Genomic DNA, 144,179 nt, shown 5'->3' with positions numbered 1-144,179 from the left:
ATATACATAAGCCGGCAGGAGATAATTTCTAAAATCGGGAGATTCTTAATGTATTTGTAATAGAAACCTTTAGGGCTATTTTCTATCTCAACTTTCCAACTTTGGTAAAATTGATCTTTTAGGACTGATTCCACCTGAGAAGTTAACCATTGGCATGAAACATTTACGGGGTTATGAAATATATAAGGTAGACCACATTTATCAAGTATACCTTTTACATATTTGATCTAAATATCATATTCGTTTTCTCTAACGCCTTGGATAAGTGCATAATTATAAATCAATTTTGATAGTTTTGTAGTAGTTCCAACAGAATGTAGCTTATACCCAGTAACAAATTACCCTTTTAGCGGCTAATATATAAAGGGGGACTCTCCCTAGTTCTCCATATACCATATAATTTGGGGTAGAGTAGCGTAAACCAATAGTTAATTTAAGAAATCTCAAATGAATCTTCTCTATAACTTGTAAATTTTCATATGTCCATGTCTCACAGCCATAAAGCAAGATCGGTGAAATCATAACATCAAATGCTTTCAGTAAACAGTCTATAGGTGTATTAAAGTTTCTTGATTTTTTCAAAAGGCAAAACATAGCTTTAGATGCGCTGTCTGAAAGGTTTTTTTATTGCTTTATTGAATTTTCGGTTTCTATTGAAAGTCACTCCAAGATAAATGTAATCATCTGCAATGTCAATCGAAGTATTTCCATAATAGAACTTTAGCTTAGAGTAGTTTGCTGGACCGCTCCCAAATATAAGTACAAACAGCCGCACATACACATACACACGCACGCACGTCGTCATATCAGCGAAATATTCTCAAGCACGACGTTAAACCCAATTTCACCTCATCTCACCTTTCATGTTACAATATCTGTGGAATGAGTTAAGAGTACGTTGAAGTTCAGGGACTGAATCAGCGAATAGGACTGTGTCATCTGCATAAAGTAGTATCATAAATGAAATACATAGGTTCATATCAATATCTGGGAAGTTAGGAAGACTCACAGATGTACATCCATCATTAGTAAGGAATTCGTCCAGGTCATTTAGGAATAAACAGAACATAAGTGGGGAAAGGTTGTCACCTTGGCGCACGCCAGAGTAGCATGGGAAGTAATCCGACATATTATTGTTTGATAGTACACACGATTTGATGTTAGCATACATATTTTGAACAAGAGTTAAAAATCAATAAAGGCACAAAACAGTTTTCTTTTACTATTGTTTTGTAATTGGTTGAGCATATTCATTACAAAGATGTTATCATTTGTTGAGTGGTCATTCCTAAAACCCGCCTGGGCAGGGGTTAATACATTATTTATTTCAAGAAAAGTGTTAAGTCTGTTATTCAGTATACTTGTGAACAGTTAACCGAAACAGCTGAGTATCGTAATTGGTCGATATGCGTTTGGGTCTGATTTATCTCCCTTTCCTTTGTAGATGGGTCTGATAGAGCCCGTCAACCATGCGTCCGGTAATATTCCCGTTGATAAAATCAAGTTAAAGTATTCAACATATGTCGCACCGAGTAGATCAAATGAATCTATAAGATAATCATTTTCAATTTGATCAGGCCCAGAGGCTTTATTGCGTTTAAGATTTTTAATTGCAAAAGCTATTTCTTCAAATGATATATCTTTATTAAGCATGTAATCATCGTAGCCTTTCTCGATGATTTCGCGGTCTATTTCGGGGTAAACTGAAATCTGTTTCCCATTTATATCATTAAACTGTTCATAGAATTTATCAATATCAGGTGCATCACTAGAGATATTTCTTTTACTCTTTGTAGATAATTTTCCAAAATTCTTTTGGATTATGCTTTTGTTTTTCTCTGGTCAGTTTACAAAATTCATTTTTATACTGCTTGATATGTTTGTTCACACACTTCTTATACTCTTTAGAACATCGACGGTACTCAGCTTTATTAAGAGATGTTTTGCAATTAAAGTATTTGCGTTTGGATTTATGAAAGTTATTGCGTTTATCTCTGCATTCTTTTGCCAAACCAAGGTTTGTGATCACGTCGTGCGCTTGATTCATTTTTAAACGTGCGTTTCACACCGAACGTGGCACGTGTAGCATTGGCAAGCAGATTCGCTACTCCAGAGGCAAATTCATTGATTGCACGTGCTGTGTCATCGTGACCTGTTGTCGATTGCAATATGTGTGACGATCTGGAGACATTATAGCTGTTGATATTATCTGCAAATAATTGAGATGAATTTATGTCATAGCGCTTAGGTTTCTGGATATTGCCATTTGGGGTTACGTTTGTATCAATATTGTGAACCTTAAAATCTTTTTCTACTATTACATCATTGAAACCTAAGTTCAATGAGAACATGATTGGAGAGTGGATATCTGATTAAAGGGCTGAAAATTAAGTAATCTCAAAATCTCTGAAAAGTGGTAGGCATAATGATGAGGATAGGACATAGTCAACTAAACTTAAATCCTTACAAGTGACTTTGCCAACATATTTATCTTGATCTAATCTGCCATTACAAATGAACATATTGGTGTTTTACATAGTTGTATTAATTTGAGGCCTGGTGCATTTGTTTTACCCTTATCTTGGTTTGCTATTAATATAGGTAGGGAGGCTGTGCAAAGGATATTGTCAGGTTCATAAATATCATTCATTGTATCAATATCAATACCATGTTCTTCAATGATATGTTTGTCGATATTACAAAAGTCTTTCAGATTACTTATCCTTGCATTAAAGTCTCCCATAAGCAAAAGGTAATCACTTTTACTTTGCATATGTAGGACTGATTGCTCTAGAACAGGGTACGTATCCTCTGTAGCATATTTAGAAGTGAGGTGAGGTGAAATTGGGTTTAACGTCGTGCTTGAGAATATTTCGCTCATATGACGACGTGCATGCGTGTGTATATGTATGTGCGGCTGCTTGTACGAGCCCAGACTTAAGCTGGTTTTATAGTGCTAGCCCACTGAGATACCCCACTCAGACACATTATACTGACTCCGAGCCGACCAGTCCTTAATGTACCCAGCGCCAGGCAGGGACCAACAAGTACCATATTTTAACGTCTTTTGGTATGACGCATATTTAGAGCTTTCAGGGGGTAAATATACGATTCCAAAATACAAATCATTATCAGTCTTCAACAAATCTTTAGATATGCTATACCATATAACATATTCACATTCATCATTCACTAATGAAATGAAGTCCAAATACAATTTTCTAACAGCTAACCCAATACTACCAGATTTCCTTATGAATCTTGATCGGTGGTGAAGATACAATTCATAGCCATCAATTTCTGGTTCGTCCAGTGAATCTGTTTTTGTTTCTTGTAAACAAATTAGGTCAGCATTTTGTAAATAAGAAGTGAATTCTGGGTAATGGAGCTTTCTTCTAAGTCCACAAACATTCAGATTGATAAAACTCAATTTGTTAGTGTGGGTAATCGGGTGGTTACATTCAGAGATGTTTAATGCTTGTATTTACATTTCCATACAAACTTTGTTCACATGATTGATCTATTCTAGTTTCAGCATATACAGGTACTATAATACCAGTACTACTTGTAGTTGCATTATTATGCTTACAGTTAACAGTGTTACCTGATTGCTCCTTTCTAGGAACAGAATGGGTAACTTTACTATTTGTAATACTCTTTGTATTACTACAGAAACTATGAACATTACTACAAACTTGGTCTGTAGCATATTTACAATTTGAAGGAAAGTCACTGCATGTTTGTTCTACATGTGTACGAGTAGAACACAAGTTCTCGTGACCACCAGCGCACCCCTATTGCCTGGGGTGGGATCCAGCAGCGTTACCCATAGTTGTAGTGGGGACCCTGTAGGGTGGGGGGACAGCCACAGATTGAAGTTTGTTTTCCACATAGAGTTTGTCTATGCTGATATGCGCTCTCTTGTTAGCTCTTCTGGCACCCCTAAGTAGGGGCATGAGGACCTCACTCCAAAAGGTGCTCACCTCATCAGGGAACTGCTCAAAGATGCTGATGTCCAGTCCCTTGAGTTCCCTCCCAGCCCTCTTGACAGCATCCCTCTCCACAGTGTATATAAACTTAGCTATCATGGGGCGGGGTCTTACACTACCTCCTTGGGAGGGGGGTCTCCTTACTTGGCCAAGACGATGTACCCGTTTAAAGCTGATATCCTCACTGTTACTTAGGTGTAGTTTATCTTTGATAAACCGTCGAAGGACCTTCTCACACTCCTCATAACTAGAGTCTAGCTGTTTCTGGGATATTCGTGAAGATGAGGTTATCCCTCATACCCCTACACCTCGTGTCAATAATGGCCTCCTTTAGCCTCAGATTCTCAATCTGTGAGGATGCCTGGGCTTTAGCTTGGGACGAGATATGCTCTTCCAGAGATTTTATGTCTTGTTTTATTTGTATATTTTCACTCTCCCATGAATCAAAGCTATCACTGATGAACGTCACACTATCTACTAGTTTATCAACTCTCCCCCTCACCTCCTCGAAATCCTTTACCCTCAGCTCTATCGACGCTATATTACACTTGATAGAAGATATGTCGGACTCAATCTTGTCTAATTTAGCCAATCTTAAGTCCATTCTCTCCAGCATAGCCATTATGTGTGCTAGATCGGCCGAAGTCAGGGTGGGGTTAGGGTGTATCGGTGGCTGGGCACCAGCGGGGGTGGTGGGGTCCGGGTGGTCGTGGCCCTGGGTGTCTGGGTGGGTCTGAGGGTGCAGTACCTGTTGCTCCGAGTGTGGGGTATCCGTTGGTTGTAGAGTCAGACTCGTTACGCTCCTCTCTCGTGATGCGGGTGGACTCGGGGTATCCATGTCGGCAAGGTTTGGGTCGGTCTCGCTCACTGACGACAGCGATTTCTTCTTGCGCTTGTTTGGCTTACGGTAGTTACTATATTTACTTCTAGGCATCTCAGTATGTACCTAGTACAGTCTCAGAACAGGTCACGGGTAATGATACAATATAGAGACAGGAAAAAAGCACAAATCATTGCTGACATGAGATCGGCGATATGGTACCCGCTATCTTGCCACCTCACAATCAACCATGGTACCATGTCTACATTGAGGTACATGTTACCTTGGTACCATGCCTACAGTCAGGTACATGTTACCTTGGTACCATGTATACAATCAGGTACTTTACCCTAGTACTGTGTATACAATCGGTTCTTTACCTTGGTACCATGTATACAGTCAGGTACATGTTACCTTGGTACCATGCCTACAGTCAGGTACATGTTACCTTGGTACCATGTATACAATCAGGTACTTTACCCTGGTACTGTGTATACAATCGGTTCTTTACCTTGGTACCATGTATACAGTCAGGTACATGTTACCCTGGTACCATGTATACAGTAGGTACTTTACCTTGGTACTGTGTATACAGTCAGGTACATGTTACCTTGGTACCATGTATACAATCAGGTACTTTACCCTGGTACTGTGTATACAATCGGTTCTTTACCTTGGTACCATGCCTACAGTCAGGTACATGTTACCTTGGTACCATGTATACAATCAGGTACTTTACCCTGGTACTGTGTATACAATCGGTTCTTTACCTTGGTACCATGTATACAGTCAGGTACATGTTACCCTGGTACCATGTATACAGTAGGTACTTTACCTTGGTACTGTGTATACAGTCAGGTACATGTTACCTTGGTACCATGTATACAATCAGGTACTTTACCCTGGTACTGTGTATCCAATCGGTTCTTTACCTTGGTACCATGTATACAGTCAGGTACATGTTACCCTGGTACCATGTATACAGTAGGTACTTTACCTTGGTACTGTGTATACAGTCAGGTACATGTTACCTTGGTACCGTGTGTACAGTCAGGTACTTGACCTTGGTACCATGTATACAGTCAGGTACATGTTACCCTGGTACCATGTATACAGTAGGTACTTTACCTTGGTACCGTGTATACAGTCAGGTACTTTACCTTGGTACCATGTATACAGTCAGGTACTTTACCTTGGTACCATGCCTACAGTCAGGTCCATGTTACCATGGTACCGTGTATACAGTCAGATACATGATACCTGTATCAAATAAACAGTCAGGTACATGTTACCATGGTACCATATATCGAGTATACAGTCAGGTACATGTTACCATGGTGCTGTGTCTACAGCCGGTTACATGGTACCATGTATACAATCAGGTACATGTTATCTTGGTTCTATGTTCTGTGTAACCTTTTAGCCAGTAAATGAATTTGTCTTTGGTTGGGCTTTTGCATGCTAAGTGAGCATAAAGAGATGCAACTTTTGAAAAAAAGGTAACAATTAGCCCTAAAATGTGGTGACAAACTACTTATTCACAAAGATTATTTTCAACATCATAGTTTGAACATCTGGAGACCTTGTGTTTGATTGTTTAACATATTCATCACTATACTTTATGTCTGTGGCCTGCAACAATAACCTAGTCTTGACCTGACAAAGCAACGACTGACATATAATTACCATGCCCCCTGGCTATGATAATGCTCTATCAGGACATTTATTGTAATAGTATATTGTTACCATGTGGCCATGAAATATAAATACAAATATTATTCATCTACCGGTGATTGAAATATTGCAAGGCTCCTTCATAGAAAAGTTATTTGACATCCAAGAGTACAATCTACTGTAATTTGGCAATTCCTTTTTACCCAATTTCTAAACACAGAAATTTGATTCCCAACATACCCCAATGAGATATGAATTTTATTCATGCTAAATGTACAATTGTAATTTTTGAAAACAGCAACACTTCCATACAAAAATATTTCATGCATCCATCCAGGATATCACCAGGTACTTTCATTTAAAGATGATCCAACATCTATGTGGTACAATCTACAGTTATCTAGCATGTCCTTTAGTAGATGGTCTGATTCAAAATCACGACATGGTGGCCATAAGGTATGAACTTTATTCATGCATAATGTACATCTGTAACGTTCAAAACAACAATGTGATGATGAAGATGAGATTGAGTGACAGGCGTCATTCACCTGTCAAGTGAGTGTTTGAGTGACCGCTGCATGCCAGGAGGGGCCAGGTCCAGGGGAGTCTTCTGGTTCTGAAACACAGATCAATATTCAGCAACGCACAGGCACAGAAAAGTTGTGCGGTGATTAATGTCCCTTCAATTTAGAATACCCACCGAAATGCAGCAGCTGGTTATATGTTATAAGACAAATTATGACAAGGCCCAGGCTTTTAATGTATTACCAAATCCAACAAGCACAGACAAGTGTTGAGAGATTGACCCTTGAATACTTCAGAGCAGCTGAGCCTGGCAGGGAACTCGGCACAGCTAAGTCTACTACAAAATCTCTGCATGCTTCATCTTTTTGAGATAGGCTCCTTTGAATTTAGTATTGTAAATCACAAACATATTGCTACACAGATAATACATACTATACTACATAGATTATGTCTTACCAACACATATCTCAAAACGACTCAAGCATAGCAATCACAGCAGAAATTTATATGCAACAATCACAAAATACTGATACATCAAGTGTAATTATAGTTAAAAAAAATAAACTAGTAACCTGTCCAATGTTATGTGTTTTAACCATACATCATGGATCTGCCACACATTGAGGTGAGACAATAGTCACGTGAGTACCCAACTCAGACACACAAAGCTGACTGCTCATTGATTTATCTATCATGTCAAGCACTTGGCAGGGATACAACAAGTATGTTCATGTCTTTTTGTTTGGTGCAGATGGGAATTGAACCACAGACCTTGGTACACAGGCAGATCCTCTATTCACTACACCACAGAAGCAGTTTCCACTGTTTATAAGCCTGATTATGATTAGCAGTGAGCGAGTAATTGTTAACAGCCCTGCAGGCAAATATTCCCACTATGATCTGCAATAATCAAACCTGCATCAGAAAAACCAGTGACTGATGGCATGAACAACAGTCCATTTGGTCACTACCCTGATGTAACATTTACAAGACCTCACAGTGGTAACATGGGAAATTAACCCCTAAAGCACCTGAAGTTCTACTCACTCCGATGATACCTCTCACATTAGGCAAACTGACACAAGTAAGCGGGCAATTAAAAACAGCCATCCCTGGGACCAGTGACACAAACTCATCCATGTCACTTCACACCATCACCTGATCCTCTGCAAATAGCTCTTATGAGAAGCATGAGGTACACAGGCTATTAAACCCTCTTACGGTCATTTTGAGTTTGTTGTCATAAGGACAGCTGCCATGCTCACCTTGTTCTGAATGTCCAGTCTGGCTCCATACTCCACCAGGAGCTTTCCGGTTCGAACCCTCTCCTCCTCACACACTAGATGACTGCAACAGGCAACACAAGACAAGACTAAGTGTCTTAATACTACCCTACTAGTCTATACATATAACACACAGTCATAATACTACCCTACTAGTCTATACATATAACATACAGTCATAATACTACCCTACTAGTCTATTCATATAACATACAGTCATAATACTGCTTTGATAAACCAACAGTGAGCGAAAGTTAGGCGATTAGGTGCCTGACTCTGAGGGTGTGGGTTCGAATCCAAAATAGGACTCAACCCAACAAAAGTACTAGAATCTGTACTTTACGGAGAAAGTGTAACCCCAAATATAACATATGTTACATTTGACCACTTTCTAAATGGCACTGTGTATTCATAGCTTTCGGCTGTGGGAGCCATGCCAATTTACAGAGGGGTACACAACGTCTGCAGTCTAGACTACCAGTTGTCCGACTTCCATTTTTGAGGAAGTCACGGAGGCTGAGTGGGTTAGGCGGCTGACTTTGTGTGCTGGCGATTAGGTGCCTGACTCTGAAGGTGAGGGTTCGAATCCCGGATGGGACTCAACCCAACAAAAGTACTAGAATCTGTACTTTACGGAGAGAGTGTAATCCCAAATATAACATATGTTAGACTCTCCATAGAACCTTCAAACCAGGTGGGCAAACACCTACTCACAGCGGAGTGTTTCCCTCCGAGTCAGATCTGTTGGGATCTGCCTCATGCTGCAGGAGCAACTTTGTCATCTGAAGATGTCCTTTAGATGCAGCTCTGTGCAAGGGGGTGCTGCCCATTTTGTCCCCCACAGTGACGTCTGCGCCATGGTTTAACAGGAGTTCTGCTATCTGAAATTGGTGACAGTAATTCCATTATCATAGGTTACAATGCTAAATATTCATCACAGATAAGTTTGGGGTTAAATCTTGCATCAAGATATGCATAACTTTAAATTCTACTTGAATACAAAAGGAAACATTCCCAATCATACCCAAAATCTGTCAAGCCTTGAACACAATTATATTGTTAATGCCATGGAATTTCAATATTTTTAATATTGAAGTTCAATGTTGTCATCTGTCGAGACAATTATTCTAAAATGTTACATCACTGAGAAGATGTTCACACTGAGTTTGTCCTGCAGACCTGCCTACTTGACAATTGGTGTACAGAAATTCTCTATACAAAGGGACATCACTCTGTTTCCAACATTCATATTTTTAGACATTTCAATTGGAATGGAACAATGTTACAGACATTTGCATCGGCAGCAGTGACATTGAGTCGACATTCTATTTGGATGTCAGACCTGGAAATATCTTAACATGGCTATTTGGTTTCAGTAAAAGGGATTTCCAGTTCTTCAAAAAATGTTTGAACACTAATATAAAGACAGTCAAGTACCTCGGTATGATCCTTTGATGCTGCGTAATGCAGAATGCACTGTCCAGTCCTGTTGACTGCATTCACTAGGGCACCTCTGCTAATGAGGTTAGACACTATCTCCATTCTGCCAGCTGAAACTGCTATCATCAGAGGTGTCCAATCTGACTACATAAAAAATATAACAATAGGTACCATCAAAATAAAAAAGAGAAGTATAAATACAACTATACATTAGCATAGATCACCATATACAAGACTGAGGTACTCAACATCATCTTTTATTCCATCAACAGTTAAAGTGTGGAACAATATTCCCTTAGCTATTAGAAATTGCGACTCTGTTGCCTTGTTTAAACCTTATATCACGTGAAGGAAAATGCACACCTATATATTATTCATATGGAATAAGGAAGTTCAATGTCATGCACACTAGATTAAGATATAGGACGAGTACACTTAATTATGATTTATATAGAATAAATGTAAAAAATGACGCATCATGTCAATGTGGCCATAGATGTGAGAATGTTTTTCATTACTTCCTTGAATGTCCATTGTATACTATTCAACATATTGTCAAAAATAGAACACTGATTGATATTAATCTTATCTTACATGGCAATGCAGGTCTCTCAATCACTGAAAACCAGAATGTTTTCAAATATGTACATATCAATATCTCTCAAACAAAACGCTTTCTCAGTTAACATCTGTTGTACATATCCTAGCCTATGTCTGTCACTTGTGTACTTTGTTGTAAGATGAATTGTGTAATTATCTGGAGAGGGCTTTTCTAAGTTGGATAACTTGTGCCCAATCCTTTTCTTGAATGAATAAAATATGTTTAAAACAAATAGATCACCATAGTTTTGTATTCCTAGTCACTGTAAATAGAATGTCAAATGTTGTAGAGGATTTTGTAAATATGATATCTCTTGAATACATACTGTCTTTCCATATGCTGTACCTAATGACTCAGTCAAGTTAATACCATCACAAGCCTACTATCATTCCTTAAAAACATATGCATACAGCACAATAGAAACATGTTAACGGTTACAATTTGTGTATTGATGCATATGTTAAACATTGTGTGGTATTTAATGTACTGTTACTCACTTCATCTCTGGCATCAACTGGAGCACCAATTCTTAACAGGTAGTCTGCTACCTCTGTATGTCCACCTGATGCAGCCCAGTGGAGTGGCATTCTCTGGCTCTATTGTAAAGATAAAATAGGTCTTTTCAAATAGATAAGGTGTCATATGAACACAACAGGGTGTGATTATATTAACAATTTTATTGATATCAGATCTTAGTTCTTGCTACAATCCATTTGATTTCATTTGAGACCGATGAATTGCTCACTAACACAAAATCTAATAATTGCAGCAAAACCAAAGTTTGCACAGCTATATGAAATCAACAGACAAACTAAGATGATTTGTCTCAGAATTTTGGACACCCGAATACAAAAATTATTTAACAAACGATCATTATTTTGTTGTCACTTTTCGCTACTTTTTATGAGGGGGGAACCACTCACTGGTAGAACAGCCAGGTAATCAACAAGCGTGTGTAGTGAAATTTCAAATTCACTCGGCAACTCGCACACCTGGCTTTTCTACCAGCAAGTGGTTGGTCTGTCGATTTCATATGGCAGTGCAAAATTTGGTTTAGCTGCAATTATTAGATTTTGTGTTAGTGAGCAATTCATCGGTCTCAAATGAAATCAAACGGACTGTAGCTGTAAACAAACTCAGCTGTAGCAAGCACTATGGCCTGATTATTCAATGAGATTGACGTATTAATGACAGAGGATTCACCTGAGAGAATGTGTAGGCCCTTATTACTGTAACTAGTGACCTAAATTGCAGTCTAGATGAACCAAATGTGTTTTCAAATGCAGGTTTTACTGGCTATATTCAAATTTCACTTGGCACTGACAGTGTTAGTCTGAGATTCCAAATTTTAAAATTTCTCAGCATTGACTGGTCAAAAACACTGGGCAGACAACAGGAGTTTTTAGTAATTGAAACATTTTGATTAAATGTCTGAATGAAGGAACCACAGAGGTAAAGATTTTTGCACATAAAACCCCTTTTATCATGCTTATATACAATCTGGATAGCAATGAGATGAGTGGATAGTTAAAGGTGTTTGATACATATTATAAGACTGAATTGATGTTCAAACAGTTACATTTACAAGCATTACAATGGCCTGACCAGATATTCTGATAACTACAGGTGTGTACTCACACTTGCTCACTGGCATTAATAAACCTAATTCCAACCTACATTAGAAAAATCATAATAGCAACAACAAACCTAAATTAACCTATCGTACGATTTGAACACCAATTGATTTGTTACAACCTCAACCTCAATATAGAATGGACAATGTTTCATACAAAAACCGTGCAAATTGAATTGATGTGTACATTGACTAAAAGTCAAATGAAAGTTATGGCATAACTTAGACATTTGTGTCCAGTAATGATTTCATAGCAGAGCTTGGTGAATAAAGGATATGGACTAATGCATAACACCTTGAATATAGCAGCACGATGTCTCTGACAATCAGATAGAGAAAATCATTAAAAAAATACACTGGGAACATAGACCTAATAAGATTCAGTGTTAAAGTCCGCCAAACCTAGAGACGACAATGAGTGAGTCATTCTTAGATCGTGCTGCACGTTAACACATTCCATTTTTAACCTGTGCTGCTTATCTTCATGCAATGCACTTAGTGAAATTAGGTCTAGGGCGGTCATCTGTTTTAACGATAAAAAGACTGGGTCTAAATAATTCAATTTCGCTGCGTCACTGTACGCTAACTGTTTTTCCACGTTTTCCCATATGCCGCGCTTAAAATACATTATAAAAATAATGATGTACATACAGTGTCATACTGAGAGCACAAACTTTCATTTTTTTGCAGTTTTTGTTGCAGTAAATGGAAATTTCCATCATATGCAAGTTTGCACACTTCGTCTTGCAATGTTTTGGTCGCCATGCTTGATTTATCCACTTCCGGAGATGTTAAGAACACAATTTTTGATTGGTCGTATTTCTCTCATTTTGTCCAATTAGATAAGTCGTCTTTTACTGGTATGGTACCTCGGAAGTCTACCTGTGCAGGTGCTCTTCGAAGTTATTTCGTTTTAAAATTGACAATCTCTGACCAAGGCCATAATATTTGGGCTTCAGAGTCGAATTAGGTTGGATGGCTACACATGGAAGAGCACTGTGGAGGCAGGACAGTTTCCAGTTTTGGTGGCGAGAGGTAAAGAAGCGTCGAGTTCAACAGAAGTCTGATCCGATTTGTTGACATAAGAGATAGGATGGTGCGAGATACCCCAGGTGTCCAGAGTTGGAATATCCAACCAAAGAAAAACTGTTTATATCAAGAGTAATGCTGAAAATCGAATATGTCCAGGCTCCATGTACGCCTTCAGATTCAGTTCCCTTATGTGAAAGTTCTTATTTTGGGGATCGTGATATCACTCCTCGGATTGGGTGAAGTGGTGATTGGTGTTTTAGCTTTCACCCATAAAATATGGGGACATTATCTTGGAACAGGATTATGGTGTGGAGTGGTTATGTTCGTCTCTGGCATATGCGCAATAAGTGCATCCCAGATAAGGGCACCCTTAAGTGCAAAGATCTATTTTGCTACAGCAATCGTTGGAGTGATTGTGTCGTTTGTAATGGTCATTCTGTCGTCTGGTGGACTTGATTATGACAGCAACTTCTATCATTTTGGAACTTTTAATCCAGAAATACAACAGAAGAAGCATAATTCTACTGTCATGGTCCATGGTTTGGCACTTGGATTCAGCATTTTCAGTTTTCTTGCAAACATCATATCAGTTATCATCTGTTTGAAGTATGTTATATTTGACAAGAAGGTCAAGTATACAACTGAAAGGACATCCAGGAAGGCTCCAAATTCTCTTCAAAGAAACGTTTTACGAGGAGGTGCAACAGATGCTAGATCCAGCACCAGCAGCAGGGCACCATTAGCAGAACGATCTTCGCGTAGAAATCATTCCCGAAGAGGAAGTGACCATGGAAGCAGACGTGAAGCAGAGGAGTTTCTTCCAGGTGGATCCCGATCTGATTCATCACGAAGGACCAAAGAACGAAGACATCGTAGTCAAAGAGGAGAAGAACGAAGACAAAGAGGAGACTATGGTACTCCTCGTGATAATGCTAGAAGGAACGAACGATCTCGAAATCAGAGAAATGAAATTCCAGTTCCAGTTCAAGTTGAACGGATGACTATTTATGATGGTATTACAGAAGCTGATGTTGTTCATAATGATCTGTTACCTACAGACTTTGACGAAGAAGAATTACCACCATATGAAGAAGCTATTCGGGACACCTATGTGCAAGTCGCTGATATCAATAATCAAGTTCTTTCTATTAATGCTCACAATGACTCAATGAGAGCCAACATGGGAGACCAGGTAGTTGTGTGTGATATTGATGAGGATAAGATTTATCAGAATGTGAATTGCAGTGATGATGAGAATGAGATTCATCAGAGTGCACCTGTTATTGAACCTGAAGTAACTGTTCACTCTGGATCTGCTAGAGAAAGGGACACTGCACTTGTGGAAGGGAATAATATTAATTTCAACACATCAACAGTTTCACAAGGAAACAAATCTAGTACTCAAGTGAAATATTTCCAAGAGCGAAATCAGAGTAAGGATAATGATGAAATTGAACTTTATGTTAATCAAAGTGTTATACCTAAACAAAATAAAGGCAATGGGAGACCTAGGGGTGAAAGAGATACATCCAACATTCGAACCCATCATAAAGCATCCTCGTTCTCAAGCTCGGGTCTCTGTGATCAGGTTAGTGACAATGGTCCTCAAGCCAGAAGATGTATATCAGCTGGCCATTCAAGCTCCCTACCTCCTGGTATCCCTCCCCCCCAAACCACCAAGATTCTATTCTGATCTTCAGGATATTTTGGACAGTTCCAGATCAGACTCCAGTCTAGATAGAAGTGGTCTACGAGGTGTCACTAGTGATAAAACTTACATGAATGTTGATGATGTTAATACAAACTCACATCGCAATATGTCATCCAAACTAAATGGACCGAAACTGAACATGATGAAGGACATGGATTCTGGTAGAAATAAGAACTCGCGTTATAAGGCAGATTATATTCAGCTTCAGATTCGACAGGAACCGGAAGGAAGTAGTGGTCTTGGTGGCAAGGAAGGGTTTACATCCACTGCTTCAACGTCCAAAATGGGAGGCAGATTTGAAGAAGTTCTTGCTCACTCCTCTCCTAGACAATCACCTGTAACCAGAAATGGGAAATCGTTTACTAATAATCTTCCTAATGAGAAAGTTAGGTCGAGTGAACCACCAAAGAACCTTGGCATAATGTCAGCATCAGATATAAAAGGAAAATCCATACCAGATTCAAATACTCAAAATGCAGACAGTGCTATAAAGCAGAGGTCAAGTGGTGATCCTGCTGAAGGGAAAGAATCACCAACTTCACCATCATCTGTGAACAGTGTAGACATGTCTGGGTTCTCTCCAGTAAGGTTTGCTTCACCGACGTCCGCGTTTAAACCATATAAACGTGGGGACTCCACAACAAGCTCAGGGGTAACATCTCCCACGTCGGACTCAGATCTAATGAGCTCCCCTTCAAAGGTGCCTGAAGTATCTGCCACCTTGCCTCATTCATTCAGCAACAAAGCTGTACAAAGACAGACATCATGGAAAGACTTCATGCTCCCATCACCTCACCACAAATCTGATCAAATTCATTCATCAAGCACCAATACAGACACAAAGAAAACCTCAGCTGTTCTATCACAGCCACCAAAACACAGCAGTCCAACGGTCATGTCTATGAACACATTCCCTAGACAAGCTCAGCCCACCCTTAGGATTTCCCCCTTGTCCATAGTGAGGAGTGTTGGTTCTACAGGAACAAGCACAGTCTTGACCACTACTGCTGCCAGAGAATCTGTTACTGCTAGTGCTTTTCCAAGTGTGTTTTCAAGTGGTAAAGGTAATTTAGTTATGCCAACATCATCTGCATCAAATCCAAGAAACATGTCAACCTCATCATCCAGTGTGACATCAGGATCTTCCAATCCAAATGTGGGTCGGAGCAGTGGTGCAGGTCTGATTTCTTCAGTCCCCATAAGCTCACAGAGCAGTCCATGGTCTGCCAGAGATGCGTCCAGTGCCAGCAGCAGCAGCCCGTTCCGACCTTCCAGTAGCTACACTACTGCCGACAGAAACAATACAATGCCTCATAGTTTTTTGCGTCCAAGTATTAGTGCAGTTGCACCAAACATTAGCAAAGGCAACTCTAATGTGCATCCCAGTGAGAGACCTTACAGTGCTCACAGTCACGTGGGTTCTAGGGCTTATGCTGGTGGTTATTCAGGGGAGATGCAGCGAGTTCAACATCCTGGGCCTAGTGCGGCTCGGGCTCCAACTTTCCAAAGGGATCAAGGCCCTACACAGGGTCAAGGTCCTTCACGGGATCAAGGTCGTACACAGGGCCAACGTCGCTTAGATGTGGTTCCAAATCATGGTGTCATTCAGGGCCAAGCAGCATTGGTACATCTGCCACCTCAGGTACTCGCCAATCCTCGACAGGGACCACCTCAACAACAACAACAACCCCAACAGCAGCAGCAGCAGCAGCAGGGAAAACCTCTGTTTTCTATTATTCTGTGAGAAAGTGTTGGACAAAATATGAAAAATATGTTTCACATTGTGTGAAGGGATCGTGTCTCATTCATCCATGTTCAAAATTGTGAAAACTTTACTGTGTGTCATGACCTCCAATTATGCTGCAGATACGACCATTAAAACTTTTATTTATGAATTGTAGCGCAGTAGGGACGACTTGTCAGCATTGCACATGCTATGTTTTTAAGCAGACATGTTGATTATTTGTGTTTCTGTTATCATGACTGATGCAGTGATTGTGAATATACACTGCTCTGAAAACAATAGAACTTTCTGGAATATATCAGAAGTACACTGTTTGTCCTGAATGAAATAGTTTATTGATTTTAAGCATATATTGATTTTTTCAGTATGGCTATCACTAGTACATCTAGTGTATGGAAGTGGCAACAAAGTTTAATTTCAGATTTTTAGCTTAAAAAATATGGCAATCATGTTAACTTGCAATATAAAGGAGTGAGACATTTCAAAAAGAGTATTTATTAGTTTTTGCTAGCCAGTATGTGATGGTGCTTTGTGCTAGAATGGCAGCTGAGATTTCAATAATGTTGTGTATCTGGGTACGTTATACATGATTTCAACTTACACAACTCAAACTATGGAAAGGTTTGCCTCTTTGTGGTCCCCCGTGTGACGCTGTGTGTGTCAGATCACTCCATATTTAATCATGATGATGGTATATTTTTTAACTTCATTTTACCCTTTATCATGCTTATGTATTACTATGATCATGCTAAACAAACAATGTTTGTCAAGCGTTGGAATTATGGGGCTTCACAAAGTAGGTCTCGTGAGCCAGTTTTGAGCACACTTCAGTGCATGAAAGTGTCACCATCTTGTTTTTATGGCACATATTATATGTGTGTGTATATACCTGGTAGATATGATATCTGAGGATGTTTGTTGTTTGCAAGCTTGGCATATTTATAGTAAGCATTTGTTCTAACATTGCCATAGGCAACACAGCATTACATGGGTTACGATCACATCGATTTCAACATTAGGGTCTGTTCATTTCCATAGAGATTAATGTGTTGTCTGGTATGTGTGTTATTTTTCAAAACTGAACTACAGGGTAAACCTTATTTGTCATATTTTTGTAGAATGTATCCATGCAACAGAATTGGAATTTAATCAACAAATTTGTTTGTCTGTCGTTGGGGATTGTTTCCATTGTTTCTGTATGCCAATTCTTCATGTTTTTAGAAATCATCGCCGTTTCACACTATTATATTTTTGTAAGAATATAATGAAACATTTCATTCTTGTCTACTACTACAATGAACTCCTATATTACTTTATATCACTGCATAACTGTTACAAAAAACACTAAAATAACATGAACAGGGTTGTTTAGACCACATAAATCTTAAATTTGGGGTGATTTATCGTGTTTATGTTTATTTTGTTTTTTAATTAATGGGAGATTGAAAAAAAATATTCCAACTTGTAGAGATTTTTATTTTAGAAAAATGTCTTTTTTATTTGTCTGAGTAGATGCTAAATCAATCTAATAACCTGAATTATTAGATCCGTGAAAATTTCATTGTGTAACTGTTCAGATATTTGACAAAGTTGCATGTGGAGTTAATCCATTTTCTTATTTATATACATTATCCAGGTACGTTGTGCAGTGGTCCAAGAGTTACATTTTCATGAGATTACATACAGGTATATGAATGAGGTTAGATATCTGGTAAAATATATATTGAATATATGAATCACCATGGTTACAAGGTCATCACCATCAGTTTGAAAAGATTCAGTCAATTTCTCATATTTATCATTTTACTTAGCTGAGGCCAGAAAGATATAATTTCTTATTTTGTCATGTTTTTGGACTATATTTTGCCAAAGTAATTTATATTCTGTTTGATTGAAATTGTTTCGTTTGAACAGGTTTTTGATTCTGTTGTAGCTAAAACTCATATTTCAAGAATTCTGGAAATCAACATGGCCGACAACATTATAACATTGGCCTCTACAATACAGTTTTAGTGATAAGACAATTTTAACTCCAATACAGTTAGAACAGTGAGAGCACTAAAATTACTTTGTGGAATGGGTTCTTGACTCTTGAAAGAATAACCCAGGGAAACTGTGAAACAAACCTGTTGGTCTCGCCTCTTGACTGAATCATTATATTTGATGATTGCATCATAAGTCATGTTTCATACACACTGCTTGGTGATGCTTACAGAGACCTGTGCATCTTTTAGGCTTAAATTATTCTCAGGTAATGCCTGTTGCACCAACACCCTGCCCTTTCATGAAAGCAGGTAATTCATATATGACGTGACATAACAAAACTTCATAACCATCCTGAGTTACAAACTGCCAAACAGTTTTGATAGGAGAAATGCAGAGAGAAAAAATGTAGATTTTTTATGCAATATATACTGTTCAGTTGCCAGTGAATGATGTAACCATGACAACCATTAATCACATGATGGTCACAAGCGAAACAACTAACATCACTAAAATTGCTAACAACATTTTGTGCAAATTATCATATATCTGTTTATTGTCATATATTTGCATGGACTATTTTGTTTGGTCATATGCATGATAATGTGTGGGTACCATAGTCAACCTAATTAGCACCCTTCACTATATAATAACCCATATACTCCTACCATAGTGGAGGTACTCTCGGTGGTCAGGTGGATAGATCTGTCTCGGGAGCGGGAGGTCAGTGATTCAATCCCTGACCACAGCATATCAAAACATGTACAATATGGGAATTGTACTGGATGTTGGCGTTAAAGGGACACACAAGGACCGGTCAGGACTGTATCCATGTTAAACTGTAACATGGTGAACTTATTAATCAACCAGTCGTTGTTGCGACTTATTTTGTTTGTTACAAGTGGGAGAAGCTTTTAGATCTGCCTAATATATTTCTTGTATCTTGAAAACATACCCACATGCCAACCCAGATAGCATTTGGACGTTGGCAATGTTGGCAAAACCATTGCCAACGTTGGGCCAACGTCTGAATGCTATCTGGGAAGTTCTAAAAGTAGAAAAATATAGCAACACCATTCTTTGTGGATGTTTTATACACCCTGTTTTTCCTGAGTGACATGGCATCTACAGCCCATGGGAATACCATCAATTTGTGTTCTGTCATGGTTTGTTTGGTGCAAATGTAAATTCCTGAATCAGTGTAATAAAATGAAGCCAAGTTTTTGAAAGCAGAGATTGGTTCAAGATCCCAGACATTCTTCGTTTAGATTAGTGGTCACTGTATACTCAGGGATCGCTGACCCAACCTCCTGTGGAGTTGTCCTCTGATCTGAACACAGACAGAAGTGAAAGATCTGATTTTAAGAGATTGTAAACTAAACATGCTCAACACTGAAGTAGAAGTAAAAGTAGAATTATCTCATATTTCAGGCGAAAGGAAATCTTTGTCCTCCGACTTCTGTAGTACACATAGGGCGCTATATATGTTGACTACAGTACTCCTATTCATACCCTTATCAAATAGCTAATGAAACTGGTTGCACTAACTTGTAGCAAATGCCTTGACAAGTATGCTATAATAGTTTCTGAGATTGCATACTAACATCTATATATGTGCATGTCGCTTTGAACAAGGTGAATGTAACCCGTGTGTACTCCACTGGTACAACTGTCACCAGATCTGGAAGAGAAAAGAAAGATTGGAACCTTACTTATCTTGCTCGTTAACCAAGCGAAAACTTTGCTCAAACTGAAGGGATTGTTTTATAGTTGGAGAAATATATTAATACAACATGATAAAGTAGGAGTTGACAAGACAATGACATTATTGATTCTTGTAACATTGTCTAAATGTTTCTAGAACGTGTATTAGTGTCACGCCTATGTGTGTTTCAGCAGTTCCTGCTGTGGACATGACATGTATAACAGGGCCTATCCAGGTGTTACAGGCGTGAAGGTAGCAGTCGTACAGACTAAATCATTTCTAGTGCTTATTGCAGGTGTGCGTCTATTGTAGTTCTCCTCTCAGTAAAATCAGAACCTTGGGTTTCTCCTCTGAAACGTGAATGGAGGTTAGTTAGAAAAATATGTTCTTGTTTTTTTGGCTACAGAACTGTTTTAACTTGTTCTGACATAGGGCAGTTTGGTGCACAACCAAGAGGTATGTGGTTGTTTTTATTAAATCAACAAGGATGTACAGAGGATTCATTCAAAACTTTGGTGCTTTTGTAAGACATCATTTGCCATCTCTGAAAACTTCATTGGGAGTGACTTCATTTAAGAAGTTCCTGTTTCGTGCTTGTGATTTCTTTATGGTGCATCAGATATCTGATATTTTCTATTTTGTAAAACTGCCATGTTTGTTACTTTCCCCATAGGAAACCAGATTTAGTTGTATTATCTTAGAAGTGAATCTTAGTATATGTGTACAGAAAGAATTCTCAATTCAGAAATGTGAAATACATGTAGGTCAGAGAATAAAGAATTGGATACATTTGTTAAATACTACATTTTTAAAAATGTTTTAGCTGACATGTTGGAATTAGCGATACAAGGTTTAGAAAGAAAATTAGATGGAAGTGGAACTATTGAAAACAAGCTGAATAGGACAAATATATACATGATCCTGCTCATTTTAAATAGTGTTTTAGTTTTGGTATTTTACAGGCTGTTGGAAAGTCTGGATATAGTCATGTAATAATATGGCATTGGTGCTTGAAGTGTTACCTTTTTTTCCTGAACAGTATTTGCTGCTTGTTATGAACATCTTGTCTTGGAGAAGGATTCCTGCAATAGTCTCTGTGAAGTAGTGCTGGTCTGGAGAGAGAATTACAGTATCATCCTTTGTCTGAAGTTGCTTCGTATTCTTACAATGCCAGGGAGGAGAATAGTTAGACATGCATGTGATGCCTTCTTAGCATGGAGTTTCTTGTCATGTATCATTAACTATGTTTATCTGAAACTTTTCACTTAACATAATGTATTTGCAGATTTGTACCATTGCTATAAAATATGTTGCATATCTTAACGAAATTTGGTCTTAAGAATTTACAACTGTTTTTTAAGTGTGAATATAACTTTTTGTGCAAGCATTCCCCTTGCCATTCAGCTCAGTAAAATGATATTCATAAAGCCAATATATTGATATATACTTTACAGAAATAATATTTAGTTGACCAGTCGTCATTTATTTTTTTTATTTATTTATTTTTTTTCACTATCCTCGGATGTTTTTAATAGTCATTGTTTGATATGCCTTTTAAATATACTTTTGTTATTTTGTTAAATGTGTGTTACCATCTATTAAAAAATGGAATCAACTTTAAATAACTTACATTTTATGTTCTTAGTTTTCCTTCCTGCCTCATGCAATACAGCATTTTAAATAAAAGAAAATAAGAAATGGCCATACGTAATAAAACTTTCAAAACAAACCCTTAAATGAAAAGGGGAAGGGGAATTTCTTGGCCAAAGCTGCTAATTATATCATATATACATCAGTTTTCTATTTACATATCAGTAACCAGTTTAAACCATAACCTTTCCGTGATGATGGTTCTTACGTGTAGAAACGATTGATTTTGCTCAAAATGATACAAAGGAAGTTGTGGTTTATCAGGTCACATATCAGATGTGTTTGTATGATACCCCTTATTTATCTCAGTGAACTGTACATACCTGTCAGTGTATCTCACCTGTACATACCTGTCAGTGTATCTCACCTGTACATACCTGTCAGTGTATCTCACCTGTACATACCTGTCAGTGTATCTCACCTGTACATACCTGTCAGTGTATCTCACCTGTACATACCTGTCAGTGTATCTCACCTGTACATACCTGTCAGTGTCTCACCTGATACTGATTGTGTGCTGCATGTTCTCTGTGTACATTTCACCTGTTCTCATATTGTTTGTGTTCACGTTTCCATGGCAAAATATTATTTAAGATACTTCTTTACAACTACTTGATTTATTTTAAAAGTAGGAAAATACGGTGAAAACATGGCTGCCATGGTGATTGTGTATTACAAGAGGGAAAAATGCAATTTTTGGAGTGCTTAGCAAAACTGTAAAAAGATTAAGCTCCAAGTTCTTTAATGTATTGAAATTATAATATAGTTTAACTTAGATTTGCACTGAAATGTTAAACAATATTCACAATATGATCAGATATATTTATCTCAAATAATGTTCACAATATGCCTTCGTAGACATGGTCACGATAAAATAAGACAATAATTACATTGTTTGTGAAAAGTATTTTAGATGTGAAAACATGATGTACTGTCTCAATCCAACTTAATTCACAAACACATAAATGTTTTAAAATCTCCAAAATTAACAAGAGTTGATACCCATTTTCTGTCAAATATCAGTTGTCTCCCTTGGCCATGGCAGGGTCCAGTTCTGTCCTGGTTACTGTCCTAGGTTCGTCGGCACTATACCCATACTCAAGTGATTAAATAAAGTACATCTTTGACCAGCAATTCTTCATCCCAGGGATTCCCCACATGGGTACAATGTGTGAAGCCCATTTCTGGTGTCCTCCGCCGTGATATTGCTGTAATATTGCTAAAAGCGGCGTAAAACTACAATCACTCACTCTTTTATCCCAGAATAAGATAAGATAAATGACCATTTTTTTATCATTTATAATGTATAAAAATGTAAGATGGCAATAGCTGATAAGAATGTAACAGTTTATTCAGAAATAGGTCCATGTATTCTATAACCAGACAGGTGGAATATGAAATTATCATGATAAACCTGTCAATCTGCGAAATGTCAACATTTTGTGGGGACATTCATAGAATGTTTTCTGTCTTAATGTGGTAATGGGAATGCAGAGCCTTGTCCGGAAATTAATTTATTCCCAAAGAGTGCAATACATAGAGTAGAACAGATATGAAGGCTTTAGATAGTGTAACTTATGACTTTATATGGCTTGCAGTTATTCAGTGCAGAGGTTGAAAAATCGAGGTCTGTAGTTGTTTTGAAGATTGTTGATTATATTAACCATTTATTTAACTTTTTACTTGTTATAATGACCAGCAGTCTTCAAAAACATCTCATGTAATATCTCAGTCTGTCGTGTAGTCACTTCACAAGGAATTGTAGCATGTTTTACTGAAACATAAATTGTGTACATATAATCTGTTTCATTGTATGGGCCCATGTGCACAAAGAGTCCACAGCATAACTTTGGGTCTGGTGAAGTACAAATAATGGCACTAAAACGGCTTCCTGTAGATGGGCCTTTAAAGCAAAATGGAGTGGAACATTTTGGGCCTTGTACTATATGATTTTTCAACCACTGCGGTGTGCAGCAAAACCTTAAAATACTCCTAAAATATGTGATGTTAGTTTCCCATGATGGAAGACCAGCAAGTCATGTACAGATAGAAATTATACACATTGCAGATGCTTTTGAAAACTCCAGACATTCTACGAAACTAACCATGTAGGCATATTATGCAAGAGCTGCCATTGTGTTGTGTCTTTCTATGCTTGCTGCCAGATCATGCAGTGTAAAATTGTTTGATGTAGTGCAATTAATGGCGGAGTGTAAGCTTGTCAGTTTTCATTGTGAACATTGTTTTTAAGTTGTGTATTCTTAAATGTACAGATTTAGCATATCAATTGTATGCATTGATTTTTTACCATTCTTGTTACCATGGTTACCAGATTCTTGCTGTATTTATATCCTCTTAGATATTTTTGGAATGAGTTGTGCAAGCTGTTGAGCTGATTCACCATGTGGACAATTTGCATTTTTATTCGAAGAAAGTTTGCCTGTAGCACAATAAAAGTGTTGGGTCTCTCTTTGTTTTCTTGTTTACATCTCACCACCAAGATTTCCTCAAGCTGGGATGTCAAAGATTGCCTCTTCTGTAGTGATGAGTCAAGAGGGATGGATGTTAGTGATGGGTTACTATAACCAATGAAGTGTGCGGAGTTGAGAGAGTGTAGTGTGAAACCTCTTTCTTTGCAATAGCAATCTGAGGATATCAGAAAGAGGCTTCATACGTTGTACCAGTGTGGGGAATGGAGAGAGGAGGGCCCTTGGTGTGACAAGTGATTGCTTTAATCACAAGGCTAACCCTACTTGATCAGAGCTGAACCTGGAAACACAGTTGAGATGACCTGGGGTAGGAAAAATAACTTGATTTACTTCTGGACACGTGACGAACCAACTCCAACTGACACCTGGTTGGTGCTGTGGCTATGTGTGAGAATACCAGAAGGCCATTGGAAAGTTCAGTGCAGTCCCTCAGCAAGCAGACATAATATGACTTCCACTACTTCGCATGTCATTTATTCACTACCACCTCTTGAGAAAACACATTACTTACATGGATGTCAATGTGCAAGTCATCAAGTCCTAATGTTTGTGCTGAATGTGGATAAATTCAATTGAGCAAGATAGGTATTTAAGGCAGAGAGTGATGGAGCACCAGTCTGCATACTATGTATAGTGTAAAGTCCTTACGCCAAAACTTGACTTCCTTCATTCGCTATATCCCTGAAATTTGTTACATTTTTATGTAGTCATTCTACTACAACTCTGATCTTATTTCAAGGAGCTGTGTTTACCAAGATGGTATTATTAGTCATTCTTCATGATTCCCAACAGGTTTGTTGCTATTCCAGTCTATTCTTAACAGCCAGTAGTGATACGGCTGTCAATCTCGGTTCCAGGAAATGTAGCCTTTTTAAATTACTGAAAATGATTCTCCTACCTAGATAGACAATACTTGTAGAGTCAGCAACCCTTAGATGAACTGACAAGACATAAATCAAGATAAAGACTGTTGGGTTTTGTTCAAGTCAATTAAACGTAGCTGAATAATCTTGTAGCTCCAAGTTTGTCCATTTCTTTGTCCATCTTTGCTACACATATTCATATCTCTTCATGCATCAAGAAATTGTATTCTTATCTTCATGCATCAAGAAATTGTATTCTTATCTTCATGCATCAAGAAATTGTATTCTTATCTTCATGCATCAAGAAATTGTATTCTTATCTTCATGCATCAAGAAATTGTGTTCTTATCTTCAATTTCCTTCTTCCACATTTCAGGTAGTCAAAATTCTAGATCATCTCAGAATTTGTTGCAAAACACACTTGATGCCACACGGACAGGATGAGTCCGTTCCACCGCATCACTTTTAGCAATATTCTTGACATATCACTGCAGGGAGCAATAAGGATGGGCTTCCGAAACAGAACCATGTTGGAACTCGGGCCTGCCCCAGAGTGAGTGAGGTTGACATCAGATCAGCTGGGAACTGGTTTACCCTGTAGTGTGTAGCTTGGAGTGCCACTCTGCATCACACCTTTAGCTTTGTCATCAACAACCAACTCCAGGGTGACTTCTTTAAATATATCACTCCGCGATACCTGGAAAAGACAATGTCACAGAATAGACACGCTGGGGCAGATTTGTGACCAGTAGATATGTCAGTAGACTCTTAATCCATCCTCAAAAGGTTTGTAAACTTTATTAAGCAACTGCTCTTAATGTTGTAAACATTTTCTTGACTACAGGTAAACAACCATATGTCTTAACTCCTAACATGTTTTTCTGTATTCATAAAGAAAGGTTTGATTGAGACAAAACATTGAACTGGTCAATGTAAACTGGGAGACTGACATCCACATTCATACTAAACCATACCATAAACTTACATACATGTACTAAACTCCAATTTGAAAAGATACGGATATTTAGATGAAATTGTGTAGTCAGTCATTACAGACAAACTGGTACTATATTTTATATCATTCACATTATGGTTTCCAAAATGAACCAAATATGACTGTCTTAATGATTTTAAATAATTTCATATCCACGAACACAGTTCGACAACGTTTACGTCATCACGGGATCAGACCACGGCGTCCCGCCATACGGCCTATCCTGACACAACGTCATCGACAAGCTCGCCCGAATGTGGTGCCGAAATCATGTCCAAGACCCTTGTTTTGGTGGAGAAATGTTGTTTTTACAGATGAGTCCAGGTTTAACATTTCCCCATAGTGATGGACGCCAGCGATGCCTATAGACGCCAGTGGGAGAGCGTTATGCACAGGCCTGTGTCTTGGAGAGGAATCGCTTTGGTGGTGGTTCCGTGATGATTTGGGGTGGAATAACAGCACGCCAAAGAACTCCTTTGGTGATTGTTCAGGGCAACTTAACTGGTGTGGGCTACGGGATCAGATTCTTCGACCTGTGGCAATTCCTTTTCTGCAGCGTCATGGCCCTGGGTTAACATTCCAACAGGACAATGCCCGCCCTCATACAGCAAGGGTTGCTATGGATTTCTTGCAACACCACAACGCGTTGACTTACTGCCTTGGCCTGCAAATTCACGGATCTCTCCCGATAGAGCTGTTTGGGATGAGATGGATCGGCGTCACGCCGTCTTCCTCATCCGCCAGATAACGTCCTTGACCTTGCAACAGAACTTGAAAGAATCTGGCGTGACATCCCACAAGCCTTCCTTGCACGTTTGACAGGCTCTATCGTCATCAATGCACTGCTGTTCTCAATGCCCGATGGTGGACATACCCATTATTGGAGCTTGTGACATGGTCGTTTGACCCCTGTCCGGCTTGTGGACTCCATGGCGTCATTGTGATTGACTTTTCAGTTGAAATTCTCCCGACTTGTTATGGTCTCATGATCCCTCCATTAAAGTTTATATGTACCTTTGACATTGTTATCATTACTGATCAACTGGGATAATATTTTGACAATGCACAGTTTATTTATGTAAGCTAGTAAATATGCAATTTAGGATGGAATGGTAAATCACATTCATATCAAAGTTCTGCCTAAATGCTGTCAGTACTGATGCTGTATACAATATGAAGAAGTACAGCAAAACCATGGCTTACCTCTATAAAACCTAACTTGTTGAACATGGCAAGACTAGGTGAGTTGGAGTAGCCTATTTTGGCTGTTATTTTTGTCAAACCAAGAACTTCAACACCTAAAGTAAGGAAACAATAAAAGAATTAACACATATGTAATTCATTGATGAAAACAAAAAGAATAAGGCTGATAAATTTATTTATCTACATCCTAGCACAGTAAATGAGATATGCATCAGGGACATTTCAGAAAATGTTAAAAACAGTGTGAATACTGAATAAATCCACTCACTGTATCCGATATATGTAAAATGTGGGCACTGTTTCTTTAAACCTCAATTTTAAGTCACTTGTTATAAATAGATATGTCAACAATGCTGATTTTTCAAACTTCTTGTTTAATGATTATGGAAAAAATTGTACACTACAAAACAAGTTTAGTGAGATCACTTAGCACAATAATACAACAGATACCCCTCCCTTCCTGTTCTCAGCAAATCAGTAATCAGCAGGTGCTAAGTAGGCATGGCCTTTTACTTTGGGTTTTTTTAATCCTAAATGCAAAACAATTCCTTGGTTTGCCGATCAGAGGCCACAGACTCACTTGCAGTTCAGTTTATTTACAAGTCTACTCTACACACTGTAGCTGTAAACACTTCTGAATACTCCTGCTTTAAAGTTACCATATCTCATCATGGACAATAACGCTTCCTTCCCCAGCCCACGACCTCGTGCTGACGATTCTGAAAACAGATATCCAGTCTTATTGACCTTGGCGAAGAATGAGATTTGATTCAGACACATAGTACCAGTACTACCATAAAATGTTAAAGTGACTTTCAACTTACACTGGGCTCACTGATCAAATAAAATAGTATCTAGTGGAGACCGACTCTATGGTGTAGTGGATATAACCATCTGTTCATGGCACAATCATGTCATGCCAAGAAAACAGAAATTCCAACTTGTTGACATGGAGGGTTACCTGCTATCATAATCTCTATCTCAGCGACATGTTTCTCTCCTTCATTGAAGAACAGATTCACATCCCCCACCATTGCTCCTGAAACATTAGGAACACATTCCTGAAATCAGAAATTTCTATTTGATACGGCATCTATCTATTATACATCATACTGCTGAGAAAGATACTAGTATCTGCTCCAGAATGTTGCAAAATGAACCTACACCAAAATGTCGCTCTCACTGTAATAAAGAAGTATACCCTGAGGACAGGGTTTTACATGACGCGGGATTCCTGCGTATTTGACGCAACAATTTTGTTAAAGACTCTTAAAATATTATCATACGAGTCAAGCTTGACGCAAGTTTTATGAGTGACCCTCAGAATTCAGTTCAGAGTCAATAAAAGCGATTTGATAGCAAACAATGATAGTTTTTGTGAGGTCTTCATTAATTTAGATATTTCTTTCAATTCATGTTAATAACTGTATGTTACAGTGAATAAATCACAAGCCTGATTATGCGTTCAGTATACTGGAGTTTGTTATGAATGAACTGAACTGTGAAAAAAATACTATTTATTAACTAACATATAAATGACAAGACAACACAAAACAATAAAATCTTTGCAAGACTCTTGCTTTTTCATATACACACAAAAATATTACGCAAGAATTTTCACGACTCCCAAATATTGAAAATGACTACCAAAAATAAATACTGTGGGTCACCATGACTCTCTTTTTTCAAAGTCTGTGTAAAACCCTGCCTGAGGATATATTGTTATCATTCTTTGCACAAGTAAAAGTGTTGAAATACATAACTCTGTTGTTCACTGATACGACAGACACTGTAAAACATCATAGGCCTAGGTTGGATGTTTAATGATGATGACAAATACCTATTTCTCTATCACACTGGGTTGGTTCACCAGACTTCTGGTACAAATCTACATCCAGGATGATAAATGTACATTCTGAAACATATCAAAGTAGGTTCCTTTAATTAGCATTTAAAAGCTGGTATGACAGTGTTAGCATCTACGCTGAAACATCGGTAACAAGCAGGTTGACATTCAGTCATTTCACATGCAAAATCAATAAACAAACCATCTTTATGCTGATATATAGGAACTGATGACAAGTTTGAAAACCTGTAATCCAACGTTCCCTGACTTTAAAACCAAGTACAGACACAGTGCTTACATTGTTGAAAAACAGAATTGTGAAGTACATTACTCAAACCACCAACTTCTACCCAATCCCAAGTAATTGCATATTATGAGTGAGTGGGTATTGTTTTATGCCGCTTTTAGCAATAGTCGAGCAATATCAAGGCGGAGGATACCAGAAATGCCATTTTCCAACCAAATGATGGCGGTCTGTAAATAATCAAGTCTGGACCAGACAATCCAGTGACTGACAACATGATCATCTATCTATGTAACTGGGATATGATGACATGTGTCAACCAGGTCTGCGAGCCTGTCCACCAGATCCCGTTAGTCGCCTCTTATGACAAGCATGTGTTTCTGAAGACCAATTCTAACCAAGCTCTTCATGGGTCTCTAAACAGTCTGCATTTAGAGTACAATTCAGCAGGAGTCAAGTATCTTGAGTCCACTGACTGTCCAGGTCTTGGCGCCACGCCTCCTGCATGGCATACTCCTCTTCCAGACTGAGGGGCTCTGATGCCGTCAACTCCTGCAGCTCCTCTGACTGCATCCAGGTGTGATATCTGCAGGTAATAACACAAACAAATTTCTTTCATAGTAGTTTTTAGAATTGTTTTACAATTATGTTACAAGACATAGTCAATGCTAACCTCTTGAAACTTCGATACAATACCTCTTTGCATGAGTGAATGAGTTTATTTTACGCCGCACTCAGCAATATTCCGGTCGGCTATATGGTGGCGGTCTGTAAATAATCGAGTCTGAACCAGACAATACAGTGATCAACTGCTGTAACTGAAATCATGATGATCTTGGCCGAAAGCATAACATTAAAAATTAATATTGATTAATAAACTATAAGTTTACAAATATTGAATGGGATGTGTTTTAACATCCTATTTCACAGTGGGTGAGTGGATGCAATGGTTACCAGGTTACTATATTAGTCAGACCTTTCACGGCATGTGGTGCTGATACAAATCATAATCCGGGTGAATTCGGGATTCGAACCAAAACGGAGCCAATAATGTCTGACTTCACATCACCTTTAGCAAAAATCAATTTCATGGACTAAACCACCGTTAGAAGTTTTTGATTTGTGGTTTGGGGATTTGTATGAATCTTGATAAAAGAGTACTCCAAGGTAGTCGGGAATGACAGAAGATCAACAGCTGATAAAACGTTAGTTATTGACAGACATATATACTTTCGTCTTACTTTATAAATACCAACTTACTTTGGAACATGATGTCTTTCGTAAGGTACTAACACAACTTTACTTCCACACAAAAACGTATTTTCGTTGATTCTCATGTTTAAACTCGCAACAGTTCTCCCCCTGTTGGCCAAAATATCAGATCATTTCATTAAGAAACTATTTTGATCTCCGATTTTACTGAGGAGATGTCGTTTCTGGGTTTTCATTGTAAACAAACCCCCCACATGTGGTCTAGGGGAGGTAACTCTAATATATGTCGGTTTTGATCATGTGACGAGTGGGGAGTGAAGGATGACAGGAGGCTAGGTTCAATGCAAGACTGCGAAGCAGACTGAAAATGTTACCGTACAACTCTGCTATAGCTAACTGACTGGAATATGGCAGAGCGAGGGTCAGAAACGGGGGCCCAATATGGGACAGTGGTGAGTTAAAATATTTTTAGGTAATATGAAATATCACACTGACAAGATCTGAGAGTGACGATGTGTGTCAGAGACGGGCTATAAAGTTTGTTAATAACGATGTGAGATAGAATCTAGGCCAAAGTTAGTGAGACGTTTTGCCTTGAAACTTTCTTTCATATTACCCAAACCCTTTGTTTAAACATAATGGTATGGATAACCATATTTAGTATAACCCTTGTCAGTATAGAAATTAGTTTTAATAAGTTGGATAGGATTGATACTTTTTGTGTGTTAGGCTAGCCAGTAGTATTCATAAGAGTAACTGTAGAATTGTAGCTATGTACTGCTCAGCTGTTGCTTTCCAACATCTACTGATCATATATCCACAGCAATGAATTGTTCTTAGTAATTGTAACATTAAGAATGTATAGCAGTACATAGCTGTGATTGCACAGCTAGTATGAGTCTATAGCCTCACTGATTGTAATTGACCAACTTACTTCTATGATTGCACACCTAGTATGAGTCTATAGCCTCACTGATTGTAATTGACCAAAGTTCCTATGTGAAGCTTTCTTTTTCCCAACACCTAACAGTAAATGGATCTTCGAATACTTGATGAGAGAGTTCTTAAAGAGGCCCTATTGTGGCCATTTGGCAGTCACAACAGATTCCAATTCTATCATTATATCCAAGATGCAGCAGATGCAATTCATGCATCATGTGCTAATAAAAATGGAGAGGAGGCATAAAAATAGTGCATCATGCATCCACTGGGCTACAGAACATTTGTATGTATGTGAAAGAATGGATGCTGTTGTTCCTAAATTTGGTACCCCCATAAGTCTGAATTTCCTGATGTAATGATTTAAGAAAATCAATTTACAGTCAAATGCTTCGCATTCTTTTAGTGCTGGAACTTCAGTGGATGGAGTCCATGTCTATTTTTAACTCCTGATCAGGTCCTAATTTGTTATGGAGAACAAGAGAAACAGTTTTTGTCTGAGAGTTACAGTCTTCCTAATGCTTAGATATCGTCAAAAGTATTTTAAATTTAAGAACAGTTTGGTGGGTCACTGTTAGATGCTTCCCATGGGTTTGCTCCTTTTGTTTCTTGAAAAGAATATGTTGACATATGATAATCTATCCAAAACAAATGCAACTTTTAACTTGAGAAGACCATGTGTCCATTCTCTGACATCTAATGATGGTTTAAAATGACAATAATGGTAAACTGATCAGTGTAAGCTGCAAAGGACAGTGAGTTGGTGCAATCTACTGACCATTTCACACATGACTTTCCAAAATCCAATTTCAGAATATCTCAAAATTTGGAACAGTTTATGAGTTGTCAATATGGTCCCCAGCAATGTACCCTGTACCCCAAACATACCCATCACTGGGAAAAGTTGTTTAGAAGCTACCATGTTGTTATGTGTACAAGTTGGCGTCTTTGATGGAGGGGGCGGTGGGGTAGCCTAGTGGTTAAAGCGTTCACTCGTTACACCGACGACCCGGGTTCGATTCCCCACATGGGTACAATGTGTGAAGCCCATTTCTGGTGTCCCTCGTGGTGATATTGCTGGAATATTGCTAAAAGCGGCGTAAAACTAAACTCACTCACTCACTCACTTTAATGGAGGAGGCACAATGGTAACAGGAAACATGTACATGCTACAATACAGGGAATGACAACACAAGAAGGTTCCTCTATGATCATTTTAGTCTGACTGGCTCATGTTACCGCCTTTGTCTGAATTGTCACCTCTGATGGTCACAACAATCAGTGTGACTGTTGCTTGCTAAAGTCCATCACATGACCAGTATCTTGACTCTCTTGTTGACGATTTCATCTTTGTACGACGGATATTGTCCAACATTTCTGTTATTATTATACAATAAGGCTAATGTGATCGGTCTCCAGCTAGCCCCAAGGCCTGTTGCTTGGTATATGGGGGCAGTAGGTAGCCTAGTGGTTAAAGCGTTCATTTGTCTCGCCGAAGACCTGGTTGATTCCCAAAATGAGTACAATGTGTGGAACCCATTTCTGAAGTCACCCTGTCCTGATATTGTAGGAATATTGCTAAAAACAGCACAAACCACTCACTCACTAGTATATGAGCTCTGCCATCATGCTTTTTTTAACTATGAATTCTAACAACAAATACCTTGTCTATTTTTTGGCAAAATCGTATGATAATGAAATATGTATCAATAGTGCCAAACATTTGTCTTCAGTTTCTGTAACATTATGCAAATATGAGAAAATAATATTATTTCCTCTTTACATTTTGTCGTGTCAGCACAAAAATCATACTGAAATCCTGGGAACATTCACGTCTTTGTGTATCGTAAGGGTATTTGGTCTACCTGTATCCCAGATGTATTTATAAGTTTTATTTGTCTGATCATCAAGCAATTTGCTCTTAAAATATATAACTATCTATATAAGTAATATTGAAACATGAAATATAAAAGGACAGAGTAGAACTAACAGACAGCTGAATGTTGATGCTCAGTTATTGCCAACATTTACATAATTGATTAATATTTTTCTCTGTTCTGTATTCAAACTGTTGCCAGCTGATCGTTCAGGTTTGTAGGTTTGTTTTATCGGAATATAATTATATTATCACTGGGAACATGTACACTAGGACTGTACATGAGTAAATATCTACATGTGAATCGGTTTATCAGCTTGATAGTTTCCATTCTGATACTCAGTAAAGTTCTAGAATTACTGACTTGATGCATGATGATGATTAAAAACGACTATTCTTTTGAAACATATGTTACGTTCACTTTAACTCTTTACTGTTCGCCATATGGAATAGAATCCTAAACTACAGCATATTTATGCATAGCTCCATTTGTACTCTTATTTATCAGGTGAAAACATGTCCTTTTAGTAATGAGTATTACTTCCATGATGACAAAAATTACTAAGTGAGTGTTTCAAGGAATTTTCCATTTCATTTTGATTGTATAATCCCTTTTAAATTGTGATCAGATGTAACAGCAAGTTGCTTTAGGTGAATTTGTTTTGTATCTGCTGGGTGCCTCACAAAGTGCGCACTATGTGACATAAAGTGCTAAGACTGATATACATTTCTGATAAACAGTATGCAAATAAATACACATACACGAGCTGAAAAAGCTACTTTGGCCATGAACAGAGTTAATTTATGGATTGGATTTTCTAAATTTTCATGCACATGGTGTAACCTATGAAATGAACATGAAAAATGCAACCTGATATTTATGTCTGCAACCTACTATACCTATTAAATGAAAATGAAAAATGCACCCCATTATGTCTGTGTGGACCAAGTGTATGTCAAACACAGAACCGATCATTGAACAGACTCAGTGCCTCTAAAAAGTATTCACCCTACAAGAGCACTAATCCCTGTGGTCTATGTAATTTCGGCTTGCTGTCATGTGCATGTGTTCCTAGTACATGTTAAAGCATCGTTAATTTAACTTATGTGGCACAGGCAGAAGTCCTTGGCGGGTTTGGGGCTGGGGGTGGTGCTGTATTTTTGCATGGGCAGTTTAAAAATATGTGGGTAGTGGGCAAATATTAGGAGCAATTTACTCAGCTCATCTGTATCTCTGTTTAGATGGTCAAACATATGGTAAACATTCTTCTCAGTTGACAGATTTACTCAAAGTATGATTTTCACATGGATTTCAAAACAAATTTCACTCATTTCAAAAGTCCATGACTGGCAATTGTAAGAAAGTAGGCTTGTCAGCCATTTGAACATGTCCCATAATTTTCATAATATATTGGAAACATCCACAACTTTCCTTTGTGTGGAGAAAGACCCTTGTCATATCCCGTTGTCTATGGTAATAACTTTAAAGGTCACATGCAGCGTAAAACACAACTTTGCAGATTCTGATACCTTACCATATGGACTTACGAAACAAATCGTCAAAATGCAAATTCAAGTTATAAAGTTGAAAAATAGCGATGAAAAAAAAGCGCGAAAAATCGGAGTTCAAGCGTTTCACTAATTTTCCCCAGACTTTTCTGGGGAATACGGGTTTCAACAGCTGGGCTGCGCTCATATAGCACGCGCAGTGAAATAGGTTCGCGCAACTTGGAAGCGGGCTGTCTGGTGAATACGGTTTCGGTGCAGGCTTTGGTGTGAGCTATTTTCATAATGTTTTGTTGATATCTCACAGCGAGAGCTTTTATATGTTATGACGGTAAAAAACTGTTCATATAATTTCATTTGTCTATTTCACCACACGTTCTTCTTACCGAGTCACTTTCTCAGTTCGATGCTTAAAAGCAATGTCATTATTTAAGCGTTGACACAATTTCTAACTGTGATATAGATATGTCGTTGTCACAGACAAAACTCAATGTCTTGTGTTATTGACACCTATGTGTCTGCCTGCCAGTCTGCTAATGACAATATTCAATACACAACTGCGATCACTGACCACATGCAATTTGAACTTAACACCAATCAGGCTATACACCATAAACAAAACGCATTGATTTATGGCCCGAGTTCGGTCTCTGTCACATTAGGTAATTACACGGACAGGCAGGTGTGATACTTGAACACATGACATGTTATGATGTCTGTTGATTGCAAATGTTATACACAAAAATGAGCATGTATTTACAAAACCCAACATCTCTATATATACACACAATGAGCCGTGGGCGGCATCTGCTAATGAACCAGCCGTTACGCTTGAGTGCACACCCACCCGCTCTGACTGGGTTCGGTATCCCGGCTGCTTCGTTTCGAGGGAGGTAAACCTAAGTACAAAATATTGCACTTTTGATTTGCGATTATACGCTTATAATTTTGTTTATTTGTTTTTTCATAATCAGCAATGCATATTATATGTCATGAAGAAGTGATAATTGTGTTTTAATTATGTGTTTGATTTTTGGTTTGCATGTGACCTTTAAGAAACTAAGAACTCTGACTGCTCATGTTGCTGTATGGCCACATGAAGATGCCAGGAACCCTTTAGTTCCCTGCACAAAGGCTGACTTGTTGTTTCGACTTTCAGGTGGGCCTCCTGAGTTTCTTTAGGTAAGACCTTCACAGAATAGGGACCCCAAAACTCCTGCTTATTGACAATGCAGAATAGGGACCCCAAAACTCCTGCTTATTGTCAATGCAGAATAGGGACCCCAAAACTCCTGCTTATTGTCAATGCAGAATAAATTTTAAAACTCCTGCTTATTTTCAATGCAGAATAGGGCCCCCAAAACTCCTGCTTATTTTCAATGCAGAATAGGGACCCCAAAACTCCTGCTTATTTCAATGCAGAAAGGGCCCTTTAAAACTCCTGCTTATTGTCAATGCAGAATAGGGACCCCAAAACTCCTGCTTATTGTCAATGCAGAATAGGGACCCCAAAACTCCTGCTTATTGTAACTGCAGAATAGGGACCCCAAAACTCCTGCTTATTGTCAATGCAGAATAGGGCCCCCAAAACTCCTGCTTATTGTCAATGCAGAATAGGGCCCCCAAAACTCCTGCTTATTGTCAATGCAGAATAGGGACCCCAAAACTCCTGCTTATTGTCAATGCAGAATAGGGACCCCAAAACTCCTGCTTATTGTCAATGCAGAATAGGGACCCCAAAACTCCTGCTTGTTGTCAATGCAGAATAGGGACCCCAAAACTCCTGCTTATTGTCAATGCAGAATAGGGCCCCCAAAACTCCTGCTTATTGTCAATGCAGAATAGGGCCCCCAAAACTCCTGCTTATTGTCAATGCAGAATAGGGCCCCCAAAACTCCTGCTTATTGTAACTGCAGAATAGGGCCCCCAAAACTCCTGCTTATTGTCAATTCAGAATGACTCCTGCTTATTGGGACCCCAAAACTCCTGCTTATTGTCAATGCAGAATAGGGACCCCAAAACTCCTGCTTATTGTCAATGCAGAATAGGGCCCCCAAAACTCCTGCTTATTGTCAATGCAGAATAGGGCCCCCAAAACTCCTGCTTATTGTCAATGCAGAATAGGGACCCAAAACTCCTGCTTATTGTCAATGCAGAATAGGGACCCCAAAACTCCTGCTTATTGTAACTGCAGAATAGGGCCCCCAAAACTCCTGCTTGTTGTCAATGCAGAATAGGGACCCCATTACTCCTAGGCTGCTTGTTGTCAATGCAGAAGGACTCAGTACACATACATGTGGCTTAAAGATCTCAGAAGGACCCAGTTTTCATTATTACTTTATTAAATCATCCAGATTTTTTAAAGATAATTTTACCATTATTATTATCAAGGTTAGGGTACTGTTACACTCCTCATCAAGATATCGCCATAGTTTCAGTCTTTGTTATCAAGATAAATATATCATTGCAGTCCCAACAGTTGTCCCATCTAAAGGACATTGGTAGGTAACAACATATATATGTCGTAGGTGGTGTAGTGGACTGTTTTGGGATTGTATTATTATAAGGTTTATCTCCCTCCAATCTGAAACCGCATCCGTGGTGTAGTGGTTAGAGCGTCTGCCCGGAGAGCGGAAGGTCGCGGGTTCGATCCCTGACCGCGTCATACCAAAAGACGTTAAAATATGGTACTTGTTGGTCCCTGCCTGACGCTCAGCATTAATGGGTACAAGAAGGACTGGTCGGCTCGGAGTCAGTATAATGTGTCTGAGTGGGGTATTCATGCTTCACTGCGGCATGGTATCTCAGTGGGCTAGCACTATAAAACCAGCTTCAGTCTGGGCTAGTACAAGCAGCCGCACATACACATACACACGCATGCACGTCGTCATATGAGCGAAATATTCTCAAACACGACGTAAAACCCAATTTCACCTCACCTTATTGGCTTTGGGGAAACAGTACGTACCATGAACATATTATCCACACCACCAAATACAGCATTATTGGCAGCTTGCTCTAATAGGTTTCATATTGAATATTTGGTTTTAATTTATACTTCACAAAGTAGTAATACTAGCTATTTGCATGAATGTATAAATAAATCTAAGGTTATTACTCTAAGGTATAAATGATATACAGTGAAGCCCGTTAGTCTGGACTCCGATAATCTGGATGTCTCAGCCTCCCAGACGATTTCAGCTTGTTACCAATCTATGCCTATATAATTTGCCTCGATAATCCGGAAATTCGGTTTCGAACCGGACGATAAAAGTAGCTGTCACCAATCAGTAAAATAAACAGTAAATTGCTTCACAGTCGGACGCTGTGTAAGTCGTGTTTCACGAACCGTAACAACACCTCCGGCGATTTTTACTTAATTAACTGGCCAACTGGGTTGTTGTTTTAATTAGACATTAAAAGCTACCGACTGAAGATACTGTTCCTTTTCACTTTGATTGACACCCACAATACAAAGGTGGATGACAAGTGAGCTGTTTTGTGATTGGTTAATGTAATTTTGACAGAACAGATGCGGTCCGTGGACTTAAAGTGATTTTGCTTTACGACAATGCTGCAAGTCACAAGTGAATTAGCCATTAACTGCGAAATGTGACCAAATACCGTCTCATATTCAACCGATGGATGCAGGAATAATTCAGGACATTCAAGGCATACTACAATAGAAAAGGCCCATGAAGATCTAATCAAAAGGCCCATGAAGATCTAATCAAAAAGGCCCATGAAGGATCTAATCAAAAGGCCCATGATCTAATCAAAAAGATCTAATCAAAAGGATCTAATCAAAGGCCCATGAAGATCTAATCAAAAGGCCAATGAGGATCTAATCAAAAGGCCCATGAAGATCTAACCAAGAGGCCCATGAATCTAATCAAAAGGCCCATGAAGATCTAATCAAAAGGCCCATGAGGATCTAATCAAAAGGCCCATGAAGATCTAATCAAAAGGCCCATGAGGATCTAATCAAAAGGCCCATGAAGATCTAATCAAAAGGCCCATGAGGATCTAATCAAAAGGCCCATCTAATCAAAAGGCCCATGAGGATCTAATCAAAAAAGGATCTAAAATCAAAAGGCCCATGAAGATCTAATCAAAAGGCCCATGAGGATCTAATCAAAAGGCCCATGAAGATCTAATCAAAAGGCCCATGAGGATCTAATCAAAAGGCCCATGAAGATCTAATCAAAAGGCCCATGAGGATCTAATCAAAAGGCCCATGAAGATCTAATCAAAAGGCCCATGAAGGATCTAATCAAAAGGCCCATGAAGATCTAATCAAAAGGCCCATGAAGATCATGAGGATCTAATCAAAAGGCCCATGAAGATCTAATCAAAAGGCCCATGAGGATCTAATCAAAAGAGGCCCATGAAATCAAAAGGCCCATGAGGATCTAATCAAAAGGCCCATGAAGATCTAATCAAAGGCCCATGAAGATCTAATCAAAAGGCCCATGAAGATCTAATCAAAAGGCCCATGAAGATCAAAAGGCCCTAATCAAAAGGCCCATGAAGATCTAATCTAAAAAGGCCCATGAAGATCTAATCAAAAGGCCCATGAAGGATCTAATCAAAAGGCCCATGAAGATCTAATCAAAAGGCCATGAGGATCATGCCCATGAAGATCTAATCAGAAAGGAAGATCTAATCAAAAGGATGAAGATCTAATCAAAAGGCCCATGAGGATCTAATCAAAAGGCCCATGAAGATCTAATCAAAAGGCCCATGAGGAAAAGGATATAAAAAATCTAATCAAAAGGCCCATGAAGATCTAATCAAAAGGCCCATGAAGATCTAGACCATTCATTCAAAAGGCCCATGAAGATCCTCACTCACTCAAACCCACTCACTCAGTCACTCACTCAGTCACTCACTCAACCACTAACTCAACCTCTACCTCAGCCACTCACTCACTCACTCACTGTACACTAACTCTACCACTTGCATACTCCTTTCAGATGGTTGTAAATAGGTGTCACCGTATTATTACAACCAATGTGACTGTCCTGTGTTTTCCTTTCAGCAGACCAGTGTGGTAATGTTGTTATTTCACTTTTCAGTTATATTACTGTTACCATAGTGACTGAAGTAATGGCTGTTGCAAATGCTGTCCTTCGACGACAAGCCGCTCAGGTAAACTTCAGTCATTCATGGCATGCACATGCTACACACATCAAACATAGCATACACATGGCATACACATGATAAGGTCATGTCCATCACTCATGACTAGTGTTAGACCCTAGTTTTACCACAGACCTACACAGATCATAATGTTCAAATGTTACCTTTCAACCAATCTTGTGAATAGGGGCACTGTCAGGGTGCTGCACCTGACATGAATGTTTTAATGGAATGAGGCCCTGGATGTTGTACTAAGACCAGCATAACTCCCTGTCATCAATGTTATAACACAAACACAGGTGCCTTCCCATTCTGCCTACAGTTCCATTCTGCCTGCACGTTAAAACAACATGATACGGTCCAGTGATCAGGAAGTAAGGTCAATGTGCTCACCTATTCTACCTTTACTAAAATGAACTTGACCAAAAGTCAATTGTAGGCAATACAGGAGAAATGACCAAAATTAGTGTTTCGATAGTATGTTTGCAGTGAAAACCTACCAATGAATTTCACTTTAAACAAAAAAAGTAAATCGAATAAACTGAAATTAAGATTGTGAATCCTCATAATTTTACCTTGCCAAGTGAACATTTATATCTCAGAATTTTATTCAACTTCAGATAAAAGTTGTTTAGCAAATAATCATAGTTTCAAATCGCTATCACTAGTTTGTATTACAGTGGGGTATGCACATTAAATGAAATACCGAGAACATGAAGGGTTGTACCAAATACTGCGCTCATCCCCTTGTATTACAACCCAATAATAGCGATTCGAATCTATGATCATTTGTTAAACAACTTTTATTGTGTCCAGATTCCAACAGGAAAGCATGCCTCAGAGTCCACCCATGTGCTTGTCATATAGTCATGGGGCATGGTTGTGTTGTGTTGTATTGCAGAATTAATGATGTATCCAGGTATGGAACAGCTCCACTTACATGGGGAATGCACACACTTCCAATTAGAAGATAAACATATTGTGGGAAAATCAGAGGTATATACCAAAATTATAATTCTTTTATTTAAATAAAAACTTTAGATCTATTATAAATGTTTATCTCCATTCTGCCATAACCATGTTATTAAGATTTTAAAAAAATACATACTGTGTTGGAAAATGAGAGCTATATAAAGTGATTATATACCTCTGAATGACTTTAATTAACCAATCACAATCCAGTATTTACTGAAGTCATGGTAGAATGTGTTGTAGACTGTCGTCTGACGTTTAAAGGGGCGATGGGGTAGCCTAGTGGCTAAAGCGTTCGCTCGTCACGCCAAAGACACGGGTTCGATTCCCCACATGGGCACAATGTGTGAAGCCCATTTCTGGTGTCCCCCGCCGTGATATTGCTGGAAAATTGCTAAAAACGGCGTAAAACCATACTCACTCACTCACTCACTCACTCTGACGTTCAAGTGATTGCAGTACCCAAAGAATGCTTGCTTTCCTCCTGCTTCCGAAGTGATGAATTCAACACGCTGAACATTTGCCATTGTGTGATGGGTGCTGTTGGTTCCCATTCTAATTCATCAGGAGTTTAATTAACTGAGCAGACTCATGGTATATGTCTTTACGTATCTTTATTGGATTTTGAAGACCAACCACAGCTTTTTAACTTTCATTATCACCGATATCATGATGTCATTTAATTTAAGTGAAACTGCATTAATTACCCTTCCTCCAAACCCAACAACATACCCTTCATAGACTGGTAGATGGGTTGTTCCATTATTTTATAGACCAACTGGGGCTGTAGGCAGAAGGGGATGTAACCCAAACACATGCATCATGACCATGAGTAGTATATAACTGAGGTTTGTGTTACCGAATTGATTCTGTACATACATGGGGTATCACATCTTCTGAAAACTGTCAGATAAAAGCCCTACTTTGTGACAGAATGAAAAATACTTTTTGTCTTGAAATAGATATTATCAAATACCAAAATAGGCTATTTATGTGAAGACAAATTTCATTGATTGACACGTCAGCTGTGTCTTGTTCCAGAATTCTCAGGAAGATTCACCAGACATCAAGGAAGAAGTTCCCCTGTTGCAAGACAGGAGACTAGGTTTGTAAAATATCTCATGGGCAAAGATGGCAGATTAAGTTTTACTTGAATTACAGTGCAAGTGTTTTCTTTAAAATATAATCTGAGTGAAGCTGAAACTATGTGTAGAGGATAAGTTTCCTGATAGGCCACAAACTGAAGTAATAGATATATATATATATACGTGAATGTCTGTTACCATGTAATCAAAATCAAAATTACACTCAAATTAATCTGCACTCTCTGATACGACTTTACGCCATCATACATGTTTACTTCTGTGGCTAAAACATCACTACACGTGACAGTTGGCTTGCAGTGAACAAGAGGATCATTCTAGATGCAACATTTTGGTGTAGATGCTAACTCAGTCTTATCAAGCAAGTGCTAACAGTGTTAGCATCTACACCAATATTCCACTCCTGCACCCAACACTGAGGTCCAATGATAAGTCTGTGTTAAAGTGTGGCAGTTATAGCCACCTTAGTGCTAAGATTTCTTTGTACAATGGCTGCCAGGTTTGTCCTTAAGAGGTAGAGGAGCACCATTGCCATTGGTACCTGTATACTGTTTTCAGATCCCCCAAGATGTAGTGGTTCGTGAGGTTTGACTGACATTATGCTTGCTTGTGATATAGGACTAGGCAAGTCTGTCTCTGTCTGTCTGTCTAAACCAAAACACTGTATGAGTAGGACATAACAGTACAATACAGCATAACAATACATTATATAATACTGCTACCAGACTTCTTCTGTTCCGAGTACAACCAATACTGCCTTGTGTAATACCAATATTGTTATACCAGTACTGCTTCATATACTACCAATACTGCTCCTTACACTACCAATACTGCTTCATACACTACCAATACTGCTTCATATACTACCAATACTGCTTCATACACTACCAATAATGCTTCATACACTACCAATACTGCTTCATACACTACCAATACTGCTGCATACAGTACCAATACTGCTTCATATACTACCAATACTGCTTCATACACTACCAATACTGCTTCATACACTACCAATACTGCTTCATACACTACCAATACTGCTTCATACACTACCAATACTGCTTCATACACTACCAATACTGCTGCATACACTACCAATACTGCTTCATATACTACCAATACTGCTACATACACTTCCAATACTGCTGCATACACTACCAATACTGCTTCATATACTACCAATACTGCTTCATACACTACCAATACTGCTTCATACACTACCAATACTGCTTCATATACTACCAATACTGCTTCATATACTACCAATACTGCTTCATATACTACCAATACTACCAATGCTTCATATACTACCAATACTGCTTCATATACTACCAATACTGCTTCATACACTACCAATACTGCTTCATATACTACCAATACTGCTTCATATACTACCAATACTGCTTCATATACTACCAATACTGCTTCATATACTACCAATACTGCTTCATACACTACCAATACTGCTTCATACACTACCAATACTGCTTCATATACTACCAATACTGCTTCATATACTACCAATACTGCTTCATACACTACCAATAATGCTTCATATACTAACAATACTGCTTCATATACTACCAATACTGCTTCATACACTACCAATACTGCTTCATATACTACCAATACTGCTTCATATACTAACAATACTGCTTCATATACTACCAATACTGCTTCATACACTACCAATTCTGTTTCATATACTACCAATACTGCTTCATACACTACCAATACTGCTTCATACACTACCATATACTACCAAGCCTAATGGTTAACTACGTACTGCTTCATATCACTACCAAGACCTGCTTCATAATCCCCACATACTGCTTCCATGTGAAGCCCATTACTGGTTCATATACTACCGTGATGTTGCTGGAATATTGCTAAAAGCGGCGTAAAACCAAACTCAGTCAGTCAGTCATACACTACCAATACTGCTTCCTGCGTACACTACCAGTACTGCTTCATATACTCCCAATACTGCTTCATACACTACCAGTACTGCTCCATATACTACCAATACTGCTCCATATACTACCAATACTGCTTCATATACTCCCAATACTGCTTCATATACTACCAATACCGCTTCATATACTACCAATACTGCTTCATATACTACCAATACTGCTTCATATACTACCAATACTGCTCCATATACTACCAATACTGCTTCATAAACTACCAATACTGCTTCATATACAGTCAAACTGAAATTTATCAAAAACTTTTTCCTTCGTTTCCAAATTAGACGTTTTGTGTTAAGTTTCTTTCTCCTTGATTCATTTGCACCCATACTGAAATATCTTCCTTGTTGATTCAGTGAATGTTGCCATGTAAACGATGAGTATAGGTTTGTCAGGTTTGTATATTGTTAATGTTATGTACTTCAGCCTGAAATGTACCTTATCTTCAGATTGTTCAGTATGGGAACACACATGTACTGTGGTCTTTATGTGGTCTGTAAAACATACCAGTCACTTCAATCAGAAAGGGGGCAGTGGGGTAGCCTAGTGGTTAAAGCGTTGTCTCGTCACGCCAAAGTCCTGGGTTCGATTCCCCACATGGGTACAATGTGTAAAGCCCATTTCCGGTGTTCCCCCACCGTGATATTGCTGGAATATTGCTAAAGCGGTGTAAAACCTCACTCACTCACTCCAGAAAGTCCACATTAATGTCAGTACATTACGTACATGCACAAACTTCACCTGCAGCTATACTTATATGTCTGTTACTGTTTGCTGTGGTTTAACATGTTGCAGTGTCAACCCCTGTTGCAGTAGGAGCTAGCTAGGTTCAGTTAGATTAGAATTAGGAGATAAACATACTGTGTTGGAAAATCAGAGGTATATAACAAAGTTATAATAGCTCTAAATTTCATTTCAAACTAAACGTGTAGTGTGAGGTTTTAAATAAAACATTTACTGATTTTCTAACACAGTATGTTTATCTCCTTTCTGCCATAACCATATTATTAAGATTTAAAAACAATACATACTGTGTTGGAAAATCAGAGGTATATAACGTGATTACGAGGGGCATACCAAAAGTAGTCGGCCTAACTATATTGTTGATGTCCAATGTTAGGAAAGCTTCCATTTTGTTTTGAAGGAATCATTAGCAAAGCCATATCCAAAATTTCACGTGGGTAATGTGGTTAACAATATATTAGTCATCACAACACATTGGGGTATAATATTTCTTTAAAAATTGCAAAGTGAAAAACTATCTGTCATTTTGTACCTATTGGATAACGGTATGCCCTCAGAGTATATCATATAAAATATGTTCAGTATAGTATTGGATGACTTCCCATCATAATCAACATTCAAAGATTAGGATTGCTTGATATATATTTAGACGGGGCTGTTTTTAAAGGACCCCCCCCCATTTTAATCTTTCAAAAACATTGTGTCCAGGTATTCAAGCTGGCACTGTTGTGACCATTCAGTGTTTAGTTTGAACCCTTGGCACCATGTATGAATAAGTGAAAACATTAGAATAAATTATGTCCTTATGATTACGTCATCTGAAAGGTGTTGGGTAGTGTCTCCAAAACAAGCTCTTTCAGTAAACATCATGGGGGGAGTCACGTTAACAAGCAATTGTAGTTTCAAATTGCTTTTTTATGCACTTTAATATCTAAGTTTGATTCTAGAGGACTTCTGCCTATCTCAAACACACAAAATGTTTCTTGCATCCTACCCAGAGTTCCGTGCGGCAAGCCAGCATAGTACCTCCGCCACAGGCCAGAAAAATGTGACGATTCGTCACATCTTGCAATGTCCATTCAATATAATGTACAGATTTCTTAGCTCTTTTATATTTGACGAGTCTACACATCTCTACACATCTAACTAATCATCTTTAATAGAATGGTTTAGTTTCACTGAGAAAATATCCAAAAACGTGTAACACTATTTCGATTTGCGTAGCGATCCTTTGTTTACATAGGTTGTACGGCTCCACGTGCTGTCATCGAAGCTGATGGAGAGCAAACGATGCAGCCAGTTTGATATCTAAATATGTACTGTCATAGACCTTACTGTCGCAGTTGTGGAAGAATATATATGTAACAATGTAAAACGTTATGAAGAGAGCGCCGAAAAGCTTTCGTGAGTCCAGTCTCTTCTTATTATGAATATGCGCGTTTGTTTACAAACAAGAGAAAAGTCCGGTCACGTGATATGCAAATTAGCCTGTGGCAGTGATGTTATGTTAGTCATCGCTGTGCCGGAGTGTACCAACCCGATCCCATTAGTCGTCAAGCATAGGTCATTAAAAAGGGACTGGTCAGTTATCATCTGTTGCATGTAATGGGGAAGGAGGAAATCATCACATAGAATGAGCCAGGGTAAGCAAGTCATGATACAATTATTGAGAACAACCTCACCAGTTTTGCCCAGTTCTCTTTTGATAGTTATGATTTTTGTTGAAGATGTTATGGGAGAACATGATTACGAGGTGTTGGAGGATGAGTTAGTTCTTAAAAAAAATGTTTATGGGTTGAAATCTGTCCATAATACTAGTTTTATTTCTATTTCAGGGCAAAATGGCTAAAATGTTTTTTAACAATGGTAAGTGAAACAGTATAACGTTTCATTCTGTGATAGTTGATTACCATCTTTAGTATATATACCTGTGATCCAGTGGAAAGATTATCTGTTAGTAGATCACTCGGTCTGTCTTTTCATCACCAGCCATATGGAAACTTATCAGTCTTTAAAAGCAAAATTTAACGTCATTTATCCTCACCAAGGATGTTTTTCTTTTGAAAGTTTTCATCACTGATGAATGTGTGAGACACTGCTTTAGTTATCTCCCTCTATTTGAGAAGAAGCATCAGCCAAATGCTGCTTCAAGTCAAACACAAACAAATAGCTAGAATTTAGCTTTATGGGGAAAGTGCTGTTCTTCTTTCACCTCTCAATAAACCATACAAGCTATACCTGAGTATCATCAACTATGAACCCTACAAGCCTGTATGAAATGTATAGTTGGAAGGGGCAGTAGGGTAGCCTAGTGGTTAGAGCGTTTGCTTGACATGCCACAAAACCTGAGTTCAGTTCTTGAGTACAATGTGTGAAGCCCATATCTAGTGTCCCTGCCATGACATTGTAAGAGATGTGTAAAACAATGCCCACTCGCTCATTGTTACAGTTGGAGAGAAGCTGTTCTATCTGTGTATAGTCATCTACCTGTATGGAGATATGTCCATCTACGTCGCTGCCGTACCCAAGTCTCTCAGGGACACGGTCTGGTGAGTAACATTACTAACAACATGGGTGCCCTCAGTCTAAGAGGGAGTAACTCTTTGGTTCCAAGACTTTCAGAGACATGGTCAGGTGAGTAATGACAAGGGTGCCCTCGGCCTAAGGGGGAGTAACTCTTTGGTTCCAAGTCTTTCAGAGACATGGTCTGGTGAGTAATGACAAGGGTGCCCTCTGTCTAAGGGGGAGTCCAGGGGTCTCAGAGGCCTCAACTGTCTGTGAAGAGTTACATCCCTCAGACAAGATAATTGACTGGATGATAACTTGTCAGTACATCGACAGGAGGATAAAGACAGCTATGTAGCTTGTAGGTCTCATCCATTCCATAGTGTGTAGTCTTCACTCAGGTGATTTGTTTGTGTTGTAGCACCTGGAGACCACTGAACAAGACCAACTGCAACGAAAGTTTGTCTGACAGTGAACCTTGCTGGAGCACCTCCTCACTCACTCGGATGGATGCGTACAGAATCTTTGTGGTGGGTACAAACCTGGAGCCTCTGTATAGAATATAGAAAGTTTAAAAGACATATTTTCATCTCTCTTTTCTATCCTTACCAAATAGGACAAGAAGAAGAAAACATTTAGAATTCAATGCTTCCTTATCCTTTGTTAAATTCTTTTGCGGTATTGAACCTTAATTGAAATGGTGCCAATTTGTTGAAGCATATTAATGAGTTGTATTGAACTGTGAGATGATTAACTGGGAGGATGAGGAGTGCAATGTGTAGAGCCCCATTCTGGTCAGCCCTGTCATGAAGCAATGAAAACTCTGTGTAATGCACAACTCACACAAGATGATTATAACTAGTAGGACTTCCAGTCTCGAACCTGGTCACCAGGAAGCCATGCTGGTTGTACAAGAGCACCAAACAGATCTGGTGGACACTGGACATGACCTGGTTGTCTATATGTTGTCATGCCTAGATGGATCATTGCCCTCAACCAGTAATTGCAATGTCTGATTCCGACTATATTACTAAGAGACTGACTTCTTCAAGCTGGAATACCGCTGAGTGTGGCGTTTAACAACAAACACAACAAAAATATGATTTTCCAAGATTTATCACCTATTTCATAGATACTGTCTGCATACACTGAGAATTTAAACTGTGTTCTTATTGGTTCTTTCAGGCATGTTTTATCCTGACTTTGGGACCATTTGTATTCTTCAATGTCCAGAAAACAAAGATCCTTCAAGTTATCACCGGCTCAGCAAGATGGCTAGGTCAGTATTGATGTGTATTAAAGTCAAGGCATTTGGTATTTCCACAAACATTCCAGTTTTCAAACATCAGAATGGTAATCCAAATTCCATGTCCAGGGATACAATGACGTATACATCTGTTCCCTACCCAAAGTCAAAACAAGGGCCAGATACCATATTTATGTGGCCCAATGGAAGTACAAAAAAAGAAATGGGCTCCGAGTATCCATGCTGGTTTTAAGTATCGACTAGTGGGAAACTGATGTCCAGGTGCTGGATCTAATTGTGGATCAGGTGGCCAAGCTCCATGACTTGATCATCATGGTAGTGCTGCAGTAGTGTTGCTAATGCTTTCTTACATGAGTTCCTCTGGTCAGGACAGGCTACCATGGTGAGTGAGTGAGTGAGTTTAGTTTTACGCCACACTCCAGCTATATGGCGGCGGTCTGTAAATAATCGAGTCTGGACCAGACAATCCAGTGATCAATAACATGAGCATCGATCTGTGCAATTGGGAACCAATGACATGTGTCAACCAAGCCAGGGAGCCTGACCACCCGATCCCGTTAGTCGCCTCTTACGACAAGCATGGGTTACTGAAGGTTCATTTTGCAGATGTTAACCAATGTACACCCTCTGTTTATAACTTTATCTGAGGGATCAAACTGACGTTAATTTAAACCTTTAATAGAACTTGATGGAGATCAATAGAAACCAGTGTTTGTCTTTGACATTTGCCGCTGTTTGCAAGGTGAGACATCAACTTTGTGATATGTAAATGGTTTAACGTCAGAATCAATGGAAAGTTGTGACAGTATACTTTCAGGAAAAGTATTCAACCAATCACTTGACTCAGTTCCTTTACCAGCAAGTCGGTTTGAACAAAGCATTGATACACAAATTCACAGTTGAGTAACACCTAAATCTGCTTCCTCTAATGGTCCTTAATGCTCTAAGATGGTCCTTAAGCAAGGACTCGCTAGAGGTTTCCTACAAACAGGTAATAATACCTCAACTTGTGTCCACCAGGGCCTAGATTTTTTAAGCTCTCTTAGCGTTAAGATAGTAGTAAGTTGATGTTAATGTATCACACTTACAACTATCTTAGCGCTAAGAGAGGCTCGCAAATCTAGGCCCAGGTATCTAACATATGCTATGTAAAACTGCAGTTTCATAAATGAATAAGACAGTCTTGATTCTACCATAAAGTCTGAAACTAATGGTAATTATTTGCATGTTTTGTTTTTTTCCAGCGTTTGGAATCATGATAGTTCTTGCTGTGATGCAGTTGGCTCAACATAAAGGTCAAGGCCGACCAGTGATGGCCAACATAGCAGGAGTGCCGAACCTGTTTGGTGTGTGCGTGTACTCCTTCATGTGTCATCACTCGCTGCCATCACTCATAACGCCAATAAAAGACAAGTCCAAGTTGTTTAAGGTCCTGGCAGCAGACTATGTTCTTATTCTGGCTTTCTACGCCTTGTTGTCTTTCACTGGGATCTACACCTTCAAGTCTATAAAGGATCTTTACACGCTCAACTTTCTTCCAGACGAGTGTGGCAACAATTCTGTCACAAGTGTCCAATTTTTCCAATATTTTCTTGCTCTATTTCCAGTGTTTACTCTCAGCACCAACTTTCCTATCATAGCAATTACACTGCGCAATAACCTACAGACACTGTTTCTAAAACCAGACAAGGACTACTCAAAGTGTGTGCGGAATCTGTTTCCATTTTTTGGCAGTTATTCCGCCAACCATTGTTGCCATGGTAACCAATGAAGTGGAGATCCTGGTTGGTATAACAGGTTCATATGCTGGGGCAGGAATACAGTATGTGGTACCGGCACTGCTGGTGTATTTTGCCAGAAAAGATCCAATCGTGAAAGAACATCAGAACTACCACAGATCTCCATTCAGCCATGTTGGTTGGATTATACTCATACTTGCCTGGTCAGTTGTATGTGTTGGCTTTGTCACAGTCAACCATGTTATTACTAGAAAGTGACCTGATAACAGGTTCTCCTTCAAAGTACAATAAGGGGGAATAACTGGAACAGTAGTGGCATGCTCCTGTGTAGAGTTGTTTCCCCTTAGATATACCAGGATTAGGTTGATTGAGAGTTCAAATTCACGATTCTTATGTTATATATCAGGATCATAACAGTTTATACAGATGTACATCATTTTAGGTAATTAAGGAGAGCTTTCAAGGTTTGCTCAGATATGTTTGTGAGAAAAGGATGTTGATATCTGTTTTATGGGAACGATGTTCACTGTGTAATACCATGGTGTAACGTGTTTTCCGGGTAATAACGCAAAAGATGATCATGTAAATTATTGCGTATCAGTAGATTATCAAAGCTATTATTCCGTAATTAAATATCATCTCACCTTTCATAAATTTATTGTCAGAATGCAGATCCGAACATTTTGTGTCTGTCTGCCAGCGCGAGCGGGAGAAGTGACGTACCATGTTTTCGGGTTACTCGTTATAGCACGGGGTCACGACCTTGTATTGAAGCCCAGGTGATGCATTCTTCTCCCAAGAAGTCAAGAAATACAACGTGGCATTTTAATGAAAGTCAAGCAAACTGGTCATTTTTTTCTCATTTCATTACGTTCTAGGGTAGAATTTTAGTACTTTGACAGAAATTTAGGTCACAACTTACGTGAAAGCTGGATATTTCAAACATTTTGTGTCCCGGTTGCCACGGAAGCTTCTGCACTGGAGACGGTGTTTACAGGTGGCGCTGTCATCTCTCTGTACGCGAGAAATTACGGAAAAGACAGACCCCGAAAACATGGTTCCCGAAAACATGGTTCGGCACGGTACTGTGAATCTTTAGACATGTCCAGTCTGTCTCAAACTTTGAGTCTACCAACCTGGGCCTAGATTTTCGAAGCTCTCTTAGCGCTAAGATAGTTTAAGTTAATGTTAATGAATGGCACTTACGACTATCTTAGTGCTAAGAGAGCTTCGAAAATCTAGGCCCTGAACTTGGCTTTTTGCATCATCTTCAGTTGAGATTTGTGTTATGGACTTTTACTCTGAGATTATTAGGCCAAACAAATGTTTTACTAGACTCAGTCTTCAGACAAGTGCATAAGTGCATATGTCAGAAATACAAATTAATAACTCCATTTGAAACTGGATGATACTGACTATGGATGTGACTGGTCTGCTTTGCCTGAAGTAGCACTATTTGCCTGAGGAGGAAGTAGTCAGGTCGAATACAAAAACGCAGACCTGGATCCAATACCGTCATGTCCGCTGATGCAGAACTTTTGGCCTGGCCACTTCCATGTATTTCAAGAGTAATGAACACCTCTCTGATGACAGGTAAAGTGCCCCTGTCATTCACACATGCTCTCGTCAACCCATAGCTGATGCAGGAGGATTGAATGACATTCTCATAACTTATAGGACAGTCTCCAGTATCCTGTATTTATTACTACTAAAGAAAGCTGCTGCTACTCATCTCATGAAGCATCTGGAAATGAAAGACTTGTCCTTGAAGTTACAGACTGCTTATAAAGTTTGACACAGTTCAGAAACTGCATTGATCAGGGTCAGGAATGACACCTTCATGCTGTGGATCATGGACGAATGACAGCACTAACACTGTGAAGACATGGTCAAGCATTCCATTTGTGCAAGATCTCTGCATCTTGATCTGGGCATCACTGACAACGCACTAGCAGGGTTTGGATACTATCTTAGCGACTGATATAAAAAAGTTCTGCCTACAAGCTTGACCATGGCGTCCCTCAAGGCTCTGTCACAGGACCAGTACTGTTATATGCATAATGTCTACACAATATTGCTGACAAGTTTGAAGTCAATCAAAACTAGTATGCTAATGATACCCAGATGTATGATGGTTTCTCAAATGACAGTGCTGAAGAATGTATAGTCCAGATTGAAAGCTGTTTTCTTGATGTCAAGCAATGGTTGACATCAAAACTATTGAAACTTAGCCAGGACTTAACAGCATATATTGTGGTAAGTCCCAAATATGAAATCCACCAATGCAGAGATGTTGATACAGGTGATATTTTCATTGTTCATTCTGATAAGGTGAAGAATCTGGGTGTGCAGCTATACCACCAGCTGACTACGGACTTCATGTGACTATTCTGTGGCAAACAGCTCATGAATAAAAGGAAAATCTGGCCATATCTCACAAAATCCTGTGCAGTACAACTTGTATTGTCTCTCATCATGTCTCTTGTATCTTGTGAATGTTACCAAAGGGCAATTATGAGTGCAAATGCCAGTAATATATAGAGAATCTCACCCAAGTGTCTGCTGATATCAATTATATCAACACGAGTTGATAAAGTTACAAATATCCGAGGCTTGCCGAGGATATTTTTACTTTATCAACGAGTGTTGATATATTTGATATCAGAAGACACGAGGGTGAGATTCTATTTATCATCCAAAATCACTCTTCATTAATTTTCAATGAAAAATGTACATCTCTGAACATGATACTGCCATTAGACTTGCAGTGCAGCGATGTCATAGCATTGTGACGTCATCAAGTACATGACGTCATAGCATTGTCAGGGCATTGTACAAAATCTACTGTCAAAATGATATCTCCTAGGAGATATCGTTTGATCTCACACAAGCGATATCTCCTGTGGAACACAGTTTTGGATGATAAATTCAGATCTTCAAAGTCTCTTGTATCGGCCCCCTTGTGAATGTTACCAAAGGGCAATTATGAGTGCAAATGCCAGTAATATATTCAGATCTTCCAAGTCTCTTGTATCGGCCCCCTTGTGAATGTTACCAAAGGGCAATTATGAGTGCAAATGCCAGTAATATATTCAGATCTTCCAAGTCTCTTGTATCGGCCCCCTTGTGAATGTTACCAAAGGGCAATTATGAGTGCAAATGCCAGTAATATATTCAGATCTTCCAAGTCTCTTGTATCGGCCCCCTTGTGAATGTTACCAAAGGGCAATTATGAGTGGAAATGCCAGTAATATATTCAGATCTTCCAAGTCTCTTGTATCGGCCCCCTTGTGAATGTTACCAAAGGGCAATTATGAGTGCAAATGCCAGTAATATATTCAGATCTTCCAAGTGTGATCATGTCTCCCAACATAAGAAACAAAAGCTCCACTGCCTGCTACTTGCTGCCAAAGTCAACTGTGAGATGCCTAAAAGTGTTTTAAGAAAATTGCACTTGCCTACCTCAGTGAATGTTTACCAATTTAGTCTCAATGAACTCTCCATATGGGTACAATTTGTAAAGCCCATTTCTGGTGTCCCCTGCCGTGATATTGCTGGAATATTGCTAAAAACGGCGTAAAAACCATACTCAGTCAGTCAGTCAGTCAATGAACTCTCCAGTCTAAAACAAGTATGTCTCTTCATGTTAAAGTTTTTCAGCGAAAGAACATTTTCATACACTATAGTCTCCCTACGAAACAATCTCCTTGAAAATCTGAAATTTGGTCCTATTTCCTCTTTCAAATCTCAGCTCAAGACATTTCTGCTTCAACTTTATTACACTCGCTGAACCACTCGCACCTTATATAGTTTGTGAAGTATGCGTTTACTGTTATTGATAGATGTATGTTTATATATGTATATATATATGCACTTATTTATCATGCATTATGAAATCAAATATACACCTGGAGTATAATTAAGCAATGTCAACAATGTTTTCCTTTTTGAAATAATTTATTTTTTGATGAAACGCATTTAGCTACTCATATGGAAATTCTTAAATTGATTTAACGACACATTTCTTTGTAATCATTCAATGGCAAGAGATGTTTGACTGCCTGTTCAGCTACATCTTCCACTGCCGAGTGTTACAAGATCCTGATTTAGGGACAACCATCTGGAGATGCATGCAGTGTTCTTTCCATCAGGTACCTGTGTTATGTTAGATGAATATCAAAGTAACCTCAGTGTTATGTGAAGGTATTTCCAAAACCTACATGGAGGTTTGAATTAAAAAATTTTTAAGGAAGAAACTTAATTATACAAGTCTGATCAAATACTGTCATTTTATCTCCGTGCTGTTAATGTCCTAAATGCTTGTTTTCAGTCCATCATCTTCAACTACTTCTAGCTTGTTCTGAAATATTTCCTTTTCTTGGTGAACATAAGGACTGAACCTAGACATACTGATGTTCCCCTGTACAAACACTGTATTTTACATCAATATACAAAAACTACAAAACTATACTAAGCGTGCAGTGGTTTGACATCCATATAACAGTACACTAGAGAGTGTGCAGTGGTTTGACATCCATATAACAGTACACTAGAGAGTGCACACACATTACATCTGTATCAAACAATTATACTGAATGGGCAAGCATTTTACATCCATATGAAAGAATAATACCAGAATGTGCAAGAACTTTACTACATCCACATAAGAGAGCTACACGAGAGCACTTTACTTATTTACATCCATGTAACAGAACTACCAGTGTCCCAGAGTGTTCAAGCACTTGACATCTACGTTCCACATAACCAAACTACCCTGGAAGGTATATTCACTTAAGCATGGTTTAATAGATACGTTTATATGAAGTCACTGCTGAGGCAACCATTCACAGCTGAACTATTAGTGATTATGTTGTCTACCTCACTTTTGTTACCATTCAGGGTAAGGTTTATTACCAGTCCAATATTTAGTTACTGCTGAAGCAACCATACACATTTGAACTATTTTAAGATTTTGTAGTTGTCTACCTCAAATGTCAGTTAGTTTTACAAGGCAAATACGATGCTGGCCAGTACTGAGCATGGTGATGTCAGCCAGGCCTGTTGGTATGTACATGGTATCTTCTGATCTCATCCATTGTCTATTGTTCTTTTTCAGGTGATCTTTTATTACATAAGTATGTGTATGTGCTCATTTTGTGTAATAGTTTTCTTGTTCCATTTCGTTTTGTCCATTTATGAAATATACCAGTATGTAGTTTTTGTTTCCTCATCAAGTTTTCTACATATGTAATTAAAGTGATAATGTGATCATAATGGTTGAAGAAGTTAGTAAATGATCATAATAATAATAATGAGAAGTCTTATAATGCGCTAATCTTCACGCAACAAAGCATGCTCAGAGCGCTAACACCCTGATTACTATGATGAGACCGACACAAGATGATGTGAATGCTTTACGGATATAGAAAATTGTACGGAATGGAAATTGTGCTCATAGTATTTTTTATATAATCTCCTTTTGACTTCAAAACACTTGGCAAGTGATGCTCCAGCTTTTCCCTACTCTTCTTTTTCCCCTAAAGGCTTTGATGGCAGCCATCACTGCTATTAAACAGACGAGGTTGGAAGACATGAAAGTCAGATGGTGTTAGTGTTGCCCTGAATAGGACTCCAGAAGATACATTTGTCCTGGACAACTTCCCTTATATCCCTTTTGCTTATGGCGTCTGTGATCACTGCTTTGTTAATCCTGTGCAGGCAGTTGCATTGATGAAGCTAATATTGTTGAGCCTGTCATAATACAACATTCTCTCTCTTGCACCAGATTATTTACAAGACTAAGGCTGATATATCCTTCTGATGTAACCATTCTTTAGTAGAGAAATGTGACCTAATCCAGTATGATTTTCTTTCAGATCTTGAACTTTTTAACATGTGCTAATTCTACAGATATTACTAATGTAACATGAAGCAACTTTTTCTTAGTAATCTTCACATTTTCATGTATACAATCTTTGTTAAATATTGAGCTTTGACAGGAAATTAAACATTTTACATCAAACGTTTTCTGTTGTCTTCCTGTCTACTGTTTGTGTCAAACAAACAAAGTTCTTTACATGGCTGCTGACAACACAGCTTTATCACATTCATGAGAATGACTAGCATCAGGAACACTGACCAGACAATAGATTTCATAATTTAAAAACAAATGCATGCAAAATGAAATCGTGCAACAAATGTCATTCAGGAATTATTGTGGAGAGTTTTCCTGTCACTGAAGATGAGAATACTTTGCTGCCATAAAACTATACAGCTAAACGTTAATTAAGCACCACCAAATTCAAAAGTAAATATTATCAATTAGTGTCAAGTAAGGATAATGAAATTTCACAGTATGCTATATGCCTGTATTGCCCGTGCATCACACGTATCGCAGACATCAACTGCGCAATACAGAAGATGCACGTGCTCGATACACATGCACGGGGTCTTTCGTCTGAAAACACAGTATTGTTGTTTGATACTTGGTGGCTGAAATTTGAACGTTGAAGCAACAGATGTTATTGTACTGTTCCAATACAACATGCCGAGACGTAGGCTATCCGAGAACCTACGATGGAGAATCATTGGCATGCATGAAACCGGTTTATCATGCCGCCAAATTGGTATCAATTTGAATCTCAATCACACCATTGTTAGCCGACTGGTACGAAAAGCGCGTGCAAACTGGAGACGCCAAAGACCGACCCAGACCTGGACGCCCAAGAAAAACTAGTGCTCGTGACGACAGGGCCTTAATTCGCTTAGCCAGACGCAATCCAATGACCCATGCTGAAGACCTCCAGACAATGGCGAAAGTGGGGCCAGACTGTCCACCTAATACCGTCCCAAAGAGGTTAAGAGCTGCAGGATTGCGTGCACGTAGACCAGTCAGACGCCCATTTCTCACTGACAGACACATGCGCGAAGCGCCTGGCGTGGTGCAGGTTAAGGCAAAACCACAATCTCCGATACTGGCAGAGTCCACTGGTCGGACGAAAAGTCGTTACCTGTTGCACGCCACTGACGGCCATGAGCTGTGTCTGGCCGCCGCAATGAAGCTTATAACCCGAAATGATTGAACCAACGGTCCCCTTTGGCGGTGGCTCAGTGATGGTGTGGGTTGTGTGTCCTAACGACTGCAAGCTGGACCTAATCACAGTACCGGGAACGTTAAACGGACAACGTTATCAACGTGCCATCTTGGATGTTGCCCTAATACCCCATTTTGACAATCACACACTTGCCAGTCGCCCCTGTTCATGGATGATAACGCCAGGCCTCATCATCGTACAGAGCAGTAGTCGATCATTTGAGGAACAATGCTATTGACACTATTCCATGGCCAGCCAGAAGCCCGGATCTTAATCCCATAGAGCATTTATGGGATTATCTTGGGCGCCAAGTGAGAACCAGAGATCCTCCTGTGCAGAATATGGATGAACTGCAACAGGCTCTTCAATGAGGAGTGGCAGAGAATCCCGATGCTTAGAATCAGGCGTCTCATTTCAAGCATGAGAAGGCGTCTTGAAAATGTGATTCGTGTTAGAGGTGGATACTCCCGATACTGACTAAACAGTTTCTTGAGATAGCCATGATGACAACAAGCATATTTAAGTTGAACGTTTGACATTGCAGATACCAGTATGGACTGGACAGTGATACTTTTCAGGCCTAATGAAATGGTCGTTTTGACGCTTATTCGCATAACTCCAATAAATTGGTATCAAAGATAATCATCGGCTTCGTTTTCTGTGTAGTGATAGTGCAGGACATCCCTTTAGCACAATCAATCCTCTTTACATTGAGTCAGACAGGAAATTGCACTTTTCATGATTTGAATGTTGAACTTTTCTGCAAAAAGTGGGTGGTGCTTAATTAACGTTTAGATGTATATATAATAATATATGAAAAGATTTCAGCAAGACAAGTAAGCTATTTTTCAAACTATGATGTAACTATCATATGTAGCAAGAAAACACACCAGAATCATAAAAATTATTGTACATTTTATTACATGTATAAGCATTAATACAGAACATGTATGAGCACAGATGGATGACACGAGGCCCTTCAGGTCACTACGTGTCATCATTGTTAATCGGGGAGGTGGGGTAGCCTAGTGGTCAAAGCGTTCCCTCGTCACGCCGAAGACCCGGGTTCGATTCCCCACATGGGTACAATTTGTGAAGCCCATTTATGGTGTCTCCCGCCGTGATATTGCTGGAATATTGCTAAAAGCGGCGTAAAACTTAACTCACTCACTCACTCATTGTTAATCTTTGGTCCGACCTCCACACTATCACACTGACACAATGTCTTGCATCAGCATGGGCTCCTTACATTGCTGAGGTATCGCATACTTCCCTTCTGTACACAATGTCATCATGGGTGCTTACGATGTTATATCGCCATGCTTAGATATACCACAGCTGTCCCAGACACATTTACTGATCACATGATGAATCAGTTCCGGTCAACACATGGCCTTCATTGTTACCATGCTGCCACTTGCTGAGTCCCCCACAGTTATCAGGACATACAAATAAGAACATTACACAGGTCTATCCAACATCTCTGTGGTGGGCATCAGGAGGGCGTGATGGTGCCTTCATGTATGATAGCTCGGGACAGGTTCCGTGTGAGCGTTAGTCGGAGCAGCTCCAGACGCTCATTCTCCACATCTGTCAAACCCTACAACAGACACAAGGCATCCGAGTCATGTCACCTTTGTTATGTTTATAGAGTTAATAGCACTGCATGGGAGACATGAAACCTGAGGGAAGGGGCAAGAAGTAGGTCATGCCCTGATCAAAGGATAAGAAGCAGCCTTAAAATGTGTTCTGAGCAAGGGGTGAGGTCATGACACGTTTAACAGAAAGGGAGTTTTTACACACAAAAGTTTCCCGTCTTGGTGTACTTTCAGCTTCTTAATAACTATCAAAGACTCAGTACTACAACAGTTACCAGAGGGCGAACTTTCAGTACTACAACAGCTACCAGAGGGCAACTTTCAGCGTCTTAATAACTATCAAAGACTCAGTACTACAACAGCTACCAGAGGGCAACTTTCAGCGTCTTAATAACTATCAAAGACTCAGTACTACAACAGCTACCTGAGGGCAACTAGCAAACTGAATATGGTACCGACAAACCAATGACTTATATCATGAACAAAGGCACACCTCATGGGAGTACATCTGCCATAAACGTAGGAGAGTGTACAATGAGGACAGAACAGACTCTTGAGTGAATTGTGGCCCATAGACAATGCATTATCTATACTAGCCACAATATGTTGGCAAGATCTACTCACATCTATTAAGTCAGAGACTGAATGAAATGATTTACACCATCTGTAAGCCATACTGAAAATGTTAAGCCATGTCACATCTCCCAAATAATCCCTAACTCCATTTACATCTGTCCTAAGACTGCAATAAATGTGCTTTTGTTGGGAACGCAAACCTACCTTTGCTGTACTGTATTGGGAGTTATCTCCCCTGATGAGCTCTTGTGTGAGTTCCTCCAGACAGTGCATCATCTCATATGTCTTGCTGCTGCTGAAGATCACCTGAACACACAAACAGGGATTTAGGTCACTATGAGCTGTGGTTCCTGGCTACAATGCTAAAGGAAGTGAGTGAAGGGGCTTGTAAAACAATGAGTTCACGAACTTAGCACTGAATTTATATACTACATATCAGATGTGTCGTTCTATTTGAATTACAGTTGACAAGAGAATCAGCTTTGAGTAATACTGAAAGACAGAAATACCATCACCATGAGCATAGTAGTGTATGAGAGTAGAGGTACATAAAATACTGTTAGGTATAATGTACAATACTATAGGTCGAAAGTGGCAAAAACATGGTTTAAAACCAATGAAAAGCAGATCCTGGTAGGATAAAGGGACACAACTCAACACCCGAATAGAAGTTGGCCCACAGTACCACCTATATCTCTGAATGACTGCCCCTTGTATCTATCTCACCTTTGGTGCTTCCAGCAGAGGCATGGCATCCATCAGCAGCGTGATCCAGAAACTGAAAGATTCCACAACAAACCACTCAAACAGGATCAAAACTCCTGGCACCTGAACCATAAAGGCATATCCTAAATCAGGCAGCTGTAATCAACTGAATCTGATAAGCTGGCATCTGGTCTGAATTTACAGGTAGACAGCTGTAAAATGAGGTGTGTTTGGAAATGCTAAATCTGAATTCAGTAAACATTGGTTTACAGTTACAAGATAATGCATATCTAATAGATCAGTATGTGCTTTTCACAGCAGGAGTTCAAAAATCTTTTTTAAAATCCACTTGCCACAGGGCAAGTGACTTTAAGAAAGTAACTTGTCCTGGCTATTTTTCCACTTGCCCTGATTTTTATGACATAATCATGATGATGTAATTATGAAAGAATAAATCAACATGGTATTTGATGTTAATGTTCACTGGACTATTTATAGAGAAGTGATAAATGGCAAAGAAGGATAACTCTACTTAATTATCATTGCAAAATTTAATAGCTACATTTTGAGCAGATATGAAATAAAATCCAAGTTTATTTGCAGTTTGAAACCGTAAGTAGAGTAGCCCATGGACAAGTAAGATACCAGTATTTGGTTGCCCGAAATGAAAACTGACTTGTCCCGGGCGTCGGGCGATGGGATTTTTGAACCCCCTGCACAATAACAAAAATACCTCCCAGACTACAAATCATGAAAATGTATGAAATGTGAATGTGCCTTTATTCCTTGAGGATGTAGATGTTAATTGTACTGTTTGTGAACAAGGCCACATATCCACAAAGCTGATGCTATGGTCTTTTGAACTCACTTCTTCGGAGCGAGTCTGGCAGAGAGGAGGGAGAGTAACAAAGACCCAGCTCCATCGAAGTCATGGTCTTCATAAAGTTTCTGGAACTCTCTGTATTTTCCTGGAAAAACAAAAACATTGTTCCATCGAAATACCAAATTTGTGGACTGATTTCATGTTCACCCTGTTTCGATTGTTAACTTCTCGTTATTTGAAAACTGATACTTTTCATAAGTTTATTCCATATAAGACAAGATGCGATTCTTACCCAGAAATGTCAGTCTGTTGCTAAGTAACATAGATGATCCAAGGTTGTCAAGGAGATCCAGGTGCGAGAACTGACCCCTCTCACCATACTCCAGGAGAAATCTGGAACAAGGATTAAATGTCCAATGGTGATCAAGTAGTCTGTCTGTCTAGTCTAATGACAAACCGTTTAGAAGGAAAACATGAGGATACATAGCTACAAGTAAACGTCAGCATTGGTATTTTTTAGCAATATGGAGACAGACGCTGGAAATAGTGGGGGACTGGTTGTACAACAGTGTCATTGGAGCCAAAAGTGACACAGTTCAGATATATGTACATTTTGGCAAACCAATATATTCATGTGCTGTGCAGACAGACCGAAGGTCATAATCTGCAGATCCTGGCAGCTAAGGGACCCAACTCTTCACACAATCATTTGTGGTATAATACAACTGAGTCACTCCTACCAAAATTAGTGATACATTAGTCTATAGCAATGTAACAAACACTAACCAGTTGTTTTGACAGAGTGAACATTCCATGAAACATGTTTTGAAATTTGAGGTCATCTCATTAGATTTGATACCTAATATATTTTTTTCTTGAGTATTGTAGCTATATCACAGTCTCCTGTAAATAATTCAGCCAGGATCAAGTAAACCAGAGACAGAAAGTATGAGCAACATCCATGTGGTATCATGGTGAAAACTCAGACAATGCAGTCAGCCAAGCGATCAGGTTTAGACTGAAGCTGAACCAATGCCGATGTAACTTCCAGAACTTCTTTGAGCGGTGTGATGAACAAGGAGGGATAGTTATATGGATATACAACTTCTTTATTACAATAAATGTAACGTTTGGGTGTATATACTAGCAATGTCATTGACTGACAACAGTGTTAGCATCTACACCAAAACGTCAGCAATATTGTAATAAAGAAGTTGTGTATCTGTAGAACTATCCCCGTTGTAACTACTGGGAAATCAATACTTACTTCTCTGTCAACCTTGTAGCAGCTGCCACGTCCTGCAATCAGTTCAACAATGTAAAACACTCATGAACATATCACCAGACATTGTCAGTCAAAACAATGAAGCAAACTGTCATCTCCCATCATTACCACACTCATCTGTTATTTCTAATTGATCACAAAAACTCATACTGACATAAACAGAGAGCTTACTGCTGCAGAAATTAACATCCTAGTCTGACATGAAACAAACAAGCCTAAAACAGTATCACATTCTATTAGACCTCATAAACTTTGCTAGCAGTTCCAAAGTATGCTAGCACAAATGAATTACAAAAAACCTTGACAGGTCAAAGTTTTCAAGTGAACCCAATACAAATGGCTTACCTTAGACTGCAGGAACCAGGACAGGGCAGAACCCAGACGACCGTTCCGGTAGCTTTTCATGCCCATCAGCTTACAGATACTCTGAGCTGAAGCATAGACAGAAAGACTGGTATTTAAGTATTAAACAATAGTAGTGGTGGTCCGATTAATTGAAATAATCGAAGATTGGTCGCAATGACTAAACGACCAAGCAATCGAACATGTTTTCTCATAATCGAACACAAACAATTTTGGCACACTTGTTTGCATTAACAACATTTTTCACAAGGTTGGTTTTGTCTGTTACATTTCATAAGTACTACAAGCTCGTTCCTTGTCATGATTGAAATTATCTTAAAGATTCCAGGAAATTTATGTTCCTAACATACCAGTCCTCCTTTAAAGATGTGAAATTTGTAAAATTCATTTTGTGCAATTTGCAAAAAACACCGAAGTACATGTTTTTTCTAAAAGATTTGTGTGCATTAACAAACATAACCAGGAGAATTTGATAAATCTCGCTAACCAATTTTTTTCAATGATTGATCGGTTGTAATGAACCAATCATCAATTGTGAGATTTTAACCATTTCCCAACACTAAACAATAGTGATGAAAGTAAACTATAGCATGTCAAAGCCATATATCCTGCATTTGGATGTCATCACATTATAAAATCTTCAGATTTTCAACACACATCATTGTCAACTATCATAGTTGTGCAAGAAGCATATTGCTCTCCTGACTTGTTAAACATGTTGTGTAAGGGCGTGAAACACGACCTCCTTGTCTCTCCTTTCTTGACAGCACTGTCGATACTACACATATGTTTAGACCACTGTTCAGGTCCTACACTTGTCACAGAACTATCAGCTCCCCAAACCTTCCTCCAGGCCCTCACCTTGGTCCATCATGTTTCTCTCCTCACAGATGTGAAGCACTTTCTGGGCCTTCTTCTCAGTCTCCAGGGGAATACGCTCTATATACAGCTCCAGGTACTTGCTGTAGTGGAAAGGAGAATTGGTTAGTACGCAGCACAATATTTCTCACTTTAACAAACAAGCTTTCCTCCGTCTTGAATGGAATATACTCTAGATATAGCTCCAGGTACTTCTATAGCAGAAAACACATCAGCTAGTACAACGTACCATAACATCTATCTTTAACATAAGCCTTCTTCTGTCTTTAGTGGAATTCACTCTATACACAACTCAAGGTACTTGATGTACTAAGGAGGGCCTCCTGTATCATAGCATTATCATTTCTCACATTATATGAGCCACCCTGAGATGGCATAAAACAGAAAGTCTATCACAGTAAAACACCAGAGGCCAGTAGTGATTAAAAGGCCTAAATGTATAATATCAGGGTATAATATACTAAGAAAACAGTCAAGCTGCACGAGATAAGGAACTTCCAGCAGTCATCAAAGCATCAGTCACAATTACAAGCCATCGTATATCGATCGTGCCTAACATAATGTCTGGGGAACGGTTTGTAACAGGAACCATATCTATTTATATCCACTATCATGTATCATTAATGACATCATGAAATCATTTTTTATCTGAAGTCCAAGCATATCCCTTTTACAATACTGAACAGCCATATATTTTTTAAAACAGGGCTTAACTTCACAATGATTCCTCAAACATTACTAAAGTGTAAGCTTACCTTCCAAACACTGGACAGCAGTCGAGATAGTCCACTCCAACCTGCCATAAACTAAAATCAAGGAATGAAATCAATATTATATATGGAACCTAAGCTCCTCCACTGTACAAATATGGGTTATGAAAAACTGAGGAACCCCCAGGTTCCATACATGCCAGACTCTCACAACTTTGCATAGCAAATTGCAGCACTAAAGTAGATTGGGACACCCATGGCCACTTTTATTACAAAAAAACCCGATTTGAATAGGTATAACTGAATAACACTCAAATTTGAGTTACAAGTCATGTAGCTTGCAGACACACATGCTTCAGATCATGGTGTTTTATGACGTGACAAGTTCAGTGAACTGCACCAACCTTTTATGTGACATTAAAGTTGAGGCATACTCTAGAAGTAGAAACTCTCGGAGATTGGACCCAAACCTGAAATATGACATAAGACATGACATGAACGTTTACAAAACACATGACCTTTGGAGATCTACTCATATCAAATAAATTATTAAAATCTAAATATTTTAGATATTTAAATACTTACCTTACCATAGGTCTTATGCATATTACCTCAAGCTCCGCTTAAAGAGATCAGACAGTCGTTGATTCGCCATTCTCTAGAACGGCCACCTCGTGTATCGACGAGTGTACAGGCAATGGAAGTGACGTGATCTCCCCTCAAAATCCATCCAAAATCACTTTTACTGACCAGGTCCGAAGAGCCCAGAGAGGGCAGGAGCATCCAGCGTTGGGAGGGAGTTACCGCCCTATGGTAAGGTAAGTATTTAAATATCTAAAATATTTAGATTTTAATAAATTTTTAACTTACCTTACCCTAGGTCTTATGCATATGGATTCGACAGTAGGACGGCGGTGTCGGGCTCCAGAGGACCGTCCCAAGAAAAACCCACATGCCAAGGGAAAACCAGAAGAAACTACTGAATCGGCAGACTGTCGCAGGAGGCGCCTGGAACCGGAGACAGATAGTAACTAAAGGCAACCCTAAGGAAAACAAATACACCCAAGGTGTAAGTTAACCTGAAGACCAGAAGGTAAGAAAAAGTAGTTACCTAATGGGCGGTAGGACGGGTGAGTTGCTGAGCAACCACCAGTGGACCAAACGATTGAAGACCTTCCACGTCCTCGACGGCCAAATCCCGCAGGTAATGACTAGCGAAGACAGTAGAAGACTTCCAAAAACAACCCTCCATGATGGCTGGAACGGTGCAGTTTCTGTGGAGAGCCATGGTGGATGCCAGAGCCCTAATCTCGTGCGGATTATTGGCTGTAGGACGAGGCAGATCTTGCACATCGTAGGCGGTCAGGATGGTAGTACGGAGCCAGAGCGCAAGCGTATTCTTATTAACTTCACCTTTGGCCACAGAAGACAACGGGATGAACAATCTCTTACGAGACTGCCTCCTGGAAGATGACTTGGCAATATATATCTTAAGTGCCCTCACCGGACACAGCAGCTGTTCCTCAGCGTCGTGAGGTCCTAGAATGGAAGACAAAGGAGGGATGGAGAAGATCCTATCCGGTTGTCCCGGCAGCTGGTTCTTAGCCACGAAATCCCAAAGCAGTCCGAGATGAACAAGACCATGCCGTGACTGCTCAAAACGCACCCTGGTGACATCCAATGTGTGGATCTCACTAACCCTAGCCGCTGTGGCCAGGGCCAAGAGAAAGGCTGTCTTCCTGGAGAGGTTCTCAAATGAAGCCGTGTCCAAGGGCTCATAAGGGGGACCTCTCAGATGCCGAAGAACGACGTTAAGGTCCCAAGCAGGAGGACGGAGCTTTGCCTTCTGGTCCTCCAGCTTAAACGCTTTGAGGACGGCGATGAGTTCCGGCACCTTGGAAATCTTTTTGTCGCACTTGACCGCCAGAACGGAGTTAAGAGCCGATAAATAAGTACCTATAGTGTTGCCCTTGAGACGCCGGGACTTCCGAAGAAAAAGAAGGAACTCTGCTATAAACTGAGGAGAAGCTTTCAACGGGTCCTTGGACTTCTGTGCACAAAACTTCTCAAAAGAAACCCACTTATCATCATAGAGTGATCTTGTGGAGACTCGATGAGCACGAGCAATAACCTTGGCGACACCCGTGGAGAAGCCCTTGGCCTTCAGCCTTTTGCAGATGATCCAACCGCACAGATGAAACCGAGTCGGATCGGGATGCCACTGTCGACTGTGGGGATGCCTGAGCAGGTGAGGCCAGTCTGGTAACTGTTGCGGACTGCTTTCGTCGAGACGGCGCAGATCTGGGAACCAGGTTCTGGCTGGCCACCAAGGCGCGACCAAAAGCAGACGAATCGTCTCTGTCCGCTTGACCTTTGCTATTACCGCTGGCAACAGAACTGGTGGTGGAAAGGCGTACACGTCCAGACCCTCCCATGACAAGGACATGGCGTCGACTGCCCATGCCGCCGGATCTGGAATCGGAGACACGTACAACGGAAGTTGTGTGTTGAAGCGAGTCGCAAACAGGTCGATCAGAGGGCGGCCGTGACTGTGACAAAGAAGTTTGAAAGCTTCTGGATGTAGCATCCACTCTGTTGGAGACGGTTTGCCTGGCCTTGAGAGAGCGTCTGCCAAAACGTTCTTGCACCCTGGGATGTGCCGGGCTCTGGCGCTGATGCCATTGTTGTCCAGGAGACTGGCCAGCTGGAAAGTCTGCTCCAACAACTGTTTGGACCTGATCGTTCCCTGATTGTGAATCAACCACACCACCGTAGAATTGTCCGACGCTATCAGGAGCCTGGTGTTCCGCAACAGAGGCACCCAGTGTCGAACCGCTAAAATGACTGCTTGCAGCTCCAAGTTGTTGATGTGCCAACTTAGCTCGGGGGCGGACCACAGCCCCGAGGTGGTCTGGTCGCAGAGGTGTGCACCCCAACCTTGAAGAGACGCATCTACGAACAGTTCGTGATCGTGAACAAACTCTGTCAAGGAGACTCCTGCGCAGACATTCGACTCGACAGTCCACCAACGGAGGTAAGCGTGGAGATGCAGGGGCAAAAGGAACCTCAACTGAAGGTCGTCCGCCTGGATGTAAGGCAACAGGAAGCGCTGTAACGGCCGAAGCATCAACCGACCTCTGAGCGTCAAGTCCTGGGTTGAGGTGAGGAGACCTAAGAGGGACTGCCACTCCCTGAGCACGAGCGGCTGAGATAGACCTCGGTTGGCGAAACTGACAATCTTTCTCCAGCGATCCAGCGAAATCCTGACAAGGTCGCAATGCGTCAGGAATAAGCCTCCTATAAACGTCAGTTCCTGGGACGGCTCCAGGTGGGATTTGTCTATGTTGATAATCCATCCCAGTTGCTGCAAGAGATGAATGGCAAAGTGCATCTGTTTGCGAAGCAACTGAGGGTCGAGGTGGTTCATGAGACAGTCATCTATATAAGGGTCGAAATCGATGCCCCTGAGATGGAGGAACCGGGTGATCGGCGAGGTAATCCGAGTAAAAAGCCATGGGGCTGTGGAAATGCCAAACGGAAGCACTTTCCACTGGTAGTGGGACCCGTTGAAAAAGAACCTCAGGTACTTCCTGTGACGGTGGTAAATGGGCACATGCAGGTAGGCATCCTGAAGGTCGAGGCTGGCCAACCAGACCCTGGGTGGAAGCTTGGCTCGTAGCTGTTCCAGGGACACCATGCGGAAGTGAGGCGGTTCCGAAAGATAAAGGTGGTTGAAAACTGCCATGTTGTGAATCATGCGTAGTGTCACTGAGTCCTTCTTGGGAACCAGGAAGATTGGTGAATAGAACCCTGGGGACTGTTGGGGGTCTAGCACTGTCTCTATAGCTTGTTTGCGTAACAGAGTGTGAATGCTGTCTGCTAGCAGTAACTGTTGGTCTGGAGCATACACACGTGACTGGGGCGTTGTAGTCAGAGGCGGCGACACGGCGATTGGCAGCTCGGCGTCCTGACGTCGGGAACGCTCTTCCATTAACTGACGTTGTAGGTCCTCCTCTCTAGACACCGTAGCCTTCCTGGGGATACGGTAGTCTGCCAAAGGCGTCGGAGTTGGCGCTGGCGCTGGCGTCGGTACAGGCGTCGGCATAGGCGCCGGCGTCCGCATGGGCGCCGGCGTAGGCATCGACGTTGGTTGAAGCAACAAGCCAGCAACGGGAGAATCAAGTGCCACAGGCGTCGGCGCAGGGACAAAGCTAGGCAACGGCGCTGGAACGGTGCTAGCTTGGGATCCGGCAGCTGCCGGCAAGAGGAGCGTCCGAAGCAACTTCTGAACCTCCGGATGCGACAAAGCGTCCGGGTGGGATAGGTCAACAAAGGCGTCAGATGGGCACTTGGCTTCAGGCGTAAGCAAACGAGGCGCAGGGGTGGACGGCTGATCTATCACAGGAGAAGAGCGTCCGACCGGCGTACGAGGGGGAGAAGACCGGGAGTCCACAGAAGAAACAGGGGAAGACATTTTCCTCTTCCGTTGTGACAAGCGTTTCTTCTTGGCGCTGAGGTAGGCCTTGAAATCTGCGACGGACAGCGGAGTACAAAAGTGACAGCGCTCGTCAATGGAACAGGCAACAGTCGCACAGTCTGGGCACCAGGGGTGTGGGTCCTTGGCAGACTTCTGCACCTTGCAGATGCAACAAAACTGCCGGGTCATGCACACAAAAAGCTGTAACACACAAATGTGAAACGTAAAAACCTAGAAACAAAACCCCTGCAGAAGAAAAATGGAAGCACCCCTACAACAAGAATGGGCACACCCAAGTAAGTGGGAAAGTCGTGTAAACAACCAAGATGGCTGCCCCCACTGAGCCGAAAAAAGCGTGAAAAAACACACAAATTAGGCAAGAAATAAGAAGGTACACATAAACAAGCATGAAACAGAAGGTGGAAGAACCCTAGAGGTATCAAAACACCCAAACATGCCACGTGGAAAAATCTCGGAACGTGGGGACATACCCCAAACCGAAGTGAAAAAACCCCATAAACACGAGGCAGCCAGGTAAGTGAAGTTACTTGTAAATTATGTTCTTCACCCACAGAGAAGAGACATAAGATAGAAAAACATACATACCAACAACTTTAATATCTGAAATCTATTAGTAAGTGTCTGAAAACTAAGCGAAAACAAAAACGTCTGACAAGCAAGACGCTTGAAGTAAAAGTGATTTTGGATGGACCGCGCTTGCGCGGGAGGGGAGATCACGTCACTTCCGTTGCCTGTACACTCGTCGATACACGAGGTGGCCGTTCTAGAGAATGGCGAATCAACGACTGTCTGATCTCTTTTAGCGGAGCTTGAGGTAATATGCATAAGACCTATGGTAAGGTAAGTTAAAAATATAGTTTTCATAACAAAAGAGTTGTAATCCATTATTGTTATCATGTGCACTACAACTTCCTACTGCCACTTAGACAATGTTGCATTAAACATAAGCTATGTACCCAAGACTTACAGGGTTAATACTATTTTCATACACATTTAGCCCTGAATATCAGTTTAACATCAGTTTATTCTATTGCTTCATTTATTGCAGAATAATAGGAATATCCCTATAAATTTTTCAGCAGCATAGTTGTCATCTCATATTTTAATTAGGCAAGATAATCAGTTGATTAAATATGGAAGTGTTTGCAGGTTCCAGTGTTCAACAAGAGACAGGTGTACTACATACGCCAGGTTGTGTGTGTCGAGCTGGCCGCAGTGGTGCAGGATATCAGTCAGGTGAGACACAAACCACCAGTTGCCTGTACTTAGGAATGCACTGTAAGACAGACAATGTGACTGCATCAGAAACAACATTCATATATTCTAAAATGACCTGGGAAATCAAATTAAGACTTTTAATATTGCAAGTACAGTGAAACCTGCCTGCACCCCACAGGACCGAAATAAAAGGCCGGTTTAGACAGGGTGCCGGATTAGACATTAATGATCATATTATAGTGTACAATGGCCGGACCAAAATTGTATGCTGGTTTTGACAGTGTGCCAGATTAGACAGGTGCCGGTGTTGGCAGGTTTCACTGTATTAGGAGTGAGTGCACAAATCTGGTTTGTTTGTCATTTAATCATGCCCTCAGCAACATTCCAGCTATGTGATGACGGTCGGTACCTATTGGAGTTTGGACCAACCAATTCTTTATCTGACATCATGAGCATTGATCTTCTCAAGTGAGATACGACATATACAAACAAGTCAGCTAGCCTGACCACCCCATCCTGTTAGTCAGCTGACAAGCATGGGCTGGTGAAGATGTTCATGACTGACTGACTGAGTTTAGTTTTACGCCGCTTTTAGCAATATTCCAGCAATATCACGGCGGGGGACACCAGAAATGGGCTTAACACATTGTGCCCATGTGGGGAATCGAACCCGGGTCTTCGGCGTGTCGAGCCAACGCTTTAACCACTAGGCTACCCCACCGGCCCGAAGATGTTCATGGAAGGAGTGGACTACTGGTGGTACATAACATACATAGTAAGTTGGGCTGTAACAGTGGACGTATCTAGGCTGGAATACACCTAACAGTTGCCAATGTGTGTTACACCCAGTCCCCAAAGAACTGGGTACATGTAATCATAGTAGCAAAGCTTCAATACTACATTAAACAAGAAGACAAAGTCATCAATATCCCCCGCAATGGCAAAATACTCTTCATGATTATGTCTACAAGTAATGATTAAGTCAAATATTTAGGTGTGTATATAGAAAAGTGGAAGGAGAGTATTGAAAGGTTTTTAAAGTTCTGCTCCAGAAAGCAGCACTATCACCAATTTCAGGCTAAGTCAAACTTGTTGCCATGGAAACGCCAAAAATATTTTATTCAGAATTCCAAAACTACCAAAAGGCACCAGTACACCACCAGATCTATCTATGTGCCAAGTTTGGTGAAGACATATTGAACGGTTTTAGAGTTCTGCTCGGGAAAAGAGCACTACCACTATTTTCAGTCAAAGTCGAACTAGTTGCCATGGAAATGACAAAAATATTTTATTCACAATTCCAAAACTACCAAAAGGCACCAGTACACCACCAGACCAATCTATGTGCCAAGTTTGGTGAAGAAATAGTGAACGGTTTTAGAGTTCTGCTCGGGAAAAGAGCACTACCACTAATCTCAGTCAAAGTCGAACTTGTTGCCATGGAAACGCCAAAAATATTTAATTCAGAATTCCAAAACTACCAAAAGGCACCAGTACACCACCAGTAATCGATTGCATGCGATGGCAGCAAAGCAGTCGGGTGGGAGGCAACGAAGTGTCCGGCCTTGTCATGATGTATTGTACTGTGAAGCATTTCGAGTCGGGGGTCATCTCAAAACCAATACTTTTTAAATCGTTAATCCTCGCAAAGACATGAGGGCCTGTGGATAATTATTTTTCTTCTACAACCTTTGCAGGTATATTCATTCCCGTGTAATCATGGGCATCATGACTTGACTGCTGAGCAGTTAAAGAAGTTAATAATATATCATGTTCATGTATCTACCATTTGGTGATGCCAGAAGCAAGTGCACATGCAGCCAGCGATCGCCTGATAGATCTTTATTTAGGCTTCATTATGACCCCAGGCATGCAGAAACACACAAGAGGCTTCGATATGAGCCATTTCAATAACTGTTGTGAATGTAAACAAAGCCTCATGTCCCTTTAGGTCCTAGTATCCCAGAAACCCTTTGCTGATTGTTTTACAAAAATATCACCACAAATCTATGAATGTTTTTTGAATCACTGCAACAGCACAGACTGCTGCGATAAAATGGGGTTTAATGTTTCTCACATTTCTTAATGTTTCACTCACTTAGCACGAAAGCATGGCTACTTGTCCTAATCCAGACGCTTACAAACAAATACTGTGTGTCTAACATGGATATTGAATCTCTTGACTCAGAAGACACTCATGGGTATATTCCTTTAAGAGTGAGAGCCTGACATAGGAGTAAGTGAGTTTAGTTTTACGTCGCTTTTAGCAATATACCATCAATATCACAGCAGGGGACACCAGAAATGGGCTTCACACATCGTAACCTTGTGCGGAAATCGGACCAGGGTCTTCAGCATGGCGAGCAACACTTTAACCATCAGGCTAACACCACAAGACCAAGAAATACCAATGTATTGATATGATGCAACTAGAGATAGAATCACTGACCATATGCTCTCCAGTTATATGCTCTATACACCACACCATAAAAGTGGACATACAGATGACACAAGAAAGTAATAAGATTGAGCAAGAAGACAAAGTCATCAATATCCCCCGCAATGGCAAAATACTCTTCATGATTATGTCTACGAGTTATGATTAAGTCAAATATTTAGGTGTGTATATAGAAAAGTGGAAGGAGAGTATTGAAAGGTTTTTAAAGTTCTGCTCCAGAAAGGAGCACTATCACCAATTTCAGGCTAAGTCAAACTTGTTGCCATGGAAATGACAAAAATATTTTATTCAGAAATCCAAAACTACCAAAAGGCACCAGTACACCACCAGATCCATGTATGTGCCAAGTTTGGTGAAGAAATATTGAACGGTTTTAGAGTTCTGCTCCGGAAAAGACAAATGTGCACGGACGGACGCACGGACGGAGTCCATTTTAATACCCCCCGCAAAACGCGTTGAGGGGGATAACTAGAGAGTAGAGCAGTTAGGGCATTGTTATTATTGGGCTTCTGACCAATAGTTTGTCCACAAAGCTCAGAGCTGTTGCTGGTCAACTGTCAGTGTCCCCCTACTCATTGTCATCAACAGCACAAAAGCACTGGGAGTCCATTCTTCCTCGGAACAAACATTAAATGGTATCGAGGAACAAAATCCACATTGAAAGCAACCCTGTAGCTTCCAGCAGAATTTCAGTAGTGTGTACGATAATAATGAAGCCAGCACAGATAGACTGATCCAGCAACGAGATTACCAAATTGATTTATGCAGACAGAAATCCAGATAACCAATATATAGTTTCTGGTATCAATATCTGCAAGCTTCGAGTGAACTTGGCCAAGTATGTCAAAACACACTGGCAGTGTCCACATCATTGAGAAAATGGTTTTGACATAACACTATTTACACATTCATGAAAGATCATTACCAGATCACATACAAACTGTATTAGGTTATAAATCTCAGGTGACAAAATGGACACTGTACAAGCTATGGTCATAGCTGATTAACATAAAATGTCAGATTAGTGGAGTAAGTTTAGGTTCATGCTGCACTCAGCTATATGGCAGCGGTCTGTAAATAATCGATTCTGGACCAGACAATCCAGTGATCAACATCTGAGAGTCAGAATTGGGTTTCAATCGACTTGCAAAATAAAGAATTGGTAGGTGTCACGAGTAGTGCTCGATAGGCCAATCATCCATGATTATGTTTACATTAAGTTTTAATTGATTGCATGCGATGGCAGCAAAGCAGTCGGGTGGGAGGCAACGAAGTGTCCGGCCTTGTCATGATGTATTGTACTGTGAAGCATTTCGAGTCGGGGGTCATCTCAAAACCAATACTTTTTAAATCGTTAATCCTCGCAAAGACATGAGGGCCTGTGGATAATTATTTTTCTTCTACAACCTTTGCAGGTATATTCATTCCCGTGTAATCATGGGCATCATGATTTGACTGCTGAGCAGTTAAAGAAGTTAATAATATATCATGTTCATGTATCTACCATTTGGTGATGCCAGAAGCAAGTGCACATGCAGCCAGCGACCGTCTGATAGATCTTTATTTAGGCTTCATTATGACCCCAGGCATGCAGAAACACACAAGAGGCTTCGATATGAGCCATTTCAATAACTGTTGTGAATGTAAACAAAGCCTCATGTCCCTTTAGGTCCTAGTATCCCAGAAACCCTTTGCTGATTGTTTTACAAAAATATCACCACAAATCTATGAATGTTTTTTGAATCACTGCAACAGCACAGACTGCTGCGATAAAATGGGGTTTAATGTTTCTCACATTTCTTAATGTTTCACTCACTTAGCAACGAGCATGGCTACTTGTCCTAATCCAGACGTTTACAAACAAATACTGTGTGTCTAACATGGATATTGAATCTCTTGACTCAGAAGACACTCATGGGTATATTCCTTTAAGAGTGAGAGCCTGACATAGGAGTAAGTGAGTTTAGTTTTACGTCGCTTTTAGCAATATACCATCAATATCACAGCAGGGGACACCAGAAATGGGCTTCACACATCGTAACCTTGTGCGGAAATCGGACCAGGGTCTTCAGCATGGCGAGCAACACTTTAACCATCAGGCTAACACCACAAGACCAAGAAATACCAATGTATTGATATGATGCAACTAGAGATAGAATCACTGACCATATGCTCTCCAGTTATATGCTCTATACACCACACCATAAAAGTGGACATACAGATGACACAAGAAAGTAATAAGATTGAGCAAGAAGACAAAGTCATCAATATCCCCCGCAATGGCAAAATACTCTTCATGATTATGTCTACGAGTTATGATTAAGTCAAATATTTAGGTGTGTATATAGAAAAGTGGAAGGAGAGTATTGAAAGGTTTTTAAAGTTCTGCTCCAGAAAGGAGCACTATCACCAATTTCAGGCTAAGTCAAACTTGTTGCCATGGAAATGACAAAAATATTTTATTCAGAAATCCAAAACTACCAAAAGGCACCAGTACACCACCAGATCCATGTATGTGCCAAGTTTGGTGAAGAAATATTGAACGGTTTTAGAGTTCTGTTGCCATGGAAAAGACAAATGTGCTACCAAAAGGACCGGACGACGAAGACATATTGGAGTCCATTTAATACACCCACTAATTTCAAAAGCGAACTTGTTGCCATTGCGGGGATAACCAAAGAGAGTAGTAGCAGTTAGGGCATTGTTAGAGTTTATTGGGCTTCTGACCAATAGTTTGTCCACCACAAAGCTCAGAGCTGTTGCTGGTCAACTGTCAGTGTCCCCTACTCATTGTCATCAACAGCACAAAAGCACTGGGAGTCCATTCTTCCTCGGAACAAACATTAAATGGTATCGAGGAACAAAATCCACATTGAAAGCAACCCTGTAGCTTCCAGGAGAATTTCGATAATAATGAAGCCAGCACAGATAGACTGATCCAGCAAAGATTACCAAATTGATTTATGCAGACAGAAATCCAGATAACCAATATATAGTTTCTGGTATCAATATCTGCAATCGAGTGAACTTGGCCAAGTATGTCAAAACACACTGGCAGTGTCCACATCATTGAGAAAATGGTTTTGACATAACATATTTACACATTCATGAAAGATCATTACCAGATCACATACAAACTGTATTAGGTTATAAATCTCAGGTGACAAAATGGACCTGTACAAGCTATGGTCATAGCTGATTAACATAAAATGTCAGATTAGTGGAGTAAGTTTAGGTTCATGCTGCACTCAGCTATATGGCCGGTCAACATTCTGACCAGACAATCCAGTGATCAACATCTGAGAGTCAGAATTGGGTTTCAATCGACTTGCAAAATAAAGAATTGGTAGGTGTCACGAGTAGTGCTCGATAGGCCAATCATCCATGATTATGTTTACATTAAGTTTTAATTGATTGCATGCGATGGCAGCAAAGCAGTCGGGTGGGAGGCAACGAAGTGTCCGGCCTTGTCATGATGTATTGTACTGTGAAGCATTTCGAGTCGGGGGTCATCTCAAAACCAATACTTTTTAAATCGTTAATCCTCGCAAAGACATGAGGGCCTGTGGATAATTATTTTTCTTCTACAACCTTTGCAGGTATATTCATTCCCGTGTAATCATGGGCATCATGACTTGACTGCTGAGCAGTTAAAGAAGTTAATAATATATCATGTTCATGTATCTACCATTTGGTGATGCCAGAAGCAAGTGCACATGCAGCCAGCGACCGTCTGATAGATCTTTATTTAGGCTTCATTATGACCCCAGGCATGCAGAAACACACAAGAGGCTTCAATATGAGCCATTTCAATAACTGTTGTGAATGTAAACAAAGCCTCATGTCCCTTTAGGTCCTAGTATCCCAGAAACCCTTTGCTGATTGTTTTACAAAAATATCACCACAAATCTATGAATGTTTTTGAATCACTGCAACAGCACAGACTGCTGCGATAAAATGGGGTTTAATGTTTCTCACATTTCTTAATGTTTCACTCACTTAGCAACGCGAGCATGGCTACTTGTCCTAATCCAGACGTTTACAAACAAATACTGTGTGTCTAACATGGATATTGAATCTCTTGACTCAGAAGACACTCATGGGTATATTCCTTTAAGAGTGAGAGCCTGACATAGGAGTAAGTGAGTTTAGTTTTCACGTAAGCTTTTAGCAATATACCATCAATATCACAGCAGGGGACACCAGAAATGGGCTTCACACATTGTACCCTTTGTGTGGAAATCGGGCAGGGTCTTCAGCATGGCGAAAGCAACACTTTAACCATCAGGCTAACACCACAAGACCAAGAAATACCAATGTATTGATATGATGCAACTAGAGATAGAATCACAGACCATATGCTCTCCAGTTATATGCTCTATACACCACACCATAAAAGTGGACATACAGATGACACAAGAAAGTAATAAGATTGAACAAGAAGACAAAGTCATCAATATCCCCCGCAATGGCAAAATACTCTTCATGATTATGTCTACGAGTTATGATTAAGTCAAATATTTAGGTGTGTATATAGAAAAGTGGAAGGAGAGTATTGAAAGGTTTTTAAAGTTCTGCTCCAGAAAGGAGCACTATCACCAATTTCAGTCTTTGTCAAACTTGTTGCCATGGAAATGACAAAAATATTTTATTCAGAAATCCAAAACTACCAAAAGGCACCAGTACACCACCAGATCTATCTATGTGCCAAGTTTGGTGAGGAAATGTTGAACGTTTTAGAGTTCTGCTCCGGAAAAGACAAATGTGCACGGACCGATGGACGGACGCACGCACGGACGGAGTCCATTTTAATACCCCCCGCAAAACGCGTTGCGGGGGATAACAAGAGTCATCAGAAGATGACATATCCCCCCGGCCCCCACATCTTTGAAAGAACAAATCATCTGACAGTTACTTAAAGGCACCACTTCAAGATCGGCCTCACATATCTGCCAAGTTTTGCTGAAAGATATTGAGAAGTTTTCGAGTTGTGCTCCGGAAACAAAACCCACCCCTCTTTTTGGGACTAAGTCCGAATCGTTTCCATGGAAACCGGGAAAAATAAAAATGCCAAGAATCTGCAAATAGCAAAAGGCACAACTTAAGGATCTGTTTGATATATCTACCAGGTTTTGCTGAAAAATATTGAACGGTTCTTGAGTTATGCTCCGGAAACGAAGCCCACCCCTCACTTTTGGGACTAAGTCCAAATCGTTTCCATGGAAACCGGGAAAAATAAAAAAAATCTGCAAATAGCAAAAGGCACAACTTTAGGATCTGTTTGATATATCTACCAAGTTTTGTTGAAAAATATTGAACAGTTTTCGAGTTGTGCTCCGGAAACGAAACCCACCCCTCCTTTTGGGACTAAGTCCGAATCGTTTCCATGGAAACCGAGAAAAATAAAAATGACAATAATATGTAAATAGCAAAAGGCACCACCTTAGGTTATGTTTGACATATCTACCAATTTTCGTTGAAAAATATCGAACGGTCTTTGAGTTATGCTCTGGAAACAAAATGATTACGGACGGACAGACGGACGGACGAGGCGACGACTATATCCAACCGCATTACATGCCGGTGGGATAAAAATGAAACTCAGAGCACAATGTCCAACCATGAACTGAAGTCCTTTTAAATACAGCAAACACTCACATTCATGTATAATGAGAAAGATTTGACACCAGTCTCCATCAAGAGGTGCACCTGCAGTCAAACCCTCACAACCAAGACTATGCAGGGCATTACCTGCTGTCCTTGATTACTTGATGGATGTCGAATTCAATGGCTGCCTGAAGAATGTTGTCCAGCTCTCCCATACGAGCTCCCACGTGACAGAACTCTTCCATACAGCTCTGAAACCATTAATACATGTAGTGAATCATCTAAGTTGTCTATACAGGTATGGTTTACATCATCAACTAGATCAGTGTTGAACACCCTCTTTCAGTTGAATAATCTATGAAAGCACAATCATTAATTCATGTTCACAGAAAACAGTATCGGATCTTAATACGCTTGCAGTAGCTAGTACTGGAGAGAACTTGACTCAATGTCACTGTGAGCAGTATTTCGGGTGTATTATGGCATGGAAGCTGGATGTGGGAGGAAAGCCTGGAGTAAGGCAGGTCTGTAATGTTCATCATATTAGTGAGTGAGTGAGTGAGTGAGTGAGTGAGGTTAGTTTTACGCCGCTTTTGGCAATATTCCAGCAATATCACGGCAGTGGACACCAGAAATGGGCTTCACACATTGTACCCATGTAGGGAATCGAACCAGGGTCTTCAGCTTGATGAGGGAACGCTTTAACCACTAGGCTACCCTACCGCCCCTCCTCATATTAGTGAAACCATATGATTGTCATGGAGCCATGCACTCACACTATTTCTTGTCATAGATTTACCACTAAAGCCAGAGAGCACTATCAGATCTATGAACATAATCAGTGAGAATCTAGGACTTGAACCAAGACCATGTTTATTGCACACATAAGGGACTGAACTGTGCTCAGCTAATTGCAGATCCTCAGACAACTATACTCCTGCCCCTACCCCACCCCACAGAACAGGAGTTCAACAAAGACACTTACCTGTACATGGAAGTGAAGATCCAGGGATTTGATAGTCGGGTTCTGATACAACATCTTAGATACAAGCAGGTGATACCATGTTTCACAGTAATCCTTCATTTCAGTAAATATTGCATCATCACCGCATAAAATCTGGAAATAAAACAGAGGAATATTCTGACATTGTTCACACGTCATCAACGCACATAAAAACATGGGTATACTACGATATTCTCTAACTGGTGCTGGTGGGATAAAGTGGGACATAAAAGAAAAAGTCTCCATTTCTTAACTAAACATGCCAGGACAGAAACCAAACATTGTAAATGCTCTCAAAACTTGAACTTAGTGGGTTTTTTGTCAAAGCACTAGTGATCAAGAGTTACAATCTTACATCTGACAAGCCTTGTGTCAAAACTTGATAGCCAGATTTATCGGACTCACTGAACAATCGATCACTTTCACAATATCTTAAACCTGATTGTCATATTCAGATCCATAAACGATACATTGTGAGTGAATTCTACACTAGTCTCAAGAAGAGGACCTGGTCTGCTTCCAGGTGTTGACACCTACCTGAGCCAATGTCTCCAGGTTGGTGAAGGCTGCAAACTGTCCCTCTTCCAACACTCGGACACACTCCTCCCTCCAGTGCCGCCACTTCATGTCGTACTCTGCCGCCGAGGGGATGTGATTGTATTGCTGTTGTACATTGAGTAACAAACTTTGTAACATCAAGCAGGAAACAGAAGGAACCATGGCTTCTATTTACATTTTGTTGCCTCATAAAGAAACACACATACCAGGTAACTGTACTGATAACAAGTTCTGGTTTATTCTATTTAGCTTGTGTAATTCAGCTTGATAATGGTGTTAGAATCAACATTGAAACATCAACAAACACAATAAACCAGAGGATGATTTCTATAAAGTTGAATGTTATCCCCAGAACTATTGCAATTTAAACAAAGCTTTTTGATTTGGTGAGTGAGAAAGCTAACATAGACATTGATGGGCACAATTCTTTCAAGGTGTTCCTTTACACAAGTATCGCTAATACCAAGTACACTGTATCCACAGGTATGCAAGTAATGCCAGTTAATATCCTTGGCAGTATAGAATCTGTGATGACTGGCAAATGCTTTGAATTCAAAATACCATTATTTCCTTTGATGTATCCATTCACTCATGAGAAGCAACTTTCTCTTGCCACGAACTTTATAACCTATATTTCAGTTCATGGTAGAGCAAAGGTCCTAGAAACGTTATGAGTCAAACTTGCCAGTTGCTGTTACCTGTTCACCCCTCCTTCACCATGCCCATGATCACACAGCACCAATGGCACTGCTTTGAAGGTACACCTGAACTGACTTACATGTGCTTGTGGCATTTTTCGTAGCAGCTCATCCATGACAGCAAATGCATCGGATGAATTTGCAGATGAGTGCTGGGATAGCAGTCTTCTCACACTCTCAGCCTCGCCCTGGAGCGTCAGCCTGTAGATCTGAAGGGTATGGTACAAGGATTTATCAAGACTTCATCAGATATTCAAAACCAAATCTGCAACTAATGTGGTCAATATTTCCCCCATTCATGTAACAACTGATAGTTCATGTGTAGACTTAACCAGTATTTCACTGATAAAAAGATGAACAAGAGCCATCATCAGATGACAAATCTCCCCGGGCCCCCACAAGTTTCAAACCACAAATCATCTGACTGTCCAACTTGATCTTTTCTTGACTAAGTCCAAATCGTTTCTATGGACATCATGAAAAATATAAATGCCAAAAATCTGCAAATAGCAAAAGGCACCACTTCAACGAAGCCCACCCCTTCCTTTTGAGACTAAGTCTAAAACGTTTCCATGGAAACCAAGAAAAATAAAAATCATAAAAATCTGTAAATAGCAAAAGGCACCACTTTAGGTTCTGTTTGATATATCTGCCAAGTTTTGTTGAAAGATATTGAAAGGTTTTCGAGTTGTGCTCTGGAAACAAAGCCCATCCCTCCCTTTTGAGATTAAGTCCAAAACGTTTCTATGGAAACCAAGAAAAATATAAATCACAAAAATTTAACCAAACCTTAAGAGGTTTTCAATTCTCGAAGAGAGTCGTCCTTGGGGTACATATTATGCATTTTCCACGCTGAAAATGTCCTGTGACAGTTGTATCAATGTTTTTTGAATAAAAAGATTGTACAATAAATAAACTTTTTTATTTATTATACGGCCCCCACCTCGTGGAGTTACCTCCTGTTGCGCATGCACACCAACTGGGTAATCACCTAGGCCCGTATCATCATTCCTTCTGCTGAATAAATCAGTGAACAGAATTGGCGGGAGGCGGAGGAGGCCCTACCTCAAGGATCGACTCTCTTCGAAGAATTGAAAACCTCTTCAGGTTTGGTTAATTCTTCTTCATAGAGATCGTCCTTGGGGTACATATTATGCATAAACACAGACTCCCAAAGACCGGAGGCCAGGGAGGAGGGAATTCTGTCCAAGCACATACAAATAGCTATCGTTAATTGAATAATGTAACAGACGCCATAACACTCACCTGTCACATGTCCCAGTTTTTCGCTCGCGAGAGGCATTATGGGAGGGAACTGACAGGGGATTGTACTCAAGACTAACCTCAAAGGTTCGCAGATAGTAACTCGCGACATGGTGCAAAATGTAAACAAAGCCCCACCCACCTTGTGTCGATTAGTGAGCACCGTGAGGGGAATGTCAAAAACGCCACAATCGACCTGAATACTCGGAGAGGATCGAAATGAGGTTATTTAGCTCCCAATAGCGGATATGTCAATAAAACTCAGTATTGAACAGCAGCTTCAACAAAACCAATGAACCAAGACTCACTCGGTCAGGGTGGCAGGACACTGTCCACTGGAGAGAACAGAACGGCCAAAGCTCGCACTAACACGGGAATGCGATCGAGCTGATAATGCCGAATAAACGCAAGCTAGGCCGGCTCCAAATAGCGGCAGAGCAGATCTCTTCAATGGGGAGTGCCGATGCAAAGCTTTTGATGCGCTACTGCCCTGACCGAAAGTGAGCCTTCAACCCCTCAGGGGAGGCTTGCCCTTAGCCTGATAAGCAGCACAGATACATCTAAACTAGCCAGCAAGACAAAGTCTGCTTTGCTCGCCGGCACACCAGCCTTCCCGCCACCGTAACAACAGAACAGCTGGGTAACCGTGACGGATCCCCTGCATTCGCTTGATATAGACCTTGAGAGTCTTTACGGACATCCAACGGGTGAGTGCTCGCTGCAGAGGTCCCCATGTGGAAGGCTGGGTAAGAGTGGGAAGTTCGATAGGAGCTGTCACATGGAAGCGTGATTGACCTTCGGCGGTAATGATCCGGGAGGCTAATACTGACACGATCAGTGTGAAACACAGTCAGCCGGTCGGACGACATAGCATGTAAATCGCCGACCCTACGCCCAGATGTTACCGCCACCAGAAAAACAGCCTTCCAAGTTAACAACTGAATGGAAATAGCCGATAGGTGTGAGAAAGTGGGACCGACAGCCAATCGAAAGCACAATTGACAAATCCCAAGGTAGGCTGGTTAAGCCTGACGGCAGGTCGAACCCGATCCGCCAGCTAAAAGCGCTGTAACGAGAGGGTGCTGCCTCAGAAGAGCACCATCGACAGGGTGTGAAAAGTGGAAATAGCGGTGGCGTAGCCCTCGAATGGTCGGGCCGCCAGGCCAGGCCTTCTTCCAAACGGGCTTGCAAAACTCCAATACCGGACTAAATCGCGAGAAAAGGGATCTGCAATCCCCTATCTGAACACCAGCCCGCATAGCGGGACCACCTATCCTCATACTGAACGTTTGTCGAATCCCGCCTCGAAGCCAGAATTGTGTCTGCAACTGCTGCAGGAATTCCGCGTGCCTTGAGGCTAGACCTGACAGAGGCCAAGCCACCCACTGAATCCTTGGATTGGGGTGGGGCCCGCTCTGAGTGAGAATGTCCGGTCGTAAAGGTAATAGAACAGGAGGCTGAGCCAGAAACCTGAGAATTACCGAAACCAGCTCTGTGACGGCCAAAGCGGTGCCAGTAGCACAAGCAGCCGAGCTGGCTGGGTGGACAGCTGTGAAAGGACACGGGGAATGAGTGATAACGGCGGGAACGCCCAGAGCACTTTGCCTGTCCAATCCAGCAGGAAGGCGTCTGCAGCCAACGCCCTCGGGTCCGGTATTCGAGAGCAGAACATGGGTGTCTGATTTGTCCCGCCGGACGCAAACAGATCCACTTGGAACGACCCGCATAACCGGGGAGAAAACTCGAATATCTGCCGGTCGAAAGCATCGACTCGTGCGGGGCCAGGATCCGGCGAGAGAGAGCGTCTGCTCGCACGTTCTCCAGCCCCGGGAGATAAACAGGGAGTACCTGACAATCGCACTGGTCGCACCAGAGGAGAAAGTCCCATGTCTCCCGGAGGAGCGCTCGGGACACCGTGCCACCTTGCTTCAGGATGTACGACATGGCTGTCTGGTTGTCCAACTGAAGACGAACCACCTGGCCCTGGACATGCTCTCGGAAGCGCTCGAAAACCAACCGCACAGCTCTCAGTTCCAACACGTTGATGTGAAGGTGGGCTTCGGCTTCGGACCAGAGTCCGGACACCGACAGACTGCCCAGAACACCTCCCCAGCCCGTGAGGGACGCATCAGTCTGAACTGTAAGAGCTGGCGTCGGGATTTCCAAGGGGATCCCCCTGGTGAGATTCCCGACATTGGTCCACCACTGAAGGTGAGGTGTCAACCACCCGGGGACTGTGAGACTCCGCTCCAGGTCCCCGAGTGAGCCCACAGACTCGCCAAAGCTTGCTGTATAGGGCGCATCCTCAACCGCGCCCGCCACACTACAGAGATCGTCGCCGCCATATGGCCCAGTAGACGGGCTGAACAGAGGAGATCACTGAGCGCAGTGTCTCCATCTTGAAGGATGGTACTTCGAGCATGCGATTCAACCCCTTGAGGTTGAGAATGGGACGGAACCCACCGTCTTTCTTCGGAACGAGGAAGTACATGGAGTAAAATCCCGCCTGTTCTTCGCCCAGTGGTATGCGCTCGATTGCGGACTTGTCCAGCAAAGCCTGGACTTCGTCGAGCAATATGTCCGCCCTTGCCTGACATGACGGCACCAGAGTGCGGCGTATGCCGGTGAAGTCGGGCGGACCTCGCTTCCACAGTGGTAAATGGCCGACACTCACGGTGGACAGCACCCAAGTGTTGTTTGTAGCGAAGGGCCAGCAAGGTCTGCTGTGTAGCTGCCGAGTACCGAGACGTCGACAGCCACAGCTTGCGCATCCCCATGACTGCGCACATCACCGTCGACGCTCGAGGTGTACCTGAACTTCGGATAACTAACGGAGTAGCACGACATGCGGAGAAACGTCTCAAGCATGCCCCTCCGCCTCCAGGGCCGACCTCTGGATCGAGGAGAGGTAGGCCTCATGGACCACGACCCGCACCTGCTGCATAGCGTTCCGGTAGACCTCCTCGTAGGTCCGATTTGCATGCTGCAGGGGGGCGCCCGCGAGGGCAAACGGTGGTGTTAAACGCCCTTGCCGAGCAGCCGGAGCTGCTCCGGAGGAAGCCGAGCCTCCCCCCAAGGCGACCGAAGTAAACACGCACTCATCCACCATTGGAACAGCGAACAGGGAATCCTCCCCCAGCTGGTACCTCCGAGAAGCTCAGGCAAGTCGAAACGGAGGCGAGACCAAGACAGGAGGGGATTGACCACGTCCTGGACCAACGACGGAAGAATACGGAGCAGCGTCTGCGTAGGCTGCCGAGGGGCAAACGCCTCGCCTCGCAGGCGGAACTCAGACGAGTCCGAGCGGCTGGCAGGCACCGCGGCCTGGGGTAGGAACTCGGCAATGCGTTGCCGGAACTCCCGCAAAGCCGACGAAAAACGGAAGGCACCATCCTGCTCCTCAACCTCCCCAGTATCCATGGACTCGGCGCTCGAGCCCGAGTCCGAGGCTGGGTCTCCTCGCGAAGAGGACCTGAACCCCAACCCAGTGGGGGGCCTAGCACCAGGCACAGAAGAGAGGGAGGAGCAGACAGAGCGCCCCGCATCAGCACCTGCCATCTCGCACAAACCCTGGTCCCGAGACGCTGGAGGCAGACCAGGCAGAACTGGTGTCAGTTCCCCTCCCGCCTCACGCATCTCTCTATAAAAGAGAAAATCCGCCGCCCTTCTCTTCTGGGCCTGGGGGGAAAAGCCCATGCAAATCTCAAAGGTTTCTGAGATATGATCCGTTTTCTCCAAACACACGATGCATTTATCGTGGCGGTCGGCCCTGGGTATGCTTTGCCCACAGACCGAACAGGAGGAAAACGCCTGAAAGCAAACACGCAAGCATGTAGCTAACAGCGGACCAGCAGCTAAGATACACGTAGAAAACATTGAAAAATACGTGAAGGCTACCACGGGAAGCAATAGTTGGTTCAATACGCAATATTACAACCACGTGGCACGCTAAACTTCCCGCTATGGCAGAGCAACATGTGCGTAAACCACGGGAAAGTGAGCGTAAAATAATTAATACAAAGTCACAATTACGAAACAACCGAATCCAAGCTTTACTGTTCCTTTCAAGGACAAAATAAAGACCATACATACAGGTGGTGTTGTCTCAGACATAGCTCTTTTGAGTTCTCTTGGAGAGTACAGCTGTTTCTACACATTAACATCGCCTATACACGTGAGTGACAGCAGAAGGAATGATGATACGGGCCTAGGTGATTACCCAGTTGCTGCGCATGCGTAACGGGAGGTAACTCCACGAGGTGGGGGCCGTATAATAAATAAAAAAGTTTATTTATTGTACAATCTTTTTATTCAAAAAACATTGATACAACTGTCACAGGACATTTTCAGCGTGGAAAATGCATAATATGTACCCCAAGGACGATCTCTATGAAGAAGAACTGCAATTAGCAAAATGCACTACTTTAGGTTCTGTTTGATATATATGCCAAGTTTTGTTGATTGATATTGAACAGTTTTTGACAACGAAGTGTCAACTATATTCAGGATAATAAAGAGGTAGAAGTGTATCTTCTCAAACTACAATATTAAAATACCTCTTACTTCAAAAAAACAAAACAAAGAACTTGGAAAAAAGGCCACAATGTTTTTGCAGTTTAGAATCCTGGATAAACCCCTGCACTAGCAGTCTTCTGTACACAGACACTGCCTGTATCAGGCAGGTGCATCAACATATATCACAACATTTAGGAATTCAGAGAATTGCTCAAGGCTAAAGAGAGGCACTCATCAGTGGTTTATGATTAGACCTCTGATTTCCGCTCTTCATCAATGAATTAACAGTTATGCTCAAGGCTAAAGAGAGGCACTCGTCAGGGGTTTATGATTAGACCTCTGATTTCCACTCTTCATCAATGAATTAACAGTTATGCTCAAGGCTAAAGAGTGCAAAGGATTTTTTGTAAATGAAGTTTTTGATAACATTACTTCTCTGATGTTTGCTGATGACTTTTCTAATGTGAGTGACAGTGTTGGGAGATGACAGAAACACACTGATTGTGAAGTAGAATTTTGTGATAGATATGGAATGGAGATCAAGTTAGGACTGACTGACTGAGTTTAGTTTTACGCCGCTTTTAGCAATATTCCAGCAATATCACGGCGGGGGACACCAGAAATGGGCTTAACACATTGTGCCCATGTGGGGAATCGAACCCGGGTCTTCGGCGTGACGAGCCAACGCTTTAACCACTGGGCTACCCCACTGCCCCAGATCAAGTTAGGAAAAACTAAAATCATTGTTTTCAGAAGAGGTGCATTGTGAAAAGCAGGAAAAAGTGGTACATCAAATCACAAGATATTGAACTGGTCAGCTCATATAAGTATCTAGGAATCTGTTTCACATTCATTTGAAATTGTACAAAAGGATCTTATCAGTCAAATCAAGTTCAAGTAATGCAGTTATCTATGGTGAAATTGGGTAATTTCCTCTATTTGTTTGTCAGATGGGTAAAATGCTGAACTTCTGGTTTAAGCTACTTGCCATACCCACCAATAGGTATCCAAAGGCATGTTATTCAATGTTATTCCATGCTTTATGGTCTGGATGGTGCAGGAAGAAAATCATGGGCTTCATCAATCAGCCTTTTGCTCTTTTCATGTGGTTTTGGCAGTGTGTGGGAAAATTAAGGAGTTGAAGATAAATCATCATAGCTAATTCTGTTCAAGCTGAGAGCTATTGACTGTTGGAAATAAAACCAGTCAGCGAATATAAATGAAAGTAGCAAGTTATCACTTTATTGCAAATAAAAATCTTTGTTGAAATGGAATCATATTTCAGTGTGGTACAAATCACCAGATACAGAACTGCGTTTACAAGATTCAGATGCATTAACCATAATGGGCAGGAATAAATAGAGAAGCAGAGGCCCAGATCAGCTGCGTATCCGGGTAAAATACGCATAGAAAATTTCCAATTAGGCATTGAAAAATAATTGTTGCATACCAATTACGCATTTGAAATGCTAGATATGCAAAAAGTTTAAAACAAATGCGTACGGAATATATTATAAAAATTGCATGCGTAATGAAAAAGATAGATTACTATCAAGTTGTACTGTTAGTATAGGACTAGTGTTGTACTGTCAGTATAGGATGAGTGATTATTTATGAAATCATTTCCATCATATTTAAGTTGGTTTTGATTAAGCATGACATAAGGCAGAACATACCTGCTTAGTAAACTTACTCAATGACATAATACTTAGGTGAGTAAAATGACTGAAATACGCACATATTTGAAAGCAGTGGGTAAAGGAAAATGAAATACCCACTCAACTTTCATAATACCCACTCAAAAAAAATACAGTGGGTACAGTACCCACATGAGCTAAATCTTATCTGGAGCTCTGGAGAAGAAAGAGGGTGCAATTTCTGTTTGTCTGTACTTAACAGAAGTATACTTGAGGATGAGATCCACTTTCTTATTATTTGTTCAGTGTCATGATCTTAGAGCTCAACTACTGAAAATACTGCAATATCTTTCCAATGTAAACAAGTTTATACATTATCATTGTAACATATAATGAATTGTGAAAATCAGTCAATCATTAGCAGAATTTATTTTCAGGGCCTCAACTGTGAGGGAAATGTACTATAGCACCTGATGGAAGGGAGATAACCCAATCTAATTCAACATTGTTCATCACTGTTCATCATTGTTTGATGATTTGTCGCTTTCTATGTGAAATGTTATATATTGTATCATGCAATCTATATTTTGAAATCTTGTGTAATATTTATTATGTATTCTGTACAGCTATCCACCAAGAGTATAGCATACTGTTTGTACCCTGGGCCTATGACCCCTAATACTGAATAAAAGAACGGAATTAGATTGACACTCACAGCGTCCCAGTACATGGGATGTGAGTCTGGCTGCTCATCTCGGTGCACCTCCATTGCCAACCTCTTCCCTTCAGAGAAGTGCCATCTCAGCCAGTCGAGCAGTTGCCGCAACACCAGACCATCTGCAACCGGAGGCACCACACACTTCAGGTTTGACTTGCATAAAATGGGAGTCACAAGACATGCAAGCTAATAGAACAGCACAAGTAAATGTGTAAATGGTCAATGCCAGAGAATAATTTGTCTTGACTATCTGAAGATACATGAAGTTGCACAGGCCAAGGTAGACAACTCTGGGGGACGGATGTAAATCTGTATTCTACTGTCTCCCTCTTCCAGAACTGTCTGTTAGGTTAAGGTAGGGAAGATAAAGCACTGTGTAGTGTGAGGAAAGGTAGAACACATATCTTCTTGAGTAACCATTATTAAGTTTCAGAATTTACCTGAGCTTGTGTCCACAAAGAGTATCTCACAGAGACTCCAGATGAGCTGAATCATCTCGAACATTTGTAGTTGGTTCTCATAGTATGCCCGCTGGTGCTCATCCTGGGTTGTGTCTGGACAAACATTGAGCTAATTTAGCATCACAAAATACCAACAAGGACTAGGCTACTGGCAGAAATATATAGAAAAAGTGTTTGCTGTGCCCACAGCCTTTACACATACCACAGATCCTATAGCTTAAGAGCTGCCAGTATTGTGTTTTACCAGACTTTTCTAACATGTTCATTAATGACATCTAGAAACCTGATACTAAATGATGAAGTGATGATGTTACACTGGAACCATTGCAACTGGAATTACCTGTCAGGTGTAACAGCTCCATGCTGCAGGCCTTCAGGACAGAGCGATACTGCTTGCTGGCCTTCACCAGTCTGTAGCAAAACAATCACAACTCACATCAACAGCAAAATGGATAAAAATACACAGTAATGATACTTAAGAGAGTTGATACTCAAAACAATTCATGAATTCAAACTGAAAATAAAGGATGGACATCTATGAGCAAAACACAGATTTCAAGTTACAGTGGCATGTTTGTCCCAAATTCGTCCTCTCCCCTACCCACCTTATTTGAATCAGTAAGCACAACAAACCACTTACTGTGTGTGTAGAGCTGTCCCAGACAGACTGTTCACTTGCCCCTGGAGCATAACGAAGATATCTGAAGTGAAAACATGGGTGTGTCATTATTCTCTGCCTGTGTATCTAAATTAGACAAAGAATCCGAACAATGCTAAGATCAAGGAGGATCATTAATTAGATGTGGGTAAACTCTCAATCATCAAAAAAACCACTTGTACTTCATCTTTCGTGGCTACACCTAACTGTGTAGGTACATCACATGCAGTCTCCTCAGTTTCAAAACCCATGTCACTAAATCCCCTTTTGTGTCAAGCATAGGTTGCTGGGAACAAACTACAACCCAGAATCCCCATGGGACAAATTACTCGATTTCCTTACTGTGTGACTCGTTGACAAGTTTGCGTGTGATTGGTCCATGCATTTCAGTGTGCCATCGGATGTGAGACACCTCAGCAGCAGACGTCCCCTCTCCCTGTTGCCTGTCTGTAACCAACAAAAATATTTACCAATTTATTATTCAAGATTGTTTTCATTATCAACTCCATGCATATGATGAAAAGTGAAACCCTGCCAGATACTAGAGGGATGTTTTAATACACTTCTCATGCTTATATCATTCACATCGTAACACATAAATTCATAACAAAATTAATCTGAAAATACATCTTAGTATTTTACATATTATTCTTCTGTTACATAACAAAAAAACATTTTGAATGAGAGAAATAATGCTGAAGGGGTCGTCAGCACAAGTACTACAAATATGTACCTCAGGTACGTTTCTGTATACAGACATGTACCCTTACAAAGTCAAACTTCAGAAAAGTACCCGGTACCCTAAACCAGTCCATATTCCGCAACCCAATACCAAAACTGTATGTAGTTATTCCCGTTAAGCTGATTGCAAGTGGTGTATGTTGTGCACCGCGAAATATTCGTTACTGTGTATGCTCTTGTATAACGCAATCAAATGCATCTAATACAACAGTATGACAGTTTCGATCAAGAAAACGGCACAATGCAGAATGGAATTGTCCTAGGGTACGTTTCTGTATTCTGATTTTGTTTAGGGTACATGTCTGTATACAGAAACGTACTACCTCGGGTACATATCTGTAGTACCCGTGCCGACAACGACCCCTTCAGTAGAAATAATATATCAACTACAAATATGCATTCATCTCAAGCACTTCAAGAACATGCAGCTTACTTTGGCTGAGAGTCTCTTGTCTCCCCTCTGGGTAAACATACAGCTGGTTGCCCAACCCCCATGTAGCTGACAGGGCCTCACTAGACCCACACGGTATAGCCTACAACAAAGGCAATTATCAAACAAATACATCAAGATGGAAGCCCAGAGAGTAATATATCCTAATCCTAAAACAGCTATCAGTTTTCATATGTATAACTCAGCATACATATGAAAACTGACAGCTTGTTTTCTTTGAAAATCAAGTACATGGATAGCAAAAAGCACAAGCTTGACACATGATGACAATAACCAAACATATCCTGCAATCTTGTATCAAATATAACTGGCATAGTTGGAATACCATTCACTCTGAAATAGCGAACTGTGTGAGAGAAACAAATCAGAAAAAATGCTTTTGTGTGTAACAGCTGTGATCAGTGACATGTGTCAGAGTTAGTGACAGATAATTTGAGTACGTATTCTTGTGCATGAAGTGTAACAAATAAATAAGTGTGAAGTAATATATCAGTGTTCAAGTCTATTTGAATTCTTTTTGTATCAAGGGGAACCTTGTTAACGAATCAGTTCCAAGTGATCTGTTTACGACAAACAATACACGGTACTACACTTATTTACCCGGACAGTAATTTCTTGGCAAATAACCCAATCATAAATGATAAAGATGCGAAAGGCTAGTTTTGTTTTGAAATTTGAACTCGTTCTTTTTCTCTTCACAATAAGAAATCAGAAGAGAAAGCTAGTTTCTGGTATGCTTGAAAAAACAACAACTTTAATTGTTTGCTTGCAAAGTTCATATCAAACTGTAATGATGAAAAAAACAGAAAATAATCATATTTACCAGATAAAACAACTCGCTTTCCCGCTCCGCAGCCATGCTTGTCATTTTGCCACTTCCGGTTGGTGTGTGTGGACGCGTTTATTGCATAAAACAAACATTTGTCAAGAAACTTAAGAACGCATATTTGTCGTTGAATTAAGTATGTAACTTCTACATTTACTCACTTTTCCACAATCTTTATTCAAATTAAATATGGAAAGAAAAGATTGACATTTTCACAATGTTTTAAGTAAAACGAGCAACAGTTCCATGTTTCAGTTGGTTCACGACTATAAGCGTACTAGCCCAAACTCACCCTCCCTATCGAATCCGTATATGTCATGTGACTTTGTTTATCTCGGTCAAAATGGTTGACCTCATCAGTTTTGTCCCAGCTAGCAAGGTTTTAGAAGTTTTAAAGTATGAATCCCTAATCGATACCATTGAATTAGCGTTCAAGAAGTTTTCTTCACGTCCCGAGTCTGGAGTCTGCCAACCGATGAGAAGTGTCATTTTTGTTCCACCTACAAATGGGTTCGTTAACCATTTTTATCACGAAATTGCCCTTTGGCCTTTGCTGTACACTGATCTAGCATTCCTCTTCAATAATTAGGATTTTTGTTACAGGTGCCGTACAGTATATAATTAGTTACACCACGCAGATTAAGTGACAAGCTATTTGTCACGTCTCTGGTGTGTAATGACGACGATGATGATTTTGAGATTTTACATGCGCTTTCGAAATGATGGGGTCATTATACAGGCTGTAGGTGAATTCGTAGACCAGACTGGTTCGTAGACGTGGAAATCCGGTGGATTCGTAGACGGATTGAGCGGTGGATTCGTAGACGTTAGTAAAATGGGAAAAGTTCAACCTCAATGATGATGAAAATCGACGAAAAGTGTTTGCATTTTGTGAAATAAATAAAATATATCAGGTAAGTATGATCGGCGGTGAAAATATGCTTAAAATAATAAAATATGCTTCACAGCGGTCCACGTCCGACAAATTCCTACAAATCATAGGCCGCTAATATATTAAATTCAGTTGTGTAAAATTAAAAGATAAGTACTAGGTAAGTATCGTCATTCAATTCAACTACGCAGACCAGCAGAGAAGTAGCATAAAACATTTCTTAAGAAAACACTTACATCTCCTACACAGAGTATTTCGGAATCAAAACAACTCACCACTTCCTAATTAACATTCACAACAACTCAGTGAAACCTGATAATCCTCCCACAACAATGAAAACAGTCAGGAAATTATGATGAGTAGACTAATTTTGTCTGATCTGCATTTTATTAGTATAGTGATTGATTATGCCTCACATTTTTATAATTTGTTTTCTAGAGTCATACAAATACATGTAAAACAAGTCTAGACAAGAGACGGGGAAAATATTCGTTCACTCTTCGATCACACTTTCTTGTCCTTAGCTGCCCGTAGTTTCGTATCACTGAAAACAAAGCATAACAACTTCGTTATACACATTCAAACTTAATATATATACTATTATTCAATTATTAATGCACGTCTACGAAATCACCGTCTACGAACCAGTCTGGGTTACGAATCCACCGCGTCTACGAACTGGTTCAGTCTACGAAATCACCGTATCCCATTATACATGACCGAAAGCTAGTACAACCTGAAAGGTGGTATGCTTCCATAATTAATTTTTGTATGAATTTTGTATTTCTCACCAGTTTTGATTAGCATATAGATGTTTAAAGTTTTAGGTGTGTGTGTGTTAGTGTCCAGTGAGCAGGAGCATCATTCTGTGTTGTTTGTAGTGTGTGCAGTGTAGTAGGACATGTTAAGGCGTTTTTGTTTCGCTGCAGTGTGTGCATTTGCCGTTAGGTGTTTTTGCTATTTTATGTTGGTGGGACTTTGATTTTTGTGTGACCTGTGTTTAATTATGGCCCTGTCAATATGTTTGGATTTATGGTAAATTATTAGTTTTATGAGTGCATGGTTTTTAGAGTAGGTTTTGTAGTTTAGATTTTGAATTTTGGTACTTACTTTGCCACTTTGGGAAGATGTTTTGTTTGGATAGGCTTTTCATTTCGTTTTTTAGATAATGGTATGTTTAAGTTATACTTCTTGGAGTGTAAGTGTCTTTGAATTGGCTGCCTGGTTGGCATGTTTGTGTCTGGGCTATTTAAAATATAAATTTATTTTGACAGATTTTTGGGAGTTATGCCTGGCTACAGTCAACACGATGATGTTCTGGCAACCAAGCTGGTCTCATTTTTTCCCCAGAATAAAGATTTACCAACACACAATGCTGTTATCCTGATGTTTGACGTCCATAATGGATTACCTAAAACTGTAGGTTGCACATCATGATTAGTCTGTTAGAAAGTATCATTTAGTGTGTGCATGGTTGGCCCAGTCTCAGACGCTGCAGTTTGGTGTGCAGAGTTGTGTCCCTTAAGTGTGGCAGAGACATTATTGTGGGCTCAAACCCCAGATTGTGTTGCTAGGTTTGGCAGCATCATACCCATGTGTGTTTCACCAAAGGACACACAAATGTCTGGCTTTCCTGCCTTAACATTAATCTACTTTTGTTGAACTGTTATTCAGTGTTGTATTAGCCCAAAGTCAGTCTCCTAAACTGAGTGCTGAGTTGCACCTGAATGTGTGCTGGTGCTATTCCACCAGCTGTTTGTCACCCCTCGGTGTGCAGCGTGAAAATAGCACAATATTACATGATGGTTTCTTAAACAACCTTTTCAACAATCGATCATAAAATGTCAGATTTCAGATCCTTTGGGCTCAGAGGTTTCAGGACCATGTGTCTTATTTATGTTTTATGCACTTATCTCTATTTTGAGATATTTAATCACTCATCGTTCTCATTTGAGCCCAAACAATGCAGAGGTGTCTTCAAAAAGTGTGCGTTCCTTTTTCTCTCTTCAGATACCATTTGATTATTTTTTTGATAATTTCTCATAATAAAAGTGATTCACAAAATCTGAGGGCCCTATTTGTTAAATGGAGAGACAGTATCAGGGGAAAAAAATAATGAGACGGGTGTCCATATCAAGAGATAAAAGGGATGAGTAGTTTATTTATAGAGTCACTATCAAGAAAAACAAAAAAAAGGTTAGCCTAATTGGAGAGTCAATATCAAGAAAATGATATAGAATGGCAGCTTATTTGGAGTGTCAGTATCAAGAAAGAGGTATAAAATGACAGCTTATTTAGAGAGTATATATAGAAAAAGGTATGGAATGGCAGCTTATTTGGAGAGTCAATATCAAGAAAATGAAGTTGGGCAGGCAGGTAATATGTATTTCACTGCTGAGAATGCCATTATTGACGGAAAGCAATTTTTCTGATATCATCTCTGATATTAATTATAATGTCATCATTATCATTTCAGAAGAGTAATTTACAAATTTAATGCAAGATACAAGAAGAGATATAGCTATAAAACTGTCAACTAAAATCTGTGAAAAAAATATCTAATGCACCTTTCCAAAATTTTGACATAATTTTCAACATATTTCATGTTTTTTGAGATTTGGGCATTGTTTTTCTTTTGACTGATGTATTGTTGTACCATCAGTAATGGTTAAAGACACAGAGAGGTACTTTACTGTTTATGTTTTGAAGATCTTGGATGGAGAGGTGATCACAATGATGAGGACGGCAGCAGCATCGGCCGTGGCTACCAAGGTATATATTCCTTAACTATTCACTGAGCATTTGCTGCAGCGTGATACTTTCAGGCTTATTATGACTATGAGTAATGTCAGGTGAAGTTTTGATACCCAACAGTGTATATAAAGAGGAAATGGTAAGAAAACAGTGTAAATTACCCTCACAATGCTGGCTACAAGTGATCCCAAGCCACTGTTAATTTTATTGAGATCTACCACTTTAACTTTCAGCTGGATGCAAGTTCATCTGAATTTTCAGTTCAAGCTAGCTCATTGTGTCTATCATAAACATTTCCAATATCTCCGTAATTATAGGGTCTCTGAAACTGAAACTTTGCAAGTATGATTCCAACAATGGCATGTCAGAGATTTCACATAAAATTCCTATCCTAGTTAAAACATCGCAGTCAAGGAAGCCATATTTTTGCCAATTACTCACACAAATAATAATGGATAAGGAAGTTCTTGATGTAATTATTATACATGTATATATTTGACTTTCAAGCTTCTAGTAGAGCTGTTTGTTGAACCATTGTTAAAAAATGTACCATCCAGCTGCCAGATGTCTTGTGGTGTAGGGTCGGCTTGTGTACGTTTTACATCCAACTGCCAGATGTCTTGTGGTGTGGGGTCGGCTTGTGTACGTTTTACATCCAACTGCCAGATGTCTTGTGGTGTGGGGTCGGCTTGTGTACGTTTTACATCCAACTGCCAGATGTCTTGTGGTGTGGGGTCGGCTTGTGTACGTTTTACATCCAACTGCCAGATGTCTTGTGGTGTGGGAGGGTCGGCTTTCCAATGCGCTTTTACATCCAACTGCCAGATGTCTTGTGGTGTAGGAATTCCAACTGCCAGATGTCTTGTGTACGTTTTACATCCAACTGCCAGATGTCTTGTGGTGTAGGGTCGGCTTGTGTACGTTTTACATCCAACTGCCAGATGTCTTGTGGTGTAGGGTCGGCTTGTGTACGTTTTACATCCAACTGCCAGATGTCTTGTGGTGTAGGTCGGCTTGTGTACGTTTTACATCCAACTGCCAGATGTCTTGTGGTGTGGGTCGGCTTGTGTACGCGTTTTACATCCAACTGCCAGATGTCTTGTGGTGGGTCAGAGTTGGCCACACATCCAACTGCCAGATGGTCGGCTTGTGTACATTTTACATCCAACTGTCAGATGTCTTGTGGTGTGAGTTGGCCGCAACCCATCGCGGTGGGGGTCGGCTTATGTACGAAACATACCATTTTGACACTGATTTCAAGGGTCAAGTTGGGGGGTCGGCTTATCTACGGTAATATACGGTAATGTTCAACTAGAGCTGCTTCTTCAGTCATGGTTCAGCAAAAGGTTAGGGATTAACTTAATGCATTCACTAACCATGTCCCAATGAAGGTGAACCAATGTATGCATTCAGTAACTGTGTACGCCCAATGAAGGTAGGGAGACCAATAACTTGGGACAAGGTATGCATTCAATAACCATGTCCCAATAGAACACCTGTTTATCTTGTTTTATCTTCATTGTTTACATCCTCTTTTCAAACCACCATGTTTTAAAGCTGACATTTAGCATACATGCTGAAATGTGATGTCTCCAAAAGTACTCAAAAGGTGGTTTGTGTTGCAGTACCTGTCTCCCCCGAACTCCACGACTCTCGCCATCCTTGGTGCAGGCGTCCAGGCCAGGTCTCACTTCCACGCCCTTACTCAAGTCAGAACATTCAGCCAGGTAAAGATGCTCACGTTTCATCTTTCATTTATTGCAGGATACAAATTGTGAATAACACTCATTTAGATATGGTTGTACACATCATTAAAACTAATTTAAATGTACTTTGCACAGTAAGTGTACTGATTTTCCTTTGATCAGAAATATAATCTAATTTTAGACTGTTAAATGGCTAATTTGATATCATGAAATCACGGTTTGTTTATCCATGATTTGAGGGGGTAACCTAATTGTGGCTACGATATCTCCATGCTTTCAGCTGCAGGGTGTGTGACCATTAATGGCGATGTTGTACGTTTGAGTCAAATTTACTTTTCTCGATATGCCACCTTTCAAAGAAAATATAACAAACAGGGGTGGAAATAACCCATTGCCCGACGTCCGAGTCCAGTGTTTTTTTTCTGTCGGGCAAGCAAATTTTTATATCACACTGTACCGGTGTCCAGTTGACTTTCCAATGTTTATTATGTTGTTTATTTAAAAAATCAGCAAGAAAACGGTTGGTATAGTGGGAAAATAATCAGGGCAAGTGACTTTACATGTGCCACTGTACCGGAGGACACTAGCAATTTTAAACGTATTTCCACCCCTGAACAAAGGAGATACTCCTGCCTCTGTACTCATTCAGATTAGAAAACGTCACCATGAACAAAGATGTGTTTAGGTGGCTTTATCAGTTAGTGTATCAGGTGTTCCCTTCTTAACATTTACAAATCATTAACAGTCTTGTACATGCTTTGCAAGGATATAAGGTAAGATTCCAGTCCAGGTTACCTTGGCACATTTTCAGGAGAGAAATACCACTGTTGTGTTCAAAATTACAGATTGGTTGTTTTTCTTTAATAAGAATGTTGCATTATGTATAATAATGCCTCTTTTTCTTTCTTAATCTTGTTTGGAGTAAGACATAATTCACTTAATCACATCAGATGTAATTGTGTTAATATTTATAGGGTATGTTGTAATCGAAAGTTGGGAATTTCTACCAACATTTTGTTGGGATCAAGTAGTGTCCTCTTAGCATGTCTTGGTAAATCACTGATTTGGGCATCTTAATCTAGAGTTTGACGTCCAACTGAGTATGTAGTCCCAGTAACATGGTCTGATGAAAACAGTATTAGACTCTGGTTAACCTGCTCTCGGTCTGCTCACATTTATCAAAAGCTAAAATCTCCATTGACTAACTCACTCCGTCACTGACTCGCTAGGTGAGACTGTGGAACTGGAGAAGGGAACGAGCAGACGTTCTGGCTGCTGAGATTGGAGGCACAGCTTTTGACACTGCAGAGGAGGCTGTCCGTGATGCCGATGTCATCGTCACTGTGACATCATCATCAACACCGGTGTTGAAGAAAAACTGGGTTAAGCCTGGGACCCACATCAATGGTAAAAGATCAATATATTTTTTCTTATTCTGATTGTGAAATATTCATTCTATACACAAGAGTTATTCAAAGAATTTACTCAATGTTGCTGTTGCTGTTGAGGTTGCCAGTGTTTCTAATACTGTTGATGTTACTGATGCTGTTGTTGATGTGACTCATGTTGCTGTGCTGTTGAGGTTATTAGTTACTCATGTTGCTGTTGCTGTTGGTTGCCAGCTGTTGTTTCTAATGCTGTTGATGATGCTGCTGTTGATGTTACTGATGCTGTTGTTGATGTGACTCATGTTGCTGTTGCTGTTGAGGTTGCCAGTGTTTCTAATGCTGCTGTTGATGATGCTGCTGTTGATGTTACTGATGCTGTTGTTGATGCGACTCATGTTACTGATATATTGGGGTTGTCAATGTGCTGTTGATGTTACTGATGCTGTTGATGATGTGCTGATGCTGTTGTTGGGTTGCCAATGTTTCTAATGCTGTTGATGATGCTGCTGTTGATATTACTGGGGTTGTCAATGTTTTTAATGCTGTTGATGGCGCTGATGCTGTCGGGGTTGCCAATGTTTCTAATGATGTTGATGACGCTGATGCTGTTGCAGCCGTGGGTGCCTGTCGACCAGATTGGCATGAGATCGATCCAGACTTGATGCTCCACAGCGTGGTGTATGCTGACAGCTATGAAGGCGGGTACAAGGAAAGTGGCGACATTGTCTTGTCTAAGGTATTTAAGTTTGCTTACATGGGTTCATTTATGGTTAAAGATGAAGAATGACATTGAGAAGATACCAGATCAGTGAGAGGGATCCTCTTCTCAAAATTGCTTCACAATTGTTCACAGGCAGAGATATATGCAGAACTAGGGGAGGTAATTCTCGGGAAGAAGGAAGCTCACAAAGACAAGACAACTGTCTTCAAATCTCTTGGTAAGTTGAGATTCAAATCTTCAGTCAAGAAACTACAATGGCTGATAGACCCCCTGGAGTAGTTTTGTTTGTCCAGTCACTGGTGTATTAAAAAGGTGGATCACTGTCATACTGCAAAAATAAGAAACACTGTACAGTTTGACATGGTGTGATCAGACCTGATAGAGTGTTGTCAGATCGTGGATTGCCCACACTTACATGATCATTTAGCAGCTGTGACACAGGTATATTATTGCTGACTGCTGTGTCAAACATTCACTTCAAACTTGCAAAATTGTACCAGTACATTGTGTAAAACCTAAATAAGTTATTAATAAACCAGAATTCTCACCGCAGTCAAAGTACAATACTTGCCATTGTATTTCAGGTCTCGGTATCCAGGATGTTGTCTCTGCCAAGCTGGTGATGGATAAAATAGAGATGCAGCAGGCTTGAGCCTTGGATGGAGCATGAGTCTGTCTCACATACGTCTCTCTGAATGGCAAATGCAAACACAAAGAGCGACAGTGAGTCCAAACAAGAGGCTGGGGACTTTCTCGCAGAGATATGTTGGTGCTAGTCATACTGTCAAGATTGGTTTGAGGATTCCCTGGCAGATTTTGTGATATATCCAGAAGCTGATAATCAGTCCTATCCACATTATGCAGAGGTTTATCTTTATTTATGTTTTTCTGTCACTTTTTTTCAACCACCAACTCCTACCCTTATACACCAATATACCAGACCAACTGAACCACTTTTTGCACTGTGAGTCACTATATATAATAATCCTAAGGCCATTGTAAATCCTTTAGATTTTTGTTCCCAACGTAACAAAACTACCTCGAGATCAGTGGTCACAGGTACCTTCAGATGAAAGACATCACTATGTATGTTCTCTTTATGTCATAAAAAAAACAATTTTATTTAGTCCTTCCAAACATTCTTCTCTTATTTAACACATCTGTCAACACTTTATGCATGCAGTCCATAACAAAGACCATCACTATGTGTGTCCTCGTACAATTTCTTAAGAAAAAAATGAAATATTAATATATAATCCTGTCTACCCCATAATTATATAACACATTGATAGAAAACAAAAGTTGTGCCTTATCTATGGATGTATCATTAGATAATCAGAGGTAAAGCCCAAGAGTTTATGTGAAATTTCTGCCTGAAAATGGAACAAAAGTATATATTGTTTGATTACAAATCAGTTACATGTACATGTATATGATGGTGAATTTTGAGGATGATCTCAGATTTAGGTGAGTGCATCCACTGTTTTATGATTGAGTGAGTTTGTTAGTGATAATTGCTGATCATGATATCAGCAGTCTTGCAGTCAGTTCTTGCTGTATTTTAGCATGAAAGGTAATAGTGTGCTTAGTGGGTAATACATGTGCTTCAGTTTTTGCAATAATAATATGAAGCAAGCAACAGTAGTAATATTATGTTATTATCTCATTTTGTCAAATTTATTGACATTGAGCAGACCAGTTATGATTTATATCTTGCCTCATCTTGTTTTAGCATGTTTATGCAGAAAAGTCCCACTCAGTACAATGTAATTGTACGTAGATGTTATTCCTTATTTTGTTTATTATAGATGTGTACGTGCTTCTAGTCCTTGATTATACTCCATGCTTAAAGACACCCAATAACCGTGTAACTTGTCAAATCTTAAAGCTGGGTAAGTGTACATGAGCTGGTAGAATTGCGTTCACCATGTACTACTGACTGATTCGGGAGTTATGTGGCGTAGGCAGTAATATTGGTGCTCTTGGTCATAATCGCTTGAACAATATATCATTGTCTTCTTGTGACTACAGCCCATCTCTGCCTAGATGACAGCCTAGAGAGCGGGACCTCGATCCACAAAGTGTTTGTAACGTTACAACCTGTCGTAACTCTATAGTTTTTTCATAGGCTTACAAATGTCGTAGTGCTACGAAAGTTTTGCGCATCGGGACCCTTGGTTACTGGGTCTCCTTTTCAAACTGCGACATGGTTACTGGGTCTCCTTGTCAAACTGCGACATGGTTGCTGGGTCTCCTTGTCAAACTGTGACATGGTTACTGGGTCTCCTTGTCAAACTGTGAAATGGTTACTGGGTCTCCTTGTCAAACTGTGACATGGTTGCTGGGTCTCCTTGTCAAACTGTGACATGGTTACTGGGTCTCCTTGTCAAAGTGCGACATGGTTACTGGGTCTCCTTGTCAAACTGACATGGTTACTGAATGTGATAACAAATTTGGCCAGTTACCGTAGACACTGGTCGGCTTATCGATAGGTTACACTTTCATCAAACTTTTTTTCAGGGTTTGAAAACATTGTATCGCTTCATGTGAACAAACAACAGAAGATGACTTTGTCAGTAAAGACATCAAATTCTAGTTTGTTTTTGCTAGGCAGTGTCTTATATGCAGGGATTAAGATTAACGTGTGTATTTGTCTCGTATACAGAGCCAGAAATAGCAATCAGCTGTGCACACGTTCCCCCGCGACCTACCTGTAATTTAGTTAAAACATACGCAGTAATATAAGTAGATGAATTCTGTTGCAGTGATCGGAACAATACAGTATCTGAACTATTATTGTATAAAGAGAAATATATTTTAGGTAATAATCAGGGTAATAATCATCGCAGTTCATCCCCATTTGAACTCACGTCATGTGACCATCATGATATCAGAATGATATCACCATCATTTGACTACATCTGTTGATCAGGCTTGACCAGTGGCTAAGCGTTTGGAATTATAACACTGATTAAATTACCAGACAATCAGAATATAAAATAATCAAGTTTCTACAATGTGAATATACTGTTACTCACTTACTTGCTAGGTGATATACAGTTTACTGCTTTATTCGATGTTATAACAATCAGACAGTAGTCAGTGTTATACGACCAGAGTTCATTTCTTTGTTATTCCAGTCCTCATGAAAGACAAAGAAAATATTATGTCAGTCAAATATATCACTAGTCTAAGATGGGGATTGGACTTGTTTTCCAACAATCCTGTGGAGAAATTTCATGTCTGTGAAATACCACCTACCATATCTCAAGCTTGAAGAATTGATGAATTGATTTCAAGTATTTCCATGGACTGTGTCTCCATATGAATGTAACAATATGTCATATATTTCATATACCCGGTATCCATAGGAACAGGTATCAGTATTAATTTTTAATTTTCTGGCGTAAGCCATGCTCAGTAATACTCATGATTAGTACAATGTTTCATAGCTTGCCAAAGTAAATATGTAATCACTGTTTTCTGATATTTATGCAGCTGATTTTAACCACATTTTAATGCATTTTGTTGTTGTTGATATCTCCATGGGTGTGTTTTAACCTAGTTTTCAAATGCAGCAAATAAATTTACACAAATTTTCCTATGCCTGTGTTATTTGTGAGACCAGCCTGCAACAAAGTGGGCACTATAGACTTTGCTCATGACATCAGCCACTGGTTGTGTGGTCCAGGTTCAGTTGGTTACATCCCCATGATGGAGATGGAATACTGCTCCAGTGTCAAGACACAACCCAGTGAGTGAATTTAGTCAGTCAACAGCCGTACAGTTACCATCACAGCACAGCATAATGATTCCTGAAACTGGCTGTTGGGTTGAGGCTCTGAACATCACTTGTCAGAGTGAGTGAGTGAAATGTTTACTGCCACTTGGAACAGCATTATATTTACTAAAGCTTTGTCTATTGTGGCAATTGTAGGGCCATGGGACATTTTTTTAAGTTATTTATGACAGGCTACTGGTAACCCTGACCCTCAACAAAACATTCAAGTGAAGTGGTGAATGTGGTGGAGTGTGGTCCTGTGCATAGAGCTCAGGTCACAATTCAGTTGAGCACAGAGAGTCCTTTGATGGTTGACCCTGTTTTGCAGCTTGATTCCTACGAGTTTCTAGGACTTCAGTCCTGCCCCTAGTCTGTCATATAGACCCTGAAGCAAACATATCCAAGAAAGCACTCGCAAGTGTAAAATTGTGGCATATCACGATTTTCACAGCTTCAGGGTCTCGGAAAATGAAGAAAGTCTAAGGGCTCCTTTTCATTATTTATTTTTCTTACTATGAACTTTTTCCCCCTGTAAAATATGTTCATTTCAGAGACTAGTTGTTAGTCTATCCTGCCCCACAACGAAGCACATGTGATATAGTATGACCAGAAATTATTGAGAATTTTAGGAATATGTTTAATTGGATTTCTAGTATAAACAACCTTGACCAGCTATCAAGTGCTTGGTTTCATTCAAGAGAGACAACTCCGTTAATCCTTTTTCATTAGTTTGTGAAGAGTTATCCCCCTTTGTTTACTTGCTAGCAGACGACATTTTCAGTGATCCTCAGTATGGATGATTTAGAGAAGAGGAAGTTGATTTTAGAGTATTATAACAGGGACATCAGATCAGCTAAAGTGATTTCAAGTAGAACAGGCATCCCTTTGCCCACTGTTTATCGTGTTTTGAAAAATATTGCAAATGGATATGGCATTGAGCACCAGGGAGGCGCAGGTAGGACCAGAAAATTGACTGTCGGTGACAGGAGGCAGCTTGGTATTCTTGTTTTTAAAAACAAACGAAGGAGTTTAGAAAACTTAAGACTGGATATGATTGATAGAGGAACTGTGGCTGTCTGTAAGGAGACAATTAGAACTGAGCTGCATGCAATGGGTTGGCAGAAAAGTCGAGGAATTCCATCACCGATCATGAAACCTGAACAAAAGGCGAAGGTTGAACTGGTGCTTACAGCATAGAAATTTTAACTGGGACAATGTGATTTTCTCAGATGAAAGTTCTGTGTGGCTGTTACCTAATACCTGAAATTCTAGACCAAACAAACTGCAAAACCTTTGTATCAGCGCCCAAAGTACAGTCCGAAATTTAACGTGTGGGGTGGCATATCTGTGTTAGGGGCAACGCCCCTCTGTGTTTTGAAGGGAATATGAACAGTGAGCGGTACACAGATATTCTCGAGGGACATTTAACTTCCATCTGCCACGTGTTCTATGGAAATTTTGGGATTTTCCAGCAGGACAACGACCCAAAACATCGTTCAAAGCATTCACAGGCCTGGTTTCGGACCCAAAATATGACATTATTAGATTGGCCAAGCTATAGCCCTGACCTAAATCCAATAGAAAATGTTTGGGGACTTATGAAGGAAAGTGTCAATAAGAAAAATCTGACAAATATTGCTGAAATGAAAGAAGAGGTGGTCCGATATTGGGACAGCATGGACCACGACTTTCTAACTTCTTTGATCAGTATTATGCCCCGCCGCATTGAAGCCTGCATTGCTGCCCATGGTGACTTGACAAAATACTAACTGTTCACCTGTCTTTGAATCTGGAGTTGTGTTCTGCTAATATTCACATTTAATACGTGAGTAATGAGTGAACATTTAAAAAAAAAATACAATCTTAAATTCTCAATAATTTCTGGTTGTACTGTACATGTGGTCTCACCTCAGGCAAGTAAGTTTGTTCAAAATTGCCTCTGTCCACCCAGGAGAAAATGGGTACCCTGTGGGGTAAGTCATGTGACTATAACCTTCAAGCGCCTCACAGGCAGCTTGGGTTATCCGGGGTACTAATGATCCTGCGCTATGAGCATGCTGTCGGTGTGGATTTAGCGCAATATAAATTGGTTTAATTATTATTTAAGAGCCAATACTAGGAAGCGGATTAGAGCAAAGGTCAAAGTCAACAGAAGAATATTCTGTAGATCAGAACACGGTGGCAGCCTCCATCTATAACTCTGTCTAAATATATATATATAGCGCTAGTCTAAATGTATCACACCACGGCCACACTGAATCAATAGTTGGAGCATTGTAAAATCACGTATATTACTATCTGCACACACCGATGTTGACTGAAACTCATTTCTTTATTCACACAGCTGAAAGTCAGAAGGAATATGTTTTTTTGTTATTTTTGGCTTAACGCAGCAATATTCCAGCTTTATGACGGCAGTAGGAATTTTGTGTATAGCGGTAATGAAATGTAAACCTTAGTGACTTCAAGTGTAACCATGGATTTACACTCTTCAAATAAAGCTGAGAGGGTACGTAAGTCCCATTGCATTCAAAGTATTTTTCATTCTCCGAATTGTAATAGTAGCATATTTGTTTCTTTAATGTATGGCTAATTTGCTAAACAATCACCAACACTTGAAGGTAGGATGTAAATCCAGCTAGGTTCCATGCAGGTAGCAAAAGTACTGTAAGTCACCATGGACCCTATATGTGGTGATCTACCTTCAGTAGCTGGTGATCCATAGGCCGTTTTAATAGTGTACTGTTCACTTTAATAATATCGTCTTATGATAACGTGCTAGTTTTACCTAAATATCAGTGATGCATTAGTAGTTTTACTGTTCTTCGACAACAGGTTTTTAAATTTCTAATTTTATCGATTTTTAATATGATAATTAATTGTCCTCGTCACGATAGAGCTGAAATATTGCCGAATATTAACTCACTCACTCACTCTTCGAAAAAAAGAAACGCACAGGCGTTTTCAGCAGTTCATTTTGGATATATTTTGACAGCAATTGTCATTAATACAATTCCTGTGTGGGGAACTGGCGACGCGTTTGGTTCAGCGATGAATCGCGTTTCCTCCTGCTACGACGGAATCGGAGACAAACTGTGTCTATCGACGTCAACACGAACGTTTTGCGCCGAATATAAACTGCGTTCGACAGGTGGACAGATCTGGTGGAGCAAGCGTCATGGTATGGGGGAAAATGTCCTACACGGGTAGATCAGAGCTAGTTGTGGGTCAAAGCAATCTTACAGATTGCGCTACATCGACTAAATCCTGCAACCTCACCTCCTCCCACCTTTTAACCGCCAGAGGGAGCTGTTTCAAAACGACAACGCTCGACCCCATGCACGTAAACGTCAACAACGACAACGCTCTTTCCATTCTTGTCTTCTAATGTTCCATGTATAGTAAGGTCAATATTGTTGTTGAAAAGTATGGCTACCCTTCTTGAGTTTGATTTAAAAAGAGGGGCGGTGGGGTAGCCTCGTGGTTAAAGCGTCCGTTCGTCACGCCGAAACCCGAGTTCGATTCCCCATATGGGTACAATGTGTGTCGCCCATTTCTGGTGTCCCCCGCCGTGATATTGCTAAACGCGGCGTAAAACTAAACTCACTCACTCACTTAAAAGGTGCAATTATACTTTGTAAACCCCATTCATTTGTCATTTTGTCTACATCTTCCTTAGCTACATGAAATTCTTGCAAACAAATATCAGAAAGTGATATTTTTCTGTATGTTCATTACCTCCTTTTTATTCCGAGTATCAGCTGATCCCCTACAATTAGCTGAAATCATCCTATAAATATTACTAATAATCGTTACAGGCAAATATATTTAAGTTTCATACATATCTCATGACAGAAGAATATAGCTGTTGGTGGTATGGTGCTATAGCCTGCTAATACATTTGTAGGTAGCTGTGGGAATAAAAAACATGAGATACATGTAATTCAGCTGTATAGTACAGATGGGCATGTAAATATATGGCATACTGTTCTACTTAGTCAATATCCCTGCTTGACCCTCTTTGGGTCATGTGACTTGTTTATGACCTCGGTCATAATGGTGGAACATATTAGTATTGTCCCTGCTAGCAAGGTTTTGGAAGTTTTAAAGTATGAAGACCTCATCGATATCGTTGAAACTTCGTTCAAAAGGTTTTCTTCACGTCCAGAGTCGGGAGTCTGCCAACCAGCGAGGAGCGTCATTTTAGTCCCACCGAAAAAAAGGGTTCGTAGAGGTCACCTCATACATATTAAATTAAGAGCCGCGCGGGACGTGGATTAGAGAGGTTAGATAGCCATGGATTGGGATACGTTTGAGCGATGACAATGGGTTGCTAAAAGGGAAACTAATAAATCGCAACAGCACAAAACCATTCTTTAATGAAACCAAGTAAAGATAATTTAATGATTCCCAATACTTATAAAGTCCTCAATGCGTTTCTAAAATGGGCTCACAAAATATGATTTTGAATATGTCTGCCATGGCCGCCATGTCATGAAAATATGATTTTATCTCGGCTCTAGCTAGGCTAATAACTAAGATATTTATGCGTTTGAAATGTAAGGCAAACTTAATTTTTGTGTGGAATGGCATTTAAATAATGTGTTATGGGTATGTGTTTTCAAGTCTGTAACATTTGATCTGATGAGAGTGACTACATTTATAATATCTTCTCTAACACTTCAGGTTACAAAATGTTGTTCCATGCATTCTCTGTTTGATTTGGAAAATGTTGCACTAGTATCATACCAAGGTTACACAAAATGGAAAGTTTAAATTTAAACTTGGATATGGAAGTTTTTCCAGGAATGTGATGAAAATGCTTAAAAATTGATTTAGAAAAGTAAAAAGTCCTGGCTGGGCAGGGTACTCCAGGGGCGTAGGAACGGGGTGGGGGCTGGGGCCCCGCCACACACACACACACTTTTTCAAGACGAAACCATATCTACCTTACCATAACTATAATTTCATTTATTTTTTCAATACGTTTCATAAATTAGCAGTGTACCTACGCCGCTCTGCCCCCGAGCGCCCCTGCCCCAAAACCATATTCAAAACCGTACTCACTCACTCACTTGCCAGAATATTCTATGGGTCAGAACACGAAGGCAGCCTCTAATACCTCTGTCTAAATTATAGCGCTAGTCTAAATATAGCACACCATGGCCTGAGCTGAATTAATATGTATCACAGTTGAAACATTGTATAATCACGTATCTATATATAAAACTATCTCGTCATTAACACATCGATGTTGACTGAAACATAATTTATCCAGACAGCTGAAAGCCAGAAGGAATTTGCGTATAGCCATAGTGAAACGTAAACTTCAAGTGTAACCATGGATACTGAAAATGTTTAATTAACCACGTGCCAAGATCAGTTACAGATCCATGCCCAAACTTTACACATACGCGTACGCGCACGGGCACACATACAAACACGCACGTGTATACGCACATACGCACACACCTACAAGCAGGAACACATGTACACAAAAAACTAAATACATATGAACGATTGACTTTCTGCTTCTCACTTTCTGTTGCTATAAAAATATTCAATTACATTTGTTCGTCATATTTAACCAATCCTTTTCAAACGGTATTTTCATTTGAGAAATAGATTTTGGTTCCAGTGTTTCATCATGTACATAATATGTTTCCATGAAAACAGCTTAAAGGTTTGTATCGCAGCGATAAGGATTAAATTCGTGTACTTAAACACCATGTACTTGCATGACACAGGTTGGCATGAAGTGCGTTATTACCGTGTATTAACAGCTGTGTAATATATGTAAAGGGAAGAACAAGAACAGATTACGTTATGTCTTTTTGATGTTGCCGCGTATATTTAAATAACCTCTGTTGAACAGGGAGAATGGCGTTATGTATATTGTACAATGTCGTTTTGTAAAATACTGGTTAAAACTTGCGTTATGTGTCAATAAAGACTATCAAACGAAGCTTATGACATGTTACTCTATTGCTATACAACTTATATTTCTATTGTCGTAATCTTCTATTTTCACATGTTTTGGGGTATGTTTGGTTGTCTCAAGGTGTTGGTCATATTTCAGCTTTCCTTCAAATGTTTAAGAATGTTGCAGTTAATATGTATTTACAGTCATAAAATGGTATTGTACAAGAAAGTTCTAGACATATATAGACAATACAAAAGCCTATTAGAACCAGAAAAGTATCTCACTCTATTAACAAATAAAAAACATAATGTTAAGAATCTTAAAATCAAAACTTTACGAGGGAATGTGGTTGGGAATTGAATTAAGTCAGCGAATATGTCTATATATTACATCCATGTACATTTTATGTAATTCATGTTCGATGTAAATTGTATTATACTATGTGTAGATATATGGGTCAATGACCTTCAACAACTTTACTTAAACAACACCTTTTGGGTGTTCTCAAATTACCGTGATTACATACAGGTACAACTTGTACCAGTCACGAAACTGAAGAAAACCTGCACGTATCTTTTTATTAGTGCAGTTTTAATAAAACTAAGTTCGATTTTTTGGTAGCATTTTCCACATTTCACATTACTTGGCTTTTAGCCCAAACTCACCCTGCTTGACCCTCGCGTTTGTGTCATGTGATCTCGGTCATAATGGTGGAACATATTAGTATTGTCCCTGCTGGCAAGGTTTTGGAAGTTTTAAAGTATGAAGACCTCATCGATATCGTTGAAACTTCGTTCAAAAGGTTTTCTTCACGTCCAGAGTCGGGAGTCTGCCAACCAGCGAGGGTCCGTCATGTTATTAAGAGCCGCGTGGGGCGTGGTTTAACAGGGTCCGTTGTGGTCATTTGTTATGACAGAGCCGCGTAGGGCGTGGTTCAGAGAGGTTTTGTAAAAAGTCATATAATGAAAAGGAGCCCTGAAGCGTTAGAGAATATTTCTAAGGCACTTTATAATATATGCGGTGACAAGGGGGTGTACAACACAGTTCTTTGATGAAACCAAGTAAAGGTCAATTAACAAAAAACATTCCCAAATCTAATACTTCTATGGGACCGTTTATATATGGCAAGGGGATATGATGATGATTTCAAAGTGTGTGCGTGCGTGCGTGGGTAATGTCACCAATTTTCTTCTGGGGAGGTGGAGGGGGTGTCATCAATTTTCTACACATGGGGAGGGGGAGGTGTCAGCAATTTTGTACATGACATGCAGGTGTGTGTTGGGTAGGGGTGGGGGTCACTTGCTTTGTACAATGAATTTTGGGGGGTTGGGGTTGTGTGTCATTGACATTGTACATGCTTCTCATATATATATATCATCAATAAATTATGAACAGTCCCTAAAGTCCACAATTTATATGTGTTTCTAAAATAGGCTCACAAAGCATGATTTTGAAGACCCATGGCAGTCATGCCATGAAAATATGATTTTAGCTAATAACTAAGATATTTCTGCATATTAAATGTAATAGTGCCAACTTAATTACCAAGGTTACAACAAATACAGAGTTTAAGTATAAGCTTGGAAATGGAAGTTCTTCCAGGAAATAATGTGATGGAAATGCTTTTATTGCTTGAGGCAATTAGGTAAAAGTCATGTTCATTACCACACTATTTACATACAACATGTTGCATCTCATGTTTGATATACTGATGTTGAAGCAGAATGAAACAGCTTGATGAACAGAATAATACACATATGAGTTTTGAGGACTTTCTTGGCTTGATTAATGAGAGGGAAGTTGACAGACTACAAAGTAGACACAAGTTAATGTTTCTCATGAACTGTTCAGTGACATTTCTGTATATATCCAAATACTGTTGTAAAGGAGGTGATGGTAGTAGCTTGTATCTTTAATGATTGCTACTAAAGTACTGTATATGTTATCCATATATTGTGTAATTTTGTCAACCGTGTGCACTGCCAGCTTCAAGCACATGGCAGATGTATGCTGAGTTTAGTGTATTTAGTTAGCAAAAATGAAAACTGCAGATTGACAATAAAAAAGTAAGTTTCCCCTGAAATAATATACTGGACAAAATAAGTTAGGGATATTGGTATATTTATGATTGATATTTTATCAGTGTGTCAATGAATAAATAGATCATTATTCATTATTTCAAAATTTATATATATCCCTAACTATTTTCGTCCAGTATATATGCCACCATAGTACCTTAAAATGCATGCATTATGACACCATTGATAATTGATAGAGGTTTTTCCATCAAGTTTTACTAAGTTTTCTGTTTCAATCAGTGTCAATATGTTTTAACTCAAAACATGAATTCGCTGTTTATTACAACAGATATTTTGGAATTATGCCTGGCTACAGTCAACAGGATGAAGCTATGGCAGTGAAGCTGATCACCTACTTTCCCATGAATACAGATGTGCGGACCTTCCATGGTTCTATACTGATGTTTGATGCCAACACTGGAATACCGAAAACTGTAGGTTGTACATCATGATGAATATGTTAGACTACCTTGTAACTGACAGTATATGTGATCTACACATCTGCTAGTTGCTGGGCAGAGTAGTGTCCCTTAGATGAATAAATAATGGACCTCCCAACACTGTGGCTTGGATCATTTGGCCACACATTTTGTTAGGTTATAAATCCACTGACTCAAAAAATTTGAAATGTAAAAACAAAAAATTGAAAAAATGGACAGCAGTGTAATCGGTTGACCAGAATTAAGTTAAATGGAAAAATAAATTCTTTGCTGTTGCTGTTGCCTTGCTCCAAGGCTGTACTGAATGCTAAGCCCATGGATGTATAGAAATTCTTTACAGAGGGAAGTCTTGATAAGCAGTCAGTCAGTGACTGCCTAGATAAGGGTGAAGACACACACCTTGATAATGCTCACAGACTTTTACTTTACTATTTATGTTTTGAAGATAATGGATGGGGAGTTAATCACGACTATGAGGACGGGAGCAGCATCGGCTGTGGCTACCAAGGTATGTTTTAATTCAGAGTAAACCCTTATGTTTTCATCCTTGCTAAAAACTGAAATTTTTTTGGGTAGTGGGGCTTATCACATTTGAACCATCACAGTTTTGTTTTAATATTTTGGAAAATATTTGAATATCAATGCTAACAGTAATTCTCACAACTGTCTGTTTCTGCAGACATTTTGGACTGATACTACATATCCAGATGAGCACAGTGCCTGTGGCAATATCTATAAAAATTGGCATCTTACTACTATTTCTATTGACTTTATTTGGTGATGGGGTCACAGGCCCTCAATGCACAGAGTATTACACATCAGAATATTACAGAAACACAGGAAGCGCCTGCAAAATCAGAGACACAGATGACAATAGAGGCAATTACTGTCAATGGCAAAAAAATCAACAAGCGGAGTGATCATGGTGATAGAAACTTATTCTGCAATTTAATGCAAGAAATGTGTACTTTCCAAGATTAGTTATTATTTCATTGTGAGATAACAGCAGCTGCTTAAACTTGTCGAGAGATGGAAATTCCCAGTAATATTTAGGGGTCAGATATTTTCTGAGATCGTCGTAAAATACACATTCTAAGGAGGAATAATTAAATTGGAATGTTACTAATAAGGTTTGTTTTTTGTCTGCACCATTTGTAACTATGTGCTTGTGGGTTTCACCAAAGAGGTTCACTTCCACGATATGGGACATTGATGTCTTCACTCGGTCTGGGGGCCGTGGGGTGGCCTATTGGTTAAGCATTCACTCGTCATGCCGAAGACCCGCCAGCCCGGTTCGATTCCCCACATGGGTACAATGTGTGAAACCCATTTCTGGTTTCCCCTGCCATGATGTTGCTGGAATATTGCTAAAAGCAGCGTAAAGCTAAACTCACTCACTCACTCACTCACTTGGTCTTACAAACTGTGATAATACTGTAATACTATAATACTGGTGGGATTGTGTGTTGCAGTACCTGTCTCCCCCCCGAACTCCACGACTCTCGCCATCCTTGGTGCGGGTGTCCAGGCCAGGTCTCACTTCCACGCCCTTACTCAAGTCAGAACATTCAGCCAGGTAAAGATGCTCATGTTTCAGGTCTTGGTATTTGATGCAGGATTTTACCAGATTAGCATAAAAACTTACGTTGGACACGATGACATGCAATATCTGCTCCACTGTATCAAAAGAAGTATGGCTTTTTTCAGCCATTAAAACATATTCATTTGCAACATGCACTGTAGCTATATACTGATTGTTCCCCTGATCAGAAACACTAAGTTCAGACTGTGCTTGCCTGATCAATGTTCACATCCTCAATACATCGCAAATGTTCTTTCAAACAAAGAAATCCCTATCTGTAGTTTGTTATAATGCATATAATGCACAATTATAGATGTCCATTTTGATGACCTTAGGTCAGATTAAGATGCGCTACTTTCCTGATAGTCATCTATTGATAAATTTCTTGTGCTTCAGTCAACTCAAGAACACTCGGTAGACACTTTATGTATTTAGTGCTGACAAAAGTTACTAGATCTGACCTACTTTGCATTATAATTAAATATCAGTTAGCAGTATAATGTTTCTTATGTCACTGTTGTTGATTAATAATGCACCACTGTGATACTAGACAATCACAGTATATGCTTTGATGTGATGCTTAAATGGTGGGACTATAGGGAGTGTGAAAAAACAGATAACTGTTCTTATGTCTGTCATATACCATTTTCCTTATTATCCTTATTAGTTGGTTCAAAACATCATACAAAGCATTATAGGATCAGTTGTATGGGAAATAACATATGTTGAAATATCCGTATTTTGCATACTTAAAGGCACAAAAGTGGTATGATTGTTTTCGTGTCATCTCAGTTTGGCATTAGACAAGACGTGACAGATAAAACCTGAATACGTTCCGGATACTAGTAGGTTGTCACTCACTAACTAACTCACTCACCAGATGAGACTGTGGAACTGGCGAAGGGAAAGTGCAGATATTCTGGCTGCTGAGATCGGAGGCACAGTCTGTGATACTGTAGAGGAGGCAGTTCGTGATGCTGATGTCATTGTCACGGTTACCTTGTCACATACGCCGGTCCTGAAGAAAGCATGGGTTAAACTTGGGGCCCACATCAATGGTAGGAGAATCGTGTTGTTAACATATTACTTAATATAATTTTGAACATTGCTTTAGTTAAATATATATTCTATACACTCAAGATTTATTGAAGGAAAATATACTAGGCACATAAAGAAACTGCATAAAAAAAATTAAAATCTAAATTTATCAAACCTGTGTAGACACATGGGTCAGTGGGTTCGTCCTTGAGACGTGCAATACGTTGTTGCACGTGCATTCCGGGAAAGAGAAACAGAGCAAATGAATGCCACACAATACTGTCACTTTGGAAAGCTCAACCCCTGCCCTTGCGATTGTTCAAAAAATTAAACGGCTATTGAAACGCATAGCATGCCAGGGCTCACGTCTGCACAACGTCATGAGGCCATTGGGATGGTCCGTGGGGGAATGTCTCAACGACAAGTGGCTGCACATTTCCACTGCCACCGGAACACCATTTCTGCACTGGTGAGACGCTACCAGAACACAAATGACGTCATCGAATGGCCACGTTCTGGACGTCCACATGTAACAACGCCAAGACAGGACAAATGGATAAGGGTGACCCATTTTCGCCACAGGTTTCAGACTGCAGTTATGACTGCCCGAACCATCCTAGGACTTCGCCGTATCCACCCCAACACAGTTCGACAACGTTTACGTCATCTTGGGATCAGACCATGACGTCCCGCCATACGGCCTATCCTGACACAACGTCATCAAAAAGCTCGCCGAATGTGGTGCCGAAATCATGTCTGCAGACCCTTGTTTTGGTGGAGAAATGTTGTTTTTACAGATGAGTCCAGGTTTAACATTTCCCATAGTGATGGACGTCAACGTGCCTATAGACGCATGGGAGAAAGTTAGCACAAGCCTGTGTCTTGGAGAGGAATCGCTTTGGTGGTGGTTCCGTGATGATTTGGGGTGGAATAACAGCACGCCAAAGAACTCCTTTGGTGATTGTTCAGGGCAACTTAACTGGTGTTGGCTACAGGGATCAGATTCTTTGACCTGTGGCAATTCCTTTTTCTGCAATGTCATGGCCCTGGGTTAACATTCCAACAGGACAATGCCAGCCCTCATACGGCAAGGGTTGCTATGGATTTCTTGCAACATCACAACGTTGACTTACTGCCTTGGCCTGCAAATTCACCGGATCTCTCCGCGATAGAGCATGTTTGGGACGAGATGGATCGATGTGTTCCTCATCCGCCAGATAACGTCCTTGACCTTGCAACAGAACTTGAAAGAATCTGGCGTGACATCCCACAAGCCTTCCTTGCAGGCTTGATAGGCTCTATGCGTCGTCGATGCACTGCTGTTCACAATGCTGATGGTGGACATACCCGTTATTGAGCTTGTCACATGGTCGTTTGACCCCTGTCCCGCTTGTGGACTCGTGACGTCATTGTGATTGACTTTTCAATTGAAATTCTCCCGACTTGTTATAGTCTCATGATCCTTCCATTAAAGTTTATATGTACCTTTGACATTGTTATCGTACTTATCAACTGGGATAATATTTTGACAATGCACAGTTTCTTTATGTGGCTAGTGTATATCCTTAAACCTGTTGCTGTACAGGGTTGCCTCCAATAGGCTTCAATGATTGATGAACCACATACTTTATTTTAATCCATGTTGTGAATGTTGTGCCCGATGTTGTGAATGTTGTGCCCGATGTTGTGAATGTTTTGTCCGATGTTGTGAATGTTGTGTCTGATGTTGTGAATGTTGTGGGCAATGCTGTTACAGCTGTGGGTGCCTGCCGAGCAGATCGCCAGGAGCTAGAGTCAGACCTGATGCGCCACAGTGTGGTATATGCCGACAGCTACGAGGGAGGCTACAAGGAGAGTGGCGACATTATCCTGTCTAAGGTAATTTGTGTTGTAACGGGGCACTTGTTTAATGTTGAAGGGTACATTACAAGATACACGATCAGTGATGTTATCATGTGATGCCCTCTACTGTTGTTCGTGTTCACAGGTAGAGATCTATGCAGAACTAGGGGAGGTAATTCTTGGGAAGAAGGAAGCCCACATAGACAAAACAACAGTCTTTAAATCTCTTGGTGAGTTGAGATTTGTATGTAAACTATATGCCCCATTTCTTTCATTTATCCAGTTATTACTTGTGATGGTGGGTGAATTGACAAAGAATTTACATCAAAAGACACTTGTTTTTCATGGACTGTTTTGGGATTGTAATATTATAAGGTTTATCTCCCTCCAATCTGAGTCTTTGTTGAAGACAACTTCTGCATTCTCTTTGATGAAAATAGGAACTGGCAAACAGTTTAGCACAGGTATTGTTGACATTTGATGAAACAGTATACTATACATAATTTCTCACCTGTTTCTGCTCTGACAACTTTAGTTTACCTCCTGAATGCCCCTGTCTGTGTCTTTAGTAAAAGCAATACTAGCCTCATAAGCCCAGTCAGATTGTAAAAATATTCTCTGAATTTGGCCCGCACACTTTGCAAAAGAATGAAGAAAAGATATATAAGGCCAGACCAATTTTATTTCTTGCTTTACGCATCTGCAAGTTGTATTTTTTCAAGAATAAGGAAAAAAAATATAATGAATTTTCCCTGCTCAAAAATTATAATCCTAATGTTTTTCTTGGCCAGAAATGTAAAGTTATCAGAAAATATTTTTTGATTGTTTTTAGCTCCGTATACACTTCATAAATTGCCAAAAGTAAAATACTTTTAGTATTTAAAAGGAATATTACTTAATGACTCGTGATTTAAAAAAAAAATGTTTTCCCTCCTGCCTTTAGGTATTCTGAGGAAAAAAATTCGTTAAACAGGAAACATTATTGGTCTGGCCTAAAGTCAGTTCAACTTCCAACTCTACTTTCATATACGATGTTCATGTAAATAGGTCTGGTTATATTATGTCTTGTTTTATATTGTACAAGTCATGTCTTATTCTACCCCTATAGGAGGGTGTGCCCTCTTGTTCCACCTGGTGGATCTACCCCTATAGGAGGGTGTGATCTGCTTTTCAGCTAAATGGCACAGGGTGTGTTATCATGCTCTGATAGTGTGGATCGTTGTTCAGGATTTCAACCTGTAATTTCTGTATTCATTCATTTACAGGTAACTGTGATAGAGCTAGAAGTTTGCTTTATTGATAATTATTTTGGAAAATTGGAATTTATATAATATTGTGCCAAACATCTGCAACTGGATAAAGAACATATTGCAAATCAGGATTAAATGACTTTCTTTGCAGTCAAAGTACAATACTTGCCATTGTACTTCAGGTCTCGGCATTCAAGATGTTGTCTCAGCCAAACTGGTGATGGATAAAATAGAGGAACAGACAGCTTAAGCCTGGGATGCAGCGAGGGACCTCAGCCCCGGGCAGTTTCACACAGATATCTGAGGGATTTGACTACTATCTTAGGTCTTACACACTAAAGATAGTTGTAGCACTCAGATAATTTTGTAATTCAGAGCCCTGGGATCTGTTTCACTGAGTGGTCTGATGGATACGACAATCTTACCTCCTGTGTACACTTTGTTACACCACCCTTGGATCTATCTCTCACTGTGATCTGATGGATACGACAATCTTACCTCCTGTTTACGCTTATTTACGCTACCCTTGGATCTATCTCTCACAGTGATCTGATGGATACAACAATCTTACCTCCTGTATACACTTCGTTACACTACCCTTGGATCTATCTCTCACAGTGATCTGATGGATACGACAATCTTACCTCCTGTACACGCTTCGTTACACTGCCCTTGGATCTATCTCTAACAGTGATATGATGGATACGACAATCTTACCTCCTGTATACGCTACCCTTGGATCTATCTCTCACAGTGATCTGATGGATACGACCATGTTACCTCCTGTACACGCTTCGTTACACTGCCCTTGGATCTATCTCTAACAGTGGTCTGATGGATACGACAATCTTACCTCCTGTATACACTACCCTTGGATCTATCTCTCACAGTGATCTGATGGATACGACAATCTTACCTCCTGTATACACTTCGTTACACTGCCCTTGGATCTATCTCTCACAGTGATCTGATGGATACGACAATCTTACCTCCTGTATACGCTTCATTACACTACCCCTGGATCTATCTCTCACAGTGATCTGATGGATGCGACAATCTTACCTCCTGTATACGCTTCGTTACACTACCCCTGGATCTATCTCTCACAGTGGTCTGATGGATACAACAATCTTACCTCCTTTATACACTTCGTTACACTACCCTTGGATCTATCTCTTACAGTGATCTGATGGATACGACAATCTTACCTCCTGTATACACTTCGTTACACTACCCTTGGATCTATCTCTCACTGTGATCTGATGAATACGACAATCTTACCTCCTGAATATGCTTTGTTACACTACCCTTGTATCTATCTCTCACTGTGATCTGATGGATACAACAGTCTTACCTCCTGTATACGCTTCGTTACACTACCCTTGGATCTATCTCTCACAGTGATCTGATGGATACGACAATCTTACCTCCTGTATACACTTCGTTACACTACCCTTGGATCTATCTCTAACTGTGATCTGATGGATACGACAATCTTACCTCCTGTATACACTTCGTTACACTACCCTTGGATCTATCTCTAACTGTGATCTGATGAATACGACAATCTTACCTCCTGTATATGCTTCGTTACACTACCCTTGTATCTATCACTCACTGTGATCTGATGGATACAACAATCTAACCTCCTGTATGTATAATCTTACCTCCTGTAAGCTACACTGCCCCTGGTTCTATCTCTCACAGTGATCTGATGGATACGACAATCTTACCTCCTGTATATGCTTCGTTACACTACCCTTGGATCTATTAACAGTGATATGATGGATACGACAATCTTACCTCCTGTATACGCTTCGTTACACTGCCCTTGGATCTATCTCTCACAGTGGTCTGATGGATACGACAATCTTACCTCCTGTATACGCTTCGTTACACTACCCTTGGATCTATATCTCACAGTGATCTGATCGATACGACCATGTTACCTCCTGTATACGCGTCGTTACACTACCCTTGGATCTATATCTCACTGTGATCTGATGGATATGACAATCTTACCTCCTGTATACGCTTCGTTACACTACCCTTGGATCTATCTCTCACAGTGGTCTGATGGATACGACAATCTTACCTCCTGTATACGCTTCGTTACACTGCCCTTGGATCTATCTCTCACAGTGGTCTGATGGATACGACAATCTTACCTCCTGTATACGCTTCATTACACTACCCTTGGATCTATATCTCACAGTGATCTGATGGATACGACCATGTTACCTCCTGTATACGCTTCGTTACACTACCCTTGGATCTATCTCTCACAGTGGTCTGATGGATACGACAATCTTACCTCCTTTATACGCTTCGTTACACTACCCTTGGATCTATCTCTCACTGTGATCTAAGGGCTACGACCATCTTACCTTCCATATACCTCTAAGGTATATGACAGTCACTCACACCTATCACACATACCTCTGATGTATGAGTCAGACCTGTGACACAGAGGTCTGAGGTATATGACAGTCACTCACACCTGTGACACAGGTGTCAGAGGTATATGACAGTCACTCACACCTGTCACACAGGTGTCTGAGGTATGTGACGGTCACTCACACCTGTCACACAGGTGTCTAAGGTATATGACAGTCACTCACACCTGTCACAGGTGTCTGAGGTATGTGACGGTCACTCACACCTGTCACACAGGTGTCTGAGGTATGTGACGGTCACTCACACCTGTCACACAGGTGTCTGAGGTGTATGACAGTCACTCACACCTGTCACACATACCTCTGAGGTATGAGTCAGACCTGTGACACAGGTGTCTGAGGTATATGACAGTCACTCACACCTGTCACACAGGTGTCTGAGGTATATGAGTATATGACAGTCACTCACACCTGTCACACAGGTGTCTTAAGGTTTATGACAGTCACTGACATCTGTCACACAGGTGTCTGTGGTATATGACAGTCACTCACACCTGTCACACAGGTGTCTGAGGTATATGAGTATATGACAGTCACTGACATCTGTCACACAGAGGTTTGAGGTATATGACGGTCACTCACACCTGTCACACAGGTGTCTGAGGTTTATGACAGTCACTCACACCTGTCACACAGAGGTCTGAGGTATATGACAGTCACCCACACCTAGTGCCATTGTTATATGTCAACCAGCACAGTCTCACCTTTTATATATTGCCATTGTATTTGTACTGTCCTTGATTGTGTACAACCACTCAATTTTGTACTGCCATTGTGATTCCTATACAGTAATTTTCAAAGAATGGTAAAAAGTGAATAACATTTGTTTGTTGTTTGTTGGTTTCATTCCAACTTCTTTACATACAGATTTTTGGTTAACTTTTTGTTTTGAGTTGGAAATTGACATGAAACAATGTTTATTTACATGTCTCAGCATATCTATATTTTACAGATTCATGTCACAATGTATTTATTTCATCAGGTACATCACAGTGTATTTACATTATCCCAGATGTGAGAGTACCTATGTATTTTTTATTTCCTCTGGTACTATTTACAGTACCGTATATGACCGTCTATAAGCCGAATATATATGTTTCCCCCGATACTTGACTCAGAAAAGCTATATTTCATTTATCTGCCGACATTTTTTTATATACACAAGTACTGTTAATCCCTGACTGGTGTATATCAAACATCTATGTCAAGATGTTGTGTCAGTATCTTTATTACTGTTAATCCCTGACTGGGAGTATATCAAACATCTATGTCAAGATGTTGTGTCAGAATCTTTATTACTGTTAACTCCTGACTGGTGTATATCAAACATCTATGTCAAGATGTTTAGGATATTATCGAACTTTGCACATACAGATGAATTGTACAGTATTTTGGGGGAAGTTATGTTTACACATGTTAAACTGTATCAGCCAAATATACGGAAGAAATAAATTGCATGTGAAGTATTTTTTTTTATATAGATGTTATTTGTGCTTGATTTAAGATGTGATCAGCCCCATTACAGTTCCCATCTGATAGTCTCACCTAACCTGGGATATATTAGTCTTAAACAACCAGCAATGAAGTGAGTGGCCCCATTAGGGAGCTGGATTAGAACAGGCCCCACCACTCCACTGCTGGTTAGAAGAGGTGACCATTGTGAATCTTGTTGTCAGACTCAGTGGTTTGGTTGATCGCATGTCATCATTCTGATATCACCCACTGGTTCATCTGTCTAAACTCAGTTTGTTACAGACCAAATGAAACAGAGAGAGCACTGCTGCAGCAACACATGTGGATTTAGTTGTGAATGTTAGTTATTGTCATCACCGTGTATGAGGGTCACATGATGGCTGCCAGTGGTTGGGAACATCCGTGTATACTCCATCTGTGGGGCTTCAGAGTAAGAATATAAATCCCAGAAATCTCAAATTGTCTGAGATGTGACAAAATGGATCTGGTGGCCATAAGTTTACTTAACGGTCACTGATTGCATGTCATCGTCCTCGCAGTCAGGATTGATGACGCATTACAAACTATTATCATATTGCCGAGTGCAGCGTTAAACAAAAACAAAATAACACTGAACACCCTCGGGGTAAGTGTTTAAGAGGTACAACATTGCTTGAAACATTATTTCAGTTTATGGCAGTGCGTCACATTGTCACACTAACTGACTGACAGACTGTGTTTGGTTTTACGCCGCTTTTAGCAATATTCCAGCAATATCACGGCAGGGGACACCAGAAATGGGCTTCACACATTGTACCCATGTGGGGATTTGAACCCGGGTCTTCGGCGTGATGAGCCAACGCTTTAACCACTCGGCTACCCCACCGCCCCTTGTCACACTAAGGGACAGTTCATAATGTATGGCTAGTGTGTGTGTGTGTGATGACTGTTATGGAGAAGCATGTACAATGTGAGATTTTTCATTTCCCCAAATATCCAAGTGATGAAGGTAAGGTTAGGCATCAGAAGGTCTCCCAGAGGTAGGTCATCTACATATTTCTATCTCAAGAACAACAGATCTAGGTCTATCAAAGAAACATTTATTCCTGACGGTAAACAGATTATTTTGTAGACAGTAACAATACATGGCCATAACATTGTACAGCTTCCTTCCTTTACGAGTATTAAAATGTACGTTTACTGATGCTGCAGCAGTTCAGATGAACTTAACGACACACTACATTTGATATACAAGGGATATGGTGTATCCAGCATGATGATTGAAACAATGTTCAGTGGTGACACTTTGATGATATTTACTTGAGTGAGATCAAGTCGTACAAAAAGTGTTTCAGCTGACCACAAGTACACTGTCAGTAATTTTGGTCATGGTGTATCTGGGGAAATACCTTCCATATTAGAACATATTGTATTCTCCAGTGTGTATATGATACATAGTGCATGGTATTGTTGTTATTCAGAGAGTCTTTAGTTAATATAGTAATAAGTAGAGAAAGTGAGTGAAGCAATATGTAGTTGAGAGCGTCTTGAAGAGAGGTGCTTCTGTCTGGAGTGTACAGATGGACAACAGCAGCCTAGGCAATCTTCAGTCCCGCAATCCCACGCTTCCAGAGACTGTAAGGGAAGTACAGTGTAAGGTATTTATTCCCTATACACATTAACAAAGCACAGAACAATCCGAATGTCACAGTTTCCATGTTCACACCTAATTTTCCAAACTCAACAAAAATATATTCAATTTCCCTATGTGAATCAAAGAATGTTGTTCCAAGACACACAACATTATTCCATGATTGTTGACTCTAAAAACACTGGGTGATGGCATGATCACAAGTCCATCTGGAGAATTATACTCCAGTCTTCAGTGTGATAACAAAGTGCCATATCCATCAGGACACTCCACGGCCACCATTATCTACAGGTATGGTGATATGATTTCATGCCCATTAGAATCTCATTGGTGGCTCTCTGACAAGGGTTATTACCACAGCATCATGGCTGATTAGTTTGTAGTTTAACGCTGCACTCAACAATATTCCAGTTATATGGCGGTGGTCTGTAAATAATCGTGTCTGAACCAGACAATCCAATGATAAACAGCACAGGCATTGATCTACGCAATTGGGATACGATGACACGTGCCAACCAAGTCAGAGAGCCTGACAACCCGAAACCGTTAGTCGCCTCTTACAACAAGCATGAGTTACTGAAGACCAATTCCAACCCGGATCTTCATGGGTCATCATGACACATACAGGAATGTTTTACTTGCAGTCTTTGCAGATGAATACTATTTGGACTTCTTTTTCAGAGAGATCGTCCTTGGGGTACATATTATGCATTTTCCGGCTGTAAAATGTCCTGTGACAGTTGTATCAATGTTTTTTGAATAAAAAGATTGTACAATAAATAAACTCTTTTATTTATTATACGGACCCTACCTCACGGAGTTACCTCCCTTAGCGCATGCGCACCAACTGGGTAGGCTCCTAGACCCGTATCATCATTCCTTCTGCTGTCACGGCCCTGAACAGACGTTCGTTGTGATTACCTTTCATGAGCCGTACGGCGCTGTATTTTAAGATGTCTGAGACACCACCTGTATGTTTGGTTTTTATTTGTCTAAAACAGTAAAAACCTTACAGTGGTTGTTTCATAATTGTGACTTTGTATAAGTACTATCAAAATACGCAAACTTTCCCGTGGTTTACGCAAGTTTGCTCTGCCATGGCGGGAAGTTTTAGCGTGCCGCGTGGTCGTAATATTGCGTTTTAAAACCAACTATTACTTTCCGTGGTTACTTTTACGTATTTTTCAATGTTTTCTACGTGTTTCTCTGCTTCTGGCCACAAGTTAACTAACATGTTTACGTGTTTGTTTCAGGCTTTTACCTGTTGTTCGGTCTGTGGGGGAAGTATTCCCCGGGCTGACAGTCACTCCCAATGCGTGGCCTGTCTGGAGAAGACGGGCCATGTGGCTGATACATGTTCAATTTGTCTGGCCTTTTCCCCCCGGGCACAGAAGAGGCGGGCGGCCGACACCCTGTTTTACCGCGAGATGCGTGAGGCGGGAGGGGACCTGACGCAGGTTCCCCCGTCAAAATCTAAACGGGCGTCCAAAAAAGGAAAAAAATCCCGTGGCCCTTCCCCCTCTCCTACCACTTCGAGTGGTTTTGACATGTCTCTAATGGAGTCGATGTTTCAGAAGCAGATGGACTCAATGAAGTCCTTCGTTCGGGAGTCGGTTGGAGGTCTCCGCCAGGAGTTCCTCGCCCACTCCGGACGGGGGGCGGAGAGTCCGGGGGTGGGATCGCCGGCCTCGGCTAGATCCCTCAGCCTTGAGGCGTCTGTCGATCCGTTGCCTCTGGCTTCGGGTCCGGACGCCTCGGCTGCTCCGGAGAGGGAGGTGCTCCCAGTCCCCCTCTCGGAGCTTGCGCTTGGGCCGTTGAGTATTCCTGGTATTCCGGTCCCTGCGCACACCCGCCCCATGAGAGCGGAGGCACCAGTTCTGCCTGGCCTGCCTCCTGCGTCTCGGGACCGGGGTCCACGCACGCCGGCTGGCGCTGACGTGGAGCAGTCGGTCTGTTCCTCCCTTCCTGTGGTGCCCAGCGCTAGGCAGTCCACCGGGTCGGGGTTAGGGTCCTCTTACGGAGGAGACCCAGCCTCTGACTCGGGCTCGGACGCCGAGGCAATGGAGCTCGGGGAGGTCGAGGAGCATGACGGCAGCTTCCGTTTTGCTTCGGCCTTGCGGGAGGTCCGGCAGAGAATTGCCGAGGGCCTACCCCAGGCCGCGGTGCCTGCTGGTTGCGTGGACTCGACTGAGTTCCGCTTGCCTGGTGAGGCGTTTGCCCCTAGGCAACCCTCACAGACGCAGCTCCGCATTCTGCCATCGTTGGTCGCGGACGTGGTCGATCCCCTCTTGTCTGATTCCCGAGTCAGGTTTGACTTACCTGAACTTCGCGGCGGCGCTACCAGCTTGGGGAGGATTCCCTGTTCGCCGTTACCGATCGTGGACGAGTGTGTTTTCACTTCCGCCGCCCTGGGGAGGCTCGGCTTCCTCCGAGCAGCTCCGGCTGCTCGGCAAGGCGCCTCACTCCACCTTTGCCCTCGCTGGTATCCCTGCGCACGCGTACCGACCTACGAGGAGGTCTACCGAACGCGATGCAGCAGGTGCGGTGGTGGTCCATGAGGCCTACCTCTCCTCGATACACAGAGGTCGGCCCTGGAGGCGGAGGGGCATGCTGGCGGCGATGTCGCCGCGATGTCGTGCTACTCCGTCAGCTGTCGGAAGTTCAGGCTCACCTCGCGAGCGACTCTTTGCGGTCTGCTGCGTCGACGGTGATGTGCGCAGTCATGGGGATGCGCAGGCTGTGGCTGTCGACGTCTAGGTACTCGGCAGCAACACAGCAGACCTTGCTGGCTCTCCCTTTCCGTCTGGGAGCCGACCCTCTTTCCCGGGCACAGCAGGTCATACGGAGGCTGCCGCTGCAGCTACCTCCTTCAAGGATTCTAAGGCCTTGTTGGAGCACCCGCGGGTGTCTCGGCCCCAGCTCCGTGCCACCTTCCTCCGCCGGGGTGCAGCCTACACCGAAGTCTGCCGGCTGGCCCGCCGCTGGTAGGGTAGGCGGAGGAGTAGGTCCGCCAAGGGTAGGGGCAAGGAGCAGTCCTCGACTAGCTCCCAGCCTTTTCAGCAGGCGGGAGGTCTGCCCCGATCTCCGTTAACCCAACAGGCTGCCGCTCAAGCCGTGTGTCACACCCAGTCAGCTCCGCTACTAGGGTCCGACGACGCAGCTCCTACCCCATATCAGTGGGAGGCGCTCTCTCTATTCCTGCGGAATGGGAGAAGGCTACCAACAATGCTTGGGTGCTGGCCACGGTCAGCATAGGCCATCTCCCACTGTGGAGGCGAGGTCCGCCCGACTTCACCGGGCATACGACGCACTCGGTGCCGTCATGCCAAGCCAGGGCGGACATATTGCGCGACGAAGTTCAGGCTCTGCTGGACAAGTCCGCAATCGGCGCATTCCACCGGAGAGAGGAACAGGCGGGATTTTACTCCACGTACTTCCTCGCCCCGAAGAAAGACGGCGGGTTCCGTCCGATTCTCAACCTCAAGGGGTTGAATCGCGATGCTCGAAGTACCATCCTTCAAGATGGAGACACTGCGCCGGTGATCTCATCTGTTCAGCCCGGCGATTGGCTCACGTCAATCGACCTAAAGGATCGCGATTCTGCATGTACCCATACATCCCTCGTTCAAGCAGTACCTCCGGTTCTCTTACGACGGGATGTATTACCAATTCAGGGTGCTCCCCCTTCGCATATCGACTGCCCCAAGGGTGTTCACCAAGCTCATGTTAGTCCCAGCTACCCTAGCTCGCCGCAAAGGAAGGCGTTGTTACCCTTACCTAGGCGACTGGTTGCTCGGAGCACTAACACAGCCAGCGAAGTCAAGATGCTACTCACACAGTGATAGACATTCTAACTTCGACTGGGGTGGATCATCAACCTCAAGAAATCCGACCTGGTACCCACCCAGGACTTGGTTTTTCTTGAGCCGATTCCAAAGCGAACAAGGATCTCGTTTCCTTGTCGCCCGACCGGGTCACCAGAGTTCGGGAGATGGTATCTTCATTCCTCTCCCAGCCCCAGGCACCAGCACGGACTTGGCTCCGTCTACTGGGCCATATGGCGGCGACGATCTCTGTAGTGTGGCGGGCGCGGTTGAGGATCGTCCCATACAGCAAGCTTTGGCTGGGCTGTGGACTCACCGCGAGGATCTGGAGCGCAGTCTCACAGTCCCCAGTGGTTGACACCTCACCTTCAGTGGTGGACAAATGTCGGGAATCTCACCAGGGGTTCCCCTTGGAAATCCGACGCCAGCTCTCACAGTTCAGACAGATGCGTCCCTCACGGGCTGGGGCGTTCTGGGCAGTCTGTCGGCTTCCGGACTCTGGTCGAAGCCGGCTCACCTTCACATCAACGTGTTGGAGCTGAGAGCTGTGCGGTTGGTATTCGAGCGCTTCAGAGAGCATGTCCGTGGCCAGGTAGTCCGTCTTCAGTTAGACAACCAGGCGGCCATGTCGTACATCCTGAAGCAGGGAGGCACGGTGTCCCCAGCGCTCCTCCGGAAGCGTGGGACTTTCTCCTCTGGAGCGACCAATACGATTGTCAGGTACTCCCTGTTTATCTCCGGGGCTGGAGAGCGTCGCGAGCAGATCGCTCTCGCCGGATCCTGGCCCGCGACAGTGGATGCTCGACAGGCAGATATTCACAGTAATCTCCCAGTTGTGCGGGTGCGTTCGAGGTGGATCTGTTTGCGTCGGCGGGGCGCATCAGACACCCGATGTTCTGCTCTCGGATACCGGACCAGAGGCGTTGGCTGCGGCGCCTTCCTGCTGGATTGGACGGGCAAAGTGCTCTGGGCGTGCCCGCCGCTACCACTCATTCCCGTGTCCTTTCACAGCTGTCCACCCAGCCAGCTCGGCTACTTGTGCTACTGGCACGCTTTGGCCGTCACAGAGCTGGTTTCGGTAATTCTCAGGTTTCTGGCTCAGCCTCCTGTTCTATTACCTTTGCGACCGGACATTCTCACTCAGAACGGAGCGCCCCACCCAAATCCACGGATTCAGTGGGTGGCTTGGCCTCTGTCAGGTCTAACCTCGAGGCACGCGAATTCCTGCAGCAGTTGCAGACACAATTCTGGCTTCGGGCGGATTCGACAAGCGTTCAGTATGAGGATAGGTGGTCCCGCTATGCGCGCTGGTGTTCAGATAGGGCATTGCAGATCCCTTTTGGGCGGATTTAGTCCGAGTATTGGAGTTTTTGCAAGCTCGTTTGGAAGAAGGCCTGGCGGCCGACCATTCGTGGCTACTCCACCGCTATTTCCACTTTTCACACCCCTGTCGATGGTGCTCTTCTGGGGCAGCACCCTCTCGCGTCTGGCGCTTTCTAGCTGGGCTGAACGGATTCGACCTGCTCTCAGGCGAACCAGTCCACCTTGGGATTTGTCGATCGTGCTCGATTGGCTGTCGGTCCCACTTTCTCACACCTATCGGCTATTTCCATTCAGTTGTTGACCTGGAAAGCTGTGTTTCTGGTGGCGGTAACATCTGGTCGAAGAGTCGGCGATATACATGCTATGTCGTCCGACCCGGCGCTGACTGTGTTTCACACGGATCGTGTCAGCATTCGCCTCCCAGATACTTACCGACCGAAGGTCGATCACGCTTTCCATGTGACAGCTCCTATCGAACTTCCTACTCTTACCCAGCCTTCCACATCGGGGACCACTCCTCACGAGCACTCACCCGTTGGATGTCCGTAAGGCGCTCAAAGTCTATATCAAAGCGAACGCAGGGGATCGTACGGGTACCCAGCTGTTCTGTTGTTACGGTGGCGGGAAGGCTGGTCTGCCAGCGAGCAAGCAAACTTTGTCTCGCTGGCTTGTTTCTGTATTTGTGCCGCTTATCAGGCTAAGGGCAAGCCTCCCCTGAGGGGTTGAAGGCTCACTTTCGGTCAGGGCAGTAGCATCAAAAGCTTTGCAGCGGCACTCCCCATTGAAGAGATCTGCTCTGCGCTATTTGGAGCGGCCAAGCACTTTTATCGCCATTATCAGCTCGATACACATTCACGCAATCGCATGCGAGCTTTGGTCGCACCGTTCTCTCCAGTGGACAGTGTCCTGCCACCCTGACCAAGTGAGTCTTGGTTTATTGGTTTGTGTTGGCGCTACTGTACAATGATTCCATTATTGACATGTCTGCTCACGAGCACTCAGAGAACCTGTACCCCTTTCGATTCTCTAAGGAGTTCACGATATCGTTAGTGAGTGGTATTTTTGTTTTCCCCCACGGTGCTCTCCGCGAAGAAGCCACTTAGTGGGTCGGATTTCACTGACATTCGCACTCGTGCAATGTCTCATTATGCTAGAGGTCGTCTTTGAGCACAAATCCTCCCTGTCAGTTCCCCTCCCATAATGCCTCTCGCGAAGCGAAACTGGGTCAGTGACAGGTGAGTGTTATGGCGTCTGTTCAATTTTTTCCATGATCATGATCGCTATATTTTGTGTGTGCTTGGACAGAATTCCCTCCTCCCTGGCCTCCGGTCTTTGGGAGTCTGTGTTTATGCATAATATGTACCCCAAGGACGATCTCTCTGAAAAGAATTTTCCAAACCTGCAGAGGTTTTCAATTCTTGAAGAGAGTCGATCCTTGGGTAGGGGCCTCCCCCTCCCGCCAATTCTGTTCACTGATAAGAATTCAGCAGAAGGAATGATGATACGGGTCTAGGAGCCTACCCAGTTGGTGCGCATGCGCTAAGGGAGGTAACTCCGTGAGGTAGGGTCCGTATAATAAATAAAAGAGTTTATTTATTGTACAATCTTTTTATTCAAAAAACATTGATACAACTGTCACAGGACATTTTACAGCCGGAAAATGCATAATATGTACCCCAAGGACGACTCTCTTCAAAGAATTGAAAACCTCTGCAGGTTTGGAAAAGTTTTCCTGTTCGACATCCATTATAATAATACTTTAGATAAATAAAGTCCTTGACAATGATCATGTACCTATCAGTTGTTAGAGGTCAGAGGTTAAGGTTACAAATACAGATACACAAGTGCCTCCCACTGTCATAAAATACAACAAAACATTTTCTAGTATCACTGGTTTGTTTGTGGACTTCTAGAGCTGGCTGATGCCACTCTGTAATAACATGGCATACCTTCAAGTCCCAGATGATGATGTTGCCGTCCACACCTGATGTGGAGATCTTGGTACAGTCGGACTTGGTCCCAGCAAAGATGCTCACTTGGCTGTGGGGACAGAAAATGAGGCTCCACATACAATAAGTAATACATATACACTTACTACAACAGGGAATACGGCTCCTTATCCAGTAGCAGTGAATACATTCACATGTGCTACAACAGGGAATACAACTCCTTATCCTGTAGCAGTGAATGTATTCACATGTGCTACAACAGGGAATAAGACTCCTTATACAGTAGCACTGAATACATTCACATGTGCTACAACAGGGAATACGGCTTTATACAGTAGCAGTGAATACATTCACATGTGCTACAACAAGGAATACGGCTCCTTATCCAGTAGCAGTGAATACATTCACATGTGCTACAACAGGGACTAAGACTCCTTATACAATAGCAGTGAATACATTCACATGCGCTACAACAGGGAATATGGCTCCTTCTCCAGCAGCAATGAATACATTCACATGTGCTACAACAGGGAATATGGCTTTATACAGTAGCACTGAATACATTCACATGTGCTACAACAGGGAATACGGCTTTATACAGTAGCAGTGAATACATTCACATGTGCTACAACAGGGAATACGTCTCCTTATGCAGTAGCAGTGAATACATTCACATGTGCTACAACAGGGAATACGGCTCCTTCTCCAGCAGCAGCGAAGACATTCACATGTGCTACAACAGGGAATATGGCTTTATACAGTAGCAGTGAAGACATTCACATGTGCTACAACAGGGAATACGGCTCCTTATACAGTAGCAGTGAATACATTCACATGTGCTACAACAGGGAATACGGCTTCTTATGCAGTAGCAGTGAATACATTCACATGTGCTACAACAGGGAATACGGCTCCTTATACAGTCGTAGTGAATACATTCACATGTGCTACAACAGAGGAGGCATCTACATGTAAGACCACAACAAATTGGATTTGAGAAAATGCCATTCAGGCAATGAAAATCTAATGTACTGATGTATATGTTTTCATAGTAAATAACAGCCTCTTGAATAAAACCATGAAATATGTACATGTAAAGGACTGAGCTTATCAAGAACTGGGTCTGCGTCAGTCTGTTCAGTGCATATAATATATCAGACTACAGAGAAAACTCATAAGGAGCTTACGCTGGGACTACTACACATAATCCTTGTAATGAAAACAAATGGAAGAAGATGAACCAGATGTATGAAGTTATGTTTAATTTCTTGTATTCTAGATACTAGGATTGTGTACATCATTCTGGTACCCAGCGGCGAGTGTGACTAACTTACATGATGGTGTTCTGGTACCCAGCAGCGAGTGTGACTAACTTACATGATGGTGTTCTGGTACCCATCAGCGAGTGTGACTAACTTACGTGATGGTGTTCTGGTACCCAGCAGCGAGTGTGACTAACTTACGTGATGGTGTTCTGGTACCCAGCAGCAAGTGTGACTAACTTACGTGATGGTGTTCTGGTGCTGAGTCTTCAAGTCGCTAGAGAAGTCGTCAGTTGTAGCCTTCTTCTCTAAATTCTTGAAGCGGTTCATAGCACTGAAACAAAGAACAATGGGCTTGGAACACAATCCTAATAAGTGCTATTTACAATTTGGGCACTATTACACAAAAGGGTGGAACAGTGTTGCAAGCGATACACATCACACAGTTAAGTTTCGTAACTGTACTACTGTTATACCACTGATGTAACACCAGGGGTGACTACTGAGAGGGAGACAACTATTGCGATAGCGACACTCTATTGCAACATACCATTGCGATAGTGATAGTCTATTGCGACCAAATATTGCAATAGTTTTTTTCTCCATGAATTGTCTCATTTGAAGACATTTTCCCAAATGAATGTATAGTTTACATGAAATAAAAACAAGCTGAAGTGGTTTCAGTCTCTTCTAAAAGTGACAAGAACTTGAATTTCCGGATCAAGTAAACAGTTATAACATAACCTCAATGAAGCTGCAAGTCTGCAGGAGGGGATAACTCTAAATCAATGTGAACAAATCTGGTACTTCCTGTATCAATGGAAGTCAATAACTAAACTATCGATAGTTACATATACTATCGATGCATCGAAAGTTTTTCCTTTCTACCATCGATTAATTGCTATCGGAGACTCAACAATTGCAATCCATCGATAGTTTGATGCATCATTACAGCCCTTCTTAACACAGTGTATTCTATTTAGCATCCGCTCCATTTCAGCTGTATTGATACGTTAACAAGATTGGCAGAGATGTACATTTGTTGTCTGGGTTGTTTCATTGGTCATGTTATATACTGAACGGACCAGTATGCATGCCTCTACTTGCCATGAAAGTATGACAGCAGCCCTTATTAATATTGTATCAAATAATATGGTGATACAGCAGAAAACATGCCACATCGTTTGGCTGATGGTGTTATCTGTGTCCATCAATGAGTGTTCATCACTCACTGTGTCCATCCATTAGTCACTGTGTCCATCCATCAGTCACTGCATCCATCCATCAGTCATTGTGTCCATCTATCAGTCATTGTGTCCATCCATCAGTCACTGTGTCCATCCATCAGTCATTGTGTCCATCCATCAGTCACTGTGTCCATCCATCAGTCACTGTGTCCATCCATCAGTCACTGTGTCCATCCATCAGTCATTGTGTCCATCCATCAGTAACTGTGTCACTGTGTCCATCCATCATCAGTCAGTCACTGTGTCCACTGTGTCCATCCATCATCAGTCATCAGTCTGTCCATCCATCAGTCATTGTGTCCATCCATCAGTCACTGCATCCATCCATCCATCAGTCAGTCACTGTGTCCATCCATCAGTCATTGTGTCCATCCATCAGTCATTGTGTCCATCCATCAGTCATTGTGTCCATCCATCAGTCAATGTGTCCATCCATCAGTCACTGTGTCCATCCATCAGTCATTGTGTCCATCCATCAGATACTGTGTCCATCCATCAGTCATTGTGTCCATCCATCCATCAGTGTCCATCCATCAGTCACTGTGTCCATCCATCAGTCATTGTGTCCATCCATCAGTCAATGAGTCAATCTATCAGTTATTGTGTCCAGCCATCAGTCATTGTGTCCAGCCATCAGTCATTGTGTCCAGCCATCTGTCTGTTTTCAGCTCCTCCGTAACTGGCAGTACCACAATTTCTTTTAAGATTAGTAAAGTCTGGTTATCTAGACATGCTGACGTCTGTCTTGTACTGCTACTAAACATCCAAACTAAGACATCAATAACTCCTTCCTTCTCATACACAATAAAAGGGTAATTCATGCCAAGTTTATCAATCTATACCAGTTATACACCTTGAGTGTATGAATGTTAACCTGAACTGTCCTGTGATTCTGGGGCCATTGATCAACTGTTCTTTCATCATGCATGGATATATACACACTGGCTCCAGTAACAGGGGCCTTAGATTGTCCTAGAATTATCCTCGTGCTGGAACTCATGCATCTCAAAGGTCAGAACCTCTCACAGGTTAAGTGCAATACATGCAATGGTCCAGACCGTCATGAAACAAAGATTCATAAATCTTTTGCATTAATTAGATCTTGTGCTTTAATAATCCTTGATCTCCTTTTGTAAGTTGTTGGATGTAAGTTAGTCTGCAGCTATCTAATTAGTAACATCTATGGACAAAGTGACCAGCACAACTGGTCAACATTCGTGGACATATGATGCCATTCAACATGGCCACCAGTAGCAGACAGCAGACAAAGTTAATTCTTGAACTTTTTTCAAAGCAAAGTTAGTTTGAGGCTATCTAATTAGTAATATCTACGAACAAAGTGACCGGCACAACTGGTCAACATTACTGTACATATGATGCATTCAACATGGCTGTCAGTAGCAGACGACATACGCCATGCAAGATGGCCTACTTGATGATTGACACAGGAGTCTCATCTTCCTCCTCCTGATCAGATCCTGCCTCCGTCTCACAAGGCTCAGGAACCTCCACACTGTGAGAACAGCTGACATGTTGCATACTTTGTCATACAAGTGCTATAGGACAACTGCTTCAGCTATTTATACTATTACCTAATTTTCCATATTCATTACATCAGTAACTGTAACAAAGTTATTCAGACAAAAAAATGACTGAAGGTGCAACTTCATTACTATGTGGTGGAAAAACAATCATTACCTCAGACCTATTGGCACACATAGACAATGCTGGTCTAAAGATGTTGAGATAAAAAATCAGATATCCAGGACTGGAATACAGTCTATAAGTTATATCATCCTGAGAATCATCTGATGTATGCATGGAGTGTTATAACTCCCGTATTGATAACAGGTATAGAGATCAAGTCTGAAACTCTGATTCTCTTTTCATAGGAGAGGTAGATAAGATCTATAAAACAATCATTCTCAAGGTATTATTACATTTAGAGTTGACCTCAGAAGGGAGGATGTTAGAAGTTACCCAGTACATTTATTAAAGTTTCAATATATCCAGTTTGTTGTTTAACACTGCACTAAGCAATATTCCAGCTATGGCAACCAGTAAACAATGAGGTCTGGATCAGACAAACCAGTGATTGTATAGTAAGGTGTCCACACTGTCTGGATACAATGCACACCATCAAACAAGTCATCGAGTCTGACCAGTACAGTTGCCCCATCTGACAAGCATGACCAACTCCAGACCACAACCCTAGTGGTTCCATGTAGGAACTTCGTGACCCGTGTAGCTACCTAATTTGGCCGGACTCCTTCTCCTGAGGGATGTCCAACTTGCTGACAGCATTCAGTTTGCCGCTGTCAGTGTAGGTGAACAGCATCGGGTTGCAGTCGTACTCCTATGTAACAACATGAAACAACATGTACATGCCATTGATGAGGAGCATGTCTAATCGGCATGATCTATTAAACCCTTTTTAATGGAATTTAGTGAAAATGAAAAGTGGAAAAACAAAACCTGAAAAGCAGTGTTTGTAGTTGTCAACTCAAAACCATGGATCGATCAGTTTATTCACAGATCAAATAACTTGTTAAACTGAAGCCATGGATCTATCAAAGATCAAATTAGTTGCTTAACTTGATGATGGAACAAATATTTATCCCAGATGAGTAGTTGCCGTGTTTCCCCTATTCCATGCAGTATCCCAGCAACCCCCCTCGTAACACCAACCGGCTGCACTAGAAGACAAATACTTACTGCGCACACAATGCTGTTCTCTGTCACCCAGGTGATGCTCATGAAGGGAAGGAAGTTCTCCTTGATACACACCAGTCTGGAATACACATCAGGTAACATCAACATCAGCATCAACATCAACTTCACTGTACCATACATAGGGTAAAACACATTCAAAGCCAATATGTTTATGGGATTAAAATCAAATCTAGGGTTGTAAATTTTATCAACATCAATGTCAAAATTTAAGACATCCTGAACATCCACTTTACTGTGCCATGTATTACAACACATGTATGACAACAAGATTACATTGGTTCATTCCACAAAGCTGTCTCATCACTACAATAGCTGTAAGTTGTATTGTTCTTCTATAGTGAAGAATGTTACAATAATCATAGCCTTAATAACTCTTTGTGGACCCAGTCTAACAGTCTAGTGTACTAACTTGTTGTCTAGTCATCATACTCACTCCGATCCTTTGTTAGAATCCACGACAGAGATGCTGGAGTCATGTCCGACCCAAGCGAGGCGATCACCACTTGGGGAGAAGGAGACAGAGTGCACCCAGCCACCTGTCAGACACAGGCACAGGGTTACCATAGTAACAGCACACACAACACAAGGGTGATAACATCTCCATAACAACCCATGGTAAGCCTGATATGGTTATTATACAATGTTGACTAGTCTCAAACAACACTTCATACTTCCCTTGAATGTGTACTGAGAAAGTGTAATCCCAAATATAACATGTTGCATCTTACTGTCTTTATTTGGAAAATCTTTGGAAACAAAAACATCTACTATATGTGTCTTACTTTCACCATGTCTCTGTTACAATGGTGTAACATTTGAAAATCGTAAAACATAAAAGGTCGTTCTCAAACTATCTCTCATTTTCTGACATCATATCAAGAAATATAAAACTCAAGTTAAAAAAATCAGAAGCAGTGACAAAATCTTTTCAGGTGTGAGAGTAGCAATAAAAGCTGAGGAAATAACAACTGACAATGTATACTGATAATTCTCTTTGTTGTTGAACACGAGTGGGTGAGTTGGGCTAACACAGTATAGAACAGGATTCCAGTTATATCACGGCGAGTCAGCATGGTGAATGACTGACTGACTGACTGACTGAGTTTGGTTTTACGCCGCTTTTAGCAATATTCCAGCAATATCACTGCGGGGGGACACCAGAAATGGGCTTCACTCATTGTACCCATGTGGGGATTCGAACCTGGGTCTTCAGCGTGATGAGCCAACGCTTTAACCACTAGACTACCCCACTGCCCAGCATGGTGAATGAGGAAAGCCCCAAGTGATGCAGGCCTCAGACATTTACCACTTTGGTGAAACAAATAAGCACTGATAGGTTCCTGGCAAAGCTAGAAACATAATCTGGGAAACTAGAGATTTCATGATCATTGGTTTCTGGTGTGCCCAAGGGAGATAACTCTGCACATAAACAGGAAGCAGTTAAGAGCAGGGAGATGCTTGGCAGTATTTGTTCTCACTGAAGGAAATGACCCCAACATGGATCATCTTAAACAGACAATTAATTTGTGTGAATACATGCTGTTAGCTCATGCAGTGTTTGAATTAGGAAAGTGCACCAGTAAATGTTTATGCAGAGAGGTCAGCATTGTACACTTTTTTATTTATGTAATACTGAGGTGTGATTTCACAGACAGAAGCAGCAGGAATGGTGTCCTATCAACATTATACTGAGAGTGTCAATGTGACTATCATTCCCTGTAGTACGAGTATATGCGGTTTATCAATCAGTTCTTGGCTAGGTCAATAGAAAGGAGCGAGCAATATGCAAATATATTGAAAGTGATTGTAATATAAAATAGCCCAACTTACTACCAGTCTCTGCAATGAATATCCCAAAAATAAAATTAAGTGTGGAAAAAAGTTAACAAACCAAAACAAAAAAACACATCAAAATCACATGCATCCAATTAATATTTGTCTTCATATGATAACACCCATTGATATAGACACACAGAGAAGTCATTGTCTCTCTTTGCCAGCAACAATGACCCTTAATATTCTTGTCAACTCTAAACTCAACCATCCTTATTGCTTTGAATGTATAACAAGAAGTAGCATTTTATTCGGAACTGGTTATTTATTAGAGGTGAGGTGAGGTGAAATTGGGTTTAACGTCGTGCTTGAGAATATTTCGCTCATATGACGACGTGCATGCGTGTGTATGTGTATGTGCGGCTGCTTGTACTAGCCCAGACTGAAGCTGGTTTTATAGTGCTAGCGAAGCATGAATACCCCACTCAGACACATTATACTGACTCCGAGCCGACCAGTCCTTGTTGAACCCATTAATGCCGAGCGCCAGGCAGGGACCAACAAGTACCATATTTTAACGTCTTTTGGTATGACGCGGTCAGGGATCGAACCCGTGACCTTCCGCTCTCCGGGCGGACGCTCTAACCACTACAGCAGGGAGACGGTCCTATTTATTAGAGAGGGGTAAGGGGAGTGTAAGGGGGAGGGGTGAAATTGGTCTTAGGATGGTCTCTCCACTACCACATCCTCACAAGAAATATTTTATCTAGTATTCCAACTATGTGACAGCAACTTGTAAATAATTCAGTCAAAACCACTGACTGATATAATGAGCACTGCTCAGTAGTTAGGACATGATGACTAAGTCACTGACCACCTGCCTCACTAAGTCCAATCCAGTGACCAGCACAAATTGTCTGATTCTATCCTGGAATCCTCATAGGGCGTACAGCTAGTGAGTAGAGGATGTTTGTACACACTGCTTTCAGCAATGTAACAGCAATATCACACACTGTGCCCATGTGGGGAATCAAACCAGGTCTCATGTAACAAGGGAACACTTGAACCACTAGGCTACCCTACTACCCTTTTCCAACAGGTGTGAGAAATTCAAACATTGTCAGACTTGCTGAAGTAAAGCAGGTAGGACAGGTTTGAAGCCTATTGCCGTATATCTGCATTCTACTTGTACTACAACTGTCTGTCCTGGATCTTGATTTGTATGCTGTATATTAACTGACTTTCAATGCGGACACTGTGATACTTTGTATTTGTAAGAGTTAATGTCGTACTTCAATTTTAACAATGTTCAAGGGGCATTGTGATTTTAACCATATTCTAAAAAATCAGTAAACAGAGATGTATCACTATATAACAGGAACACGTAGCATATTTTGGATTTTTTGTCCAGTGCTGTGAGTATCAGACATATTTTTATTCTGAGTATGTTTCATGTTGTAGTAATGATATTCTATATTTGTAACCTAGACCTCAGTCATATCACCGATCACCAAACACATGCGTTGACACACAGAGGCATGCATGTTGTAAAGAGTTTTACCTCCTCCATTAGAGAACTCGGCCAAGTTGGTCCCCCAGGGCATCTTCGTCCCCCAGGAGCACGGGCCTGGCTTCTTGTCCACCTCCTTGATGTAGCCAGAGAACACCCTGGAAAGCAGTTGTCAGGTAAAGTGTACACTCTTGTAATATTAAAGCAGTTGTCAGGTAAAGTGCACACTCTTGTAAGATTAAAGGAGTTGACAGGTAAAGTGTACTCTCTTGTAAGATTAAAGCAGTTGTTAGGTAAGGTCAACACTCTTGTAAGATTAAAGCAGTTGTTAATCTCTGCACATGTAACTTATTACGATAATGAATGAAAAGTTAGGGATCAAGTACCCAGACAAACATGACAGAGATACTAGTCTCTGAAATGTTGCACTGAAAAAATATAGACGTTAAAATCCAAAAGTCAACCCATTAAACTGGATTTAAAGAGATTGTAGCAATATGACTATTGAAAGTCTATGCTAAGAGAGATATCAGAGCCCGTCCCACCGTCCTTGGACGTTCTATTTTTGTGAAGGACGGTCTATTAAATATGTAAGGCCGTCCTTTGGTCGGGGGGAAATATTTGAAACAAATAAACTTAACTGAACTGGTTTGAACTTCGTCTTAGCAATCATGTTCTTTCTCGTTTTCCTTTCAACATTTGCTGATTTTGTATTGTTTCAGTTTTTGGGACTGGCTGTGTTTGCTCAGGACTGGTCACTTTTGTGGACAGCCAGTCCTTGGACAGGTCACATTTCAAAACTATTTTATACACTGCCTTTATGATCACTTGTGGAACAAGTCTTTAGACATTTGTAGATGCCATACATTACTTACAAGTACTGACTACCTATTATCATGATCATGGCACACAGCCTTGTGTCCATCAGAGCAATACTTGACAGGTAAAGTGTACTCTCTTGTAAGATTAAAGCAGTTGTTAGGTAAGGTCAACACTCTTGTAAGATTAAAGCAGTTGTTAATCTCTGCACATGTAACTTATTACGATAATGAATGAAAAGTTAGGGATCAAGTACCCAGACAAACATGACAGAGATACTAGTCTCTGAAATGTTGCACTGAAAAAATATAGACGTTAAAATCCAAAAGTCAACCCATTAAACTGGATTTAAAGAGATTGTAGCAATATGACTATTGAAAGTCTATGCTAAGAGAGATATCAGAGCCCGTCCCACCGTCCTTGACGTTCTATTTTTGTGAAGGACGGTCTATTAAATATGTAAGGCCGTCCTTTGGTCGGGGGGAAATATTTGAAACAAATAAACTTAACTGAACTGGTTTGAACTTCGTCTTAGCAATCATGTTCTTTCTCGTTTTCCTTTCAACATTTGCTGATTTTGTATTGTTTCAGTTTTTGGGACTGGCTGTGTTTGCTCAGGACTGGTCACTTTTGTGGACAGCCAGTCCTTGGACAGGTCACATTTCAAAACTATTTTATACACTGCCTTTATGATCACTTGTGGAACAAGTCTTTAGACATTTGTAGATGCCATACATTACTTACAAGTACTGACTACCTATTATCATGATCATGGCACACAGCCTTGTGTCCATCAGAGCAATACTGAAGGAAAGAGTCTTTGGGTTAAGATCTAAACCTACCTATGATTATTCATAGTTCACTGGTGCATGTTGATGATCTCCTGATCTGCTGGGCCAGTTCCCATCTTGTAATCTCATGCAATACACAGATTATCCCATCACATCACTTTTACTGGTGTGCTCTAAATGGCCACGTCACCTCAAGCCTTATGTCTTGGCATGCACATCCTGCAGCTTGTAAAATCCATCACACGTTTAACAACACAGATAACTCATTAATACTTGAACTGCGGTTACCATGGTTAGATAAAAGTAAATGTGTTACCTGGCTTTGAAGTCGGAGGAGCCGGCAGCGATCAGCACATTGTTGGCATGCCAGTCCAAGCTGAGGAAGTCAAACAGATAGTCAATCATACATGTCTATCAGACAGGTCTATCAGACAAGTCAATCATACATGTCTGTCAGACAAGTCAAACATACATTTCTGTCAGACAGGTCAATCATACATGTCTGTCAGACAGATCAATACATGTCTATCAGACAGGTCAATCATACATGTCTGTCAGACAGGTCAATCATACATTTGTGTCAGACAGTCAATCATACATTTGTGTCAGACAGGTCAATCATACATTTGTGTCAGACAGGTCAATCATACAAGTCTATCAGACAGGTCAATCATACATGTCTATCAGACAAGTCAATCATACATGATTGACATACAAATCAATCATACATGTCTGTCAGACAGGTCAATCATACATGTCTATCAGACAGGTCAATCATACATGTCTGTCAGACAGGTCAATCATACATTTCTGTCAGACAGGTCAATCATACATTTGTGTCCGACAGGTCAATCATACATGTCTATCAGACAAGTCAATCATACATGATTGACATACAAATCAATCATACATGTCTGTCAGACAAATCAATCATACATGTCTATCAGACATTTCAATCAAACATGATTGACAGACAAGTCAATCATACATGTCTATCAGATAATTCAATCATACATGCCTGACAGACAAGTCAATCATACACATCATGATAAGTCCATCACACATGTAGTTTTGACAAAAGATCCTACATATCTGTCAGACCATATGGACAAGAAACTGCAACAAGCACATTAAAATAATACAGTAACTGATTTCATAGAATTCTAACAACAACAAAAATTAAATTCTTCCTCACTTCGGGTATGTCTTGAATTATAATTTGTCAAACAAGTAATTACACTGGTCATCAAGTTTACCAGTAATCATTTGGATAAATATAGATAAGGAAATCAAATAATTCCAAAGCATTTGATTGGTCATCTATATCCACCTACCATGTGACAGTGGACCTGATTGGCTTCTTGATGTGCTTGCTGACCCACCAGTTGTTGTCCTCCTCGTAGTACGACACAGAGATGAGACGAGCACCGCTACCCACGGCAAACTTGTTCTCTGGGGAGGAAGGTCATATAGCAGAGAGTTCACCACCACTTCCACTGTATATCAGTTGTATCAATAAAGGATGTATACAGACCCTACGATCGGCAGATGAAAGGTGACACAGCTACAGAAGACTGAAGGATCATCATGAATTAGTCGAAAAATGTTCTAATATACGTATAAGACAATGACCACATGCCTGTAGTACAACAATATGCACATTACTACCTACACCAAACTTCCAAGCCATCAGTCCTGACACTTGGTGGGTGAACTCACATGCAAGATATACAGCACAAAAGAACCATATTTCAAAGATTGTAAAATATTGTACAACAGAGTGCAGGGAATATCGTTATAACTGAAGAACCCTACAACCTACACTTGCCAAAGAATTGCTGACCTGCATGAGTGTTTAGATCTTTGATTCAGGATCATTATGAGAGTCTATTAATAAGGTAGAATTACATATGTTACATAGAATTACTAAACTTGAGTGTCAAAATACCATGTGAAAGTTCCCCCCTACTCACCTTGTGGTGACCACTTGACACAAGTGGCAGCCCGGTTGATCCTCAGAATCACCAGCATCGGCTTCCATTTCCCGTTACTCTCCAAGCTCCACACATAAGCATTACGATCCTGGAGCAGAGATAAATGCCATGTTTGCATACGAAGTTTTACATGATGCCAAATTCCTCTGTATTTTGTGAAAACATTGTGTAAAATACTCCCAGGGTGCCGTTGTACAAAGTGATCTTTGAGCTAAGGTGACCGTAACTCCCATACCTTAACATAGACTTAAGGTCACCTTATCGCTAAGGTTGTTTTGTACAACGGCACCCAGAAGATTTTCAAACAAGTCAAATGACTCCCCAAAACATGTACTATGAGTATTTTTCAAAGTCTATGAAAATCTCAATAACAACCACACCTTAAAATGTTCAGTACTATGAAGTTAATGACATGATCATATTTACAAACATATTGTATACCTGCTTGAAAAAACAAATTACGACAGGTATCTTTTTTCCCCAAGCACTAACAAGTTTAAAGATGAAAGTTGTAGTGGAATAAATAGTCTTATACAGTTATAAGCAGCAATTATATATATCATTGCTGAAAACAGCCTTGTAGTCAAATATCTGAGAAGTTTTACATGAAATCTCTAAGAGTGGATATTGTGCTGCCAAACCAAAACCCCTCAGAATCCTTTATGCCACCTGTGCTCTAATGAACATCCAGTCCATGATGACATTTATGAATGGGGCTAAAGCGCACTTTACTGGGCGCAGCCCTCATGGCTCGCTGCGGGGCAATTATCGTGCTATAGCGCTACTGCGCTGTCTCGATATATTGCGGTAATTGCTCCGTCTCCCTTCACTGACAGTCAACCATCCTCAGGGTTGAGGGTTAGGTGCCATTTCTGATCCTTAGAGAGCTGACACATCTTTAGAGTCAAACATCCCTTTACGATCCTTAGGGTTAAGGTATAGGGTTAGGGTATGGCACCCTTTCCGATCCTTAGGGTTGGAAGTGGGGTAAGGTTTGGGAACCCTTCAGATTCCTTAGGGTTAGGGACCCTTTCTGATCCTTATTTAGGGTGAGACCTTACAAGTTACATTGGGGCAGTGTAATCCTATTATATCCAAATGAAACACATTACGCCTCATCTGGAACTCGTCAGTTCAGTCCAAGAAACAATGTCGCGAAAAGAAATCAATGGGAAGGACGTGGCACAGTGAGGCAGAAGCACAATGGTTTGTTTTCATATTTGCGCTTCCGTCTCACCTCTGTGCTAATGACCCGTCAAACGAGCACTCATTAACTGTGATAGCGCTCATGGTCCCAAGGTTGAGCGTCTACTAATTAACGAAGTCAGTAATCCTAGGAAGCGCATTCAAGCCTCTGCAGCGGTAATAAATCTGAAAAAGTGCGCCTGGTAAAGTGCACTACTCCAATGAACGGTAGCCTGAACCTTTCTGCAGGAATGAGGACAAAAACATGGTACTCACTGCTCCACATGTAACGATGCGGTTGCTGTTGGGAGCCCAGTCAATGCCGGTGACTCGCTGACCATGTTCGGTCAGTGTATCGGCCAACTGCCACTTGGTGCCAGCCTGCTTGTAAATCTTCACCTCAGGACTTTTCTGTGACAAGACCAGGCCTGGAGAAACAATGTCACATGGATAGATCAATGTGTGAACTGACTGGTGTGTCTTGAGAGGCTCAATATGAGTCATGAGCAGATCAATGTGAGTCATGAGTGGATCAGTGTGTCATGAGTGGATCAATGAACTTCATGAGTGGATCAGTGTGTGTGTGATGAGTGGATCAATGAACTTTATGAGTGGATCAATGTGTGTGATGAATGGATAAATGTGTGTGATGAGTGGATCAATGTGAGTCACGAGTCGATCAATGTGTGTGATGAGTAGATCAATGTGAGTCATGAGTGGATCAATTCATGTGAAATGGCTGGAATGAGTGTCATGAGTGGATCAATCTGTGAAATGAATAGATCAGTATGTGAAATGGCTGGAATGTGTGTCATGATTGGATCAATCTGTGAAATGAATAGATCAGTATGTGAAATGGCTGGAATGTGTGTCATGACAGAATCAATGTGTGATATAAGGTGATCAATGGGTGTGATCACTGGTTCCATACGTGACATGATCAAGGTGTGGCATGACTGGCTAATGGTGGTGCAACACTATGAAGTTTCCAGATTGAGATTCTCTTGTGCATTGGTATAAAGTTGAAAGATTTATGGATCCTGGTACAAAACCTTGGGTTGC

The 144,179-nt window shown here is 40.9% G+C and overlaps 7 protein-coding genes, 1 long non-coding RNA gene and 2 other non-coding genes across 13 annotated transcripts in view; 4 read left to right on the top strand and 6 right to left on the bottom strand.

Annotated features, from left to right (window-relative positions):
* Positions 1 to 6,933: 6,933 nt before the first annotated feature.
* On the bottom strand, positions 6,934 to 12,772 carry LOC124291679 (26S proteasome non-ATPase regulatory subunit 10-like). Its single transcript, XM_046728730.1, has 6 exons — positions 12,617 to 12,772; positions 10,830 to 10,928; positions 9,729 to 9,875; positions 9,006 to 9,172; positions 8,274 to 8,355; positions 6,934 to 7,099 (listed from the first exon to the last, which is right to left on the bottom strand). The coding sequence occupies exons 1-6, from the start codon at positions 12,728 to 12,730 to the stop codon at positions 7,028 to 7,030; spliced, it is 681 nt and encodes a 226-aa protein (XP_046584686.1). The 5' UTR covers positions 12,731 to 12,772; the 3' UTR covers positions 6,934 to 7,027.
* A 12,733-nt stretch (positions 12,773 to 25,505) lies between these two features.
* LOC124291681 (N-acetyltransferase 9-like protein) lies at positions 25,506 to 30,925 on the bottom strand. The gene is made up of 7 exons (XM_046728731.1): positions 30,690 to 30,925; positions 29,906 to 30,015; positions 29,180 to 29,254; positions 28,301 to 28,378; positions 27,999 to 28,058; positions 27,340 to 27,434; positions 25,506 to 25,839 (listed from the first exon to the last, which is right to left on the bottom strand). The coding sequence occupies exons 1-7, from the start codon at positions 30,764 to 30,766 to the stop codon at positions 25,717 to 25,719; spliced, it is 618 nt and encodes a 205-aa protein (XP_046584687.1). The 5' UTR covers positions 30,767 to 30,925; the 3' UTR covers positions 25,506 to 25,716.
* Positions 30,926 to 31,048: 123 nt separating this feature from the next.
* On the top strand, positions 31,049 to 51,112 carry LOC124291756 (transmembrane protein 104-like). Its single transcript, XM_046728829.1, is given in 11 exon segments — positions 31,049 to 31,093; positions 36,122 to 36,144; positions 40,041 to 40,113; positions 42,118 to 42,181; positions 42,738 to 42,755; positions 46,703 to 46,765; positions 47,349 to 47,448; positions 47,826 to 47,934; positions 48,590 to 48,683; positions 49,916 to 50,394; positions 50,396 to 51,112. Coding segments are annotated over 11 exon segments (1,341 nt in total). The 3' UTR covers positions 50,669 to 51,112.
* A 2,310-nt stretch (positions 51,113 to 53,422) lies between these two features.
* LOC124291725 lies at positions 53,423 to 55,029 on the top strand. Its single transcript, XR_006902268.1, has 2 exons — positions 53,423 to 54,891; positions 54,927 to 55,029. It is a non-coding gene; the product is annotated as an uncharacterized LOC124291725 (long non-coding RNA).
* A 3,377-nt stretch (positions 55,030 to 58,406) lies between these two features.
* Positions 58,407 to 91,903, bottom strand: LOC124291699 (nuclear pore complex protein Nup85-like). Its single transcript, XM_046728755.1, has 22 exons — positions 91,751 to 91,903; positions 90,910 to 91,009; positions 90,078 to 90,182; positions 89,718 to 89,778; positions 89,418 to 89,488; positions 89,057 to 89,170; positions 88,614 to 88,735; positions 80,564 to 80,692; positions 79,765 to 79,890; positions 79,210 to 79,341; positions 78,369 to 78,475; positions 70,128 to 70,217; positions 64,848 to 64,913; positions 64,489 to 64,539; positions 63,716 to 63,816; positions 62,837 to 62,922; positions 62,474 to 62,505; positions 61,499 to 61,599; positions 61,252 to 61,351; positions 60,405 to 60,456; positions 59,883 to 59,984; positions 58,407 to 59,104 (listed from the first exon to the last, which is right to left on the bottom strand). The coding sequence occupies exons 1-22, from the start codon at positions 91,793 to 91,795 to the stop codon at positions 59,000 to 59,002; spliced, it is 1,998 nt and encodes a 665-aa protein (XP_046584711.1). The 5' UTR covers positions 91,796 to 91,903; the 3' UTR covers positions 58,407 to 58,999.
* LOC124291819 lies at positions 74,110 to 74,242 on the bottom strand. The gene has a single exon (XR_006902282.1). It is a non-coding gene; the product is annotated as a small nucleolar RNA SNORA16B/SNORA16A family (small nucleolar RNA).
* LOC124291820 lies at positions 76,294 to 76,426 on the bottom strand. Its single transcript, XR_006902283.1, has one exon. It is a non-coding gene; the product is annotated as a small nucleolar RNA SNORA16B/SNORA16A family (small nucleolar RNA).
* A 136-nt stretch (positions 91,904 to 92,039) lies between the features above and the next one.
* Positions 92,040 to 102,814, top strand: LOC124291700 (ketimine reductase mu-crystallin-like). Its single transcript, XM_046728756.1, has 8 exons — positions 92,040 to 92,263; positions 93,920 to 94,064; positions 95,355 to 95,417; positions 97,025 to 97,126; positions 98,335 to 98,512; positions 99,108 to 99,229; positions 99,347 to 99,431; positions 99,799 to 102,814. Exons 1-8 carry the CDS (start codon positions 92,097 to 92,099, stop codon positions 99,864 to 99,866), a joined length of 930 nt encoding a protein of 309 aa, XP_046584712.1. The 5' UTR covers positions 92,040 to 92,096; the 3' UTR covers positions 99,867 to 102,814.
* Positions 102,815 to 111,298: 8,484 nt separating this feature from the next.
* LOC124291755 (ketimine reductase mu-crystallin-like) lies at positions 111,299 to 117,398 on the top strand. Its single transcript, XM_046728828.1, has 7 exons — positions 111,299 to 111,437; positions 111,882 to 111,944; positions 112,909 to 113,012; positions 113,899 to 114,076; positions 115,813 to 115,934; positions 116,044 to 116,128; positions 117,331 to 117,398. The coding sequence occupies exons 1-7, from the start codon at positions 111,299 to 111,301 to the stop codon at positions 117,396 to 117,398; spliced, it is 759 nt and encodes a 252-aa protein (XP_046584784.1).
* A 4,744-nt stretch (positions 117,399 to 122,142) lies between these two features.
* Positions 122,143 to 144,179, bottom strand: part of LOC124291697 (actin-related protein 2/3 complex subunit 1A-B-like) — a 23,270-nt gene continuing 1,233 nt past the window's right edge. Inside the window, exons 3-15 of one of the 4 annotated variants that reach the window (XM_046728751.1) lie at positions 143,394 to 143,545; positions 141,912 to 142,020; positions 141,273 to 141,390; positions 140,255 to 140,314; positions 138,380 to 138,486; positions 136,876 to 136,884; positions 135,479 to 135,581; positions 135,028 to 135,103; positions 134,565 to 134,668; positions 133,745 to 133,825; positions 131,310 to 131,399; positions 129,804 to 129,894; positions 122,143 to 122,691 (exon numbers count right to left, since the gene is read on the bottom strand). In XM_046728751.1, the coding sequence (XP_046584707.1) occupies positions 122,545 to 122,691; positions 129,804 to 129,894; positions 131,310 to 131,399; positions 133,745 to 133,825; positions 134,565 to 134,668; positions 135,028 to 135,103; positions 135,479 to 135,581; positions 136,876 to 136,884; positions 138,380 to 138,486; positions 140,255 to 140,314; positions 141,273 to 141,390; positions 141,912 to 142,020; positions 143,394 to 143,545 (1,247 nt within the window). In that variant the 3' untranslated portion in view covers positions 122,143 to 122,544. The remainder of the gene's footprint in view (positions 122,692 to 129,803; positions 129,895 to 131,309; positions 131,400 to 133,744; positions 133,826 to 134,564; positions 134,669 to 135,027; positions 135,104 to 135,478; positions 135,582 to 136,875; positions 136,885 to 138,379; positions 138,487 to 140,254; positions 140,315 to 141,272; positions 141,391 to 141,911; positions 142,021 to 143,393; positions 143,546 to 144,179) is intronic. The other 3 variants (XM_046728753.1, XM_046728752.1, XM_046728754.1) reach the window with 3 other exon arrangements.

Source organism: Haliotis rubra, unplaced genomic scaffold (genome assembly GCF_003918875.1).
Source record: "Haliotis rubra isolate DU_JTF1 unplaced genomic scaffold, ASM391887v1 Scf5, whole genome shotgun sequence".
NCBI classification, from domain to species: Eukaryota; Metazoa; Mollusca; class Gastropoda; order Lepetellida; family Haliotidae; genus Haliotis; species Haliotis rubra.
This window is presented reverse-complemented; position numbering and strand designations above follow the sequence as displayed.

Excerpts from the sequence above, each read along its gene's own strand:
- LOC124291679 (XM_046728730.1), bottom strand. The coding sequence starts at position 12,730 with ATGGCGACCAAAACATTGCAAGACGAAGTGTGCAAACTTGCATATGAT. Across the intron at positions 10,929-12,616 it reads TGTGCTCTCAGTATGACACT|AGCCAGAGAATGCCACTCCA; the intron begins GTATGTACATCA and ends TCTTTACAATAG. Across the intron at positions 9,173-9,728 it reads CATCAAAGGATCATACCGAG|ATAGCAGAACTCCTGTTAAA; the intron begins GTACTTGACTGT and ends CACCAATTTCAG.
- LOC124291681 (XM_046728731.1), bottom strand. The coding sequence starts at position 30,766 with ATGAGAATCAACGAAAATACGTTTTTGTGTGGAAGTAAAGTTGTGTTA. Across the intron at positions 28,059-28,300 it reads GATAGAGATTATGATAGCAG|AATCGTCAGCACGAGGTCGT; the intron begins GTAACCCTCCAT and ends ATCTGTTTTCAG. Across the intron at positions 25,840-27,339 it reads ACAAGTTAGGTTTTATAGAG|GTATCGCGGAGTGATATATT; the intron begins GTAAGCCATGGT and ends TGTCTTTTCCAG.
- LOC124291699 (XM_046728755.1), bottom strand. The coding sequence starts at position 91,795 with ATGACAAGCATGGCTGCGGAGCGGGAAAGCGAGTTGTTTTATCTG. Across the intron at positions 61,600-62,473 it reads GCTACAAGGTTGACAGAGAA|ATTTCTCCTGGAGTATGGTG; the intron begins GTAAGTATTGAT and ends TCCTTGTTCCAG. Across the intron at positions 61,352-61,498 it reads CAACAGACTGACATTTCTGG|GAAAATACAGAGAGTTCCAG; the intron begins GTAAGAATCGCA and ends TTGTTTTTCCAG.
- LOC124291700 (XM_046728756.1), top strand. The coding sequence starts at position 92,097 with ATGGTTGACCTCATCAGTTTTGTCCCAGCTAGCAAGGTTTTAGAAGTT. Across the intron at positions 99,230-99,346 it reads GCGACATTGTCTTGTCTAAG|GCAGAGATATATGCAGAACT; the intron begins GTATTTAAGTTT and ends AATTGTTCACAG. Across the intron at positions 99,432-99,798 it reads AACTGTCTTCAAATCTCTTG|GTCTCGGTATCCAGGATGTT; the intron begins GTAAGTTGAGAT and ends ATTGTATTTCAG.
- LOC124291755 (XM_046728828.1), top strand. The coding sequence starts at position 111,299 with ATGCCTGGCTACAGTCAACAGGATGAAGCTATGGCAGTGAAGCTGATC. Across the intron at positions 111,945-112,908 it reads CATCGGCTGTGGCTACCAAG|TACCTGTCTCCCCCCCGAAC; the intron begins GTATGTTTTAAT and ends TGTGTGTTGCAG. Across the intron at positions 113,013-113,898 it reads AAGTCAGAACATTCAGCCAG|ATGAGACTGTGGAACTGGCG; the intron begins GTAAAGATGCTC and ends CTCACTCACCAG.